The 104,839-nt window shown below is 34.4% G+C and overlaps 4 protein-coding genes, 3 long non-coding RNA genes and 1 other non-coding gene across 15 annotated transcripts; 4 read left to right on the forward strand and 4 right to left on the reverse strand.

Moving 5' to 3' along the window:
* The first annotated feature begins 963 nt into the window (after positions 1-963).
* EXPA12 (expansin 12) lies at positions 964-6,843 on the forward strand. The gene is made up of 3 exons (XM_011627881.3): positions 964-1,916; positions 4,102-4,411; positions 5,728-6,843. Exons 1-3 carry the CDS (start codon positions 1,757-1,759, stop codon positions 6,038-6,040), a joined length of 783 nt encoding a protein of 260 aa, XP_011626183.2. The 5' UTR covers positions 964-1,756; the 3' UTR covers positions 6,041-6,843.
* A 7,646-nt stretch (positions 6,844-14,489) lies between these two features.
* LOC18423132 (pentatricopeptide repeat-containing protein At2g20710, mitochondrial) lies at positions 14,490-32,747 on the reverse strand. 5 transcript variants are annotated; one of them, XM_020669862.2, is made up of 2 exons: positions 32,242-32,747; positions 14,490-16,333 (listed from the first exon to the last, which is right to left on the reverse strand). In XM_020669862.2, the coding sequence occupies exons 1-2, from the start codon at positions 32,500-32,502 to the stop codon at positions 15,083-15,085; spliced, it is 1,512 nt and encodes a 503-aa protein (XP_020525521.1). In that variant the 5' UTR covers positions 32,503-32,747; the 3' UTR covers positions 14,490-15,082. The 5 variants fall into 5 exon arrangements, with proteins under 5 accessions (XP_020525521.1, XP_020525540.1, XP_020525538.1 ...); XM_020669881.2 differs by lacking the exon at positions 32,242-32,747 and adding an exon at positions 19,694-20,809; XM_020669879.2 differs by lacking the exon at positions 32,242-32,747 and adding an exon at positions 16,732-17,018.
* A 1,953-nt stretch (positions 32,748-34,700) lies between these two features.
* Positions 34,701-42,397, reverse strand: LOC148781453 (uncharacterized). Of its 2 annotated transcripts, XR_016059020.1 has the most exons (8): positions 42,272-42,397; positions 41,334-41,423; positions 40,270-40,359; positions 39,194-39,283; positions 38,113-38,202; positions 36,879-37,111; positions 35,945-36,037; positions 34,701-34,956 (listed from the first exon to the last, which is right to left on the reverse strand). It is a non-coding gene; the product is annotated as an uncharacterized LOC148781453 (long non-coding RNA). The 2 variants fall into 2 exon arrangements; XR_016059019.1 differs by lacking the exons at positions 34,701-34,956; positions 35,945-36,037; positions 36,879-37,111 and having other exon boundaries at positions 37,998-38,202.
* Positions 42,398-50,018: 7,621 nt separating this feature from the next.
* LOC18423133 (nucleic acid-binding protein) lies at positions 50,019-69,504 on the forward strand. 2 transcript variants are annotated; one of them, XR_002282125.2, is made up of 9 exons: positions 50,019-50,961; positions 51,584-51,629; positions 52,320-52,369; positions 52,560-52,601; positions 56,398-56,511; positions 57,645-57,723; positions 58,148-58,219; positions 58,354-58,471; positions 69,169-69,504. XR_002282125.2 is itself a non-coding variant. In XM_006827709.4 (9 exons), exons 1-8 carry the CDS (start codon positions 50,219-50,221, stop codon positions 58,399-58,401), a joined length of 1,194 nt encoding a protein of 397 aa, XP_006827772.1. In that variant the 5' UTR covers positions 50,019-50,218; the 3' UTR covers positions 58,402-58,428; positions 69,169-69,504. The 2 variants fall into 2 exon arrangements, 1 of the variants encoding a protein (XP_006827772.1); XM_006827709.4 differs by having other exon boundaries at positions 58,354-58,428.
* A 424-nt stretch (positions 69,505-69,928) lies between these two features.
* On the reverse strand, positions 69,929-72,595 carry LOC148781454 (uncharacterized). Its single transcript, XR_016059022.1, has 2 exons — positions 71,542-72,595; positions 69,929-71,475 (listed from the first exon to the last, which is right to left on the reverse strand). It is a non-coding gene; the product is annotated as an uncharacterized LOC148781454 (long non-coding RNA).
* A 12,189-nt stretch (positions 72,596-84,784) lies between these two features.
* On the forward strand, positions 84,785-84,887 carry LOC148781455 (U6 spliceosomal RNA). Its single transcript, XR_016060068.1, has one exon. It is a non-coding gene; the product is annotated as a U6 spliceosomal RNA (small nuclear RNA).
* Positions 84,888-86,984: 2,097 nt separating this feature from the next.
* On the reverse strand, positions 86,985-91,700 carry GRXS17 (thioredoxin family protein). Of its 2 annotated transcripts, XM_088871554.1 has the most exons (4): positions 91,480-91,700; positions 91,238-91,312; positions 88,008-88,568; positions 86,985-87,953 (listed from the first exon to the last, which is right to left on the reverse strand). In XM_088871554.1, exons 1-4 carry the CDS (start codon positions 91,648-91,650, stop codon positions 87,285-87,287), a joined length of 1,476 nt encoding a protein of 491 aa, XP_088727680.1. In that variant the 5' UTR covers positions 91,651-91,700; the 3' UTR covers positions 86,985-87,284. The 2 variants fall into 2 exon arrangements, with proteins under 2 accessions (XP_088727680.1, XP_006827774.1); XM_006827711.4 differs by having other exon boundaries at positions 86,985-88,568.
* LOC148781456 (uncharacterized) lies at positions 87,225-91,682 on the forward strand. Its single transcript, XR_016059023.1, has 2 exons — positions 87,225-89,010; positions 91,171-91,682. It is a non-coding gene; the product is annotated as an uncharacterized LOC148781456 (long non-coding RNA).
* Positions 91,701-104,839: the final 13,139 nt, after the last annotated feature.

Genomic DNA, 104,839 nt, shown 5'->3' on the forward strand with positions numbered 1-104,839 from the left:
ACCAACAACTCAAAAGAATTGAATTCGGATTCCATTGCCTAATGCTAAGTTAAAGAAATTTAAGTCCTAGTGTTAATAATAAGAAAAGAAATAACTTTTGGTGAACCCGCCTACTCATGTGGGTGCCTTGGGTCAAATCACTGAAAATTCATTTCAGCCGCATATCCACAAACTTGATGTGCTAAAAAACTAAGAATATATCGACTTTGAGGAATTGAAATGAACAAAATCCGAAACTAGGTTTAAAAAAAATTTATGTCTGGATCAAAATCACCCAATTTAAATAAAGAATCATGGAGCTGGTCCAGTTCTCGAAATATATCGAGAACCGGCTAATTCCTACAAGGCGGTTATGTTTGCTAACTGGCTAACCCAACCCAACCCAACCCCTTTTTATTATTTTTCGATATCATATTTTCTCAATTTTAAAAAATTCTTTTGCCTGGTTCTCTCAGCCATATCGCTGATCAACCGGTCCGAATCAACTTTCACAGATCCCTAGGTTTAAACTTCCATCAAAAACTAATGACAGAAATTAGACTATTCTTAAAGTTTAAAAATTCTCTTTTTTGGGAATGGAAATCATGGAGACCATAGATTTGCAAAGCTTTGCTTCCAAAATCCAATTTAAGGTAGATTCTAAAAGAGTGGATTCACTTCAATGGGTAAGGTGGGGGTGCACCTAAATTCTAACCCTTACGTTTGCAAAATATGAGGTGAGGCTTTACTTATTTTGATAGGGCGGCAGCCTTATCAATCCATTTTCCAAATATAATTTAAGCACCGAGTGTGTACCTGAAATGTACAGGCATTGTACTTTGTGTAACATGGGAAAGCGCGTAGATTTGATAAATGCGATTTAAAATGCATTGTAATTCACCGACAAACGCGTCCCTCTGCATGTAATGAGTCTATTTATTATGGAATCGTAGGTTGCATCAAACCATAAGCAAGCCTCTCTCTCTCTCTCAGTTTCCCTCTCTCTCTCTTTAAACTTCATTCTCTCTCATGCAACATATATTGAGAGAAATACCAACTTTGGATCTTTCTCTCTCTCTGCATCAAACCATAAGCTAAGCAAGCCTCTCTCTCTCTCTCTCTCTAAGTTTCCCTCTCTCTCTAGGTTTCCCTCTCTCTCTAAACTTCCTTCTCTCTCTCATGCAACATATAGTGAGAGAAATACCAACTTTGAATCTCTCTTGTGATAGTGAGAGAAATACCAACTCTGAATCTCTCTCTTGTGATAGTGAGAGAAATACCAACTTTGAATCTCTCTCTTGTGATAGTGAGAGAAATACCGACTTTGAATCTCGTTCTCTCTCTCTTCTGCAACATATAGTGAGAGAAAGACGACTTTTAATATCTTCCTCTCTCTTTTGTACAATATAGAGTGAGAAAATACCAAGTGATAGAATCTCTTTGTCAATACCAACTTGAATCTCTCTCTCTCTTATTCAACATAGAGTGAGAGTCTCTGTCACTTTACTTTCTCTCTCTTATTAAACATATAGTGAGAGTCTCTGTCTCTCAATTTCTCTCTCTTATTCAACATACAGTGAGAGTCTCTCTCTGCTTCTCAATACCAACTTGAATCTCTCTCTCTCTTAGTCAACATATAGTGAGAGAGTCTCTCTCTACTGAAGGAAATTCCTGCATAAATCTCTCTCTCATCATATCATAAACTGTAAGCACGCCTCTTTTTTGCAGTGCCAAATATAGTGAGAGAATACCAGCTTAGGATCTCTCTTCTGGGTGTATGGTAAAAATGCTAGTTTTATCCCTTTTGGAGCATCCAAACATGCTTCTATGGTCCATGAACGTTGCAATGCTTTTGGTGGGGGCGAATGGTGCCCCAAATGGATGGATCCAAGCCCATGCAACTTTCTATGGAGGAGGCCAAAACCCTACCACCCTCGGTAACCATCTTATTTAACTCTTTAGCATGCACATGTGTGTCTATGGTTTTTAATTCCTGTCACACATTTGTATATGAGATTTTAGAAATTTAGACGTTGCTTCTGGCTTTTTTGGTAGATATTTTACTATAAAAACACACAAAATCTAACTGCCTGGTTAGATCAGAACCGGCCAATGGCCGATTCCTGTTTTGGCTGATTTTAGTGACCGGCCGGATATTTGAAAAGAAAATTTTAAATACACATATATAATCCCAAAAATAATGGATTTTGTTTGTAATGTATTTTTTTTATGCTTTTTATCATTATGACAAAGATTGAAAAAAAAATTTGGTCGCTAATACTTTTTTTTATATTTTTTAAAAAAAATTAAAATACCCATAGTTATAAATCGATTATTTAAAATTAAATTATTTTTTTATTAATTTTCAAGTTCGTTTGGATGTTTTTTTTTTTTTAATAGCTCTTTAAATATACTTTTTATATTTTATTAGTTTTTTTTTGTATCTTTTTTATTTTTTTCAACAGTTTTTTTACCGCATGAGACTTGCCCGGCTAGTACGATTGAATCGGCTCGTTTACCGGTTGGGTTGGTTGAATTGCTTCCTAGTCAATGTCCGGTTAACTATTCCAGTTCGATTTTGTGAACACTGCTTTTTATATATGTCCCACCTCAATATTTTTTAAGCCGCATCCCTAATCTCAATATTATTTATTTTGCATTCACTCCTCAAGTAGATTTCTTAAAAGGAAAACACCCTCATTGTATAAACCTGTGTTCTTTCCAATCCCGTCACTCTATCCAAGGATTTCAAAATTTAAGAGTTTCTCTCTCAAGAAAACTTGAAATTTGAGAGTTTATCTCTCTATAAATTTTGAGATAGTTTCTATTTCTAAAATTTGAAATTTGAGATAGTTTTTATCTCTAAAAATTTAAAATTTGAAATTGTTTTTCTCTCTATAAATTTGAAATTTGAGGTAGTTTCTCTCACTCTCTCAAAAATTTTAATTTTCTTAAATATATAAGAGGTATTTTCATCTTAAAAAAACTACTTCATTTGTAGGGGGTTGATACAAAAGGTAAATTGTATTGATATTAGTAGTGTTGTTTAAAAAATAGTGGGGCGAAAAATACTTATAAAGGTATAGTCCTAGCCTCCTGGTGTCCTTTGTTCCCTGACACGGTCTAAATGACCTTAAAATAAAGGACAGATTTTTTTTGGTGGCTATAGCGGAAAGAGCATAACATGAAGTGTCCTTAGTAAAGGACATAAGGGTCATTTTTGGTGGCTAGAATGAAAAGAGCATGATATTGAGGACATGGATAGCCTAATTTGATATAAAAAGTTAATGATGGCATTTATTGTATTCCTGCAAGAGCACATTGTACATTTAGTTCCTTAAAGAAAAGAAATAACCAAGAAGATTTTATGGAACTCTAGCTATTTATTTCTTTTTGTTCAATCTAGGCTGTCCAACCTATACTGTGCTTAGGGTAGTAAATCGAAATAGTCTGGGTCGATTATACCCCGAATCCAACCCGAGCTAGACCCCAATCGGATCCAAATCAAGTGGAAGTGTTTGATCACCTCAAGGTCAAATATTTCATATATATATAAAAGAAACTACAAAACGTCTATGGGAGAAAATGAAAAGTATTTTTGCCTATAGGCTCGGTGCTATTCGATTTTTTCAGATGGTGTACATTAAAGACAGTCATGGACTAGGCATGTCTGTGGCGGTCCATCACAAACATAGCAAGTTTGTGACGATATTTTTTTCACGTAAATTTGAAGCAAAAAAATGGGGGAACGGCAACGGCTCCCGTAGGTCCATGGTAGTTGTTAGGCAAAACCGCCATAGACATAGCATGTCCATGATGGGGGCGAAACACAGTTGCACTTCGTCTATAGGCGTTTTTAATACTTTTCCTATATATATATATATATATATATGTGTGTGTGTGTGTGTGCACGCGCACGTGCACGTGTGTGTAATACTTCAAAAAAGGTGGGTCAACCTAGACCTGGGCCTAGTCGGGCCAGAAAAGGTCTAGGATGAACCTAGAGCCTCACCCATGGTCCATGTGGATCGGGTCCAAATCGGATCGAGGGTACTTGCATGTACAAGTAATCAAAAGAAACTCAACCGAAATGCATCTTAACCATCCATTTGATTCACACAGGAGGAGCGTGTGGCTACGATAACACATTCCATGCCGGGTTCGGTGTAGAGACGGCAGCACTGAGCAGTGCTCTGTTCAAGGGTGGGGAGGCCTGTGGTGCTTGTTTTCAGCTCAAATGTGATTCTCTCTCTGATCCAAAGTGGTGTTTAACGGGGAGGTTTGTAACGGTAACGGCCACAAATTTTTGCCCTCCAAATAATAACGGGGGGTGGTGTGACCTTCCTCGCCAACACTTTGACATGTCTTTGCCTGCTTTCTCTCGCATCGCACGTGTGGGGCCTGAGGGTATAGTTCCCATACTCTATCGGAGGTACTCTATTTCTCTCTCTCCCTCTCTTTTTATATATATATATATATATAGGTACGTGTGCATGTCTAGGGCACCTGTGTGGAGAACATTGAAGTAAGATGCACCTAAAAAATTTAATGGAAAAGAAAACCTTTAATTGGTAATTCGACCTCGAGATATGTGAATATGAAAAAACGATTTCAAATCATAAGAAAAGTGCATCTTGTAACATACTATCTCAATTGTCTATTTTAAGATTTTTCAAGTGTTTAAAGGCTTGTTCAATCTGTACTATTTTTTGATTTATTACTATCATATATATATATATGGAGAGAGAGAGAGAGAAAGAGAAGTTTATATAAGGTTGCAACCTTAAACTGTAGAATTACATATGCACCTCAAAAATCTATTGGAAAGGTTGTTTTAATGTTGAAAAACCCTCTATTTGATCATCTTGGCATCGAGATGCAAGAATAAAAAAAAATTAAAAATTTGAGTATCAGAAATAATGCATCTTGCAACACATTATCTAGGCCATCCATTTTCAAGATTTTTATATGTTTATAGATCTCCTTGATTTGAACTATTTTTGGAGTTAAAATTTTCTAATTAGATATGAAAATAGATTTTAAGATAATCCTAAGAATTTTTTGCAACAAAATTACTTGTGATAAAATTTGGAGGTGTGCCTTAATTGGATTGTTGAAGGTTGCAACCTTATAGAAACCGCGTAGGAGTTTCAACACCAGAATTGCATCTTGTGAAAGGGTTTGAAGGTGCGCCTCATTTAGCTTGTTTAACATTGGCGCCTTATATAAATTGCTCCCATATGTATGTATGTGTGTATGTGTGTGTTGTGTGTGTGTATATAGATAGATAGATAGAGGTGAAAATATTACATTTGATGAACCTTTACTTGAGTCCTTGTATGAGTAAAATTTTATGATTCTAGGGGTTGGTGAATGGTGAGCTTACAATCACAATAATGTCAGAGACTAGTGTGACCAATTTTATTTTATGTTGTAATAAATATAAGATGTTATTGTCGGCTACAAAAGTTAGTTATAATAAAAGTTAGTCATAATAAATTGAAAGTACATAAGATGCATAACTAAAAAGTCAGTTATAATAAATTGAAAGTACATACCATCCGTATACCATATGAGTAATGGAAGTTGTGCTTTCTTTTACTGAGCAAAGAGAAAATTACTGAAAGTTGCTGAATGTTTGGTGGAAGTTACTAAATTCTTTTGCATATTTCAATCATGCTGCTTACTCTTACTCTATATGCTGTGCATTACTTAATGAAAGCTGCTTCTTTTTTTGAACTTGAGAAGGGTGTCATGCAAGAGAAGAGGAGGCATACACTTCACCATGAAAGGCCAAGGCAACTTCAACCTTGTGATGATATCCAATATTGGAGGGAGTGGGTATTTGAGAGGAACTTGGGTTAAGGGCTCAAGAAGTAAAGGATGGTTACCCATGAATAGGAATTGGGGGGCAAATTGGCAAACTAATATAGACTTGAGAGGACAGACCATCTCCTTCAAGCTCATACTTTTTGATGGCCAAACCTTGGAGTTCCTTAATTTGGTTCCTTCCTCATGGAAATATGGTGAAACCTTTGTGACCCACAACCAGTTCCCTTGAAAAAATGGTTTGATTTCTCCAACTAATTTGATCAACTCAATTATTTCTTTTATAACTTACCTATTATTCAAATTTTATGTTTTAAAATTTTGATCAACTCAATTTTATTTTTTTATATCTATTGTGTTTTTTGTTTTATTCAAATTTTAAGTTTTAAAAAATGGCTCTCCCTTCCTCTCAATGTTTGTTCAATTATTAGTGTGTTTGTTTCATTATATTTTAGTATGTATTGTGAGAATAAGGTGGTCAAACCCCAAAATTCCATGAATTGAATTTCTCATACTTAAGCCATTTGGTGAGACAGTGTTGCTTTTCTTTCTGTAATTTATTTATTAGTATTTTTTTTATTCTCTAATTGTTTTTATTCTATTAGTGTGATATGAGTTTGGCTAAGTTGGCCAACTATAACTATTCCCCATGGGGCTCTCATGAAACCAATTTTGTGATCTCCACACTCTTGGAAACCTTTTCTTTAATTTGCTGGTGTTTGTACCAAAATGTGAGTGCAATTGAGCTTAGAGCTTTGAGCCAATATCTCTTGTATCATTGGGCAAACCATTGTAGAAATTTATGCCTGGTGCATTATATGATTTTCAGTCAATAATACATGAATTGTGAGTCATTATATTGACAATTGAGCCCAAGACTTCTTGTATCATTTGGCAAACATTTGTTAGAAGGTAATGTATGGCCACGCATTATTTTTTATTTGACATGGGATATGGGAAGAAGACAATTTTGGTCAGTCAATGGAAATAGAACAGTGTAAGTTCCACGGTTTATATTGAATTTTAGCAATTTGACAGTTGTTGGGTATTCACACAGATTGAGTTTTCAAATATTTTTATGGATCTAATAGACCTAAAATTTTAGGCACATGTTCCCCCTGACTTAGGTGAAAAAAAAATAGAAAGAAAGAAACATATATACAAACAAATTAACCAAAAGGCGGTGGTTCATTCTAGTCCATGAGGTTGATAATGTTATGTCAATAGTATAACTTAATGAATTTTTAGATGAGATTATATACTAATCTTTACTACAATAAGGTATATTCGAGTTGTGAAATACAAAATAGTATGGTAAAACACATGCCATTTCCGAACAAATTGGTGAGTACGTTTCTAAGTAATAATAAATGGGTGTGGTTTGTATAGAGCTGAGGCCCTAAACAATTAAAATAAGGCTCGCTTTGAAATAATATTTAAATGTGTTATTTCACCACCAAAAATCTTTATGATGGATTGAAATATTATTTTTACCTCTAATTAGGGAAAAAAAGAGAAAGGGAGAATGATATATGGGAAGTAAGAAAGAATTGATAAATGTAGAGAGAGAATGGGAGTGTAATTGAGTTCGGTGTAAGGCTATAACATGTAGATTGTGTCATAAGGTTACATATTTGAGAAGGTAACAAGACACCGATGGCTAAGTAGCACATGTGGAAGCGGTGTGAGAGAGTTAATCCATATTAAATAGTGCAAGGATGGATTTAATGATTATGTTGTAATGAATGAAATAGAATAAAAATAATACAAAAAATTATATAATTTTTTTTTTTTTTTTTTTTTGTTATTATGAAAATATTTATTTGTAGGCATGGAAAGGTTTATTGAATAGACATAAGTATGTCAGCTTCGAAAGGTTTACTATTTAATATGGAGGGAGGGAGGGATCCCTTGAGATTATTGTAAGACAGATCCAATTCACTAAGCATGAAAAGGTTTCCTATGGAGGGAGGGAGAGATCCGGTGAGATTATTTCTACGAAGGCATACCTTTTGCAGATTACTCAGCTGGTAAGGGATGGGGCCACTAAGATCATTTGTTCTTAGACAAATGAATTGAAGCTCAGTGAGATTGCCAATCTCCTATGGTACTTCTCTGCCAAATCCAAGAAACTGAGGTTCAAAAGAGATCCAATACTCTTTGGGATTTTCCCTTCTAAGTGGTTTAAGCTGAGATTTAAACCACTCAGATGGGGCAAGGAGAAGAAGTTCAGATGGTTGAGTGTCCCTTCCAATCTGAAATTTTAGGGGTTAATCTCAATTACACTTCCACCATCATTGCATTTGATACCAATCCAACTGCAATGGCTGCTCAAGATTTTGGGTTCAAGAAACCATGAGACCAAAGTGTGATTTTTCAAACTAGTTTTCCAGTTCAGCAATGCTTCACCTTCTAAATCAACTGTTGACAAACCAGAGGATCGAATCAGAAGAACTAAAATGAAGGACAAAAAAGGAGATATCACCACCATTCTCATTTTCATGGCATGCAAAACTTCACTCAATTAAATTGCTTGATATTGGGTTTGACATTTATAGAGTTTTGGTGGAGGAATTATAGACCTCTCTCTAAACTGAGAGGTGGGCCCCATTGAATATTTGCCACCATGTGAAACTCCAGTGGAATTGGGCAAGTCTTTAGCATTTCATGCGAAAGCTTTTGGACTGTGGAATTTGGCAGTGGAAATGGATTCTGTGTAAAAGGAGTAAAAAAATGTTGGCGATAATGTGTAAAAATAATAGGAACTTTATGTGTTATGATTATAAGTTTTTCATGAACAATGAATTTGACGGTTTGAATCTTTCTCTCTCCTTAACGGTTTGAATCTTTCTCTTTCTTCTCCCTCTCTTTTTCTAAGTTGCAAGGCAAGGGATATGCCTTGAAAGTTGCAAAGTCTTGGAAGAAAAAAAAGTGGACAAAACAAGATAATATAAAGGAGTTGGTTTCTATAACGTTGCAACCTTAAAAGATCGAATTATCGCGATCTCTAAATTTTATCGCACTAGAGGATTTAAATAATGTGTTGCAAGAGGAGTTTTCAACATTAAAATAACTTTCTCTGATAGATTTTTGAGGTGCATATTTAACTCTACATTTTAAGGTAGCAACCATGTATAAACTTTTTCTTAATATAAATCTCAATATTGAAATTAATGGGCGAGCCGTCCGAACTCTCTCTCTCTGTTTATTTAAGTCCTGTTATTTTCTTGCATTTATTCTATCCACTTAATCCTCATGCTATCTCCCTTCCCTTCAAGGGTTATCACGTTCTCTCTCTCTAAATTTTCTGACTACTATTACTTTGTTGTGGTCACCTAGTCAAATACATTATGAGAGTGAATAGGTGTGAAAGTCATGTTTTTTTGTGGCATGAAGACGTGTTTGCTTTTGGAAAGTCATGCCTTTCCTGGAAATGGGAGTGAGTGGGTGTGGGCCTCATGTCCAGTTTCTTGGTCCGATTCCAATAGTGCATGGACAATCACTTTTACATCATACTCTTACTTTTCTTTTTTACATGACACGCTTACTTTCTTTTTCTTCTTATTTATTTAAGGAAACTTTAAAATGTAAAACTAAAGGCACGCTTCAAAAGATCCATCAGAAGAGGTTGTTTTAATGTTGAAAAACTCCCTAATTGATCATCTTGACATCAAGATGTATGAATATGAAAAAAAAAAAAAATTTGAATCCCAAAAATAATGCATCTTGCTACACATTGTCTATTTTTTCCATACGTTTGATATTAGACATCTTTGGAGTTTAAAATTTTATAATTCGACATGAAAATAGATATTGAGATAATCCTAAAAAAAATTTACATCAATCTACATGTTAAGATTTTGAGATAATCCTAAGAATTTTTTACATCAAAATTACGTGTTAATAAAATTCAGAGTTGAGCTGCACCTTAAATGGATTGTTTAAGCTTATAACCTTATAGAAACCACACCCTTTATTTAATATGGCCATGAGTTTTCCAAAAACAACAGTGTATGGTTGGTGTATACTATGCATGATTGATTCAATACTTGGGTTTTGTACATCATACACTATCTGGATCTTTTTTTCTTTTTTCTTTTTTTAACTAATTACTCTCTCTGGATCTTTACTCTCCTGTTTTTTTGCACGTGCAATGTACAATTGCATGGGTTGATATTGTATACAATTCTTTTCTTTGATTCTTGTAATGAAAAAAGTTGTTTCCATATTTATATATCATAATTTTATAATAGGCCATAGAAAAAAGAAATTGAAACATGAATGTACTTGTACATAAGCATTTACGAATTCTTGCATATCTACTTCTACTCCTTCAGCAAGATTACCTATTTGGGAGGATTTATTTTTTTTCAATTTGAAATTTTAGGAATTACTTAAGAATCACTTCATAATTATTGTCATTAAATTTTTAAAAAAAAATTTGAGTTTTCTGACACTTATACCTCAACATCTAAAATTTGGATGATCTCTATTGAATCGAGACATTATTTTTTCACGTGCGTAGTGGGTATAATTAAGAAACTCTTTAGAGAAAATTACACATATATCTGTTATTTTAAGAATTATTATTTTACCTAAAATTTTCACTTATTACATTCGAAATTTGGGATATTAAAGGTATACCCGTTCTTAGGGGCCCAAAATTTTTTGTCAATAACTTAAAGAATTACTAAATTGCCCTTTTTAGATTTTCAAAATCCGAATTTTTTTTTTGCGTGAACTAAGTATGATTATATTTTTCGAATTTTCAAAATCTAAAATTTTTTAATTTTCGAAATTCGAAAATTATAAAATAAAAAATCTACAATTTATAGAAACCACACCCTTTATTTAATATGGTATTTACATGCATGCAAGGAGTCCATGATTTTTCCAAAAACAACACTGTATGGTTGGTGTATATTATGCATGATTGATTCAATACTTGAGTTTTGCACATCATACTCTATCCGGATATTTTTTTCTTTTTCTTTTTTTTTTTTTTTTGACTAATTACTCTCTCTGGATCTTTACTCGCCTGTTTTTTTTGCACGTGCATTGTACAATTGCATGGCTTGAGATTGTATACAACTGATTATTTTCTTTGATTCTTGTAATGAAAAAAGTTGTTTCCATATTTATACTTCCGAATTTTATTTTTTATTTCGGATGATGACGATAATAAAACAGGACAATATTGGAAAAAAATGTCGGGGCTCCAATAGGATTTGAAGGTGCGCCTCACTTAGAGTGTTTAACATAGGCGCCTCATATAAATTGCTCCCTTATGTATGTGTGTGTGTTGTGTCTGTGCGTATAGATAGATTTATAGAGGTGAAAATATTACATTTGATGAATCTTTACTTGAGTCCTTATATGAGTAAAATTTTCTGTTTCTAGAGTTGGCGAATGGTGTGCTTACAATCACAATAATTTCAGAGACTAGTGTGACCAATTTTATTTTATATTGTGATTAATTAATATAGGATATTATTGTCGGCTTGTAACCAACGATCTTCATGATTGTATAAAAGTCAGTAAAAATAAATTGGAAGTACAATTCATGCATAACTAAAAAGTCAGTTAAAATAAATTGAAAGTAGATACTATCCATATACCATATGAGTAATGGCAGTTGTGCTGTCTTTTACTGAGCAAAGAGAAAATTAGTGAAAGTTGCTGAATGTTTGGTGGAAGTTACTAAATTCTTTTGCATATTTCTATCATGCTGCTTACTGCTTACTTTTGAGAAGGGTGTCATGCAAGAGAAGAGGAGGCATACACTTCACCATGAAAGGCCAAGGCAACTTCAACCTTGTGATGATATCCAATATTGGAGGGAGTGGGTATTTCAGAGGAGCTTGGGTTAAGGGCTCAAGAAGTAAAGGATGGTTGGCCATGAATAGGAATTGGGGGGCAAATTGGCAAACTAATATAGACTTGTGAGGACAGACCATCTCTTTCAAGCTCATACTTTTTGATGGCCAAACCTTGGAGTTCCTTAATTTGGTTCCTTCCTCATGGAAATATGGTGAAACCTTTGTGACCCACAACCAGTTCCCTTGAAAAAATGGTTTGATTTCTATAACTAATTTGATCAACTCAATTTTATTTTTTTTTATCTATTGGGTTTTTTATTTTGTTCAAATTTTAAGTTTTAAAAAATGGTTTTCCCTTCCTCTCAATGTTTGTTCAATTATTAGTGCATTTGTTTCATTATATTTTAGTATGTATTGTGAGAATAAGGTGGCCAAACCCCAAAATTCCATGAATTGAATTTCTCATACTTAAGCCATTTGGTGAGACGGTGTTGATTTTCTTTCTGTAATTTATTTATTAGTATTTTTTATTTTCTAATTTTTTTAATTCTATTAGTGTGATATGAGTTGGGCTAAGTTGGCCAACCATCAACTATTCCCCATGGGCTCCCATGAAACCAATTTTGTAATCTCCACACTCTTGGAAACCTTTTCTTTAATTTGTTGGTGTTTGTACCAAAATATGGGTGCAATTGAGCTTAGAGCTTTGAGCCAATATCTCTTGTATCATTGGGCAAACAATTGTAGAAATTTATGCTAGGTGCATTATGTGATTTTCAGTCAATAATACATGAATTGTGAGTCATTATTTTGACAATTGAGCCCAAGACTTCTTGTATCATTTGGAGGTAATGCACGGCCTCGCATTATTTATTATTTGACATGGGATATGGGAAGAAGACAATCTTGGCCAGCCAATGGAAATAGAACAGTGTAAATTCAATGGCTCAGATTGAGTTTTAATGATTTGATAGTTGATGGGTATTCACACATATTGATTTTTCAAATATTTTTATGGATCTAATAGGCCTCAAATTTTAAGAACATGTTCGCCTGACTTGAGTGAAAAAAACAAAAAAAAAGAGAAAGAAACATATACACATACAAATTAACCAAAAGGTGATGGTGGTTCATCCTAGTCCTTGAGGTTGATAATGTTCTGTCAATAGTAACTTAAGGAATTTTAATATGAGATTATATACTAATCCTTAGTATAATATGGTAACAATCACCCTCGAGTTGTGACATACAAAATGGGACGGTAAAATACATACCATTTCCCTACCAAAAACTTTCCAATAAAAAAAATTTGGACTTCAATGGCATTGCCAACTCCGACGTCACATATGACGCTTAGGGATGATTGTGAATTAATCTTCTATCTTATTTACTCTCCTATTTGACATCCTGTCATAGGATTAAATATCTTATGAGTAATTGTTTTCTCATATTTGAAAATAACATATAAATACAAGGCCTATATACAATGAAACTATTACCTTTGATATGTAAAGGTCATAACCATCCCAAGCTATTAAATTGTAAATTATGATTATTAGGATGGTCATTTCTTGGGACTAAATTTTTTGAAATTCGATCACAGTGAATGGTACATCTAAACACAGACGATGGTATACTCCAATAACTAGGCTAGAGTTAATTGTAATTTTTTTTTTGGTTTTTTTTTTTTTTTGTGAAAACACAATTTGTATACTTTCCTAAATTAATATACATATTCGGGATGCTCATTTCTTAGCTGCATCATCCCTCTATCATTTTTAATACCTTTATTAATCTTTTTGAGCTCAAATTTTGGAGAGAAGTACGCCAGCCCTACAGGCACAAGGGAAAAATATGTTAAAAAATATATATGCGATCGATAAAAAAGATGATATACAATGAAACCATTTACCTTTTATACAAGGTGGTCACAATTATGTACAACCATTCGATGTGAAATCCGAAAGCTTGTTCACAAAATTCAAGAAATTTTCCTTTGAAGTTTGAACTTGATCAATAGAATAAATATAGCTATCTAATTTCACATCCAATAATTAAAATTAATTGTGACCACCTTGTACCAAAAATAAATGGTCTCATTTTTTTTTTTTTTTTAAAAAAAAAAAATATATATATATATATATATATATATATATATATATATATATATAATAATGCCCCCAACATTATCAATTAATGTGGGCCATCCGATACTTCAATCTGGGCCTACAGGTTACAACTGTTTTCGCTAGCGGTTCTCATAATCCTCTACATTCTGGCTCCACATGTTGAAATAATTTGAATAAATCTAGACACAAAATAATTATTCCGAAATTATCTAAATACAAATGAAAATGAATTATTTTAACATCTTAAAAAAGGATCACAGCTACCATTCATGATATTTGAACAAGAAGGTAGAGGTATTTAAATAACTTCACCACATCGTTTCAAATAAAGTTTTATCATAACATTCCTACTGCTCATTTTTTGAACCGGTATGAGATTTTAATTTTTTCAGTTTAATTTCAAAATACCCACCCAAATCCACATAACTGTGAGTTAGAAAAGAGTTATAAATGGGTAAAATGTTGAATAATCCATCTCTATCTTGATTAATTTCCCATAATTAATCAATAGTTGTTTTTGAGTGAAGTTAACGATATAATTAATCAATAGTTAATAAATAGATAAAAGGAATATGCAACGAGCATTTACGGATTTTTATACATAACATCTAACCCATATAATTCTCAAGGGGAAAAAACAATGCTCCCCCTCTCTCTCTAGAAAATGTTGAATGGTCCATCTCTAATGAATATCTTGATTAATTTCCCATAATTAATCGATAGATAAAAGGAATACGCAACAAGCTCTTACGGATTTTTATACATAACAACATCTGACCCATATAATTCTCAAGGGAAAAAAAACAATGCTCTCTCTCTCTCTCTCTCTCTCTCTCATATTTAACCAATCATAAGAAGAGAATCATGAATAACATAGTTTTACATAGCAGAAAACTATAATAAAACTACTTTTTTTATGTTTTTTTTTTGGGGAGGGAGGGGATACAACTAGTCTAAATAGATCTCCATCCATAATTCTAAGGGCGTTAGGCCTTATTCTTCCACTTAACCAAACCCACCCCACATATTCTCTAAATAATAAAGAAAGTCCCATACTCCTCTCTCTCTCTCTCTCTCTCTCTCTCTCTCTCTCTCTCTCTCTCTCTCTCTCCATGCATTCACATGTCTCCCCCTCTGCAATCAATGCAAAAATCAAATGTATGTCCCCTCTCCGAAAACCAGGAAAAACCCCACATTGTATGTCCTCTACAAACCAGGCAAAACCAATAAGCATCAACTACCCAGCCCAGGTCCAGTCCCCTCGAAATTGGCAATCAATTAGAATCAACTACGGTTGAATCCCCCAAGCACAATAGGAACCCAAACCTACTCACTGAAAGCTTGAGCCATATCACCCTTGAGAATCACTTCCGTCTCCTCATCAGGCTCAATATTCTCTCCCTTCATCCTCTCAATTACAGTCTCAACTGGCCTCCCTGCTGATATGTAAGTCCTTAATAATTCATGATAAACCTCCCTCGTTAATGGGACCACAGGCCTTAGCAAGCTTATAAACTCCTCTATTCCTTCCACATCGGAATTTTGCCGGAAAAACTCTAATCCAGCAGCCACATTGCCGGAATCTGGCAACCTTCTCCTTCCTTGGTGCAAAGATAAAGCCTTCTTCATGGCATCAACAGCCATTGAAATCTGGTTATTCTTCAGATACCCTCCTGCCAAAATCTCCCATGTGTTGAAAGTAAGCACTTTTTGTCGCTCTAGAGCAATCTTTATAATTTCCTCAGCTTTTTCCAAAAACCCATTATTGCAATAGAAATAAAGGAGCACATTGAGCACCCTGAAATCATAGATCTCATGGTGAGAATCCCATTCTCGAAACACCTTGTCAGCTTCCTCTACATCACCCAATTTCAGTAGCGAGCTTATGAAGCACCTATAGCTCGAATTAAGAGGCTTATTAAATGGGGTTTTGATGTGTCCCCAAATTCTTTGGACCTCAGCTTTTTGACCGACAGATGCATAAAGGGTGAGGAGGCAATCATATACGAGTTGATGTTTTCCACCACAAAGTGCCTCCACTTTCTTAAGCATGGCCATCGCATTGTCTATTAAACCAGCTCTAATGTATGCATTTGCAGCCATGGTATATATGTTCCAATGCAAGGTTACAAGGGGATCATGCTCCAGTGTTTGTAGGAATTTGTCCATTCGTTCGATATCTAAAGCCTTTGCATAGGCCTTCATCCTGATATTATTAGTGAAATTGTCTGGACGAATGGCTTTCTCCTCCATTTCCTTGATAAGAATATCTAGCTTATCAACTTCTCCTGTCTGTGTATAAAGTGTCATTAGGGCATTGTAGGACAGAGCAGAGTTGAAGAAACCCAATTCCTTCATTTTCTCAGCGATGGATTCAGCCTTCTCAACTGACCGCTCTTGGGCATAGCAGTTGAGAAGAGCACCATAGGTTTCAAAAGTCTTCGCTTGCTTGGTAATGTTGCCAAAGTATTGCTCCGCTTGCTCTAGACCATGGACCTTGGAGATGAGGTCTAAACGGATGGCATGGTCTGAAGGGCTCAGGTAATGATATCTCCGATCACTCATCCATCGGCAAATCTGAGACACACGATCAATGTCAAGCCACGATGTACGAATGTGTAGAGAATAGTTTTTATGGATCTCTCTCTCTCTCTTTACACATTAAAGAAATGCATGAAGACTAGCTATTGCCGATAGAGATAGATCTCTTCCATACAGCCCTTACTGCCTAACCACTAATCCACAAGTCATTTATACATAAGTAAAAGGATAAACAAGACTAACTGTCCCTTTAGTGCAATACACGTTAATTCTATTGCACAGATAAAAGCGATGGAATAAGAACAAAACGCCGTATCCTTAGTAATAAGCAATGGACTCCAGTCTCCCAAGCAAGTCAACTGATTATTGAAAAGCTACTAAGATGTTGATGTTCTTTTGACGGTGAACCAAGCCGATAGGAACTGAACACTTACTCTCAAATTCAGCGTATGCAAGATTCCTTGCTTTTTGCATGTGAAACTGGTCCTTCCTTGAATTTAAGTATTCAACAGGTCGGTTCAGTCCAGGAATAGCTATTGTGAAACCCGGATTCAATTAATTTCAAATAAGTCGTATCTTGTATCAAAATAAGAGTACTGAAGGAGAATGTTCGATGGATCATTGAACATTACAAACTCTACCCGTAGGCGCTCCATCTCCCACATTTATCGTGAGGAATGGGTTTTGACAAAATCGACACTCGAAATCACCTCCAAGAACCCTGAGATGCATCAGCAAAAAGAATGAGTAATCTAACTAAAAAGGGATGATGCTTGCGGACCTAGCAACATGACGACGAGTTCGATACATGAAATATGGGTTTTGAAAAAATTGACTCTCGAAATTACCTCCAAGAACCCTGAGATGCATCAGCAAAATGAAATGAGCAATCTAAACTAAAAAGGGATGATGATTGTGGACCTAGAATTCAACTTGCATAAAGCGAAATGCTAGTTCCTTACCTGCTAAAACTGAGAGAAAAGACAAAAAAGCACAAACCATATCAAGACCAATGGATATGGCACTTTACACTTACCATAACAAAATGGACTATGGAAACAATAGACCATTGGGATCATCAATGGAAAATGGAACACTTGATGGGGCCCCTTTTTTTTTTGCTGGGGTGAGGGATGCACCAATAAGCGACAGCAGGATCCACCACTGGGGTGATGTCCTTTGCTGGTGAGCCTATAAGTCTTGCCTAGGAAAAAGAACAAGTTTGGCAAGCAACTAGTTATCAAAAAAAGAGAGGAGAAGAAAAAGATCTTAGCAAGATCAATTGAAAACACTATTTTCTGCAACCACCATATTTAAAAAACAATCTGTTTTAACTACTCCATAAAGTACCTAGGAAAAATATCAAAGGGTCAAATTACCAAACAAAATCGTTAAAAAGTACATCATCCTATTAAAAATTGGGACTACTGCCTTTTTAAGTTTCACTCAGGTATCTCTTAGAATATAATAAATATGGCCAAATTACCCTTATTCATGATTGGGAAACTTGGACAAGTAGGGCATTTTGACAACTTTAGACTCATTCAATTTGCCCAAGCCAAATGACCAAAAAACTGCAGCAGTTCACAGTTACGGAACTACAAAATGAGGAAAGTACCCTGGTTGTTTAGAGTTAGCAACGCAGAACTCACTTTTTTCATTGTAAACCCTTTTTCATTATTGCTAACTTTGACAACCCGAGGTATTTTTGTCATTTACTCAAGCCACTCAATTTGGGCTAAATTACAAAAAAGCCCCTGCTAGATCAAGGTTCCCAATCCTAAACAAAGCCAATTATTTTGAAAGGTACTTCAATGAAATGAAACTTAAAAAGCAATAACTCATAAATGCTAAATAGGATGATGACACCTTTAATGATTTTGCAAGGTAATTTAACCCTTTAAATGATATTTCCCTTTTTATTTTTGAATTTTTAATCATAATTTTATTGTTTCCTTTATGGAAAAATATCAATAAATGGCTAACCATCTTACAAAACCACTAATGTGCTCAAATCTCATCCCATTTAATATTTAGGATTGTTACATTTAAGTTTCATTTCACTTGGATCCTCCTTAAAAAATATGTTAGAAAGACCAAATTGGCCCTGGTCAGGATTGGGAGCATTTTGGTAGTTTAGCCCCCTTATGTGGTCCAAGCGAAATGAAGATAATGTCCATGGTTGTTCAAAGTTAGAAACATGGAATAAGGGTTTACAATGAATAGGGCTTTGTTTTGCCAACCCTGAACAACCAAGGGTTATCTTCCATGTCATTAAACTAGGGGCATAGTCATCATTTAGCATAAGCCACTTACGATGGGCCAAATTTCTAAATTTCCCCTACTTGTTCAAGGTTTTTAATTTGATAATAATTTTTGAGGAGGCATCTAAGTGAAATAGAGCTTGAGAAGTAACCATTCTAATGTTAAATGGGATGATTTAACCACCTTAATGATTTTATAAGGTGGTTTGGCCATTTAAGTGACATTTTCCCAATTATTTAAAATTGGACGCAAATTTACGTGGATCAATTGCACCTAAACAACAAAGATCAAGGTGAATGGAGATCTCTTTAAAGTTTGGAGAGGGCCGCTACACATGAAATGTCCAGAGGATATCCCTTATCCCTTATGATGTCTTGATTTTGAATCCCAATGAACAAACAGAAGCACAATACTCTCTATCCCCATAATAGTCTCATGAATCTCAATTGTATCTAAGCTGGCAATGTACAAGTTGTATGAAATTTTCCTAGTACAAGAACTAGCAAGAACCTTTTGATGATTTGATCAATACTAAAGTATTAAGCTGCACACAAATACCAGGAACCATGGCTTGGCTTTAATATCATTGTAGAGTCTTAGACCTATATGAGAACCATGATGTGAATGCTTTTAGCTTTCTTTGCTTATATTATTCATCACATAAAGAAAATTAAGATAAGTTATTGTCTTTGGTTTCAAACATAGATCTAGAAACAAGAAGCTTCAAGCTATGTCTGAAATAAGGAGATGCAAAACAGGCCCTACAAAGATTTGATAACAACAAAAAGCCTCAATCTTTTGTTTAATAAATTACAAAATTCCTGAAGTTCAGAGGCCTTCAGAAATTAAAGCAGACGTGGGGGGGGGAATAAAAAAACGAGGCGAACAACAAGCTTAGTCGAACAGCAGGGAAGAATTGTAAAGATGAGGGTCCAACTAATAAAGCTTGAGTGAAGGTATAACCATGGTTCATGGCCAAAATCTGCAGCATCAAGGAGAGAAATAACAGTAATCACTGGAATAGATGGATTATCAAAATAAAGACAACGAACCATTTACACTGAGACTTCAGTAACTCCGACTAAACCAAAACCAACACAAATAATAAACAATTTTCCATGTAACTAATACCTCATTAATTCTCCCTCCTCATGGAATGGTATCTCCCAGTCCCAAACTGCAATATCATATTCACCAGAATCAGAATGTTTAATGAATGTATAAACAACTTGCTACTGTCCTGACCAATAAACATACTATTGGTTTCAAAAGCAGGATTACTCATTCAAAGAACTCTAAGTGTCTTTCCATCAACAATCGCTCTCGTTTCTTCGCTAGGATCTACATTGTCCTCTTTCATCCTCTCAATTAAACTCAAAACTGGCTTCCCAGATGCAATATACATCCTGAATAAAGTATGGTACACCTCCCTTGTTAAAGAAGCGACCGGCCTAAGCAAGCCAATAAACTCTTCGATTCGTTCCAAATCACCGTGGCCCTCAAAGTACTCCAATATAGCAGTCACTGTACACCAATCAGGCAGCCACCCAGGCTGGTGGGCTTTCAAAGCCTTCTTCATGGCTTCGACAGCCATTAAAATATGGTTATTCTGCAGATACCCACCTGCCAAAATGTGCCAAACATTTGGAGAAGGCACTCTTTGTCTCTCTAGGGCACCGTTCACAAACTCCTCTGCCTTCCCCACAAGACCATTTTTGCAATAAAAAGATAGCAATGGCATAGGCACCCTGAAGTCATAATTCACACAACTAGAATCCCATTCCCCCAACACCTTCTCAGCACCCTCTATGTCACCTATCTTCACCAATGAACTTATCATGCATATATAACTTGAATTTTGGAGCTTTCCAGATAAGGACCTGACCAGTTCCCATATCCTATAGACCTCAGTTTTTAGACCAATGGACGCATATAGAGTGAGAAGGTAATTGTACGCATTCCTCCTCCCCCGGGCAACAACGCCATTCGCTAACGTGGCCTCCGCCTTTTTTAGCATGGCCCCTGCCTTATCTACAAAACCAGCTTTAATGTAACCATTAGCAACACTGGCATAAGAGACCCAATTCACAACGATGTGTGGTTCTTTCTCCATTCTTTTCAGAATCCTCTCCATCCCCTCAATGTCTAAGACCAAAACACATGCATTGAGCCTTAGGCAATATGTAAACAAGTTGGGCCGTATTCTTTTTGCCCGCATATCCTCCAAGAGAAGGTCTAGTTTCTCAGATTGTCCTGTGTGGGTGTAAAGGTTCATTAGGGCATTGTATGTGAGGGATGAATCTACTAAACCAAATTTATTCATTTCCTTAACAAGGGTCTCAGCTTTCTCAACTAACCTTTTATCCACAAAGCAATTGAGAAGAGCGCCATATACTTGGAAGGTCTTCAAATATTGGGGAATGCTTTCAAAGTAATCTTCAGCATACTCAAGGCCATGGACTTTGCAGATGAGTTCTAATCGGATCGCATTGTCACTAGCAGATAAGTTCCATAAGTCACCCATCCATTGGGAAATCTGGAAATCCGGATGATTAACATTAAGTTCTAAGGATTTCTTTAATAATTAGCAATAAAAAAAAGGATTAGAGTTTTCTCACACTACAACATGATAATCAAGCAAGAGAACTGCAATTCTAGGAGAATTACAACTAAAATATGTGAAAGAATGAAAAAGTGACCTCACATCTGTACACTACAGTGTCAAACTGGCAAATACAACAAAGAAATGAGGTCTTATGCATGGGGATACAATCTACTACACCAATTTCCCAAAAATTAAATAGAAGCTCCCATAATCTTTGATGGATCATCAAAACCAGGGAAAGCAAAGATGAAGAAAAGACAAAACAATTTTATTGGATCAGTTAAACATATATTGGGTCATATATGGATCGAATTCAAATTTTAAATTAAAGATATTGATGGAGAGGACTCACCTATAAGATATTCCTTTAATGTCATGACTGGGCTTGTTAAGGTCACCACCCTTCTTGTATAAAACTTAAAGAGAATTGTTGGATTCCTAAATTTGGGCCAACAATCGCCGAAATATTTTCAGGACACCTGGATCCATCTCTATTGGGATATGCTTGGCATGTGCACAGAGTTCATAAAATGCATGACACCATGCGCTTTCATCTCATGCCATTGCCATCGACTCTAGGATTTTAACCTAACTTAAATTACAAGTGAAATGGAGTGATGTACTTAAATGAATGGAAGGTTTAGCTGGTTGAATTAATTGAGACTTCCATATTCCGAAGTCCCTTCTAGGTATCAAGGCATTGGGATTGCTTTTGAAGGCAACTGCATTAAGTGAAACTCTTCTTTTATCAAGCTCAATTCAAGCATCCCCTGGAGCACTAAATGAATTCCAATCTACAATAACTCATAATAAACAGGAATTATCAGATTCAGAACTCAAGAATTCATGCAAATGATATTGGTGAAGAATCCATCTCTAACAAGGTCAAGTTCACCTGATACCTCAAGCAGGAATGTTACAATGAGATCATATGGAGACCAAATAGAGAAATTGATGATTAAAGAAGGTGATATCAAGAAATTCCTACGTAGCAAATTGATTGAGAAGGTTAGGGAGAAGAGAAAATACCTCTACATAATCTTTATTAATTTAGAGAAAACATATATAAGCTACCTACGGGAGAGAATTTGGTCGGTGCTAGCAAAGAAAGGCATCTCAAGATGATATATTATCATAGTTAATGTTATGTACGAGGGAGTGCTAACTAATATGAGGACAACTTGTAGAGAGACGAGTGAATTTTCAGTGACAATATGCCTACATCATGGGTCACAGTTGAGCCCATTCTCTTTGCTTTGGTTATAAACGAGTTAACTAGGCATCTCTAGGATGAGGTCCTGTGATGTATGTTGTTTACGAATGACATAGTTTTGATTGACGAGACCAGTGTTCGCAAAATCGAACTGGAATGGTTAACCAGACATGGGCTTGGAAGCGGTTTAACCAACCTAACCAGTAAACCAGCCGATTCAACCACTCTAATCGGGCAAGTCCCAGGCGGTCAAAAAAGTGTTGAAAAAAATTAAAAAAAAAAAAAATACCAAAAAAAAATCTACTAAAATATGAAAAGCATATAAAGAATGATTAAAACAAAACACATTCAAATGAAGTTGAAAATTAATAAAAAAAAATGGATTTTAACCCATTTTATATTTTCCAATGGCTATCTTTTAAATTTTCTAAAAAAGATGGGAAAATATAAAAGTGAGTATTAATGACCAAAACAATTTTTAATCTTTACCATAATGTAAAGAATATTTAAAAATGCATTACAAATCAAATTCCTTATTTTTGAGAATTTAGATACATTTTTGTGAAAAACAAAATTTAAATACCGGTTGATCACCCTAACAGCCCAAAACCGGAACCGGGCGGTTATCAGTTAGATCGAGCAATTTTGCGAACAATGGACGAGAATAGAGACAATGTAAAAAACTGAGAAAACTTCGGAGGGATGCTTTAGAATCTAAAGGTTTTAAAATTAGTTGGACTAAGATACAACATATGGAATGCAAGTTTAGTAATAATAATAGCATAAATGAGGAATTAGTTAAGATTGATGGCCAAAAAGTACCTAAAAGATATTATTTTCGATATCTTGAGTCGACAATCCATGAGATTGGAGATATTGAGAAAGATGTTGCTCAAAGAATTAGAGTTGGGCGGATGAAGTGGAGATGTACCTCTGGAGTCTTATGTGATCGTCGTATACCAATGAAACTGATAGAGAAGTTAATAAGATGGTTGTAAGACCAGCTATGCTTTATGGAACAGAATGTTGGGAAATTAAAAAACAACATATCTTTAGAATGAGTGTAGCTGAAATGAAGATGTTGAGATGGAAGAGTGGCAGATCGATGATGAATAGAATTCATAATAAATACATTAAGGTAGCTCCAATAGGCGATAAAATAACAGAAAGTGGACTTAGGTAGTTTGATCATGTGCAATATCAACCTAAAACAACACCATTTAGAAGGGGTGATTTGGTTCAAGTGCAAGGCTCTATTAGGGCAAGTCCCCCAAAAGACATTGATGGAAGTAGTGAGAAAAGATATGGAAACTTATAGCGTGACTGAGAGTATGGCTCTTGATAGAGCGGAATGGCAGAACAGGATTCGTGTAGCCGACCCCAAATAATTGGGATAAACCTCAGATGATGAGGATGATGATGATGATGGGTTTGTGGACAAAGATAAATTTCAAATGCGGAAACTTTCAAATCCATACATTAATTCTAGAAGCGGAGCTGATATTTGTCAGAACTTGAGACCAAAGATGAAAAAATCTATGACACTACAAACAATAAAAGCTAATACATAACTAAATATTTCACTCATCATTTGGCAACAATTTCCATAAATTCAAGAATGCATTACTTTTGATTTATGATAAACCAAGTTAAATTTTGACAGACTATTATGACAGAGGAAACCATATCATTCATATTAGTCATTGACTTATGATAAACCGAGTTGTGTGCTGAAAGTGTCAGATGTCTCCTAGGAGGCAATAAACCGAGTTGTGTGTTGATAGAGTATTATGACAAAGGAGAACTAATTTCACTCATTTCATAGTTTCAAAAAGGCCGTCCACCTAGCGCTTGGGCGTGCTAGGGCAGCCTGGATGCATCACCCATGCCTCAGTGAATCAACCAGGCAGGCTGTCACTGGGTGCTCACCTAGGACCCCACCTAGGCGGGTACTCAGGGATTGTGCCACCCCCCCCCCTATTAGGGCATTTTTGCTGTTTTGTGGACAAAGATAAATTTCAAATGCGAAAACTTTCAAATCCATACATTAATTCTAGAAGCGGAGCTGATATTAGTCAGAACTTGAGACCAAAGATGAAAAAATCTATGACACTATAAACAATAAAAGCTAATACATTACTAAATATTTCACTCGTCATTTGGCAACAATTTCCATAAATTCAAGAATGCATTACTTTTGATTTATGATAAACCAAGTTAAATTTGGACAGACTAGTATGACAGAGGAAACCATATCATTCATATTAGTCATTGACTTATGATAAACCGAGTTGTGTGCTGAAAGTGTCGGATGTCTCCTAGGAGGCAATAAACCGAGTTGTGTGTTGATAGAGTATTATGACAAAGGAGAACTAATTTCACTCATTTCATAGTTTCAAAAAGGCCGTCCACCTAGCGCTTGGGCATGCTAGGGGAGCCTGGATGCATCACCCATGCCTCAGTGAATCAACTAGGCAGGCTGTCACTGGGTGCTCACCTAGGACCCCACCTAGGCGGGCACTCAGGGATTGTGCCCCCCCCCCCTATTAGGGCATTTTTGCTGTTTTCTGTTTCGATAATAAAAATGCATGAGTATAAATTTTTATTCATGCATTTTTTATAGAAAATCTAGACATAAAATAGGATCCTGGACACCCCTTGCCCCCTTTTGAACCTAGGCCGCCCAAATCCCTGGGCACCCCACTAAGCGCTAGGTGGCCTAGAACCCCCCAGCCGCGCCTAGGGGTCACTTGACATTTTTTTGAAACACTTTTTGAGTTTTAACAAAGCTCAATTTCGATAGAGTATCATCACAAAGGGGAAATATTATCAATCATTTCAGTAATGATAAACCAAGTTTGATTTTAACAAAGTATTATGACCAAATGAAAATAATATCAGTCATTTGAATTTTGATAACCAAGCTCAAGTTTCACAAGGTATTGAGAACTAATATCATTCATTTGAGTTATGATAAACCAACATCAATTAATTGAGAATAATGACAAAAGGGAAGTAATATCATTCATTTAAGTTATAATGAACCAAACTCGATATTGATAGAGTATCATAATAAAACATAAAAGGGAACTAATATCATTCATTTGGTATACGATATAGATTATCATAGTGATAGATGATAGAGCTAGAGAATTCCCCCTTTTCCATCCCACCAATAACGACCACCAATATCTTCTTCTAGCCACCATCTCGCCAACATCCTTTCCATGCCCATCACCACCACCTGCCAACGACTCTTCTTCTCCACTCTCCAACATAGTCACCAGCACCACCTCCATGCCCATTTACCCTTCCTCCCCAATGCCCATACCTCCATTCTCCAATCTCCATTGCAACAAACCTATCCACTGCTAACGAAAGCAAGCATGCCATATGAGAAGCACAGAAATCCTTCTCCACAGTCATAGGATCTCCCTCCTTGCTTCTAAGCTTCCAGGATTCAAGCTACCACAAGCTTGAACTGAATTATGGTAAGCCATTCACAATACTTGAAGAATATATTACAAAAGCAAAGATTACCGTGCTTGCTTGATGGGATTATTCCTAAGGAGCGCAATCCATCATGGAATTATGTATAGCAAAATATTAAATCGTTTTACAGGGGAAGTGGATACGGCTCCATTGACTTCTCACTCAAAGTTGAAAAAAGAAGAAAATACATGGGAAGTGAAAAGAGGTGGGCGTTGGATTATTGGAAGAAGCTATATGAAGCAACAAAGATGGATGGGAGAGAACGTTGGCAAAGATCCCTAAGATCACTAACCTCTTGATTTGAATAAGGCTTTCAAAGTTGCCCCGCTATTGCTAGACGACTCACTCGCTTGGAAGAATGGTTGTCCACGATTAGGATATGATTTCAATGGATAACGCTACAAAATAAAAGACCAGCAAGGTGTTCTATTATGTGTGTGAAGATCACCAATGATGTAATTTACCAAAAGAAAACCTCATTGATTCAGAGGATGAAGAAAGTTCCGTTGAAAGAATTGAACAAGTGTTGCTGTCCAGAACGGGGCTCTTGGCACGTGGTCAAGTGTTAATACAGTATACAGTTGGCATACTGTGTAAAGCTAGCATACCGTGTGAAGACCGTGTGCCTGAATGTTTCTTTTATTTTCGGGATCTTCTCATTAACTTATAAAGTGGAAGGAGACTATCAGAAAAAAGGTCAAATAAAACCGTATTTTTTCCTTCCTCGTGGATGTAGGCTGTGTATAGCCTAACCACGTATATACTCTAAGTTTCTTTCTTCTTCTTTTCTGTGAATGAATTATTTAACATGGTATCACAGCCACTTTTTCGGGAACTTATTTAGTAGAGCAGTTGGTCTCATTCTTCTCAACTTTTGGTAGAGCAGTTTGGTCTGTCTTCTGAGGCATTTGCGGTTTTATGCTCTCTCTGATTTGCGATTTGGCCACCAAATTTTTATGGTCTCCCTTTCTCTCTCTTCCGTTTCTCTTCCAAGGTAAAGTTGCTCTGCACAGGAAAGGCAAAGATTCCAGTATACATCAAAAGGCGAAAGAGGTTTACCTTTTTGCAAAAAGGGAAAGAGGTTTACTTTTTTGTAAAAAGGGAAAGAGGTGGGCCATAGGGACCATATTATATCAAAAGTATGTTGGAGCAACTTTTCATATTTGAATGCTGTTTTTGGTATTTTAAAGAGATCAATAACGGGTATTTTTTGAACCTTATTTTTTGTGCGCCTCTCCTAAGGCCAATGATTTTATTTTGACTATATTTATTTTTTCATCATGGCTAAAAATTCAAACCCAAATGACTCATATCCAAACCTCAAAATTACTACTAAGGTCTTGAAAGGAGGGATAAATTATCTTTTTTGGTCAAACTCAGCCCAATTGTTTATAAGTGGAAAATGCAAGTTGGGGTATGTGACCGGCTCTAAGAAACCTCCTGAAAAAGATGAATCATCTGTGAAGACTGGCAAACCAATAATGACTTAGTAAAATCTTGGTTATTAAATTCTATGGACAGAAAAATTGCCACAGGACTTCAGTTTCTTCCTACTGCTGCAGTTTGGAATAAAGCCAAGGATGTTTATGGTGGAATAAATAATGCCTCCAAAATATATCAAATTAGGCAAGAAATAATGAATTTAAAAAAGGGTGAGCAAGCATTTGGAGAGTTAATTGGTATTGGGCATGGTTTATTTGATCAATTTGAATATTATTTGCCTACTACTACCGATCATACAACCCTTACTACAAGAAAGGATCAAGAGATGACATTTGCTCTTCTGTTTGCTCTTGGTTCTGAATATGAAAGTCTTAGGAATCAAATTCTCCTCACATCCACCACGCCTGATTTCAACACCGTTTGCAATATTGTGTCAAGAGAAGAAACTCATAGAGAAGTTATGACTGAAACTCCGAAGGATAATCTTGACATATCAGCCTTGAAATCTAAAGCTAATGAAGGTGCTGAAAAAGTTTTTGGTTTCGAGATTTTTATTACTCGTGGTAAAAGACGTAATTCAAATAGTCCCTACTGTCCTGAATACATAAAAGAACAAGAAAGGAACTCAGAGCATATACGTGGTTCGGCTATACACAGCCTACATCCACGAGGAAGGAAAAAATACGGTTTTGTTTCACCTTTTTCTAATAGCCTCCTTACAATTTATAAGTTCATGAGAAGATCCCAAAAATAAAGGAAACACCCAGGTACACGGTTTTCACACGGTATACCAGCTCTACATGATATGCCAACGAAATACCACGTTAACACTCCCCCTCAAGTTAGAGCAAATAGATTTAAAGCATCCAACTTGCCAAGAATCTGTTTAAGCCTCCCTTTTCCGACAGCTTTGGTAAAGATATCAGCAAACGGATTTCACTGTTGATATATGGAGTTTGAATTACTTTAGCTTGAACTTTTAAACTGACGAAATGACAGTCAACTTCGATATGTTTGGTTCTTTCGTGAAAAACTGGATTGGAAGCGATGTGGATTGCAGCTTGATTGTCACAATACATTTTGCCTGGAGAACCATATATAAAACCAAGTTCTTGGAGGAGAGCTTTAAGCCATAAAAGTTTACATGCAATGGAAGCCATAGCTCGATATTCTACTTCAGCACTAAAACAGCCACAACATTTTGTTTCTTGCTTTTCCAAGTAACAATATTTCCACCAACAAATGTGCAGAAACCAGTAATCGATTTTTTATCTGATGGATTCCCAGCCCAATCAGCATCACAATACCCAAGAATATCAACTTGACGATTTTTATGCATCCAAATTCCATTACCAGGAGAACCCGTGAGGTATCTTATGATCTTCTCGACGGCTTCCATATGAGAAGTACGAGGAGAATGCATGAATTAGCCCACCATACTTACAGCATAAGTTATATCCAGTCTTGTGATGGTTAAATATATTAATTTTCCTACCAACCGTTGATACCTTCCAATATCTTTAAGAGGTTGACCGTCTTCAACAACTAACTTAGAATTCATTTCAATAGGAGTCTCACTAGGTTTAACTCCTAATTTGCCAGTTTCTTTCAAAAAATCAATAGTATATTTCCTTTGGGAGAGAAAATACCCTTTTTTGAATAAGCCACTTCAACTCCCAAAAAATACCTTAATTTGCCCAAATCCTTTAAGTCGAATACATGGTGGAGGTAATTCTTAATATGAGTAATACCTTGGGTATCATCCCCCGTGACAATGATATCATCGACACAAACAAGAACCACAACACTTCCATTTTTCCCTTTTTTAACAAACATAGATGAATCTGCATTATATCTTTTAAAATTATATTTTTCCAAGGAAGAGTATAACTTTACGTACCAGGGGCTAGGAGCTTGCTTTAGGCCATAAATAGCCTTCTTTAACTTGCACACAAGATTGGAATTTCATGAGGATGTCCTTGAGGAATTTTCATATAAACTTCCTCCTCAAGGTCGCCTTGCAAGAATGCATTTTTAACGTCATGTTGATATAGAGGCCAATCATAATTAGCGGCAATTGATAATAAAACCCTGACGGTATTCATTTTAACAACAGAAGCAAATATTTCCTTATAATCTTCGCCGTAGGTTTGGGTGAGCCCTATAGCAACAAGTTGTGCCTTGTATCTCTCTATAGTTCTATTGTTGTTGTATTGTTTTATTTTATAAATCCATTTATTCCCAACCACCTTTTTCCCTTGGGGTAATTCAACTAGTTCCCAAGTTTTATTTTTGTCGAGGGCCCAATGCTCTTCTTTCATCGTCTTTTTCCCAACAGGATAGGAAGAGGACTCTTGGAAGCTGGCAGGTTCTTGAATGACATATATACAACAAAGATACAAACTATATTCTTAAGAGACATTGGAATAGTTAACAAACTTTTGAATTGGGTAATTGGTGGAAGCATTAAAAATGTGAAAATCACAATACTTACTTGGGAGTTGAACGTTTCTTCGAGGACGACTGAGTCCCACTTGGGGATCAGATGGTGAGGGATTGGTTTCTTGAGGTTCTTCATCATTTATAGCTTCCACCTCATTTTGAATGTTATGATTAAGTTTGTTCTCCACATACTCTTCACTTGAAATCAAAGTAATTCAAACTCTATTTATCAGCAGTCAACTTGCTGATATCTTTACCAAAGTTGTCGGAAAAGGGAGGCTTAAACAGATTCTTGGCAAGTTGGGTGCTTTAAATCTATTTGCACCAACTTGGGAGGAGTATTAACACGGTATACAATAGTTGGCATACCGTGTGAAAACCGTGTGCCTGGATCTTCTCATCAACTTATATATTGTAAGGAGGCTATTAGAAAAAAGGTGAAATAAAACCGAATTTCTTCCTTCCTCGTGGATGTAGGCTGTGTATAGCCGAACCACGTATATGCTCTGAGTTCCTCCCTTCTTCTTTTCTGTGAATGAATTATTTAACATCAAGGAAGGAGAAGCTACCATATGCGTCAATAGTTCCAATCCCACCTATCCCAAGTTAACATTCAAAAAAATAAATGCCAGTTGTAAAATACATTCAAGAGCACTTAGGTATGACTCTAATAGGCGATAAGAAGAGATAAAGTAGACTTAGGTAGGTTGGCCATGTGTAGCGCAGACCCAGTACAACACCTGTTTGGAAGTGCGAGTTGGTTCAAGCATACACCGAAAAGAAAATGGGGCAAGAAATACACCAAAAAGAAAATAGTTGGAAGTAGTGAGAGAAGATATAGGAACTAATGCCCTTACTGAGAGTATGGCCCTTGATAGAGCAGAATGACAAATCAAGATTCGTGTAGCCAACCCTGAATAGTTGAAAAACAACTCTGATGATGATGATGATGACAAGTTGTTGAAAATGCTGCTCAAACAGCTTTAAATTTGGAAACCAAGCAAGCGACTATAGCAATCTCTCCGCAGTGAACTCAACAGAGTATGGTAGTCGAGGAACTAAAGGCCCAAACCAATTAAAGAAACCCACCCAAGAGTAGCGACCAGCCTTGAAGAAAAAAAAAACAATCGAAGACTCCAGTGGACCCTCCAAGCCCAACAAGCAATCACCAATCCTTGTTGGCCTATTCAAACAACCATACGGGGCTGTACAACACCAAGGTACATTCAAATTGTGGAAATTTTGAAAAAAGCATCCCCAAAAATCATCAAATTCCCATTTGAATAGAAAAGCCCAAGTCGTAGCAGAGGAACTATTTACTGTGAGACCAAGAAAACTATCATTCTCTGATACTACTCCAAAGGAAACCATCATGCTGCAGGTAATAGTAAGCTACGAAAACAATGCAACCTCATTCTATATACTATCAGAACCACAAGACACAGCACAAGATGACATATGTAGTACCATTGACGATGAAGAACACTATGTTATTCTGAGTGTAGCATATGAACCGTATACTACACAAATAGAGAAAATTCAAGCCATATTCTACCTTAATGCATGGATTGATGCACTAGAATAGTACAACAGCACATCAATAATACAAGGTGAAACAAACTCAACACCGTACCAAAAATAAGACAGTCAAAGGCAACAGATGACAAGATAGAAAGTCAAAACACAAATGAAATGTGAATAAGCATTACATCATAGAATCTCCTGAATTAGAACACATAGTTAGGTATCATGACACAATCTCAAGTACCTGTACTCACAACCAATGTTAAAAAATTGCCAATTTGACTCGGAACCGCTGGAGTCAAACCCGAATAAGTAGCCACCCAGTTCGAGCCCCTCTGTGAATGGGGACTCGGTACTAGGAGTATCAAAATAATATTACAAAATGTTCTATTATATGATTATATCGAAACTGATGTTTTTAGGAACATCTCAAGTTCCTAAAACTTGTTTAAAAAATTTAAACCCTCTAAATCTTGTTTACATTTCTGCTACTTCTCTTATAGGGCCGAGTCAGCACCTATTCAACTCAGACCCATGGAAGAGTGGTTTGACCCACTTGTCGAATTTTTAAATACTATTGTCAACCGAACTCTAAGCCATAGAATTTAAAATTTATAGTCTTGGGCGCAATGTAAATATTCTTTGAGATTAATACAACAGGTGGGTAAGCCTGGCTAGCACAGTAAAAATATATATCATTCATTCGAGATATGATAAACCAAATTCATTTGACATAGTAGTTTCCAGGAAATAAAAGCAGATGAAGCTTGAAAAATAGGATCTTTGAAGAGTGATGACATGAGAGAAAGAGAGAAGGGATAATATATTTCCTTTTTTTGCATAGAGAGATATCTCAATATCGAGAGAGAGAGAGAGAGAGATGGTGTGGGTGCATGAAAGAGAAACACATTTTGAGATAGAACGAGAGTCATTCTAGGGTTCAGAGAGAGAGCCTCACACCTCAAGAGCATGCTTGTATCTCCTGTACCTCCTCATCTCTTTGACGAGAGACTGAAGATCTGATTTATGAACCTTCCGCCCCTCTCGTACCCACTCCTCCAACAGTGGCACAACAGATGTTCCTGGATCTCCAAGAGGCGAAATCCTCTTGAAAATACTATCTTGAGCTTTTCCAGTCGAGAAAACCCTAACCCTAGTAATCCCCTCCGAAACCCCAAAACCCCAATTTCTCGAAACCCTAGAAAGTATCTTTGCCGCCATGGCCGTTGAGGTTATGCAACTAAGCCACTTGCCCTAGAGAGAGAGGGGAACTTCGAGCTTAGAGAGAGATAGGGAGTTATATTGTGCATTTGAATCCCAAACATTCAAATGACCATAATGCCCATACAGGCACGAATACCGCCTACCCGAGGGAGTTTAAAACGGAAAACGTTTATGGGGAATCAAATCTTATTCTGTAGAAGTAAAGGCGCACCTCATAAGCGAATGAATAGTTCTCACATTACAAAAGGAAAAAGTTTATATAAGGATGTAACCTTATATCGTAGAACTAGGGATGCACCTCAAGAATCCATCGGAAAAGGCAATTTTAATATTGAAAAACCTTTTGATTGATCGTCTCGACATCGAGATGTTAAAATGAAAATATTTTAAGTCTCAAAAATAGTGCATTTTACAAGATATTTTCTACACCGTCCATTTTCAAGATTTTTTTAAATTTAAAATTTTATGCTTAAATATAAAAATAGATTTTGAGATAATCTTAATAACATTTTACATCAAAATTATATACCATGATAAAATTTGAAGGTGCACCTTACCTCTACAGCTACGGATGCATCTGTATGCCAACTACACCCCATTACAAAATCCTCCAATTAATCATCTTGCCGTCAAGATAAATAGGGACAAAAATCGATTCAATCTGTATAATTTTTAGAGCTTTAAATTTGATAATTAGGGACGAAAACATTTTTTAGGCCATAACATAGTTTTTTGGTGCTATAACTACAACTAAAGGTCTCCTACCAGGATTGTTTAAGGTTTACACCTTATACAAACCACACCCATCTTGAGTCCTTTCATACGTGATGAACAGTTGGCACCGTGTGGGTTGAGGAGACAAGAGGGCTCAACAGGAAGAGGATTGTACCATGAGAGAACAAGGATCGGCATATTTCCTAATAATTCTAAATTTAGTTTCTTTATTATTAGAGAGCTTCCAATTGTACAACGATAGGTTGGCAACTCATCTAAGTCATCTATACCAAACAACAAATAATAACGATGTAGAACAATTTAGAGGTATGACAGTGCATTGCAATTGTACAAGGAGAGGTTGGCAACTGACGTAAATCATCTATACCAAACAACAAATAATAGCGATGCATAACAATTTAGAGGTATGACGATGCATCCTCTTTACAAGTCTTTATTGTGTTACCTCCTTCCTTATCTCTGCTCAGTCACGCGTTTCAATTCTTATTTCACTTACCATATCCGTAGCTTATCATAATCGTCTTTAGTGTGTTACCTCTTTCCTTATCTCGGCTCAATTCCTCAATTCAATTCTTATTTCAATTGCCATATCATTAGCTTATCATGGTCTTTCCTTATCTCGGCTCAATTCCTTAATTCAATTCTTATTTCAATTGGCATATCATTAGCTTATCATGGATTATGATAAGCTAACGATAAGAAAGGCTTTACCACTTTACTCTCCCTATGGAAAAATTCTAATTTGATAATAGAGACCATAAAATACATCTTTCTGCCCATGATTGCCTCCAAGTTAAGGGAGAAGGCTTCTCTACTAATTTCTAGCCTACATTATAGGAGTTAAACATCCAATACTCATTACGTCCATTAGACGTGTTAAACATTCAATACTCAAGGTTTAACTCTATTAGAGGAGTTAAACATCCAATACTCATTAGCTCCATTAGAGGTGTTAAACATCCAATACTAAAAATTAAACCTCCATTGGTACGTAATTTAGCTCAAAATGACAAAAATAAAATCTGAATGTTTAGCTCAAGGATGTAAAATGCATCACATGAATCGAAATGTGGTAGAAGGCATCACACGAATCAAAATGTGATCTACGGTTAATCATGAGTTATAGGTTGCAGTTATTAAACATGATTTGATATTGGGTTATGAGTTGCAACTATTAAACATAATTTGATATTGGGTTATGAGGTTAAGCATAACAGGTTATGACCATGACTAAGCATAACTGGTGATGACTACATGCTAGCGCTCCTCCCTAGGTGAAACAAATATTTGTATACGCTCTAGCCTTAATGAGTAATGTTCCTCGTACGCACTCTAGCCTCACTGATGAATTTAGATCGAATAAAAGGTGAAGAAGAGGTGAGGAATTTAAATGGAATAAAGTAGAAAGCAATGAGGAGTGGTGAATTTTGCATTCTTGCGAAGATATCCTCGCATGCTCAGGGCGAAACCTTTAGATTTGTTTATTTAAATTGAATAAAGTAGCGATCAAATAAGAGTACTGGATTTTGCATTATTGAGAATATATCCATGCTCACATTCTACATTTATTATTTGCATTTATGTATATTTTCTTCACATTCCATCTTAGCTCCAACCGTGACTTACATCTATGATGACATGAAGGTGCTGCACATTCCAATCATTTTTTATGTCCGTTATCTTTGCTCTTCTGTTTTATATTATTCCTGAGTTTACCTGCTTGAAGAGGACAAATATTTTTATTTATTTGAGAGTAGTAAGTGTAGTAGAGAAGAAATTGTAATTAAATAATGAAAAAATAAATAAATAAAAGCAATTAAATGAAGAGAAGCTTAAAGAGGGTAAACCTTTTTATTTATTTCAGAGAAATAAGAAACCCAGAATAAAGTGTAATAGAAAAGAAACTGTAATTAACGTTAGTGTAATTAAATATTGAGAAAAAAAAAAGAGTAAGAGAATGCAAGAAGGAAGAGAATAAAGTATTATGCAGCAAAAAAAAAAAAGGATAGAGGAAGAAAAAAAAAAAGCTATAGAGGGGATGAAAAACAAAAGCGAACCAAATAGTAGAAGAGTGCAGAATTTATATTTTTATTTTTATTTATTTGAGAATAGTAAGTGTAATAGAGAAGAAATCGTAATTAAAGAATGAGAAGAAAAATAAAAAAAAGAGAGAGAGAGAGAGAGAAATAAATAAAAGCAATTGAAGGAAGAGGATAAACCTTTTTATTTATTTGAGAAATAAGAAACCCAAAAGAAAGTGTAATAGAGAAGAAACTGTAATTAACGATAGTGAAATTAAAGATTGAGAAAAAAAAATATAGAGTAAGAAAATGATAGAAGGAAGAAAATAAAGTATTATGCAGCAAAAAAAAAAGGAGAGGGGAAGAAAAAAAAAACAAATAACATAAAGGGCGTGAAAAATGAAAGCGAACCACATAGTGGAATAGTGCACAACTTATATTTTTATTTTTATTTAAATAAAATAAAATATGAAGAGATGCTTGAAAGTATTTTATTTTTTATTTTTTTTGGGTAATTCAGCAGTATTAACGAGCCCATACCTATTTTTTGAATACAGTAGCGATCAAATAAGAGTACTGGATTTTGCATTATTGAGAATATATCCATGCTCACATTCTACATTTATTATTTGCATTTATATATATTTTCTTCACATTCCATCTTACCTCCAACCGTGACTTACATCTATAATGACATGAAGGTGCTGTACATTCCAATCATTTTTTATGTCCGTTATCTTTGCTCTTCTGTTTTATATTATTCCTGAGTTTACCTGCTTGAAGAGGGCAAATATTTTTATTTATTTGAGAGTGGTAAGTGTAGTAGAGAAGAAATTGTAATTAAATAATGAGAAAATAAATAAATAAAAGCAATTAAATGAAGATAAGCTTAAAGAGGATAAACATTCTTATTTATTTCAGAGAAATAAGAAACCCAGAATAAAGTGTAATAGAGAATAAACTGTAATTAACGTTAGTGAAATTAAATATTGAGACAAAAAAAAAGCGTAAAAAAATGCAAGAAGGAAGAGAATAAAGTATTATGCAGCAAAAAAAAAAAGGAGAGGAGAAGAAAAAAAAAAACTATAGAGGGGATGAAAAACAAAAGCGAACCAAATAGTAGAAGAGTGCAGAATTTATATTTTTATTTTTATTTATTTGAGAATAGTAAGTGTAATAGAGAAGAAATCGTAATTAAAGAATGAGAAGAAAAATAAAAAAAAGAGAGATAGAAAGAGAGAAATAAATAAAAGCAATTGAAGGAAGAGGATAAACCTTTTTATTTATTTGAGAAATAAGAAACCCAAAAGAAAGTGTAATAGAGAAGAAACTAAAATTAACGATAGTGAAATTAAAGATTGAGAAAAAAAAAATAGAATAAGAAAATGATAGAAGGAAGATAATAAAGTATTATGCAGCAAAAAAAAAAGGAGAGGGGAAGAAAAAACAAACAAATAACATAAAGGGCGTGAAAAATGAAAGCGAACCACATAGTGGAATAGTGCACAACTTATATTTTTATTTTTATTTAAATAAAATAAAATATGAAGAGATGCTTGAACGTATTTTTTATTTTTATTTTTTTTGGGTAATTCAGCAGTAATAACGGGCCCATACCTATTTTTTGAATAAAGTAGCGATCAAATAAGAGTACTGGATTTTGCATTATTGAGAATATATCCATGCTCACATTCTACATTTATTATTTGCATTTATATATATTTTCTTCACATTCCATCTTAGCTCCAACCGTGACTTACATCTATGATGACATGAAGGTGTTGTACATTCCAATCATTTTTTATGTCCGTTATCTTTGCTCTTCTGTTTTATATTATTCTTGAGTTTACCTGCTTGAAGAGGGCAAATATTTTTATTTATTTGAGAGTGGTAAGTGTAGTAGAGAAGAAATTGTAATTAAATAATGAGAAAATAAATAAATAAAAGCAATTAAATGAAGAGAAGCTTAAAGAGGATAAACATTTTTATTTATTTCAGAGAAATAAGAAACCCAGAATAAAGTGTAATAGAGAATAAACTGTAATTAACGTTAGTGAAATTAAATATTGAGAAAAAAAAAAAGAGTAAAAAAATGCAAGAAGGAAGAGAATAAAGTATTATGCAGCAAAATAAAAAAGGAGAGGAGAAGAAAAAAAAAAACTATAGAGGGGATGAAAAACAAAAGCGAACCAAATAGTAGAAGAGTGCAGAATTTTTATTTTTATTTTTATTTATTTGAGAATAGTAAGTGTAATAGAGAAGAAATCGTAATTAAAGAATGAGAAGAAAAATAAAAAAGAAAGAGAGAGAGAGAGAGAGAGAGAGAGAGAGAAATAAATAAAAGCAATTACAGGAAGAGGATAAACCTTTTTATTTATTTGAGAAATAAGAAACCCAAAAGAAAGTGTAATAGAGAAGAAACTGTAATTAACGATAGTGAAATTAAAGATTGAGAAAAAAAAAAATAGAGTAAGAAAATGATAGAAGGAAGAGAATAAAGTATTATGCAGCAAAAAAAAACGGAGAGGGGAAGAAAAAAAAACAAATAACATAAAGGGCGTGAAAAATGAAAGCGAACCACATAGTGGAATAGTGCACAACTTATATTTTTATTTTTATTTAAATAAAATAAAATATGAAGAGATGCTTGAAAGTATTTTTTATTTTTATTTTTTTTGGGTAATTCAGCAGTAATAACGGGCCCATACCTATTTTTTGAATAAAGTAGCGATCAAATAAGAGTACTGGATTTTGCATTATTGAGAATATATCCATGCTCACATTCTACATTTATTATTTGCATTTATATATATTTTCTTCACATTCCATCTTAGCTCCAACCGTGACTTACATCTATAATGACATGAAGGTGCTGTACATTCCAATCATTTTTTATGTCCGTTATCTTTGCTCTTCTGTTTTATATTATTCCTGAGTTTACCTGCTTGAAGAGGGCAAATATTTTTATTTATTTGAGAGTGGTAAGTGTAGTAGAGAAGAAATTGTAATTAAATAATGAGAAAATAAATAAATAAAAGCAATTAAATGAAGAGAAGCTTAAAGAGGATAAACATTTTTATTTATTTCATAGAAATAAGAAACCCAGAATAAAGTGTAATAGAGAATAAACTGTAATTAACGTTAGTGAAATTAAATATTGAGAAAAAAAAAAAGAGTAAAAAAATGCAAGAAGGAAGAGAATAAAGTATTATGCAGCAAAAAAAAAAAGGAGAGGAGAAGAAAAAAAAAAACTATAGAGAGGATGAAAAACAAAAGCGAACCAAATAGTAGAAGAGTGCAGAATTTATATTTTTATTTTTATTTATTTAAGAATAGTAAGTGTAATAGAGAAGAAATCGTAATTAAAGAATGAGAAGAAAAAAAAAAAAAAAGAGAGAGAGAGAGAGAGAAAAAATAAAATAAAAGCAATTGAAGGAAGAGGATAAACTTTTTTATTTATTTGAGAAATAAGAAACCCAAAAGAAAGTGTAATAGAGAAGAAACTGTAATTAACGATAGTGAAATTAAAGATTGAGAAAAAAAAAAATAGAGTAAGAAAATGCAAGAAGGAAGATAATAAAGTATTATGCAGCAAAAAAAAAAGGAGAGGGGAAGAAAAAAAAAAAATAACATAGAGGGGGTGAAAAATGAAAGCGAACCACATAGTGGAATAGTGCACAACTTATATTTTTATTTCTATTTAAATAAAATAAAATATGAAGAGATGCTTGAAAGTATTTTTTATTTTTATTTTTTTTGGGTAATTCAGCAGTAATAACGGGCCCATACCTATTTTTTGAATAAAGTAGCGATCAAATAATAGTACTGGATTTTGCATTATTGATAATATATCCATGCTCACATTCTACATTTATTATTTGCATTTATGTATATTTTCTTCACATTCCATCTTAGCTCCAACCGTGACTTACATCTATGATGACATGAATGTGCTGCACATTCCAATCATTTTTTATGTCCGTTATCTTTGCTCTTCTGTTTTATATTATTCCTGAGTTTACCTACTTGAAGAGGACAAATATTTTTATTTATTTGAGAGTAATAAGTATAGTAGAGAAGAAATTGTAATTAAATAATGAGAAAATAAATAAATAAAAGCAATTAAATGAAGAGAAGCTTAAAGAGGATAAACCTTCTTATTTATTTCAGAGAAATAAGAAACCCAGAATAAAGTGTAATAGAGAAGAAACTGTAATTAACGTTAGTGAAATTAAATATTGAGAAAAAAAAATGAGTAAGAAAATGCAAGAAGGAAGAGAATAAAGTATTATGCAGCAAAAAAAAAAAAGGAGAGGGGAAGAAAAAAAAAAACTATAGAGGGAAAAAAACGAAGCGAACCAAATAGTAGAAGAGTGCACAATTTATATTTTTATTTTTATTTATTTGAGAATAGTAAGTATAATAGAGAAGAAATCGTAATTAAAGAATGAGAAGAAAAAAAAAAAAAAAAAGAGAGAGAGAGAGAGAAATAAATAAAAGCAATTGAAGGAAGATGATAAACTTTTTTATTTATTTGAGAAATAAGAAACCCAAAAGAAAGTGTAATAAAGAAGAAACTGTAATTAACGATAGTGAAATTAAAGATTGAGAAAAAAAAAACAGAATAAAAAAATGCAAGAAGGAAGAGAATAAAGTATTATGCAGCAAAAAAAAAAAAAAGAGAGGGGTAGAAAAAAAACAAATAACATAGAGGGGGTGAAAAATGAAAGTGAACCACATAGTGGAATAGTGCACAAGTTATATTTTTATTTTTATTTAAATAAAATAAAATATGAAGAGATGCTTAAAAGTAATTTTTTTTTTTTTTTTTTTTGGGTAATTCAGCAGTAATAACGGTCCCATACCGATTTTTTGAATAAAGTAGCGATCAAATAAGAGTACTGGATTTTGCATTATTGAGAATATATCCATGCTCACATTCTACATTTATTATTTGCATTTATGTATATTTTCTTCACATTTCATCTTAGCTCAAACCGTGACTTACATCTATGATGACAAGAAGGTGCTGTACATTCCAATCATTTTTTATGTCCGTTATCTTTGCTCTTCTGTTTTATATTATTCCTGAGTTTACCTGCTTGAAGAGGACAAATATTTTAATTTATTTGAGAGTAGTAAGTGTAGTAGAGAAGAAATTGTAATTAAATAATGAGAAAATAAATAAATAAAAGCAATTAAATGAAGAGAAGCTTAAAGAGGATAAACCTTTTTATTTATTTCAGAGAAATAAGAAACCCAGAATAAAGTGTAATTAACGTTAGTGAAATTAAATATTGAGAAAAAAAAAAAGAGTAAGAAAATGCAAGAAGGAAGAGAATAAAGTATTATGCAGCAAAAAAAAAAAAGGAGAGGGGAAGAAAAAAAAAAAAACTATAGAGGGGATGAAAAACAAAAGCGAACCAAATAGTAGAAGAGTGCAGAATTTATATTTTTATTTTTATTTATTTGAGAATAGTAAGTGTAATAGATAAGAAATCGTAATTAAAGAATGAGAAGAAAAAAAAAAAAAAGAGAGAGAGAGAGAGAAAAATAAATAAAAGCAATTGAAGGAAGAGGATAAACCTTTTTATTTATTTGAGAAATAAGAAACCCAAAAGAAAGTGTAATAGAGAAGAAACTGTAATTAACGATAATGAAATTAAAGATTGAGAAAAAAAAAATAGAGTAAAAAAATGCAAGAAGGAAGACAATAAAGTATTATGCAGCAAAAAAAAAAAGGAGAGGGGAAGAAAAAAAAAACAAATAACATAGAGGGGGTGAAAAATGAAAGCGAACCACATAGTGAAATAGTGCACAACTTATATTTTTATTTTGATTTAAATAAAATAAAATATGAAGAGATGCTTGAAAGTATTTTTTATTTTTATTTTTTTTGTTTAATTCAACAGTAATAACGGGCCCATACCTATTTTTTGAATAAAGTAGCGATCAAATAAGAGTACTGGATTTTGCATTATTGAGAATATATCCATGCTCACATTCTACATTTATTATTTGCATTTATGTATATTTTTTTTACATTCCATCTTAGCTCCAACCGTGACTTACATCTATGATGACATGAAGGTGCTGTACATTCCAATCATTTTTTATGTCCGTTATCTTTGCTCTTCTGTTTTATATTATTCCTGAGTTTACCTGCTTGAAGAGGACAAATATTTTTATTTATTTGAGAGTAGTAAGTGTAGTAGAGAAGAAATTGTAATTAAATAATGAGAAAATAAATAAATAAAAGCAATTAAATGAAGAGAGGCTTAAAGAGGATAAACCTTTTTATTTATTTCAGAGAAATAAGAAATCCAGAATAAAGTGTAATAGAGAAAAAACTGTAATTAGCGTTAGTGAAATTAAATATTGAGAAAAAAAAAAAGAGTAAGAGAATGCAAGAAGGAAGAGAATAAAGTATTATGCAGCAAAAAAAAAAAAAGAGAGAGGAAGAAAAAAAAAAAGCTATAGAGGGGATGAAAAAAAAAAGCAAACCAAATAGTAGAAAAGTGCAGAATTTATATTTTTATTTTTATTTATTTGAGAATAGTAAGTGTAATAGAGAAGAAATCGTAATTAAAGAATGAGAAGAAAAAAAAAAAAAAGAGAGAGAGAGAGAGAGAAATAAATAAAAGCAATTGAAGGAAGAGGATAAACCTTTTTATTTATTTGAGAAATAAGAAACCCAAAAGAAAGTGTAATAGAGAAGAAACTGTAATTAACGATAGTGAAATTAAAGATTGGGAAAAAAAAAATAGAGTTAGAAAATGCAAGAAGGAAGAGAATAAAGTATTATGCAGCAAAAAAAAAAAGGGGATGGGAAGAAAAAAAAAAACAAATAACATAGAGGGGGTGAAAAATGAAAGCGAACCACATAGTGGAATAGTGCACAACTTATATTTTTATTTTTATTTAAATAAAATAAAATATGAAGAGATGCTTGAAAGTATTTTTTATTTTTATTTTTTTTAGGTAATTCAGCAGTAATAACGGGCCCATACCTATTTTTTGAAATCGTTAGTAGTTTTTTAATGCATTAGGTGAGAATGGAGATTTAAATCTTAGCTAGTGCACAATTGGTACTACCACCATGACCCCAACCCCATTATCAGATATGCTTGAAAGTTACATAAAGATATGCTTGTAATGCTTTTATAGCACAAAAAATGCATAAATAATGAATGATTACCACATTAGAATCATGTTAATCAAAATCTTTGTCAAAAAAGAGAAAAATAATTAAGGATTATCATGTTAGAAACATGTTATTCAAAATTATTGTCATATTAAAAACATGTGATTCTAAGTCGTAAAAAACATCCAAAAGTGACTAGTATACTATAATACCAATTTTTTTTGTACAAGGACGTTGCAATCTTCTTTAGCCATCGGATGTGAAATCCAATAACTCAAAGTATATGATATAGTTCACAAAATTATACCATCTACTAGTGTTATTGATGTTATGAATATTATTTGCTTGAACTTGATTAATTGATAAAAAAGTTCTTATAGTATTGTTTCATGAAAAATGTTTTGATATAGCTGTAACCCCATAAAACAAATAAAGCCTAATAATAAAACTCACCAAAAATTGTTATTTTGGTATCGAAAAACTTTCAAATTGATCATTTATTCTTGAACTTTATGGTTCATCATCATCGTCATAACTTTTTCTCAACTATTTGGGGTTAATCTTGAACTTTATAGTTGTGAAAAAAATAGGATTTCAAGCCTTAAAAAATAATGTATATTGTAACACGTTATTTAGACCATCCATTTCATCCTAAAAATAAGTGTTTACAAATCTGCAAGATCTGTGCCATTTTTTAAGCTTCAAATTTCATAGTTGGTATTGAAATTTGATTTTAAAGTCATAATGGAGATTTTTTATTCCCAAAATGCTTTTTGGATGAGGATTCGGGGTGAGGCTTTACTTTGTTCTCATAAAGCATAGGCCTTATAGAAACTACATCCATGTTTTATTGTTTTCTTGAAATGAGGTAATGGCTTATTATCTTATTTGTATTGTGAAATGTACTTAGGACAAGTACATGTTAATAGGATGAAAATTAATAGTCTTGATTTATCTTGAGGAACCCATTCAATTTCTATCGTAGTGATCTCATCGATCAAGGAATATAAAAGTCGAAGTTAACTATAAAAAAATGATCCAATAAATTAGTCAGTTTCATTTTTTTTATTTTTATGAAATTTAGAAATTCATTTAATTTTTTGAGTTGTTCTGTCAGATCGATCACTCGAGATCTTTATTCTCCTCCCAAACCCAATGGAAAAAATTGGATCACTTATTGATAATGGTTATGATTTAGGTCATGGCCTATTAGAAGCCATACTGGTGGGATCCTCACCAATAGAAAAATATTATTTTATTTAACTATTATATTCAAATTCTCTATTCAATTATTATATCCAACAATTGAATTGAAAAAAAATAGAATATTTGGACTTTGTGCATGTGAATAACATACTCCCCAACACTCGCTTTTCACATCGAGCAGTTAATATTAATCTGGACTTCTTGTACTAGGAGCAAATGGTCTTATTTTATACATTCTATAAAAATTAAAACACTTATTGAGAATGGTTATGATTTAGTTCATGGCCTATTAGAAGGCACGCTGGTGGGATCTTCACCAATAGAGAAATATTATTTTATTTAAATATTGTATTCAAATTCTCTATTCAATTCTTATATCAAACAATTGAATCGAAAAAATAAATAAAATATTTGGACTTTGTGCTTGTCAATAACATACTCCCCAATACCCGATTTTCAAATCTAACCATTGGAAATAATTTGGACTTATTGTATCATGAGTAAATGGCCTTATTTTATATTATCTACTTAAAGAGAGGAGCAATTTATACAAGGTTTCAACCTTGATCAACCAAGTAAGGCACCTCAAAACTAAGTAGCAGTTGTATTGAAAATATTTGTAATGACTTCAAAATCTATGTCGATGGTTAATTATGAAATCTGGGGTTTCAAAAATGAAAAAGTTATATATTAAGTGTCAACCTCGTGCTATAGAAGTAAGGCATACATTAAAAATCCCATAGAAAAGGTTATTCCAAAATTGGAAAATCCTCCAATTGATAGTCTCGATCTCAAGATGCATGGATATGAAAAAACTGGATTTAAAGTCTTGCAAATAATACATTTTGTAACATATTAAATTGAACATCCATTTTTAAGATTTTCAAATGTTTTGTAGATCTACACCTTGGTGCTTTAAATTTTATAATAAGTGATGAAAATAGATTGTCAAACTATCACAACAGTTTTTAATACCAAAATTGCATATTTTGATAATGTTTGGAGGTGCGCTTTACTTTGGTTGTTTTAAGGTTGAATCCTTGTATAAACTGCACTATCTCAAATATAAAGCAGAATAAGAAAATGTACAAATACTTAAAAATCTTAAAAGTAGATAGTTCATAGAATATGTTACAAGATGCACTATTTTGATGGAAATACAGTTTGCTCCAATTGGTGCATGTTGTACTCATAATCGTAGATGCTCCTTTTATTATTTTAGAAAAATACCAATTTGGAAACTACGAACAAGCCGCAAAAAGTTGATAATTCAATCCATTCAACCATTTTGTAGCGAACTGACATAGGTACCATTGTTGATTACAAGTTCCAAATTTAAAGATGTCTCTCCTATTAAAAATTTTTTTTTTTTTTTTTTTTAGATTATGGAACAAGTAGATGGATCGCATCACTTGGCTTAGGTTATAGATAAAATGTTAAAATCCCTTGTGTTGCTCTAAATTTTGCCTAAGATATTTAATTGAAAAACATTTGGGGTTTGGGACTGCATTAGGTTAGCTTACCCAACATGAATGAAACACTTGGGATACTTAAGTGAAAGCTGAGAGAATAGTTTGAAAAAATCTATGAATATTAGAAAATCTTATAAATGAATGATCCAGATAATTTGTTACAATATGCACTATCTACGATACTTAAAATATTGTCTCCTTTTTCATATCCATACTTATTGAAGTGGAGATGATTAATTAGATGGTTTTCTTAACACAAAAAACATGAGGTTTTCGAGGTGTGCATGACTTATATAATTTAAGGTTTGCACCTCATACAAACTTTTTTCCTTTAGAAATGGATAAATGCTTTGTATGTTGTGAGACACGTAACTGCATTTGTGTACTCGTGAGGCAGGACAGTTCTATCTTAAAGATGAAGGGAAAATTGCATAAACCCCCCCAAAATCATCTATTCATTCAACTTATCGCCCACCTTTGCTTTTCTAACAACTTTTTTTCCAAAACTATGTTTCCTAGCAAATACCCCCACAATACAAAAAGGGAATTTTTTTTGACGAAGATACCCTTCCATTAATTTAAAAACTCATTTTCGGGTCCAATAAAAAAAATGTCGGACCGAGGTTATGAATGCCGGATCGCCCTCTCATAATTCCATAATTATCGGATCGCATTTGTAAAATGTCGAGCGCCAATCGACAGCAAAAATCCTTGGACTGCCATATACAAACGTCAGATTAGCCTCTCTAACCGCCGGACTATTTCTTAGAATGTCGGACCGGGGCAATTCCAGTGACACTGAACGCCGGACTGCCCCTTCAAAATACCAGACTGACCTATTAAACTACCGAATTGCCCCTTAGAACACCGAATTGAGGTAGTTCCAATGACACTGAACGCTAGACTGGCCCATGAAAACACCGGAGTGACTTTCCTCATTGCCGGACTGCCCTCATAAGGCCGGAACGGGGCAGTTCCAGCGACACTAAACGTTGGACTGCCTCTGCCAAACGCCGGACTGCCCCTTGAAAATGCTGGATTGACCTTCTTTATTGTCGGACCGCCCATCATATCGCCGGACCAGGGGAATTTCCAGTGACACTAAACGCCGGACTGCCCCTCAAAAACGCCAGACTACCCTTCCAAACTGTTGGACTGCCCTCAGAACGCCGAACCCGGTAGTTCTAGTGACATTGAACTCCGGACTGCCCCTAATAACGCCAGACCGGGGCAGTTCCAAATGACCTTAAATGCCGAACTGCCCCTTTAAAATGCCAGAACGCCCCCCTAAATTATCAGACTGCCCCCCAAAATTGCCAAACCGCCCCCCAAAATCTTCGGAGTGGCCCCCGAAATCGTCGGAATGCCCCCCAAAATTGCCAAACTGCCCCCAAAAATCACTGGACCGCCCCAAAACTATGTTTCCTAGTTAATGGAACATGTTTTATGTTTCATGTTTCATGTTTTAGTTAATAACGCACAACATGTACTTGATGTTTGAAAATTGGTAGCAGCAATGTACTGGACATCAATCTAAGTGTACACAACCACAGCTACAACATCATCATAAAGATTATCATTTCATGTTAAAATAAAAAAAAATATGAAAATCACATGTTCACATAAATATAATCCACATCCATTCTTAAAGTCTCAAGGTGCCCCTTGAATAGTATCATCCAAGAGAAATAGAAAAAATTCCAAGAACAAAAGTAACATTGGGAAAGTGTCTCAACTAACCAACTATCATTCAACAATTCCAACAGTAAGAAGAAGACATGCCACTTCAAAGTTAAAAAATCTATTAGAATGAGACATTTCATTAGTTGGCTACTATGATATAGTAGCTTCAATTGTACAAAAAAAATTGACATTTCACTCTTAGAAACTCAAAAACACATATCAAATGAAAAATACAACTCAAAATAAGGTTCATAGCCTTTGCAACTTGCATTAGTCACTTTTCAAATTACATATTTGAGTATCATCTAAAAAAAAACATGTCAATCATTTTCTTCGCTTCAGCCATTTTTTTGGCCAGCTTGCAATATCCTTTCCCTTTACATCGGGTTCCTTTCTAGTCCTTTCCGCCTAAACATCTCCCTCTCTTCATGATCACAAATTTCGCCTTGATTCTTCATGCAAGGGCGGCAGAACTTGAATCTGGTTGCTTTAGTTTTTGTCATTTATGTTCTTCGTTCTCTTCTCATTTTCGTCATCGGTTTTGCTCTCTCTTTCCTCATCTCCACCATCTCCCTCCTTAGTCTCGCTTTCATCATCTCCACTATTTACCTCCTTGCTCTCGCTTTCATCATCTCTACCGTCTCTCTCATCGCTCTGACTTTCGTCATCTCCACCATCTCTCTCCTTGCTCTCGCTTCCACCATTTCCCTCCACCCTCTCCTCGGCATTTGTCTCTACAGGAGTGTTCTGCAATAGTAAATCATGGGTCGCATGTACATAATGTTTTGATTCCCCTGCTAATACTTTACCTCTAAGTGCAGCTTGTAGCATCCCTATACAGGTTAATCGCTACAAGTAGACAATGAAAAATAAAATAGAAAATTATTTTGAATGCATATTAAGTCAATAAAAGATAAAATACATAAATTAGATAATATACCAATCTCCTATCGTCATCATGGCCTGCGAGGGTGGGCACATGGGATTGTGACTGCGAGGGGGGCACATGGGAGTATTTCTATAATCATGGCCTGCGAGGGAGGGCACATTTGATTGCGACTGTGGGGGGGGGGGGGGGTATATGACAGTTATCTAACATAGTACTACTGTCAATCATAAATGTATGTGCATCACCACCAATATAATCCACAGTCTCATCGGCACTTGATCGGAATTCTCCACGAAAAATACAATAACCCAATTTGTTATCACCCTTTTTTTTTTGTCATGCACAAATTTAGTAATAATTTACATTCCACACATCGCATTACAACATCTTAATACTAACCTTGAACTTGCAGAAGTTTAGCAAGCTATTAGCTTTTTTTTTTAAAGAGCTATAATCAAATTTTAACATGAGGTATGCATATTGTTGGGGGTATATAACCTACAAAAAACAAGAGCTGTGCATAATTTTATTTTTTAATGAATTAAAGTTAACAAGAAAAATATGATGGATTATTCATATCTAAAATTGACAGCAAAACAAACTCAGTTCCAGCCAGTAGAGTATAAATTTACAATAGGGAATAAAAATTTACAACTACTAAAATGGGACAATGTATTCTCTTTGATTTGCAGTGGACCATAGGGGACACATGTTTTGATCTTTTCATTTTTTCTAGCTTTTTTGTAAAAAAGGCAACTCTATAATCTCGAAATTCTCTCTGTAACAAATTCTCTCCTCTAGTCAAATTTTTGCACAGCTAACTTCACAATGAGACCCGTTTTTGTTACGATACCACATTCAATTTTTTATACAAAAGTAAACATTTTTTTTAAAAAAATTACAACTACCAATAACATCAAAGCCGTAAATATACCACATTTAAACCAATATCTATTCTTTTAGATAATTTTAACAAAGTGGATTATCAAGATTGAGAACAGATACACATGGATTCAATTTATTCTCTCTGATTTGAATCTTCAATACATGCATGAAGAATCTATCTAGCCATGAAAGGAATGTCATATAATATAAATCATCAACAATTTACCTAAATAAAATCCATAAAAGTTAAATTACATGTGGGATCAAAGAGAAAACCATCTAGAAACCACTACCCCGATTTATTATTTATTTTTACAGGAAGGACAATAATTTATTTTTTATTTTTACAATAGTAAATTCTCTTTCGTACCTGTGGCCTGATTTAAGGTTAAAATCGAGCTCAATTGCTTTAGCTTGGTTTGAGGGAGTTTGGTTTGAGAGGTAAATCGTGAAGAGAAAGAGAGCACCACAACTTGGTTTTTTTTACTACCTATGATGGGCAAATCGTGAGAGAGAGACAACACCGACAAAGAATGGGTAAATTGTGAGAGAGAGAGAGAGAGCACCAGTGAAAATGGGTAAATCGTGAGAGAGAGAGCGTGTTGGGTAAATCGTAAGAGAGAGCGCGCTGGGTAAATCGTGGGTAAATTGTGAGAGAGAGCGCTGGGTAAATCGTGGGTAAATTGTGAGAGAGAGCGCTGGGTAAATCGTGGGTAAATTGTGAGAGAGAGCGCTGGGTAAATCGTGGGTAAATTGTGAGTGAGAGCGCCAATGAAGACAGTGAAGAGAGCGATGAAGATAGCGAAGAGAGCGGTGAATACAATGAAGAGAGTGAAAGGAGCTCAAAATAATGTTGAAAAACTTTTTAATTGATCGTCTCGACATCGAGAGGTATGAAGATGAAAAAGAAAAAGATTTTTAGTCCACATAAATAATGCACTTGCAACACATTATCCAAACTGTCAATTTTCAATATTTTTATATGTGTATAGATATATTTGATTTGAACTAGTTTTAGAGTTTAAAATTTTATAATTAATTTTTTATAGATTTTCAGGCAATCCTAAAAATTTTTAATACCAAAATTATATCTTATGATAAAATTTGAAGCTGTCTTAATTGGATTGTTTAGGGTTGCAACTTTATGCAAAACCACACCCTTCACGAAAAGATAAAAACCAATACTTTGATTATTTTTGTCATTATTTTTTTTAGTTTTTTTAAACATATATCTATTTTACATATTTTAATGATCTACTTGTTAGAAATTATATATAACAAAAAAATTAAGCACAAAATCCATCTAGAAAATATAACACGAAGAGGGGACGCATGCCTACATATGGGTCCTAGGCCTCGTAAAAACAGAATCCTTTGGAAAAAGTTGTGGGAGAAAAGCAGGGGTATTAACGTCATCTTCATGACCGCCTAAGATCTTTGAGGTCCTGTAAATTGAGAGAGAATCAGAGCGACAGAGAGGGATGGGGACTCGCGCTCTCTGCAACTCATTTTGAGCTCCCATAAATGGCGGGCTCTTCTCCTTCTTATCTTTCAAATCCTTTTTTTAAAGGAATCAGGTTCTTGTTTTCTATATTCTCTATGTAGGTTTAGTTGAGGGATTTTCCTAGGGTTTTAGAAGCATTTATCGTATGGATTTAGATTTCTGATTGTCCCTACAATGGCAAAGGAAACCCTAAATGGAGACATTAGGAGCTCAGAGAGAGAAGACAAGGGAAGCAGGAGAAGGGAAGAGAGAGAAGATGAGAGAAGCAGGAACAGGGAAAATAGAGAAAGAAAGAGAAGTACGAGTTTAGAGAGGGAGGATAGGAGAAGTGGAATCAGGGAAGGGAGAGAAGACAAGGGAAGCAGAAGCAAAGAAGAGCACAAGAGAAGCCGGAGCAGAGAAGAGAGAGAAGAGATCAGAGAGAGTGATGAGGAAAGCCCCAGAAAGAGAAGGAAACACTCTAAGAAGAGGTCTAAAAGGCACGAGCAAAGTTCAGAGGAGTCTTCTTCTGAATCAATGGAGTCAGACTCTTTTTCAGATGATTATGATTCTTCTTCAGAGGAAGTGAGGAGGAAGAGGAGGAAAGATAAGAGGAGGAGAGACAAAGTGAGTGAAAATGACAGGAAGAGAAGGAAAAATGAAGAATCAATGGAATCAGACTCCTTATCAGATGATTCTGATTCTTCTTCAGAGGAAGAGAGGAGGAAGAGGAGGAAAGATAAGAGGAGGAGGAGAGAGAAAGAGAGTGAGGAGAGGAAGAGAAGGAAAAATGAAGATGAGAAGATGAAAACGAAGAGGAAGAGAGAGAAGGAAGAGACGAAAAGGAAGAAGAAGAAGAGTAAGAGGAAAAAAGTGACAAAAGGTGCAGTGACAGGTTCTTGGGGTAAATATGGCATTTTAAAAGAGATCGACATGTGGTAGGCATCTCTCTCTAACTCCATCTGACTTTTCCTCTCTCCCTCTCTCTTCTGTCGAGGCAATGGAAATTATCTGATTTATTCATCATATCTCTTCTCAAATAGTCTTAAATTGAAAGAAGTGTTGTGATTATTGACAAAAATGTTGAGAATTGGAATTTGAGGAGACTGATTAGCTTTTTTGACTCTTCCATTTCCTTAAACGAAAGAGTGTATTATCTTCTTGATACCCTTTTCTTGCTTGAAATGCTGTGCCTTTCTTGTTGGTGATCCTTATTTCCTTTTGTACAGAACTACCACCGGCATTCATGTCATTATCCATTACCGGAAAATGGTGTTACCTTGTTAATGAAAAAGTTCTTAGACCTTCCATGTAACACGGACACACGGGGGATGAGACACCACTCTTTCTCACTTTAAAACTCTAGACACTTTTTCTTGGCATTTATTTTTGAAAAGTACTTCATGTCACCAAAAATCCCCCGTCCCCCATTCTTTTATGGTGTATGGATGTGTTGTGCCTGAAATATCAATTTTGATAGCAGTATTCTGAGACTCAAATCTGTGTATCCTTGTATATGTATAAATCAACTTTGATGATTTATCCCTTTCCTGATCTCAGGAATAAAAGGCCAGAATTTGGGGCATGGTTATTAGAAGTGAAGAAGGTATGGCATCTTTATTTGAGCCCACACTGCTTTTGTATGGAACTACACTGGCTATGTAAATGACACATTATTTCAAGTGTCATGATTTGTTTGGCATTGTTTGCTTGTGTTGTGGGGTCCTTGATAGAGCTATGGAATCTGGTTTCTTTTGATTTCAAGTCTCTAAATTTCACATTAGTTCATTAGAAGTTTCTTTTTTGGGCTCCATTTAATTGAGATTCTGAATCACAAGAAAGAAAGCTTAGCAAATCAATTGCATTCTTGTTAGTTGATCTCTACATCAATTGGACCTGGTTTTGGCTCTGTACTCTTGGATTGGTACCTGCCTTACCTAAAGGCTGAAGTTCTAAGTAAAAGCCAGATATATAATATGAGATAAGGTCTATGTTCCTAAGTTTCTATATTATACTATCAAATAAAAAAAAGACGGGATGTCAAATAATACATAGTTTAAGGTTGTAGCTTGTTTCTATATGATTTCACTTGTTTTACTCTTCATCCAGATCATATTTTTGATACTGCAGTCTTATTATAGCATGTGTTTTTCATAGTTTGAGGTTAAGTATAACTCTGAGACAATTTTTTTTCCCTTTCGTATTAGTTTTCAAAGAATATCCATTTACTTCAGAAGACGTCCTCAAATGCTATATTTGAGTTTTCAATCATATGACTGGCATCTTTGATTTGCAGGTGAACCTTGAGACTTTATCGAACCGAGAAGAGAAGCAACTGTTCAAGGAGTATGATGCTATGGCTTACAAGTTTTATTTTATTCTCTTAATGCATAGCATTTGTGATTGGCGTCAAAATTTAGTTGCCGTCTGAAATGGACTCCCTAAACTACAAATAATGTTGAGATTTTTTTTTTTTAATTATGCTGTTACCAAGTCCTGATGTTTTCATACTTGAAGTTGCTTCTTCTTTTTACAGGTTTATGGAGGATCATAATACTGCTACTTTTCCTTCCAAAAAGTAAGAATATCTTTCTGTCTAGGAGTTCTAGTTGGTAATTTTGTTTTAAAGAGTTAGACTGTTTTGTTTTGTGCTCATCATATTGTATGTGGACATGGCTCCTTCACTTCGAATTTACTTCAAATTGATATGTTAGATATTTCTCATTTGTCTCTCAATTTCTCTTTCCCCATACTATTGTCAAATCCCATTTATTTTTTTTGACTTTGTAAATGATGTGCTTGGAGCTCATACTTTCTTTTGTGGATGGTTACATGTGGGAATGACCATGTGTATATCTTCTTTGCTTATATGGTTCATTCAGATGCTGGATGCCTATTACAGGTGTTTAAGATTTTGTTGAACCATGAAAGAAAAAAAAAAAACTAAAAAAGGTTATTTGGAACCCTATAGTCGAAAATTCCAGAAGAGGCTGCTTGTTGGAAAGGCAGGTACCTCTCTCTTGGAGGCAAGATAACTCTTATCAAAGCTATCCTATCTAACATCCCAATCTATTCGATTTCACTTTTCAGAATGCTTGCTTGCATCAACTCTCTTGAAAGGTCTATGAGAAAAATTGTTTGTTTTAGGGATAGTTCCAAAAATAAAGTCCACTTAATTGCTTGGGATAAAGTTTGTAAGCCTAAAAAGGTTGGGGGCATAGGCATCAACAGCCTTAAGCTGATGAAGTGGGCTATCATGTTTCACCACCAACTCAAACCTTTTACTGCAGCAAGTGCTCTTTCAGAAGTATGGTATTGATATGCTGGGCTGGTTTCCTGAGAGTATCCGAAGGCCTACAACTTCTTCCAGCTTTATCAAAAACTTGTAGATGTCATGAGCTTTTCATGCCTTGTAAAAGGTTCAGTTAATTCAGGAGAAAAATTTCTATCTGGAATCACGCTTGGATAGACAATCAACACCTTAAAGACAGCTGGCCTAATGTCTTTGCAATATCCCTAACCCCAATGCTATAGTGGCTTAATATTTTGAACGCAATACCCCTCCCTAGTGTTAAAAAAATGGTGAACCAGACCGGAACTGGCTGGTTCGGATTGGGAACGGGAGGGACAGTCCAGTTCTTCCAAATATCGGGAACCGGCCAGTTCTCTGACAAAACTGGCTAGTTCTGTTAGAGAATCCATCCCACTTATTTTTTTAATATTTTTCAATTTTTTTGTTCTCTATTTTTTTTTAAAATTTTTTATTGGCTGGTTCATCGGCTAGGTCACTGATCCAGACTGCTGATTGGCCAAGTCAGACCAGTTTTTCGGATGGACGATCCGGGTCATCGATCCGTGTTAATATACCTTGGCCCTCACCAAATATGGGCACCCATCTTTGGAAGATCACTTTATGACCATGATTATGAGGATCTGATATCTCTCCATAACCTTCTGGCCTCCTTCTCATCATTGGATCTGGAATGGACAGGGTGGTATGGCCAAAGCCCACACATGGGTCTTCTCGGTTTCTTCCTTTTATAAAACAGTTGACCCTTTCTCCTCCCACAAATTGTCCATTCAAAAGAAAGCTTGGGTCACCCAAATCCCTCCAAAAATCCAAACTTTCATCTGGTTTGTAATCTCCAACCGAAACATGACTTTAGACCAACTTATATGAAGAGGTTACAGCCTCAAATAGATGCTCACTTTGTAGAGAAGAAGAAGAACATTCTCATCTATCTTTTCGTGGCACATTTGCTTATGAAGTTTGGGCCAAAACATCATCGGGGTCCATTGAATATCCTTTCGCCTCCTACTTCTTCCCCCCTTACGCCTTAGCAGGATTATTTCTTTGGAGAGTCTCCATCCTGGCTACTATTTGGAGTTTCTAGGGGAGCAAAATTCCCGCAACTTTCAAGAAGTCAAGAAAACCGTGAGACCAACTACATAAAGAGCTAGAGATCTCACGATTTTTCAGGGCCAACAACTGCAAAGATCTCAAGAGCTTCTCCAAAACAGATTTTGAATCGAATTGGCTGGACATCCTTCAATCCAGACCAACCAAACTATCACAGTTCCAAAGCCCTCCCCCCCCCCCCCCCCCCCCCCCCCCCCCCCCCCAAAAGGAAAGGACAAAAAAAAAAAACCCGCCCAAAAAAAAATACCAACAAAAGGGGGTCATGAAGGTCCAGTATAGACAGAAACTCCTTGGGGAACCCGGATCCATGCGGTGTCGGTGGAATTTTGAGAGATTGGAGGGGTACAACTTTAGACTCCTTTTCCATTCATATTGGTTTTGGAGACTCCAATTGGGCTGATGCGAATACCCTCCTTGAGGCCCTTAAAAGGTTAAATTTGAGCTGGGGCAACCACCTCCTTGTCAAAGGGGATTCCAAGAATGTTATTTTGTGGGCATGTGGCAGGTCGTGCTGACCTTGGAGACTAAACCATATCTTTTACCACATTGGTTTTCTATGAAAGCCACTTCGAGTTTACTTCTGTCATACTTGGTGGGAGACAAACTCAATAGCTGGTACAATTGCCAAAAAGGGCACCGTACTTGGCCCCCATTTCAGTACAGGCGTAGCTTTTGGGAAGTCCACAGATGTGACTTTTTGGGTTAGAGCTTTGGTTTGTAGGATGCCTACCTTTGTGATTTCATATACTATTTTGGATCCACTTTTTTATTGCTTTTGGTGTCCTCTCTACTAATCTTTATCTTGCCTCCTCTTTACTCTTTCGCTCTTCTCTCTCTAAGATTTACTCCTTACCTTCACCACATCATCCTGCTTTCCATTTCCCTCCCAAACATTTTCTCTGTTCTCTTTCTCCTCCACTTCTCTCTATCTCCAGATGACCTTCTCTAATCCTTCTTTTATGTCTCTTGTCACTTGAATTTTTTTTTTTGAAGTTGTTAACTTGTCTTGGCCCTAGATTTTTTTATTGTACCGTTATAGAGCAGCTAGCTGTTTTTACCCCAATTAATTGGGAAAAAGGCTAAAATGATGATGACAGCTATAGAGCACCTGGTCTGTGGGCCCTACTTATACCCATATCTCATGGGTTTTTTGTGAGCATATTTTGTACATTATTATAGTGTCATCAATTCTCAAAATAAAAAATAGAAAAAAGAAAAAAATAACTCAAGGTCTTTAGACTTTAGATGTCACAGACTTGTATCGATAAATGGCCTCTGGCTGTTACTGGAAATATGCGTTGTTATTTAGATACACCTCTCAGTGGTTTTAAGGATCAATCACTGCATCCATTATGACAATGGTGATATACAAACAGTCCCTGGCTGTTCTCACATGGTAACACCCGCTTGAAAACCTTGCTTTTATATTTAAATCATGAAATTCTCATATTTTAAATAGATGTCTTTGCATACTTTTAACTACAACTAGTACAAAGCCTGTATCATAGTACATGATCTTTACACTTCATTCTCGAAACTTTCAGGCTTATCTCAAGGAAAAATTCTGTCAATGGTCTTAATAAGAATATTGCTATAGATAGGTGGATAGCAAGGGAGCAGACCTGTAAAATGACTATGTTCTGATTATCTTGCTTGGATTTGTTGTTGTATATCGAATTTCTTAGAAGTAACTATAGTTCCATGTAGATTCAATCCAATTTGTTGTTGTATATCGAATTTCTTAGAAGTAACTATAGTTCCATGTAGATTCAATCCAATCATTGGAGCAACAGATTATCTCTCTTGAGGTTGTCTTTCTTACTTTTTTATTTATTTATAGGGGAGGGGGGGGGGGGGGGTAGACGATCGAAACTACTTGAAATTAGATTCTCTTTTAGATTTATCCTAAGAACGATCTCTATTATTTTTATTCATTGTCATGTTTTTCTTGCAGATACTATGATTTAGATACTTATCATCGCCATAAGATGATAAAGGCGCTGAAAAAAGGTTCTGAAGTAGTCACACAGATAGAGCGTACCGTATTTGATGATGAGGAACAACGCCGGTATGTATGAAATCCTTCAATGACAGTTTCTATGGAGTAATATGTGTCTTTTATCATTATTTTTTTTTGGAATTGTTGATTTTGCTTGTATGTCTGGCATTGGATTTGGATGGAGGATTTCCTTCTTTTTCCCCTCTCTTTCTGTAAAGATCTAAACAAATGGGCCACATGCTAATAATTACTTCAGGGTATTCATGATGAGATCATTCCCCTTTAGATGATGAACTGGTTTATTTTAGATTACATACTTGTGACTTGCCTTGAACTGGTAAAGCCATAGAGTAGAGGGTAACTTTGTGGATGTTCGGTGGCATTGTTACGTAATATGTTCCGAATGGTTTGATTGTATGCTTCCTTACTGCATCTTTCTAAATTTTATTCTTTTTATTTTGCAAGTACGCTTTTAGTCATTATTCCACAGTCGATACAAACCAGTTCCTCAAAAAATCCGATTCGTGCTGATTCTTTCCCCAACTAACGAAGCGATCCTGGTGGAATTGCCACATATGAAATTGAGCGCAATTTTGCAAAGAAATACCCCACTTGTTTTTGTTTCTGAGAAGAGACGAGGAACATGCTCAATATCATTTGATTGAATGGTTGCCTCAGCTCCTTGTTGTTGAAGAAACCCTCCACTTCAATTGGTCTTTTTTCACGAAAAGCAGACATCAAATTATTTCGTGGATTGGATTTCACTTGACTGTCTACGGCTCCATTGCGTGTGCTCGGGGTAGAAGTTTTGTATAAATGTATCGCCGTGTTATTAAGTATTTTGATTTAAGTCCTTTTCTCTATAAGAGGTGGAATAGAATAACCCGGTTGAAGCGTAATGATCATACGTCTGTAATGCATTCTATCTCCCATAAGAGGTCCCATTCTTCTACCCTTTCCCAGGACCGGGAGTCGTTAACTATTCATAGCTATTAGTAGCATATTATGTTTACGATCTCTGACCATCTGAACTAGTGGGATTAGTCCAGCTGTTCCAGCAGATTTATATTGAGCTTAGTTTAGATTTCCATAGATGTACAGTTTGACCTGGAAATAATTTTTGTTCTTTTTGTAGGATACACTGCCGTGGTCTTTCAAGAATTATTTGGAACTTAATTTATTTTCTTGTATTTTTTGTGCAGGCAAGAATTACTGAGGGAGCGTGAGAAACAGAAGGAAGCACAGATTGAGGCTTTGAAAATTTCAATGCAGAGTGGGATGGTAAACTCCATTATTATTATCTTTATATTTTCAAACATGTTAGTGTAGTTTGTGATATGTGAAGCTTATAATAATTTTGATATATTTTTTGAGATCTTTCGCTGGGTTCAATAGAGTGTATGTGCCAACTATGGGGTCAAACAAATCCCGGTGGATTGGTCATTTAGGAGTTTGAGCTAATGTTGTAGAAATTAGTTCAGGGGTTCAAGCAAGTATTACCCTACACGCATGCGCACATAAATGCGTACTTGAGAGAGAGAGAGAAGGGGGGGGGGGGGATGGAGGGAGATTAAATTGGTTAATCTCATGAGCACCTAAAGTCAAAGGGAACAATACACGATGTTTTATTGTATTTCTCTCTAGTCGAGGCCGTGCAAATTCATCTTCCAAGTGATAATTTTTCTTAATGTTGTTTCATATTCAGGCTCAAGCAATGAAGGAGCAGGCCCAGTTGCGTGAAGAAATGAATTATCAGTTCAGGCTTGGTAATATTGAGGTAATGGAGCACTTTACTGAAACATGTACCTTTCTCTCTCTTGTTCTTTCAACTAATCTCTCTCTCTCTCTCTCTCTCTTTCTCTCTCTGTTCTCTCTCTCTTGTCTCTCTCTCTCTCTTCTCTCTTCTTATAGGCTGCTCAAGCAATTCAAAGAAGATTGGATCCTGATGCTGCAATGTGATTAGTTTTGCCCCACACTCTGGAAAGGGTATGACGAATTTTCATCACCTCGCTCTCGCTCTCGCTCTCATGTATATACCTTGACGAATCTCCGAGTCATGTTTTGCTATTTTCTTAAATAATAGGTTATTATCAAGTGTTGTCTGCTAAAGCTTTTATTGTCTGACGGTATTATCATTACATTTTGCATGTTGCTTGGTTTTTATCCTCTTCCTGTCCTTTTTTTCTCAGCTTGAAATTACCTAACTATAGAAATGCATAACCTGTCAAAGAAACGGTCATGAATACTAGGAGATGAAATCTTCAAAAGCTTCTCCAATTGATTCTTTAGGCCTTGAGCCATGTATTCAATAAAGGATAAGTCCTAGGTGGTTAGGTCACTTGTTAAAAAAGGAAATATCTGAGAAAGATACGAAACTGAGACTTGGTGCTATTTGCTGCATGTTACCTTTGTTGGTTGTCAGCAGTGTTTAAAAAGTCGACTGGCTAGCTTGGGACTTACCCAGTGTTCGCCAAATCGAACCGGAATGGTTATCTAGAAATGGGGCCGAGAGCGGTTAGAACCAGAACCGGACTAACTGGGCAACCAGACTAATTGGTCTGGTAGATTTTTTTTTTAATGGGTCAAAAACCCCCAAAAAAATAAAAATAAAAATAAAAATAAAAATAAAAAATAGAAAATTTAGATTAAGTGTATACTAACTTATTATCTGCATTTATCTTACCCAAAAGAAAATTGAAACAACTTTTTATACAAACTAATATATGAATACTATGGAGATATGCAAGACAATTTGACATTAATGCAATTGATGGAGTTACAAAGGCTAAATAACCATGGCTAGTAATAATGAAAGTGGCGAGGGGGGTCAGGTTACTGTTGTGTCTCGCTATCAAGGTTTATTGGGCCAAAAATTTGAGTAAGGCCGAGTGGACTTTGTAGTGCCGTAGTTGTGCCCCATCGCCAGTCAGGAACAGAGCATTTTGATAATACCAAGTGGAAAATGACTTCAATCACAGGGAGATTCTAATGAAATTTCATTATAAGGGACTGAGAACTTCAACAAATTGTTGTGCTTTAGGTTATTCTTTGAGATATTTTTGTTATGTAATATCTTCTTCCAAGAATTTAACATATTCATCCCAAACCTTACATGAAAAACTTTCTAGTTTCTTTTGTAATAAAATTGCTCACATTAGGAATGAAAGTTTAAGCACTTTTTTGCAAACAACAAAAGTAGCGTGATGCTATTAAATCAAGTAAAAACGCCACCTAATTAAGACATGAAACATAAAGGACCTCTTCCATATAGTTAGATGAAGCATAATTCATGCAATACTTTTTCGATGAAGTTAAATAAGGCATACTTCACAAAAAGTACATCTCATGATATGCAACAAAACGAAAAATCAATGCGCAACACACTGATATGAGAATTACATAAGGTTTAAAGTTGTATAGAGATTAAATAGCATATATGATGGCATGCAAACAATTGAGCAACATTGTCATGCACTTTTTTTTTTTTGTTAAAAAAACGTATAACATTAAAAATAGAAGAATCGATTTTTTTTTGTCATATTCATCAAAAAATATATTTTTATAAAAAAAATGTAATTTTATCAAGAAACATAATGTTATTAAACAAAGTAGAGAAACACTTACCATATTTATCATAAAACATAATTTTATTAAGCGAAATAATTTTTTTTAGAAAAATTGATTTCTCAAAAACCCTTAAAATCGAGCCCCAAATGTTTGTTTTTGCTGTCAAATCCGTTCTTTTATTGAATGCAATCAATAATTTCAGTCAAATATTGTCTGAAAAATCCTAAAAAAGGCTGAAAAATTAGGAAACAAATTAAAAAAAATCGAGTTGGAGCTTATCTTGTTTTCTTCCAACTCAAATGAATCCCTAATCTCAAAATCTCTAGATTTAGATGAAATCAAGAGTTTAATCGTCTGGATATCTCTGTGATCAACAAAAGCCCCCCATTTTGATAAAAAACAAACAAAAACTAGGCCAAAATCTTTATATTGGTGAATTTTTCATTAAACTTTGAAGAACACCGAAATGACAGCCAAGAAATTTCAATTTTGAGCCCGAAATCTTAGGATTTCGATGAAATCAGGAGTGTAGTAGTCTAACTATCTCTTTCATCTACCAAAGCCCCCCCCCCCCCATTTTGATCGACAAAAAATCAACAACAAATCCAAGATCTGTATATTGGCAGATTTTCATCAAACTAATGAAGAACAAATAAATAACGCCCAAGACAACTTGAAATTCGGTGGTTTTTTATCCCAAATCAACTATTTTATAGAGTAACATAATTAATTTAGTTCAATAATTCTCTATAAAAGCTTGAAAAGGCTGATAAAGTCCACAAAATCAAATCGAATCTTGAACAAAATGAAAACTCGTGGGTTCTATAAAAAGTAATGGGCTTTGTTTCAAATAACAGAAAGATGTTATATAACACTGTTATAGCGCCCGCTATAACTTTAAAAATGGTTGCTTCTAAAACCGGTTCGGTTATGCCAAAAACTAGCCGGTTTGCAACAAAATCGAGTGGTTTGAGTATATACCGGCCGGTTTTGGTCCGGAATTTTTTATGGTAGTTATATATACACACTCGAACTCTGAAACCAGTCCTAACCGGACTCGGAACCCTAGCGGTTCCGAGCTAACTGGCCGGTTTTGCGAACAGTGGACCTAGAGTTCGGAGTGGTGATTTTAGGCCACAAAAACCTAGAATCGCCCTATTCTTTTGGTTTTTCAATGGAAAAAAGATAGAGCAAATTACGTTTAGACACTTTTTTGGAGGGGGAGGGGAGGGGAGGGGAGAGGGGGGGGGGGGTGTGCTTTCCTTCCCCCCCCTCTAAAGTTGCCCTCCTGTCCAACAATTCAAATGCCGGACAGAGGGTGGGCTAATTTTAAACATAAAAGAGTTGTCCAGCATTTCAAATACCGGATTGGGGGATGACTAATTTTAGTTGTTTGCTGTCTGGTGTTTGAAAAAACGGACAACTCTATAAAAAAAAAATGAAGAAAATGGAGCATTGGTTGCCTCCTCTCTCTCTCTCTACCAATTCCTGGGATTAGAAAACAAATGAAGAAGGAGAGGGGGGCAGGGTGTACATGTCGTCGAGTAGCGGAATGGGAATTGAGTTTGGAGGGCAAGGCGGCGTTGGAGGCTTTGGAGTGGGCATGGAGATGAGATTGGCGCTGTGAGATGTCAGAAGGGGGGAGGCCCAGCCTCAACTGCTCAATCAGTTGCTCAATCGACTTGCTCAAAACATGCGTCCTCTCATCCACTTCACTTACATAACGTTGTTGCATCAGTTGCTCAATCGACTTGCTCAAAACATGCGTCCTCTCATCCACTTCACTTACATAACACTGTTGTTGGCATTACAAAGAAGAAGAAAGAGATTACCCAATATTTCTCCTTGAGTAGAGGGAGAGAGAAAACCAAGGCACCTTTTTTTCTTTTTTTTCCCATGGAGATGTTCGGTATTTCGAACACTGGACAACAAAGAACTAAAATTAACCCTCCCCCCTGTCTGGTATTTGGAGTGCTGGACAACTCTTTAGCTTTTTAATATTAGCCTTGCCCTTGGTCGGTATTTGATTTGCCGGACAGGAGGGCAACTTAGGAAAAAAAAATTGCCGTGCTGGGAGAGGAGGGGATGGTGCGCTTGTAATTTCAAGCCAATGGCTGTCTATTTGGAAATCCCCCCCCCCCCCTCCATTCTCCTCTCCGACTTAGGACTCGTCAGAGTCGGACCTAGGGGGGAATCAGATCTTCGGGTGCCCGACTTGGCATCTGATTCGTGTATTTGAAATGCTGGTCGCAAATGCTTATTGAGATCTAGAACTTCAAAGCAATCTTTTGTTTAGCATCTCAATATTTTTCTCCTTAGCTTGTGTTTCTGCAATATTCAAGGGTAACAATTGGTGCGGAAATGCAATGAAATGGTTATGACCAATTGCAAAAGTAGTTAGGAAAAATCAATATTAATTTTAAAAAGTTAGCTTTACTTATTTGGGAAAAGTTTGTAGAGCCGAGGTTCTAAACGATCAAATTAGAGCCCAGCTCACAAATTTCACTAGAAGAGGTTGTTTTGATACCGAAATATCTTCAAATTGATCATCTCGACATCAAGATGCATGGGCATGAGAAAAAAATTGATTTCAAGTTTTAAAAATAGTACATCTTGTAACACATTTTTAGACCGTCAACTTTCAAGTTTTCATAGATCGGCTCGATCTACACTTTTCGAAAATTTAAATTTTATAATTATAGTTTATAATATATTTTAAGGCTATCACAAAGACTTTTAGTATTAAAATCAATTTTCTCGACACTATTTGGAGGTGGGCTCTAATTTGATTGTTTAGAGCCTCAGCTGTATACAAACCGCACCTTTCTTATTTTGATGGTTTGTAATTTTCTTTTTTTAATTCTAGATGAAATTTTTTGGAATCTCTCTAAAATTTACTCAACTGCAAAATTCTTGAAAACAAGAAATATCATTGCGCTACAAGATAGTAGTTCAAATAAACGAATTCGGAGACTTGATGTCGAGGAGGTTAAAAGTTCTCTTTGCTCTGTCTCCTTCAATCTTAAATTAGATGACAAATAAACTGCACTATTTTTTTTTTTAAATTTATTTTTTAATCTCTGTTGCCTTAGAGATAGTTCAGAGCAATTTATTTTTGTAGATATATTTTTTTATATTCATTAATTCAAGTAGCCGACCCCAATTAGTTGGGAAAAGGCTTTGACGATGATGATGATTATTTTTCAGGTTTCCCTAAATACTGGTCTTATATCTTGTTCTTTTGAAGTATGGGGATAACAATCTTTCTGTTCGGTGCTCTAGGCTGATGGTTTATGAATTGTCTTGTGTATTATGGGATTGCTTTCATGTGTTGCTCTTTGAAACCAATGACTGATTCCCGATGGTTAGTCTTCTAAATTCTAGGTGCATGTTAAGGATGCTCAAACTTGAACTATATACCCAAATTCTACTTCTTGTGCTACACAAGGCAGTGATATCAATGTCAAAAAGCAGAGGACCTTTTGCTGTTGCAAAACACTCGTTTTAGAGTGCTTTGCTGCCCTCAATAAGTTTAGGCCTGAGCTACACAAGCCAGTGGTAGCCACGTCTTGTCAAAGCTCTTCTTTAAGAGTTTGCTGTTGCGAAGCACTTGTTTTAGAGCGCTTTGCTTTTTGATAGCAAAAAGCCCTCGTTGTCGAGGGCTTTGACGGGGATTCGTTATTTTACCTATACACTTCATTCTGACATGTATTGATGCTTGAACGATGTGTGGACATTTCTAAACACAGGGATATTTGAAAAACGGAATAGAGCAATAGGGTGGGGCAACCTCAAAGCCCAACCAAACCAAGTAGTGAAGTGCCCTTTTTGCTACAAAAACAGAAAAGCTAGGAGCAAGTGCTTTGAGGTGTAGGGACCCAGGAAAGTGTCCTATGCTAATGTCGTTTGGTCTACCCCTGTGCCAACCACATCTAGATATAATAAACATAGTGAATTTTTATCCTTCTGCAGGTGCGTGCTGTCCATTTGCATCCCAAGGCAAAACTCAAGTCAACAATATATTTTGGATTCCAAATTTTGGGGATGTAATCTTTGGAACCCAATGATCAATCTCAAAGAAAATAAAAATTAATTCGCACTATGTGCCTAAAAAAACTGATGTCCCAAGATTGAACAAGAACCGTTCAATTTTTAGAGGGAAAGAGTTAGATGTTCAAGAACTCAAAATCCTTTTTTATTTCTTCATAATAATAATAATAATGTGATGATGCTTAGATGGATCCCAAAATTTTGGATAAAAATAACCTCCCAGATATGCATTTTGCCTGAGGGAGGAGTTGTATGCTCCCACAAGAGCACGCTATGCGATCTCATAAATATAAGCTATGTATTACATATATGCATCTATCCTTTTTTTTTTTTTTTTTTAATGTTAACAGTGACTTCATTGAGTAAATGAAATATTACAAAAGGACGTTTACAACTGTAGACAAACAAAGAAAACAGAAAGTGAGCTAACAGTAAGAAATGGAAAAGAAGAGGGAAGGGAGAAGGACAAAAAGGAAAATGGCTTCAAAGAGTGGCCAATTTGGCTAGACTGTCAGCTTGTTCATTTTCCTGTTGATATGCTCAAGGATGACCTCTCTAGCTTGTACGTTTAGCATTATTTCATACATGATTGGGGTCAATTGCCATGGGACAAGATGAGGGCTAGTGCACAACTTGATAACATTTGCAGAATTTTCCTCTTAGAACACTTTCTTTAACTGCCCTCAGTTCTCCCTCATTGATATCACAGAAGTTGAGCTGCCCATGATACGTGGAGATGACATTCCTTTGTGAATCCCATAGGATGCCTCCATAGTCAGTTTTTTGTGCTGCTGTGCGAACACTCCCATCAAAATGCAACTTAACCAGCCTTAAGGAGGTGTGATAGCCACTCTGCTGATTTGATAGTCTTTCTCAATTGAGTGTTGAGTAGATCAGTGAAATTGGTGAAAAGAACTCTTTCGGGTAACTCTTCAGATATAAAGAGGCCTGTGCCCACTGAACCACGAGCCTCAAGACTCCTCTGCTAATGTCTGTTGGTGCTCTGGTGTGTGCCTTAAAACACTCATGCATTCGTCTCCTTCCATAAAGTCCATAGAAGGGCTGCAAGTAAGATGCGCCATAGGTGAACTCAACTCTTTGAAAAGGGTGGATTAAGAATGGATGCAAAAAAATTAATGGTCTCAGGCATAACCCATTGCCACTTAGATATGCTCAAGACCCAATCCCATAAAGTTTTGGCAAAAGGGCAATGTAAGAAGAGATGGTTACTATTTTCTCCATCTTGTTTGCAAAAGATACACACATTTCGCCGGTATTTTACCCCCCTTTCACATATACACATTTATCATCATCATTATATATACACATCTATCACATAAATATTAAGACTTTGTTATTTAAAAGTAATATCGGTAAATATAAACTATATATTACATGTACACATCTATCATCGTCATTATATATACACGTTTATCACATAAATATTTAGACTTCATTATTTAAAAGTAATAACGGAATAGACGTGTCTGGCCATATTACAGGCTAACATACTATACACTTAGACACGCATTGGATTGGGACACTCGTGTCTGTCTGGGCGATATGGATGGTAGAGAATTGGCAGGGGACAGAGACAACTTCTTTTTGTGATATGATTCATGACTAGGACTGCCACCGAGCTGGGCCTGGTAAAGTCTGGAAACTTCATTGGCTTTGCCCAAAAATTGCGCTTGACAAGCCCCGCTTTGAAAGAATCCAGTGGGCCTGGACCCGGCCCAGCACATTAAGAAACCTTTTTTTTTTTCGTTTCTTTTCTTCTCTCTCTTCAAACTATTCTTGGTTGTAGTAAGAGAGATTAAGTTTCTAGAGAGAGATTGGGTTTTTGGAGAGAGAAAGAGATTGGATATCTAGAGAGAGCAAGAGACATTGGGTTTCTAGAGAGGGAAAATGGGTTTTTAGAGAGAGATTGGATTTCTAGAGAGAATTGATTTTTAAAAGAGAGTGAGTTTCTAGAAAGAAAGTAAGATTGGGTTTTAGAGAGAGATATTGGGTTTTTAGAGAGAGAATGAGTTTTTAGAGAGTTTGAGTTTTTAGAGAGAGAATGGGTTTCTAGAGAGAAAGAGATATTGTGTTTCTAGAGAGAGAATGGGTTTTTAGAGATAGATAGGGTTTCTACAAAGAAAGAGATATTGGGTTTCTAGAGAGAATGGGTTTTTTGAGAGAGTACGAGAGTTGGGTTTCTAGAGAAAATGGGATTTTAGAGATAGAAAGAAAGATTGGGTTTTTAGAGAGAGATATATTGGGCTTCTAGAGAGATAATGAGTTTTTAGAGATAGAAAGTGAGATTGGGTTTCTAGAGAGAGAATGGGTTTTTAAAGATAGAGAGATTGGGTTTTTAGAGAGGGAGATATTGGGTTTCTTGAGAAAGAGAATGAGTTTTTGGAGAGAAATCTATATTGGGTTTCTAGATAGAGAAGGGGTTTTAGAGAGAGAGATTGGTTTTCTAGAGAGTGATTGGTTTCTAGAGAGAATGGGTTTTTATAGAAAGAAAGAGAGATTGGGTTTCTAGATTTTAGAAACCCAATCTCTCTCGCTAGAAACCCAATCTCTCTCTCTCTCTCAAAAAACCCATTCTCTCTCTTGAAATCCAATCTCTCTCTTAAAACTCATTCTCTCTAGAAACTCTTATCTCTTTCTAAAAATTCTTCTCTGTCTAGAAACTCAATCTCTCTTTATCTATAAACTCAGTCTCTCTTTCTCTCTCAAAAAACCTATTCTCTTTTAAAACCCAATCTCTCTTTCTCTCTCTAAAAATCCATTTTTTCTAAAAAAACCCAATCTCTCTCTTTAAAAACTTAAATCTCTATTTTTATCTCTAAAAACCCATTCTCTCTCTAGAAACCCAATCTCTCATTTTCTATCTAAAAACTCATTCTTTCTAGAGATCCTTTATATCTTTCTCTCTCTAAAAACCTGATCTCTCTTTTTAGAAATCCAATATCTCTCTAGAAAACCCACTCTCTCTAGAAACCCCATTCTCACTCAGAAAGCCCATTCTTTCTCTAGAAACCCAATCTCTCTCTGAACCATTCTTGCTCTAGAAACCATTCTCTCTTTAGAAACCCATTCTTGCTCTAGAAACCATTCTTGCTTTAGAAACCCAATCCCTCTTGCTGTCTTTAAAAACCCATTCTCTCTCTTTAGAAACCCAATATTCTTTCTCTCGAAAAACCCAATCTCTCTCTCTTTTTGTTAACCCAAACTCTCTTACTATAAACAAGAAAAGTTTGAAGAGAGAAAAAAAAACAGCAAAAAGAAAAACCAAAAGGAAACAGAAGGGTTTATTATTGGGCAGCAGATTCCTTTGGGCTGCCCTGGCTAGGCTTTAATACTGTATATTCGCCCGGCTTTGCGGGGACCGGGCCAGCGCAGTGGCAGCCCTATTCAAAGAATGAATTTGATACTGATTTATTTTGGACATGTCAATGTTGTTCTAGTTGACACTATTGGAAATAAACCTTTGAATTTGGCTGTTCTATGAGAGCAAGATCTGTCTATTTGGTTTTTATCTGTCACCAAGTTGGCGTATATGGGGTGTCTGAATACAATGTTTCTTGAGTCTCACAAGCGATAGCCTGAAATTGAGATAGGGGAAGGCGCTTGATTATTATACAATAAAAGGTTGAGGTGTATAAGGTTTCAATATTAAACAATCGAAGTAAGGTGCACCTTAAATCTTTGTCAAAAGATATTTCGGTGTCGGAAAGTCTTGTGATGACATGAAAATCTTCTGCTCCCCAAATACGAAATTAAAAGCTCCAAACAAAGTGCAGATGGATCAGATCTATAAACAATTAACAATTTTGAAAATAGACACTCTAGATAATGCATTATAAGCTGCACTATTGTCATGACCAGAAATCCCCTTTTGTTTTGTTGGTTCCATATCCATGCATCTTGAGGTTGAAATAATCAATTTGAGGTTTTTGTTTTTTTGGGTCCATATCCATGCATCTCGAGGTTGAAATAATCAATTTGAGGGTTTTTTAGTATCAAAATAACATTTTTCAATGGATTTTTGAAGTGTGCCTTATTTCAATAGTATAATGTGTATGCTTTATGTAAGTAATAAATATTTGATTTATATACAATAAATAATTCATTTTTATTACACTAGTATGTAGTTGGTGCAGTGGGTATGGAATGGTATAAATGAACATCACAGAAGATACTTTTGAGATGGATTTTTGGACTTAATTTTGAAGGACATGTAATCTCTAACTTGGAGATCATGAATATGAAAATTATGCAAATTTTAAAAACTAGAAATAATAATTCTAAAGAAAACATTTGGACTGTTAGTCTCCATTAATGGAACACCTACTTGCATCCATCTTTAAGATGGATGCTTCACACTTTTTAGACCACATGTAGTCATGCGGTCCAGTCTGCATGAGTTGATTTTCCTTATTGGTATTACATATTTTTCCTATTTTTGGAAGACCACATGTAGTCATGCGGTCCAGCCTGCATGAGTTGATTTTCCTTATTAGTATTACATATTTTTCCTATTTTTGGAAACAATGAAGTTTGGGAGTGATCATCCGACACAGCAAAAGGTAAAGTGCATTTCACAAATAGCTTGTGGTATAACTTGCATTGTGAACGTCCACCATTGTTTCACAATACGGGTGGAGATTGATCATTTGTGACCGTAGATACTCAGTTGCGGTTAATCTCCACATATTGGGACCTTAAGATAGAATGGCCTGGTCGGGTACATCTTGCCTACACCACCTCTGTGTTTGTAACACAAGATTCGAATATCCGCTTTGACGAACCGTTAAGGAGCTTTTGATACCCCGTTAATTCATGGTAGCGGCCATTACAATTGAAAAAGGTTAAATTTTAAATAAGAAGCCGTGAGTAATGTATTAATGGACGCTATTTCTAATATAATAGATGTAAAGGAATCATAATGGATGTAAAGTTTTTTTTTTTTGCTTTTGTTTTTAAATGAATGAGACATTGGTGAAAATTATGATGGGTGTTTTAATGGACATAACGAGCTTTACAATAGATATATCAGTTGTTTTCATTTCATTTTCAGAACCTGTTATATCATATTTTGTGTTGTTATCCTTGCAGATGCATGATCATTATGGGAATTTATAGGGTTTTCTTGCTCCTCACTGCTTCATAACGCAACTGGTGAATTACCACAAGGAGATTCATCATTTGGGAAGTTCTGGTGAGTCCCCATGTTCTTCGAATGGATCTCTTAGTTGTTGAGAGGATTGCTGAAAGGTGGTATATAAGGCATATCGATACATGTAATGGTTAACTGTTTTCAATTTTCATGGTTTTGAACCATTTTTTAATGCTTTCTGCCGACTTTTTTGTTATGCATATGAATGTGAGCATACTTCCATGGAAGCACAATACCTTTACATTAAGAAAAACCGCTTAGGAGGATTTTCTTAATCTGAAATTTCGTGGTCTGCATAATAATCACTGGAAAAGTATTTTGGAAAGGAAAAGTATACAATGACACCATTTACCTTTGGTACAAGGCGGTCACAATTGATTTTGACTATTGGATATAAAATTCAGTGTTTGCTATTATTCGATTGATCAAGCTCAAAGTTCAAAAGAAATTCCATCAAACTTTGTGACACACCCAAGCTATTAGATTTTTCATTGAGTAGTTATAAGTAATTGTGACTTTATACCAAAAGTAAATGTTCTCATTGTATACGCTCCCAAAGTATCTAAACCTGACCATCAAAAAACTGAAGGGTTTCAATCTTAAGAAGTTACTTTTCTACGCACGTATGGTGTGTATTATTTTTTTAGAACATCGTGTGGTTGAGGTGACATCCTCAAAACTTGGGGTCCTGTGAACACTCCTATCTATTATTTTAGGTGGGGTTTTAGAGAGTAAATCCCAGTCGAGTATATAATCTTCTGGCAAATTTGCAAAGGGAAATTCATCAAATGCATTTGAGATATGAACTATTTAATATCTTACTAATTTCTGTTGTTTTAATTTTAAAAAGTCAATAAAATGTTAGAGAATTAATAAGTTGTGTATTTTGATAAAATTTTCAAAATATGATGACATTCTTTTTATTGGTAACATGAGTTGATCATGTTCTAATAACTGAAAATAGGTAATTTATAGTTATAAATTTCTTAAATTAGTAAAAGAATTTACGTTAGGAAAAAGTTTATATTAGGTAACAGCCTTAAAATGTAGAATTAAGGTGTACCTCAAAAGTCCATCATAAAAGATTGTTTTGATGTTTGACAACCCTCTAATTGATCACTCAAACATCGAGATGTATGGATATGAAAAAACAAAAAAGATTTCGAGTCTTAAAAATTGTGTATATTGCAAGACATTATTTGGACGGTTCATTTTCAAGATTTTCAAGTATTTATAGATCTACTTGATTTGAACCATTTTTAGAGTTTAAAATTTTATAATTAGAGATAAAAATAGATTCTCAAGAATTCTTAAGAATTTTTGACAACCAAATTATATTTATGATAAAATTTGGCAATGCGCCTTAATTTGATTGTTTAAGGTTGCAAGCTTATACAAAATCACACCATTTATGTTATTATAAGATGACTCGTCATTGCTTTATAAAAATGATGTACAAGCATACTGGGCTAAGAAAATCGAGTCTACTGTTGGACAGAGAATTGAGTCTACCGTTAGACTTTACAAATTAGAAACTAGCGTCCTTCAACAACTCCTAGCGACTGCTAGCGAGTGTTTAATAATTCCTCCTTAGGACAAGGATACTTTCTTCTTTTTCTCCCTCTTTTTGGGGGGCGGTTGTATCCTACCGGGAGGTCATAATTATTTATGGCATTTACGATGTGAAATCTGATAGCTTAGGTGTGTTGCAATGTTCGGAATTTTTTTTTTTGAACTTTAACTTGGTCAATGAAATAAATGTAGCCACCTAATGTTACATGCAATGCTCGAGATTAATTATGACCATCTTGTGTCAAAGGTAAATGGTCTTGTTATACGTTTTATTTTTGATTGTTTTTTAAATGTTAACGGTGGGAAGGGAGGGTGGGACATTATGTTAAGGCTCTTGGCTCGCTAACCACCTGGCCCGAACTCCTTTCCTAAATATTGTTTCAAAAGCGTCTTTAAAGTTGCTTCAGCATTCGCTTTGGCCTCATCTATTTAAATGAATCTTCTATCCATAAATAAATGAATAAATTTCTAAAAATAAAAATTAAGGTTTTGATATAATTTTTAACACGGTTAATTTCTATGTTTTGGTGGGGCCCCTATTCTTTGACATCCATCTTCAAGATAGATGTTTATTGCGTGTGGGGAAGTTATTGTGGATGTGGTCCCCTGATGCACAAATTACGTTTTCGTCGGTTTGTACACAGACATGTTTCTCTTTGATTAATTGGATTGCACTGTTATATGCGTCTCTTTGATTCATAATAATGTAATTTGATGAATCAAAGAGAGACATGTTTCACTGTTATATGCGTCTCTTTGATTCATAATAATGTAATTTGATGAATCAAAGAGAGACATGTTTCTCTTTGATTCATCGGATTACATTCTTTTGGTGGTTCAAAAGAAGTTGTTAGGGATTTTGTAGACCAGTAGGATAGGGGCATTTTAGAATAAGTCTGAAAGAATTTAGTGAAACAATGAGAGCAATAAAAAATCGTAGATTTTCAACTCTTGGAATTTTTTCAGCAAATTTGGAATTTTGATTTATTTTTATTTAATAAAAAATTGTTGTATATATTGGAGACATGGCTTAAAAAATAAGGATGCAGTTTGTATAGAATCGAGGCTCTAAACAATCCAATTAGAGCCCACCTTCAAATAGTGTTGAGAAATATGATTTTAATATTGAAAATCTTTGTGATAGCCTTAAAATATATTATCATCTTAAATATAAAATTTAAATCTTATAAAATAGTGCCGATCGAGTAGATGTTAAATCTAGAAAAGTGAGTAAAAAAATATGTTATAAGATATATTATTTTCAAAACTTGAAATCCATTTTTTTTTCATGTCTATGTATCTTGATGTTGAGATGATCAATTTGATGATATTTGGGCATCAAATATTGTATTGTATAGGAGTAAAATTTTTGAAGTGAGTTGTAATTTGATTGTTTAGAGCTTCAGCTTTATATAAACTTTTTTCAAAAACTAATATATATTTTTTGATAACAAAAAAAAAATTGTTTTTTATAAATGAGAGAGAACTCAAGAAAATGGCTAATCAAATGTTTCAAGGTAAGGTTTTTTTTCAAAACAACACTACGGGATGTCAATTTTCAGTAGATATGTGGTTCCGAGTCCGCTGGACGATCGTAAAAAGTTTTCTTTATCAATTAGAGAGTGGTGCACAGCGAGAAGGCAGTCGAAAAAGAGATTTGAGAGGACGGTGGACAGAGCAGAGAGATTAAAATATTAAGAGAGAAGATTACATCTAAATAAAGAAAGAAATGTCAACATCTAGAGAGAGAAAAAAGCTAACATCTAAAGGCTGAGAGAAATGTCAACATCTAGAGAGAGAAATGTTAAGATCTAAAGAAGAGAGTGAGGTGGAACAGTAGAGAGAGAGGGGGGGAGGTGGAAAAGTAGAGAGAGAGAGAGAGAGAGAGAGAGAGAGGGGGGTGGAAAAGTAACAACGTTTGCAATGGAAGGAGCAAAACAATGCAGAAAAATGAGATTCGGAGAAAACATGGTCAATAAGGCGGCCACTTTTGACTAAAAGTTAGACAATAAGCTGAATACTTTTATGTCGTCCTTACGTGTACACGTGCTTTAGTATGCATGAACTATTTTTAAATTCAAATGTTTAATCTCACAAATTTTAGAGAGAGTTCTTTGGCGTGTTGAAATTAGAGAGAGTTTTTTGACGTGTAGAAAATTTAGGAGAGGGTTAGTGCCATTTATTATTTTGATTTGGAGGCCGTTGAGAGAGAGGGGCAATTTGCTTTAGAGAGAGAAAGAGCGAGATTTTTCATTTCAATCGAGTTGGGGTCGGGTCGATTCTGATCTGGTTTTAAATTTAGATTGGGCTTGGGTAAGAAATATGGGTTGGAGAGTTGGGACTAACCTATTGAGGTTGTTATAAGCTATCCACCTTATGCTGTATAATTAGGGCGTATCTTTAAATTTTGTTAGAAAATGTATTTCGGTATCAGAAACCTTATGATGGCATGAAAATTCATGTTCAATATTTTAATTATGAAATTTTAAAATTAAAAATGGTGCAGATCGAGTAGATTTATAAACATTTGAAAATCTTAAAAATAAATTGTTTAAATAACTTTTTACGTGATGTTTTATTTTAAAGACTTGAAATTCTTTTTTTTCTTTGTATCTATGTATCTCACGGTTAAGATGATCAATTGGAAGGTTTTCTCATTTCAAAACACTACCATGGGATTTTTGGCCTGCACGTTACTTCTATATTTTAAAGTTACAATATATTTTTTTTGTTCTTAATTTATATATAAAAGTTTTTAAAAAAATTATATAATATTTTTTTCTAAATTTATGAATAATTTTTTTTTTTTTTTTTTAAATATAAGGTTGCAATCTTAAATTCTAGAACTAAAGTGCACCTAAAAAATCCATTGTAAAATGCTGTTTTGAAGTTGGAAAATCTTTTAATTGATCATCTTGATATTGAGATATATGAATATAGAAAATAAAAATAAAAATTTGAGTCTCAAATATAGTGTATCTTGCAACACATTATCTAGACCTTACACTTTCAAGATTTTCATACATTTATAGATCTATTTAATTTGAACTATTTTTAGAGTTTAAAATTTTTATAATGGGAAAGCTTTCTATACTCCCCCTACAATATAGAAGTTCTATCATCCCCCTACCATCCAGCCGTCTATTTTTTATCAAGAAAGTCACTCATTGTTTGATTTTAAATCCGATGTCTCAAAGTATTTTATTTTTAGTTTTTTTAATACAAATTTTATGAATATGAAATTTGATACGTGTTATCTTCTCATTGGGACGTACCTATAAAAAATATTAAAAATAATTTTCGATAAAAAATAATGACCAAAATACCCGTTGAAACTTTTAAGGGTATTTTGGTTATTTTATTTTATTGAAAATATTTTTTTTTATATTTTTCATTTGTGCGAGTTTAATAGAGGAATGGACATCCAAATTTTGGTTTTAAAATAATTTATAGAAAAAAATTAAAAATAAAATAGTGTAGAGAGGTGACATTGTGATTGGGGCAATCTTAATGCTCCATTAAAAAATGAACGGTTGGATAAAAGGGAGGATAGAACTTCTATGTTGTTAAAAAACACACAAAGCTTTTCTTTTTATAACTAGAGATGAAAATAGATTAGAATACCATCTTAAAATATTTTATAATTAGAGATGAAAATAGATTAAAATGCATTCTTAAAATATTTTACACCAAAGTACAGTTTATAACAATTTTTTTTTTTTTTATTTAACTTAACCTAACAGGTGGACCTACCTTAACTCACACTCAAACCAGCCAATTCACACCACACCCCTAGAGAGAGATTTAAATAGAGATTCCTCAACCTAACATTTGGACCTACCTTTAACTCACACTCAAACCAGCCCATTCACACCACACCCCTAGAGAGAGATTTAAATAGAGATTCCTCATTTTTGCTTTGGACTTTAGAGAGAAAATGGCGGGGAGGGGGTCGAATTTGTCTCTTTTTAGCTTTGGACTCTCTAAGTGAGAGAAAGGAGGGGAGGGGGTAATCTAGTCGGCCGAGTTACTTGTTCTCGAGCCGTAGTCTTCAAACCCGAGTTTTCTCGCGTTGGAAGCTTAACATGGGGATCGTTCAAAAAAATAGAAAAAATGATAAAAAAAAATAAGAAATATATTTCTAATCTATTTATTTTTATTTTCTATTATTTTGACAAAAACTGGATAGTATTTTAGCTTGTTTTTACATTTTTTATTTTTTAAAAAAAATTCTAAAAATACCCATCATAAACTCATTTTTTAAAAGGTACAGTTTGCATACGGATGCATCCGTAGCTGTAGAGGTAAGATGCACCAGCAAATTTTATCATGGTATATAATTTTGATGTAAAATATTCTTAAGATTATCTCAAAATCTATTTTGATATCTAATTATAAAATTTTAAATTTAAAAAATGGTTAAAATCAAGTAGATCTATAAACATATGAAAATTTTGAAAATAGACGGTGTAGATAATATGTTGTAAGATGCATTATTTTTTAGACTTAAAATCTTTTTATTTTTCATGGTCATACATCTCGATGTCGAGATGATCAATCAAAAGGTTTTTCAACATTAAAACAAATTTTTCCAATGGATTTTTGAGGTGCATGCGTTGCGATAGAGGTAAAGTTGCAACCTTATATAAACTTTTGTTTTTTTTTTAATATATTGTTTCAATACCTTTTTTACTACAATTAGTTTTGTCTCGTTAAATTTTGCTTTAAATATATTTTTAATTTTTAAAATTATATCGGACAAGAACTCGAGCAGTGTGCCATAGCTGACCGTAGGAGCTTTCCCTGTCCTTGTTGTGTGTAGTCAAAAGAGGACCACGGAAGCCTTGAATGGCCCTTCGAACCTGCTTCGCTTCTGCATTCTTTTCCAAAACAAATGACGGCAACCCTAAAGAACCAAAAAATAATTATAAAAAAATATTGAAAAAAAATAACAAATTCACAGAACTTCTTTTGGTCAGATAGGGCTGCAGCCCTATCAAAATAAGGAAAGCCTCATTTTAGCACTCCCCGCCTTATCTGACGACGTCTCTTTTGCCACGTTTCATAGACCGCCGTCCACTAAATCCTATCCCTAAATACCATTGAAAGGCACTATTAGTATTGCCACCCATCATTTCGGTGCCATTATGAAAGATTGAGTGACTAATTGGAAACGTATGACACGTGACAATTACAAGGAATTAGTATTTGAAAATCGCTAATCCAAACTGAGAATAATTAGGACCAAACTAATTTTGATAAGGTATCGGTATCGGTATCGGTATCGGTCTCGGTCTCGGTCTCGGTCTCGGTCCGATCTCCCTCAAAATTCTCCTTTTATAATTTTTTCTTTTTTTTCTTTAACTTTACCGAATGTTTTTTTTAGTTCTTTTCTCATTTTTAGCCTATAAACCTTTATTTTAATTTTAATTTTATTTTATTTAATATTTTTAGATCACCAATTCAATCCGATATGCTCTTCACTGATCTAGGAATCCAATACGGTGTGTGGGGTAGACAATCCACCCCACCGATCTGATTTTTGAAACAATGTAGAGGAATTTTATTATCTACACCACTATTTCTGCCATTCCCACCCAAAACTTGGGTGGAAAATAAAAAGCGCCCCAGGGTCAAAAGAGCCTCTAAGAGGAATTTTTTTATCTTAAAATTTTGGATTAATCTTAAAATCGCAAGGTGATTGCTTTAAATAAAAAATAAAAAATTGAAGGGTCTTTGATACTTAGGTCTTTAAAATTAAGGTCTCTTTACTTAATCTTAAAATTACTCTTTACGACTTTTACCTAAGGGGAAATATACTATGCTCCGCAGGGAGAATATTTACATATATCCTCTCAACTAGAAGACCTACTTGGAAGAATTTTTCAATTTGAAATTTCTGAGAACCTCTAGTAGCCCTAGATGATTATTTCGAAAGAAGAATTTTGAGTTGTTAAACTTTTTCTATTGAGGTTCTTCTTTAGCTTACAGGTTACATCCACAAAACTTAAGGCCCTGATCGTAAATTAGGTTTGACCCGAGGAAGTAAATGGACAACATATTCATGTAGGAAAGCACTTTGCAATGCTTATGGATGAAATTATATAATGATTTTGCTTATAGGCTCGTTACCGTCCATTTTTCACAAACGGTGAGGATGCGGCACCGTACCGGCTCTATTAGAGCTGTTGCGGTGCCATTACAGACATAACATATCAATAACGGGCCTTGAACGCAATGGCTCTAGAGGTGAAATTATTGTACACTTTTGCCTATAGGCATTTGAAAGAGTTATATATATATATATATATATATATATATATATATATATATATATATATATATATATATATATATATATATATATATATATATATATGGAAATCACTACGCAATGTTTATGGGCGAAAATAAACAGTGTTTTTGTCTATAGGCTCAGTGCTGATTTTTTTGGACAGCGTGGATTAAAAGACCACAATGTACATAACATGTATGTGACGGTATTTTTTTCATGCAAAAAAACACTAGAAACCGCCACGGCTCTCGTAGATCCGTGTCGGTTTTAAATCAAAACTGCTGTAGACATTGACGGGGTGAAATTTTATTCAATTTCACCTACAAATGTTTTTAAAGATTTTCGTGGTCGGTTGGGGGATTCATCCTAAAAAGTTCTCTTTTCATATAACTAAACCCATAATTATAAAGGTATCACCAGGGCTATATAAAATTGTATCAATGTACGCAGGTGCTTATTGCAAAATCGTTGAAAAGGAAGAGAGATAAAGAAAGAGAGGGAAGACCAAACTCTTATGACACGAGAATCGAAGAGAGAGACCAACCCTCTTCTCACTCTATATAAGAAACCTCAGCTCAAAGCCCCAAAGTTCTCTTTTTGGCAAAAGGTATCGCCCTACAAAGCCTACCACTCAGGACCCAGACCGAGCCATGTCACACCCTGACGAGCCCAGCCCTGGCTCGTCCAAGGCTCGAAGCCCGGCTCCATTTTTGTTGAAAACATATGATTTGGTAAACGACCCTGAAGCCAGGGATATTATCTCATGGAACCACGAGGGCACCGGGTTCGTAGTGTGGATGCCTCAGGAATTTTCGCAGAGTTTGCTGCCCAAATATTTCAAGCACGCTAATTTCTCAAGCTTCATTCGCCAGCTTAATACCTATGTGAGTATGATGGAAAATCAGTTTTAAATTACTTTTAAAAAATAGGAGTAAATGATATAATTATGGCCTTCATTTTTTTTTGGTTTTCATTGTTTTTTGACCTCTCTCTCAAGCTTTTCTTGGTTTGCATTTATTTGTTTGTTCTCTCTCTCTCTCTCTCATCATTTCTTGGTTACATTCATTTGTTTGTTCATCTCTGAAGCATAAACATATCTTGGTTTTGTATTCAGTTGTAGTCTCTCTCTCTCTCTCTCTCTGCATATAAAGTTATAAGCGCATCTGGGCTTTGCATCATTTGTGACTGATTTGCGTATGGACCCCAATTTTTTATCTAAAATATAAATAGGACTATTTTAGGTGGAAATTATCAATTAATCCACATTTTTTCTATTCTTTTCAAAATTACCTTTTAGTCCGAGGATGTAATCTTTGGACCTCATTTTACATTTTTTTTTTTTTTTTGTTAGTATGGTAGTATCCCAAAATTTAGGGGGACGTGCCTTTGCGGTCTAAGGCAAGAATCCTCAGACCGCCCTCTGGACTGCATAAGCCTTAGTTCCTTAGTAATTTAAGGTCCGTATTTTAATTTTAAATTGTTTTTTAAGATTTTTCATTAGTAGGATAGTACCCCAAGCTTTAGGGGCAGTGCCCATGCATTTTGAGGTGTAGTGGACCGACATTCTTTATAGTTTTCACAATAATTGGATCATTTCATATTTTAGATAATTATTTTGGATCACTACGTAATTTACTCTTCATTGGTTGGTTTCTCTGTCTCTTCCTATTGGTTTTGAATTTATTTGTTGGTTCGTCTCTATCTATTATCATTTTCTTACTTTTCATTTATGCTTGTTCCTCTCTCTCTAAAGAAATTCCTTCATAAATTTGACTTGTTTGTTTGTTTCTCTCTCCAAGAGCATTTCTTGGTTAATGTTTTTTCTTTCTTATTTTTTGAGTTTTTTTGCCTTTTGCTTTTTTGTTGAGTCTCTCTTTCCGACCTCTTTCCTCCTCTCTGGTTTGAAATATTCTCTCCATCCTTTTTTTCTACTTTAAATTCTTTTTTTTATGGCACATTTGGTTTTGTGTGAAAATATTTTTAGATGAAAAAATTCTCCATCCATTTTTTCTACTTTAAATCCTTTCCTTTACGGCACGTTTGGTTGTGTGAATATATTTTAAGATGAAAAAATTCGCTTGTGTTCAAATGTGAAAATATTTTTATATCAATTGGTTTTAGTGTATCTTTTCACACCAATTGACATTTAATTGATATAAAAATATTCTCACACTTGACATGTGAAAATATTTTTTAGAGGAATGGTCACAATCATCTTGTATTATACGAAATAATTGCAAAAGAAAGGAAAACAACAGCAATAATTTTTAGAACTATATTAACTGATTTGATAAAAATCATATATCTTGTTTGTTAACAGCTAGGATTAACATCATAAAAGGAGTAACCTCATTTTGATTAGCTTTCGTATTGTACAAACTAATTATATACATAAATAAATTACAATAAATGCTATTATAGAGGCACGATACAAGTTCGATAGTGATACGCTTATACCAATATAAGTGTCAAAAGCATTAACCTCAAAATTAGTTTACGAGGCATGTCAATTTGTACACTATTTCATAAAAAGAGGAGGTGGCATTTAAACAACATTAATGACTTTTGCATTGATATTTCAAAAAGAAATTGTGAGCAACATCGTCCAGTTTTTAAAATGTCAAACATAAAATATGAGAAAAAATCATCCACGTGTATCCACATTGCAGGGGACACGTGAAATTACAAAAACTAACAAGTGCCAAGATATTAATGTGATGCATGCCTGCATCCAACCATGTGTATGATCATATCACAAGGTCATTTGTCTATATATATATATATATATATATGGGAAATGGTTTTGTGAGACCCTCCCACATTCGTGTGTGTAGGATTTCAAAAGAGCGCCATTAAATTTGATATAGACCTCTAGAAAAGTCAAGTCTCACACCCATATGATAACTTTTTTAGAGATCTATATCAAATTTAATTGTGATCCTTTATAGTTCGGCACACATGGGTGTGAGAAGGCCTCATAAGATATATATATATATATATATATATATATATATATATATATATATATATATATATATATATATATATATATATATATATATAAAGCTGGGGTTAGCCCACTAGTTCATATGAACATCTGAGCCGAACAGCCCAAATTGAATTTGGGCTGAATTGAGGATCACAGGTGTCCGCTAGAACTTGAAATTTTTTTTTTTCTATAAATCCAAATTATTTGAAATTTTAGGTATATGTTCTTCTCATCAAAACGCATTTAATAAAGATATAAAAAAATTTATTTGTAAAAAATAAAATGACCAAAATACCCTCCAAAACTTTTTGGGGGTATTTTGATCAATTTATTTCATATAAAATATTTTTTTTGATATTTTTTAAAGATTCATTTATTTTTTATAAACACACCTAAAATTTCAAGTGATTCGGATTTGTAGAAAATAAAATAAAATTCAAATACTACCAGACATCTTTGATCGTTAGATCAATCTGGGCCGTTAGGCTTTTATATATATATATATATATATATATATATAATGCAAACTCAATACAACACATGCTAGAAGGTGCGAGTTAGTTTAAATGGAAAGATAAAAAGATGCACGAGTAAAAAAAAAAAGATACGGGACCTATTGCCTCACTGAGAGTATGACCCTTAATGGAGTAGAATGACGGGTCAAGATTTGTGTAACTAACCCCAATTAATTGGAAAAAGATTTTGATGATGGTGATGATGATGCACATATAAAACCATGTATTTACAAACATGTATACGTATCTCTATAATATATGGTAAACTATAGGGATATCCACCAGTAATTCACCGAGGCGAACAGTCGATGAACTTGAAGAGAGAGAAAAAAAGAGAGCATATCTATATCGTATATAGTACACCCTAGACCATACAAGAAAAAAAACGTAGGCTACACCAAAAGATCATCAATTCCCATAAAAGGACACTAGAGAGAGAGAGAGAGTATACCTTCAGAGATAGAAAGATAGAGAAAGAGAGGAGGATTTATCATATTGCACACTGTACAGTGACATCCGCCGTCCGTTCTCGGCATTGGACAATGTGGTTAATTAGACACCGTCCATTTTTGGGTCCCCATCTTAAGATACCAACTACCTTACCTACCATACGCAGTCAGTGTATGGTGTAAATTCCCAGTTTGGATGCCAACAATCATACACCACTGGTCCAATCCGCCACACACCACCGGTGTATGGTGTACTTTTCATGTGGGAAAGCCAATTGAGTGAGTCGGTGAGTTTCAAGGGCACGTGGTCAAAAATGTTTGAAGTAAATGAAGATGCTTTGCAAGTTTTCTATGGTTGGTAATTGGAATGTTAGTTCTAGGGTTTGCTCTCAAGTCTTTACTCTGAAACTCACCTGGTAAATGCTAAAGCAATGACTTTTTTTTTTAATAAAAAATTCTTTTTTTTTTTTTTCTTTTTTTAAAGGAAATTCACCCCAAAATTTTGGCAACCTCTCGTTGAGAAAACTATGTCGAAATTTAGAGGTTGAGATCAAAATACCCTATCCCATCGAAATAGTTGGAAAAAAGCTCTAGTGTTTGCAAACTCGGCTGGTACAACTCGAAACTGACTGGTCAAATCGGAACTGGGCACTAGCCAATCCAGTTTTGGCTGTTTTTGGTGGTTCGGCCAAATATTTTTTAAAAAAAATCAAAAAAATTAAATAAAATCTCAAAAAATAAGAGATTTATTTTTTTTGTGTTTTAATTTTATTTTTTTTTTCATTTTGGCAAAGATTGCTAAGTGTTTTGGGCATGAATTCTTATTTTGCATTTTCACATATTTTTAAAAAATTTCAAAAATACCCCAGGCACAAATCGATTTTCAATATCTATTTTTTTTCATTAATTTTCTTTTTCATTTGGATGTGTTTATCATACTTTTAATATACATTTCATTTTTTTTAGGTTGTTTTGTATTTTTTTTATTTTTTTAACCCTTTTTGGATCGGTCAAGACCTGCTTTGTTTTTATCATACTTTTAATATACATTTCATATTTTTTTATATTTTTTAACACTTTTTGAACCGGTCAGGACCTGCCTAGTCAAGCAGGTTGAACCAACCCGTTTACCAGTTACTTAGAACCGGCGCCGGTTTCAAAGGCCAGCTCGATTTTTCGAACACTGTTTCATAATACCTTCAACCACCATAAGCTACAAAGGATACTTTTTTGGGGAAACTAAAAAAAACTGAAGACATCCAAACCTTGTTTAAAGGAGTACAATTTGTAAGCCTAAGAGTGAAGGTGGGCTTCATATCAAAAGAGTATTAAAGACATTAACATGTCTCTACTGGTTAAACTTGGATGAGAATTGGCAAATGGAACAGTCCATATGGTCAGATTTGATGATGAGAAAGTGCCTTTAGAGACACCAAATAAGGGTCCCTAAACTCACCAGGAAAGACACTTGGGCCTGGAAAAGCATATATGAAAGACTCTGACTTGTTAAGAGATATAGAGATATACAAAAGAGTAAACTTGTGGAAGTTCAATATAGGCACTATAACCCATTCAAGTGTACCTTACCTCCTAACAAATTGGTCCAAAAAAAAAATTCACAAATAAATATCTTTTTAAAAATTTTAATGTCTTCTTGCTACCATATGGGTAATTTGGCAAGAAAGAAACCGGCGAGCAAAAGAAAATTTCGAGTTATCATTCCAAAGTGCTCTAACAGAGGTAATTTTGGAAAATAAAAAAAAGCATTAGAGAAAGCATGTTTGTCCCAATTAAGGATGAAAGAGAAATAATCATTTATAGATGGAAAATTGACCTCCTAAGGAGTGTGTAATTTTTCAGTGTGTTTTTTTGTACATTTTTCACATACATGTAGTTATATATTTTGTGTCGGGAGACATTTAGCCATCTGATTTTGATTAGACAACTAGGATTAATGTGATACTCATGTCATATATCAATTATGACCCAATAGTTTTAAAATTTTGAATATATTTTGATAGGGCACGTGATGGTGCCAAGTATGTACACCTAAAATTTCAGCTTACATTGGTTTTGTAAATAAATATAAACATCAATTTTCAACCATCTATCAAAGATCTAATGGTTGGGAAGATAACTTAAGCTACTATTCATATTAGGTATAACCTATTAGTAGCTTTATCCTATGCATGCACACTAAGGTGTGGATTGAGCATATCTATAAAAATTTGAAATATTGAAAATGGACGCACTACTTTTAAAATTTGAAATCCTTCTCTTTTTTCATATATACATGTCGAAGTCGAGATGAAATTGGAGGGTTTTCCAAGATTAAAATGACATTTTTCAATGGGTCACATATCTATAAAATGTCAGAATATTGAACCTCTCCCTCTGAATCTTACCAGGGTTTCAAGAAAGCAGCTTCAAACAGATGGGAATTCAAGCATGAGAAGTTTGTTAAAGGTGGGAGGCATTTGTTGATGGAGATCAGTAGAAAGAAGGGGGTCCCAAGTGTTTTCCCAGCCTTTCTAAAAGCATGTGATAATACAAGGGTTTTAGAACAGGATCTCTTGGAGGAGAACAAGAGTTTAAAGATAGAGAGAGCTTCATTGCAATCTGAGATAAACTACTTTAAAGGCCTTCAAAGGAAGCTGCTTTGTTGCATTTCTGAGTGTGTGGAGAGAGGGAGGCTTGGAGAGTTGGACTTTGAATTGATAAGAAACTCCTTTCAACAATGAAAACTACAAAGAGTCTGGCAATAAAACTTGTTAAGCCTTAGACTGGAAGGATAATAGTACCCTTTAAGACAAGATGAGTAGTGGGAGAGATGGCCTTTCTCTCTCTATATATATATATATATGAAAAAATTCATACAAGGGCGTGGTCCTAAACAATCAAAGTAAGGCGTACCTTTAAAATTCAAGATTTATGAATCAAAGAAAAAATAGATTTTAAGTCTTGGAAATAGTACTTATTGTAATCTAGACCGTCAATTTTCAAGTTTTTCAAGTGTTCATAGATTTGCTCGATCTACACTGCTTTTTAATATTTAAACTTTATAATTAGAGATGAAAATAAATTTCCATGACATCAAAGATATTTTTTGTACTGAAACAATATGTTTCGATACTATTTGACGGTGTACTTTACTTTGATTGTTTAGGGTCTCAACCATATACATACCGCAATAAATATATATATATATATATATATATATATATATATATATATATATATATATATATATATATATATATATATATATATTTTAAATCTGGGCCGTTCGGACGATCACGATTTTATTTTGTATTTGAATTTTAGGTTTTTTTTATATAAATACAAATCACCTGAAATTTGGAATGTCTACCCTTATCATCAAGGAGCATGTAATAAAAATATAAATAGACTAAAATACCCTTAAAAAATTTAAGGCTATTTTTCTCTATTTAAATATTGTGAATTATTTTTTTAGATTAACATATTGTTTAAAAAACAAAAGCTCTAAATTTCAAGTGAGTTGGATTTAAAAAAAGAAAAAAAAAAACTAAAATTAAAATCGAAATACAATCCTAATCATTAGATCAACCCAGATTTGATATGAGCCATTGGGTATTTACTATAGCTATCAATTAGCTGGCTGACCTCAAAGTTTCCCTATATATATATATATATATATATATATATATAAAGAGAGAGAGAGAAAGGGTGAGAGATATTAAAATCAAGAAAGTTGTTTCTTCGGAGACCTCTGATGAAATTTGAACAATACAAAGAACATTAACATGACCCCTGTGCAAGGATGATACGCACAAATCGAGAAATTGTTCAAATTTTTATTGTAAAAAAAAAGATAAGCTTTTAGAGAAACAGGGGGAGAGAGATGTTAAAATCAAGAAGCCTTCATAGAGAGAAAAAGAAAAAAAAAAAACTCTTTAAGGGAGGGACAAGCGGCATTCAACTAAAGTAGCACTGCGTGCATAGAGAAGCATTAGGATAAAGAATTTACTGATAGAGTTTCGGGAAACATATCCCTTAATTAAATTCAATCTCCATCATTGTTTATAATAGATATAATTTCATCATTGAAATGATATCATAGGAAATCTAATTAGAAAACATTCTCTCCTATTTTGAGTACCTTATCCGTAATCCTAGTTTTAGGGATTTTATTTTTTTTAAATAATGGAAAAATATTAAACTTAATTTCAACCACCAAGGTGGACTCATTTTTTCACCTACGTGAGGTTAATCTCCACCTCCAATCATTTAAAAGGGTGAATCACTTAGACATGCACCATGTTATCAGACCCAACCTTTCTATGATGTAAAAGTATTTAGAGTCAGCCGAATCATGCATCAGCCCTGGTTTTCAAAGGACTTAGAGACTCGAAAAGACTCCCAAGTTCAATTCCGATTCTAATCTACGACTTTAGAGCTCCAAAAATAACAATGCAGATCTATAGAAACCTAGAAAAGATCAAATGAATAGTAACATAAATACAAAATTGGCCAATTTTTAATACTCAATTTCTTTCATAATTCATAATTGTGGTGATCTAGATGATAGACCAGTAAAATTTTAGATCCAAAATCCATCTGAATTTTGGGAGTGTGGACGCACAATAACATGTGTGAACCCAGACACAAACACACTTAAACCCTATCCTTGCATCATCTAATGTACTCAAGACGCCCAAAAGAGGTTCATGTCACCATCAACCATTGTACAAAAAGAGGACATTGGCTTCTGCCCTTCCAACTTCAACAAGGCACATCAAAAATTTGCAAAAATGGACATTTGAGCATGTCCTTGGAGTAATAATCAAGGGATTCTACAAGGGACAAGAGATATCAGCAAAGCCTTCATTTCCCGTAGTCCCTCTTAACCTACAAATATTTGGACATGCAAAATGAAATATGGGTTGTAGACTTGAAGGCTTATTCTCTGTGTTTGCTGCCCAAAATCCATATTGGAGATGGATTTTGATTCCAAAAATTTCCAGGTCTATCATCTCAACCACCGTGATCATGAATTTGAAGAAAGTTAAGAAAGTATAAAAACATTAAGCCCTCGAAAATGGTTCGTTTTGTACCCATTTTTTGGACTCATCATTTCAATTCTTCAGAGGTCATCAAGTCCATACTACCCTTGAAACTCCAAATTCATAGATCTGAGGAATTTGCAGTGATTTAATGTGTTTCGAGTCCTAAAAGCCTTGAGATCAATGGAGATGGAGGAGTCAGCATACTCAACAACACAATTTCAGCACCTAGATACGCAGAAGGAACTATGCGTCTTGCATATCTAATGAAATGACAATGGAACCAAATAACTCAATTCAAACACCATAAAAAAGAAACTAAGAATTATCAGCATCATTAATGCATGTCGATCTTTGAACTCAAACAATTTCCAGATCCTTGAACGAGAGAGCTTTACGGAACAAGTCATAAAGAGATGCATAGCAAAAATACAGAGAAACATAATCATGGCCTCCTTGGTCTCCAAAAGATTTATCAGAATAATGGAACATTGTAAACTGAACAATAGCCAAGCGTAAATATCAGAGAATGAGAAATATAGTATCAAGAAAGATCTCCATACATTGTTATGAGTTAACAAAGATTCTTTGATCATTCTTAAATTGCTTAGGGAAGACTTTCTCAAACTACTTACGAAATTCATATATTTGACCAAGGAATTTATGGTGCTTTGCTATCAAACACCAGCATAATCAAGACTATGTACCATAATCCCATATGGACATATGAACAACAAAAATAAAACAACTAACCAAAAAAAGCAGTTGAAAACAATAAAGAGAAGGAATGAAAAAAAGAATATTGTCCACAGCCCCAGATCTCACAATGAGACTCGTATCAGGTTTGTGAAAAAGGAATTGTCAGCCATTCCAATAAAGGGAGCAAAGTGTAAGCACTAAGTATCAGTCATTAAGTATATAGAGCCATGAGACCCAAATAAACATCAAACAACCAAGTTCAATAGTCACAACAACAAGGACAACTATAGCAAGGTCGTAGGCAAAAGATGACTCTACAAAATTATATTCATGGAAATTCACATCAAATAGTCAAAAGGATCTCTGAGAAGTTTCATCTTTTGAGCTTGTAAAGTCAATGAAGAAAATAGCCAAATGCATGAAAACACTGCCTGTTTCTATTTTTTTCGTTTTTGCTTTTTCTGTTTTCGGTAAGTGCCTCGAAAATTTTTCTACTCCTCCAAGGATGATTTCAGCTCACCAGAATTGTGCAATTCCATCACAATATCACATCCTCCAATCAATTCTCCTTTATGGTAAAGCTGAGGAAAAGTTGGCCAATTGGAGAAGGTCTTCAGACCCTGTCTCACCTCATCATCTGTCAAGATATCGAAGTAACCAAAGTTCATGCCCTCCTCTCTAAGGGCCCCTACCACCTTTGAGCTAAACCCACATCGAGGTGCATCTGGGGTTCCCTTCATGAACAACATAGTGGGTGATGAACTAGTAAGTGCCCTCAACCTGTCCTCAAGACTCACTTTTGGAACAATCCCTTTCTCGGCCAAAAGTTTCCTTAATTCCCCACTCTTTTGCATTTCCAGCACAATATCTGACCCCCCAATGAGCTCCCCCTTCACATACAACTGTGGATAACTCGACCAATTTGAGTATACCTTGAGCCCTTGTCGAACTTCATCGTCACAGAGTATATCAAAGCTATTGAATTCTATCTTCTCATGCTGAAGAATCTCGACCACTTTTCGACTAAATCCACATTTGGGTTCGTCGGGCTTCCCCTTCATAAACAACATAACAGAGCTCAAATTGATCAGAGCCTCAAGCCGAGAAGTTAGCATTGAGCTTAAGCCAGTTGATTCAGTTACACCCATTGCATTTCCACTCTTGCTAGTTTCAGATGATAATGATTTATCATTTGATTCAGTAACCGAGGGTACATTTGTAGTGTTTGCCACTTGTGTTTTATCAGAGAGAGGAAGAACCCCATGGTCCCTAAAAACAGCCTTTAATTCACCACTTTCATGCATAGCCACCACTATATCACACCCTCCAAGAAGCTCACCCTTACAAAATAGCTGAGGGAAGGTAGACCAATTGGAGAACTTCTTCATTCCCTCTCTAACTTCATTATCTGTTAATATATCAAAGCTAACAAATTTGACGCCCTCTTCCTTCAATATGCCCACCACTTTTTGGCTAAACCCGCACTTGGGTTGCTCAGGGATCCCCTTCATGAAGAGAAAGACTGGGTGTGAGTCCACAAGTTGTTGAAGCCGCTTCTTCAAAGGCTCAGGTAATTCATTTGGGTCTTTTAGGTGTGAAGTTCCATTTTCTTTGGCAAAGTCTTTAACAGCTTCGAGCACTGTGGGGCCTGCTGCCATGCCAAGGCTAGCAGCAGTGGCTGAATCAGTTAATCCAATGGGGCCCACAAGTTTTGCGACTTTGTTTGCCAAAGCTGAGGGGTTTGCACCTTCTAGTTTATCGACAACTTTTCCATCCTGAAGAGAAAAATGTAAACAATGAAGGGATTATATAAAATTATCTAATTTGCAAACCGTATGCTAAATGTAGTCTCCGTAATCCACTATATGACGGACGGGAAAAGAACTATTCCTCCATTTGAGCAGACATTGGCAAAGGAACAGGTTCATTTCGGCTCACTAGAATGGACAGTAGAGACCTAAATGTAGCAGTTTTCCAATAAAGAAATAAACCAATGAAATGATCAATTGGCAAGCAAAGATGATCAGGAGAGCTTGAGGAAGTAACAGTAAGAAATTGCAATACTAAGAAATAGAATCCCTGTTCGATTGCCTGTATGTGAGTCTTCCTCTTTTCTTCAAATGAATCTATTCTTTTAGGAAATTGCCTGTGCACAAGTTGACTTTGACTGGACAGTTTAGACTTGGAGCAAATTACGTATGGATACTGTTGGGAGGGGTCAATTACCAAATGGGGAGTCATTTCTCTGAAATTACGAACAACCCCTCCCCCCCCCTTTCCCCCTCCCGCAGGTTTTTTTTTCCCTAAGTTGCCCTCCTGTCTGGCAATGCAAATACCAAACAGGAGGAGAGCTAATTTCTTTTCAAAGTAAAAGAGTTGTCCAGTGTTCGAAGTACCGGACAGCTCTTTGAATCCCCAAAACCAACTTTAGATTGCTAGGGTTTTAAGAGAGAGTAGAACGCTGCGTTTTCTTTGCCTTGAGAGCTAAGAGCAAGAGCCGCTCAACCCAAGCCCTAGCTTGGGGAAAATTGACAGAGGATCAAAGAACTAACATGGGTGGTCCAGAAAAGGTTCAACTTTTCTGAGCAAGAGCCGCTTAATCCTAGCTTGGGCAAAGGTAATTTTAGGGGAAATAAGAGAGTGTGTTAACAGAAAGCTATTTTTAGGGAGTAAATATTACGACGGATGAATCCAAAGGTAAATGCTAACCAGAAAGTTGTTCAGACATCCAAATTGTTTGGATCCACAAAGTATTATGGCCATATTGTGTGACCCACAAATCTAATTCCCCATTATTTAGAACTAAAGAAAAAGAAGGCTATCAAAATCATTCACAAAATCTTGCGGGTAAACCATGTAACTCCATCCATCCATTCCAACGACATTGAGATTTCCAGCAGCTGGTCTTAGCGGCTCTTGCTACTAAGTCTCGATGCAAAGAAAACACAGCAACGTTATCTCTCTCTCCCTAGCAATATAAAGTTGGTTTTGGGGGATTCAGAGTGTTGTCCGGTACTTTGAACACCGGACAGCTCTTTTACTTTGAAAAAAAATTAGCCCTTCTCATGTCCGGTATTTGCATTGCCGGACAGGAGGGCAACGTTAGAGACAAAAAAAAATCCCGTGGGAGAGGGTGGTGTTCATAATTTCCGGGAAATGACACCCCATTTGGTAATTGACCCCTCCCAATGTCCGTACGTTTGCTCTTAGATTTGAGCCCAATTGAATGGGAGGTTCAGATCACAAATATCAATTTAAAGGTTAATCTCAACTTTTCATTCACAAAGGATTATAGAGCAATAAACTATAACAGCACCTATTACTAAAAGCACTCAAGTGGAACAGAGAGCGACAATAATCAGATTAGCCACCAGGACAAGAAATGAGGCGCCCTCATAGAAAAGTTCCAAAAAATAAAATTTCAACAGATATTTTCTTATTTTAGGTGGAATTCAAAATAAAAAAGTGAATGGTTGTCATTTGTCAAAGACCAAGACAGGAAGATGAAAATATTCGATTCCCAATTAAAAGCAGCCCAAAATATTCCCTGCTGGTGATTCATGGCGACTGTACCTTTATCAAAGTATCAAAGTTTAAAACCTGAAATCGAAAATTACATGTTGAGGGAGTGTCCATGAATCAGCATTAAGTTCTCAAAACTATTAGGGTTGCCATCTTTATCCAAACGTCGAAATTTAAAACTTAAAATTGATGAGTACATGTTCAGGGAGGGCCCAACTTCTAATAAAGAAGAAATAGTGGAGAAAGTGTGTGCAATGAGAGAGAAGGGCAACTATTCGAAAGCACAAACCTTCAAAAAGAAAAAAGCGAAAGCACAAAGCATCACTGATGAGCTAGAATAAAATAGAATGACTTTATGAAACAATGTCCATATAGTCTTTTAAATAAGACTGAATCACAATTCCTGAATTTGTGAGACCGTTGAGAATTCGACAACCTAGAGACCTTCATACTCCACAACCTAGAGACCTTCATACGCAATATCATTCTAATTACTTAATTCACATCGCAGAGATTGACCAATTGTTTTAGAAACTTTCTTTTTTGTGAACACCTTTAAGGCAGAAGAAATTACTGGGTCATCAATGATGAAACCCCATGCAAAAATATTCGAAATTCAAAAAGAAGAAAGAAATATATCAAACACAAATATAAGAGAGGAGAGTATCAGAAACGGAATATGATTACCAGGTTTCTCAAATTAAAAAAAAAGTTGACTTCAATTTCACAGAAATCCCCAAACACAAATATGCGAGAGAGATAGAGAGAGAGAATAGTTCACACCATATAAAAAGAAGGTGAAATCACAAAAAATGGAAAGAGAAAGAGAGTTAATAATCAAAGTTAGACAGAGAGACACCAATCAAAGTTAGAGAGGAATAGAGGATTATACAAAGTAACAGGTGTGAGAAACTTCACCGACCTTGCAGAACACAAAATAGGGCACGGATGAAACAGCGTAAGCCTCCGAAATCTCTGGTTTTTCTTCCGCTTCAACCTGCAAAGTTTACAGTAAACAAAACAAAACAAAATAAAATAAAAGCCACAAAAAGCAAGAGAAAATGGCCAAACACAAATAAAATCACATATTTTCCATCAAAATAAACAATAAATGAAGACCCAACAACAAAATGAAGGTAAAAATAGAGTGGAAGAAGAAGAAACCCTAAAGAATCGAGCTTGAGGCGTATCAGTAGAGAGGTGGGCAAAAACTTGGTCCATTTGCTTTGAGGCCTCACACCACGAAGCCCAAAAATGAAGGATAAGGGGAAATCCCTTGCTCAAAGCTTCCTTAAGCTCGGCCATCGACTGCAAATCCTTCACCGAACCAGCCATCTCTCGCTCTCTCTCTCCAACTCTCTAACTCTCTCTCTCTCTCTTTTCCCTCTAGGTGGAAATTATACTCTGGTTTTTATGGAGTAGGAAATGACCAAAACATCCTATTGATTCCTTAAAATGACAATTGCCTCCCTCACTCTATGCTCATTACATATGGACAAGGATCCGTTTGTTTGTCCTAGTACCGATGTTAAAACCTTGATTTATGGGCAATCACGAATATAGGTATTCATCAATTAATTGGATTTATGGGAAATCACGACTATTGGTATTCTTGAATAGTTGTAATAAATAGGTACACTATCTTTATGGCGATGATAAAAAAAAATGAATATAACGATACCATTTACTTTTGACATAAGAGGTCACATTTATCATTAACCGTTAAATTTGATATTCGGTGGTTGAAGATACGTTATTATTTAAACACAATGTCTAAAACAAAATTTTTCAAATGTTGTGACACACTTTCATTTATTGGATTTCAAATCCAATGACTAACAACGATTGGAACCTCTTTATACCAAAATTGAATAGTTTTATAATATACAATCTCTACTAAATAATATTAAGGTGTTCATGGTTCATGTGTCCAAGTATCCAGGGACATGCTTGTGAGAATGAGTCCACTCTCTCAAAATTTATCCAGCAAAACAAATTTGGATCCACAATTTTGCAAGTCTGTTATCTAAATAGTTGTTCTTGTGATTATGGGGAAATTGAACTTTAAAGGGTTTATTTTATAATAAAAAAAAAAATTCTTAATGGCACCGATTCTTAATAAAAAAAAAAATTCTTAATTCTTGAAATAATTTCTCCATAACTTCTATTTTTGACACCGATTTTTTCAAGAGACTCAAAGTTCTAAAATATTTTTAATGGCATAAAGTGTCTCACAAAACTCTCTCTCTCTCTGTAAAATGCCCAAAGCAGCTGCAAAAACCTACTTTCAAAAGATGCCCCTCTCTCTCTCTCAACATAGATACATTGAAAAGGGAGTATTCCAACGAAGATTGAAGAATATTTTCTTTTACTTAATCTACAAAAAAACAATGGAAAATGATGAGAGCGCAAAATGTTTCAGATCAAACAAGGTTACAGGTGGAGGGAGTTAATGAAGACAACCTAGATCAGAAACATCAGCGTAGATACAAAACTGAGAGCCCTGGTCTGACCCCACATAAATATTTTTCAAAAATACAAAAACAATTCAAACCCATATGCGAATTTGATATGAAGCCCATCTTTTACAAGCTCATGAATCCTTGACTGAATCTACAATATTCTCTTGGTCGACACGTTTCACTCTCTGAAAGCAAATCCATTTTCATTCCCTGCTCACATACAGTAATTCATATCAGTATTCGCAAAATCAAACCAAAACAGTTAATCAGATATGGGTACAGTTAATCAGATATGGGTATAGAAACGGTTTAACACACTTATTCAACCATTTTCACCGGATAAATCCCAAGCGGTCAAAAAAAAGTTGAAAGAAATAAAAAAATATAAAAAATAACTATTAAAATATGAAAAACATATAAAGAATGATTAAAACAAAACACATTCTAATGAAGTTGAAAATTAGCGAAAAAAATGAATTTTAAAGAATCGACTTGTGCTTAGAAGTATTTTAAAATTTTTTTGAAAGATATGGGAAAATATAAAAAGTGAGTATTAATGACCAAAGCAATTTTTAATCTTTACTACAATATAAATATTATTAAAAAATACATTACAAACCAAATTCTTTATTTTTTAGAATTTATATACATTTTTTATTTTTTATTTTGAAATACTGGCCTATCACCAAAACCATAACCTGCAAGTGGCTGGTTCCAATCTAACCGAGCGCTTATCAATTAGATTGCCCGGTTTTTCCAACAATGACTCCGATAAATAACATGATAGGTATTTGAGATTTGAGAGAGAGAGACGATGTTTTGGGAGAGAGACGGAGAGGTTAACTAACAATAAAATGGTTTGTTAAAAGGTTGTTATTTCACCATTTGTTTGGATCAATAATACATTATCAAAGGGGCTTAAGGGATTGGTGGATAAAAAAGATAGAGATCTTATGCCGCTATAAATATTTCGAATCCTTAGGTCCCTTGATAAATATGTACCAAAAATTGGGAAATAAGGATAAATTTTCCCTTAATTCTTCAAAGATTATTAAGTCCGCAAACTTTTTGAGCTCTAAATTCATGAATATGAGGCAAAATTGAACGTGTTGGGAATGTCTTAAATCCCTAAAAAGCTAGAGCATAAGCATGAATAAGCCAACTCATTGAATACTTTTTCCCGTCATTAAAAACTAAAAAAACCTTTTAAAGCTAATGTCAAGACTCATGATTAGTGGTGAAATTTTTATAGCAAGTAGGTTTCCATTTTTCAGCTTATAACTTAAATAATGGGATTTTTTTTTTTGGATAAGCAAAACTAATGGGATTGTATAGAATGAAATTATTTATCTTTATTACAAGAAAGTGACAATTACTTGCAGTCATATGATGTAAAATTTGATAGCTTGGGTGTGTCACAAAGTTGGAGATATTTTTTTTTTGAACTATAAACTTAGTCAATAGAACAAATACAATAACCCAATTTCACATCTAATGGTCACGATTAAACATGACGACCTTATAGCAAAAATAAATAGTTTCATTGTATATTTTTCCGTAAATAACAGATGCAAAGCGGGAAAATCGCCACTTGTAAATCCAACTAAATAAGAATAATTCCTACTTCTGAAAAAGCAGACATCCAAACAGAAGCATTTTGTTTGTGTTGTGTGTAAAAGCTCAGACCAAAACTATCTCAGGTAAAATATAGTATGCTACCGCGAGAGTATAAAATCTTTTGGCTTTTTCTATAGCCCATTTACTAACCAATTCGGGTCCCTCTCTCTACTACAGCTAAAGTCTCTATCCTCATCAGTGGCACGGGAAAGTAAAAAGAGGAATCTTTTGTGTTTGGCAAATGAAAAGGATGGGATATAACACAAATTATTATGAAAAGGTCACGGTTTCTATGCAGCCAGCCCGCATACTGTAGAAATGCTGGCTTGACAATAAATATATATTTTAAAAATGGTTTGATCATAATTTTTAGAAAACATATAAAATTTAACATGGAGATCATGAATATGAAAAAAAATAATTAAAAACTAAAAATAACAATTATATTAAAAAAACATTTAGATTGTTGGTTGCACTTATTTTTAGATAGACCACATATTTGCATCCATATGTAAGATGAATGCTTTATACCTCTTGACGGCATATTGTAGAAATATTGTCCAGCCCACATGAAACAATTTTCTTTATGAAAATATGCCTTTAGATGATGATGAGTATATAAAGCATGAATTTTATATTAAAAAGGCAGATCGGCTCATAAATCTAATTTTTTGTGATGAAAACACCGCCAAATAAAATTAATACCAATAAAAAAGATGCAATGAATGTATTTGCAGCTTTATACATTTTTATGCATTTTCACCTCAGATTCACTACAAAATGCAGTTTTGGCACCTCTATTGATTCTATATAGGTCCAAGGAAAAACTAGATTTAAGCTGAAAAAGTGGTCCATCTTGCAATATCTTTTTTTTATGATTATTTTTAATTCATTGCAATATTTTTTTTTTATGATTATTTTTAATTCATTACGTGCGTGATAATCTCCTCCAATACATTTTTGTTTACACCCTGATACTATTTTCTTTTGCATCAACCCTCATGGGTGAAACTTTTAGAACATTTTTTAGTAATTAAAATACTCATTTTAGTCAAACACAAATAAATTTTAGTTTAAGCTAGTGCTACCTTGGGAAAATTTCTTGGAGTTGAGGTAAGTACGGTTCTACAAAGGTCGAACCGGCCATAAACTTAAAACTATTTTGTGTTTGTCTAAGATAAGTATTTTCGTCAAAAATGATAAAAAAATACATAGCGGTAAAAAGAAACAGCAACAGTGTTTATGATGTGAAAAAAAAATTATAGAGGGGTCTATGTATAGGACGTTTAGAGGGGATTCATATAAATTTTCTTATTATTTTAGCTTTTAATTTTATAATTAGGGAAAAAAATAAGATTTTCAACAATCCCCAAATTTTAAAAGCTCGATCAAGTTTCTCTGGGTTTTGAAGTGCATAACCTTACCAAATTCCATAGAGTCGGGAGCGGGGCTGGGTCACCACATCCTAGTCACCATATTGTGATTTTCATTTTTTACCGGCACCATCTCACTAACACCTTCAAAAAAAATTAACCCCCTAACAATTTGAAAAGATAAATAGGGGCTGTCTTCCCCACTGAATTAACTAAAAAAAATAAATTCATAAATTCGTGGCACCAAAAGTCATCGAGAAAATACAACCAGAGGCCCAGATGGAAAATGTACATTGGATCAAATACCTTCAATATGGACCCTTAGCATCTAACTTTAGGTACGTGGACTCAAGTTGCAGAAAAAGAGAAAGATTCATTTTTTGTTCTTCTAAAAAGTAAGGAAAGAGGTTCTCAACCTTATTGGTAAATTTTTTTAAAAAGGAGAGAGAGCTTCAAACTAGACTTAACCTTCCATTCAACCCATTAAGATCTAAATGTTTTAGGAGTTGGTGGCTAACTCGATCACCTCGCATTTCGAACGGAAATGTCAATTCTGATTCTTGAGTCGGATCGATGATTTTAAGCAAAATAACTAAAAAAAACAGCAAATTAAAAATACAAATGTTAAAAACCCAGTGTTTGAATCACCCTGATTTAAATCAATATATATGCCTTGATAGAAGTCATGGTTCTATAACAGAGTTCAAATGTGATTTAAATTGATGATTTTAAATCCATTGTTTTTATTCTCTTTGCCTTTAATTATCAGGCCAAAATATTCCCTTTGCCTTTAATTATCAGGCTAAAATATTCTCTTTGCCTTTAATTATCAGGCCAAAATAAATTTAATTATGTTATGAGGCAAAACATTATTTACATCAAGGCAGAAAAAAAATTAAAAGTCAATTTTTTAAAAATGGTCTGAAAATATGCAAAAAACTCAAACATCCAATTTTTGTTTTATTTTTCCCCTATTTTGAACTATCTCACCTTAGAATCAGCAAACCGACTTGGGAATCGTGATTTGACTCAAAACATGACTGAGTCGGTCACGATTCATGTTTTTAAAAGGACTAGACCGCATTTCTACAATACGCGGTCCCAAGGTATAAAGCATCAATCTTACATCTAGATGCAAATAGGTGGTCCATCTAAAACCAATTGAAACTAACTGTCCAAATGTTTACTTCATAAAATCATTATGTTTATTTCTTAAAATTTATTTATTTATATTCATGATCTCTATGTTAGAGATTACATGTCTTTGAAAATTGGTTCCGAAAATCCATCTCAAAAATTAAATTTTAAGATATGTGGACTCATAGAAATCGTGTCCATTTTTAAAACATTGATTCAAACTTTATAGCTTGAGGCAATGCTCTAGAAGAGATCTTTATGTGTAGGGTTCTTGAGAGCCCCTCACTTGCGGAACCGGGAATCCCAAGTACCCGGGTCCGACCCAAGATCATGTACATAATTGGCTAAATGCGAAGTAGACGAATGCAAATATAAATCAAGTTTAAGAAATAAAGCAAACATAAAAAAACATACCACAAAAATATACGATTTATGTGTTTCACCTCGTAGGGCTACATTCACGGCTTCAGCAATTAGAAATCTATTATCATAATGAAGTTTACAATTATGTGTTAATAGAGATATACTACTCTCTAAACATCGGTAAAAAATCATCACCGATCTTTTTTTCTAAGCTCGCTCTCCCGACTAAGCAACATTGTCGATCAATACCTTATTTTCTAACGCAATACCGCTATCAGAAATATAACATCGATAGCAACTGAGAGATTTTCTTTCTCTAGAAACAGAAACCTTACCAACCCAAAACTCATGGGAATATCACCTCTCTCTCGAACCATGTCTCTCTCTCTTAGAGACCAATCTATATCTTTGGAGTCCATTCCCATAACCCCCAAAGGGGTGACCCTAAAAAGGATAGGTATTATGTCTTCTTTGGCTCTCTTATATGGATATCACTTTCTTTCTTCCCAATAAAGTTGATTCCTTTTTACCATAATACCTTTAATCTTTAAAATAAAATATTAGTATATTGATTTGGCTATCACTAAACCCAACAATTTCCACCTCGATAGCAAAATCACTATAATTGCCTTGGCAATCTTCATTGAATAGATTTATTGATTTCTTCTCACTTGCCTGCATTGTCAGCTTTTTACAAACATTTTGCCTTCATATTTCTCCACCTCAAAATCATGTATCCATCAAACTCCACCATTCACCATTTTTTTAATGCAAGCCTTAGCCCCATACAAACCTTGTGCTCTGATACCAACTGTAGGTTTTTTTGGGAACTCCTAGCTTGCGGAACCGAGAATCCCAAATATCGGGATCCTACCCAAAATCATGTACATAATTAGCTAAATGCGAAGTAAGTGAATACAACTATAAATTAAATGTAATAAATAAAATAAACATAAAAAAGCACATCACAAAAACACACGATTTACGTGGTTCACCTCGTAGGGCTACATCTTGTTGAATAATTAATGGGAAGAGATGAACTCGCCAAAGTCCCAATAATCGAAGGCAATATCGTAAAACTGTAAATCACAAATATTAGGTTTTACCAGAACAATTGAGAACTCTATGTTTTATCTGTGTATTCCTCTTTATAGCCATGAAACTGTTCTTAAATAGAGATGAGAGGAGACTGTTATCCAACGTTTCGCTTTTTTCATGTTATCTCAGATAACGTGGCTCTCTTTTCCTAAGAGATTGGTAGTTATCATCTACTCGTTGGATAACATCATCTTCTCTATCTAAAAAGTTGTTTTTCGTGATAAATATTAAAAGAGAAAAATATGGTACATGTGAGGCCTCATGGCCACGCATAGGTACCAACACATCCACATCTTTGGTAGCTAAAAATCCACTGTCACAATGCAAATTACATTTATGGGTTACAATAGATATATCTCTCTCTAAACATCATTAAAAAACCGCCATCGATATTCCCTTCTAAACTCACTCTCCCGACTAAGCAACACTGTCAATCAATACCTTATTTCCCACACAATACCACTACCAGAAAAATAACCTCGAGAGCAACCGAGATATTTCATCTCTCTAGAAACGGAAGCCTTACCAACCCAAAACTTATGAGAATACCACATCTCTCTCGGAGACCATGTCTCTCTCTTGGAGACCAATCTCTATATTTGGAGATCCATTCCCATAATCCCCAAAGAGATGACCCTCAAAAGGATCGGTAGTATGTATGTATTCCTAGGCTCTCTTGTATGAATATTACTTTCTTGCTTCCTAAAATATTCCATTTTGTTTTAATTTGGTACAAAAACCTTCGTACTCTACATAACTATTTGCACTATTTTTGGAATTAAACAAATGGTGACAGCACTGCATTTTACAAAGCCTTGATATATCGTGATAGATTTGATCGTTACTTAGATAGCATCAAATATGTTATTAGGTTTAAAAATTAATATGATAAAATAAATATAAAACAAATTTATCATTGAAAATTGTTACTTGGTTAGCCTGGCTACAAACTTAATTGTTCTAATGTGTTTTATTAAAATGTAAGCTTAGCAATGGGTCCCTACTTGTCGGCTCAGCCATGAGAAAATAGTAGCGGTGGCAATGGACCCCGACCTAACTTTGGGGCCCGAGGGGTAGACCTGATCTTGGTCCGGAAATGGGTTTAAAAATTGGACCCGACGGGTTGGGTTTGGGTCCAAGAACACTATTCGGGACCAGGTCCGGGTACTATTGAGTCTAAGTCTAGGGCTGGTAATATTTTTCGGGTCTTAATATATAAAATATATTTAAATATAGTTAGGTACATAGATATTTTAATTTTTAGGTCAGGTCAAGTTGGATTTAGGTTCGAGTCCCACTGTATGTTTGGGTCCAAGTCGAGTGAATTTGGGTTTGGTTGGGTCAAGATTCAGGTCCAGGTCCAGGTCCCATATCATTTTTCGGGACCTCAACCCAACCCGATCCGTTGCCACCCCTACAAATCATTCAGGTTATCACCAAAGTGATTACTTTAATATGTACATTTCACTCGAGTACTTCAAGTATTTTGCTATACCTAAAATGCCCTTGTTTGGGTTTGGATCATGAGCAAGCAATGTTGTGTTGGCAATTTAGCTACGAGTGCGTCAAATTACAAAGTTATCTATGCATATTTCGGAATGCAAAACCTAAGATGTTTTAAAAAAACAAAGTTATCTATGCGTATTTCGGAGTGCAAAATCTAAGATGTTTTTTTTAAAAAAATGTATTATAGGTTTGGAATCAAGAACAAGTAGGGATGTTAATATCATTTAGCTCGAACTATTCAAATAGATTAAAATTATCAAAATACCCTTGATTGTCTAGGATTCCAACACCAGATAAAAGTAATTTAGATATTTATCAGCACTATAGTCGACAAGATACTTGAATGAAGCCATATTTTTTAAGTAACCACTCAATTCATATATAGTTGACCATCTCTAGGGTGCGGTTTGTACAAGGCCGAGGGCCTAAACAACTACAGTAAGGCGCACCTTTAAATAATATTCAACGACATTGTTTCAATACAAAGAAATCTTTGTGATGACTTGAAAATTTATTTTCATTTCTAATTATAAAATTTAAAGCATAAAAAATCACGTAGATCTAGCATATCTATGAACACATAAAAAACTTGAAAATTGATGGTCCGAAAATGTATCACAATATGTACCATTTCCAAAACTTGAAATCTATTTTTTCTCATGTCTATACATCTTGAGGTCAAGATAATCAACTTGAGGAATTTTTGGGCATCGAAACAACTTCTTTTAATGAAATTTTTAGGTGTACCTTAGTTTGATTGTTTAGGGCCTCTCCCTTGTGTAGACGTTTTCTCTATCTCAATGATTTCTTAAAGGTTGTTTGATATATAGGTAAATGCATTGGAAAAATTAAAAGCGCTTAACAAAAGATATTGAGAAATTATGTTGCTTAAAGGTCGTTTGATATATAGGTAAATGCATTTGAAAAGTTAAAAGCGATTATCAAAAGATATTGAGAAATTATGTTGCTTTTCGATCAATAGGGGAAGACCTTCCATGTGAAGTAGTTGTTACATTTTGGATTTGATTGCTTGTCTTTGTTCAGATGTTTTGGCTTTTAGTCTCAAATCAAATGATTCAAAGTTTCAAACCAAATGAATGGATGCTCCAGCAGGAGCATATCTTCCATTCATTTCCTCATGTAAATCTTGTTCAAGAGTATTTACAGGACCAATAATTTTGGGAATATAATCTATTAGTCCAACCTGCCTTAAAAAAAACATCAAAAGCAACACCGATAATTATAGGTGTTTTTACTTTAAAAAAGAGTGTGATTTTTGTATAAGGCTGATGCCCTAAACAATCAAAATAAGGCATACCTTCAAATAGCCTGAAAATTTATGTTCATCTCTAATTATAAATTTAAAGCTTAAAAAATAGTGTAGATCAAGCAGATCTATGAAAATCTTGAAAATTGACGGTCCAAAAAATGCAATACAAGATGCACTACTTCCAAGACTCGAAATCCAATTTTTCTTATGTCTATACATCTTGAAGTCGGGATGATCGATTTTTGGACATTGAAATAACTTCCTCCTCTAATAAATTTTTGAAGTGCGCCTTAATTTGTTTGTTTAATGCCTCATCCTTATATAATTGGTTTTCTTAAAAAAGAGTCTTAGTACTAAATAGATAATTGCCCACATGTTGGGACAGTCAGATCAATGGTTAGGGAGCAATGATTTCATGCAACGGTTGTATCATGATATAATGCAACCACATTAAAAAATCATGCTAGAGATATTTGTTTGACGCAATTTTTTAGTTGTATACTATTTTCATTCTATAGAATAATCACAAAAAATAAAATTTAGAAAAAAACACCTTAAAAAGCGTTTTTCTAGCCCACTTAATATAAGCCATCTGTTTTAGTGAGAAGATTAGATATAGGCCTCAAAAAGATTTTTTTATTCCCAAAATTTGTATATAGTGTTATCATCATTAGATTAACAATGCTATAAAATAAAAAAGTGATTTTGAATTTGTCAAGGTCTAGATCTTGAAATTCACCAATTGGACGGTCAAAATTCATTATTGGAAGGTACTAATTTTTATCATATTAAGGGTACAAATTGATTTTTTTTTCCATAAGATTGATTATGAGGATGAAGAAAATATGTGTGCAAAATTTGGGGTTATACAAATGCAAAAAATATGGTTTTCTATAAATGTGGTTGCATTATACTATGATACAACCGTTGCATGCAATCATTACGCATGCTTAGGAACTCAAAATCTATATTTTCTTTTGAAAATACTCATCTGGAAGTTCTAAAGTGGATCATAATATTTAAAATAGGAACAGCACTCCTAAGTGTTCTTTTGCCTGAGGGAGTAAGTGTATAATGTGTTCCAGTGAGAGTAAAATAGGTCAAGTTCCGGTTACCATGTGCATTGGATTGGATTATGGACAAGGAAGGGGATTGGAGCCATGTGAAGATTTTAGGGGCCCAGGAGATGTGTAGATCTTTTTTAAAGTTTCTTGTTTGTTTTACTTGTCCAATGTTGATTGATCTATCCACTATGCTGAAATAAATGATTTTTTTATATGTTTATAGATTCTTTTTATCATTTTTTTAAGTTTTGTTTTCTTCTCATTTAACACCAGATCGCTGATGTGGCAAGATAGAAAATAAAATAAAATACAATAAAACAAAAGCAGTCAAGAAAAAGGGGTCTTAGGGTTATAAACTTTAAGGAATAATGAATAATAATAGAAACGCTAAAAAGAAAAAGTTTAAGAGAAAATGGGGCTCTAAGGCGGGGATCAGGCCAGTTTGATAGATCCCTAGAACCAGATTGATTAGTGATTCCAGGAATGGACGGCTATTTCGAATCCGGATCGCTATGTTTTGAATAACTGATTTAAGTGACATCAAATATTTTATAACTACATTTCAATGAGAGGAAAGTCAATAGAAAATGGGAAAAGTTTATATAGAGCTGAGGCTCTAAACAATCAAATAAGAGCCTACCTCAAAATGTTCACTAGAAGAGGTTGTTTATCCTCAATTTGATCATCTCGACATCAAGATGCATAGACATGAGAGAAAAATAGATTTCAACTTTTGGAAATAGCATATTTTGTAACGTATTTTTGGACCGTCAATTTTCAAGATCTCATAGATCTGTCGATCTACACTATTTTTTGAGCTTTAAACTTTATAAATAAAGATAAAATTACATTTTAAGGCTATCATAGAGATTTCCAGTATTAAAACCACATTTCTCGAAACTATTTAAAGGTAGGCTTTAATTCAATTATTGAGAGCCTAGCTCTATACAAACCGCACCCATAAAAAACGAGAAACTCACATGTCGCATTACATAGTAAAAATTCAATCATCAAATTGAATTTTATCTTATGCAGATTTACCCTATTAGTGAATATAAGAATAAAACTTAAAGGGAAATGCCTTTTTGAAAATGAAAAAGTTTATATGGAGCCGATGCTTTAAACAATCAAATAAAAACCTACCTCCAAAATTTCACTAAAAGAGGTTGTCTTGATGCCCAAATATCCTTGAATTAATCATCTTGATATCAAGATGCATGGACATGAGAAAAAAATAGATTTCAAGTTTTGGAAATAATATATTTTGTAATGTATTTTTTTACCGTCAATTTTCAAGATTTTCAAGTTTTCATAGATCTGTCTATCTACACTATTTTTTAAGCTTTAAACTTTATAAATAAATATAAAAATATATTTTAAGGCTATCACAAATATTTCCAGTATTGAAACCACATTTCTCGACACTATATTTGAAGGTAGGCTCTAAAATGATTGTTTAGAGCCTAGGCTATATACAAACAACACCCCTATTGAAAAAAAGGAAAATTGTTTCATGCGGGTTGGACTGCATTTCTACATATGCGATCCAAAAAGTGTAAAGCATACATCTTAAAGATGGATGCAAATAGGCAGTTCATCTAAAAACAATAGAAACTAACGGTCCAAATGTTTTATTTCTAAAATTGTCATTTTTCGTTTTTAAAATTTATTTATTTATTCATATTCATGATCTCCATGTTAGATATTATATGTCTTTAAAAATTGAATCTTAAAATCCATCTAAAAATAGATTTATTAAGAAGCCCACATTTCTATGTATGCGGGCTTGGCCGCATAGAAACTAGGTCCTTGCAAAAGGGAAAGGTGCACTTGGGAAAATTGTAGGTCTGGTGTCAAAAAAACCTTCAAACCAATCAACTCGACCTTAACCATTGTGGTTGTGAAATAAATTAGAATTCTGAGCCCTAAAAATAATGCAATTGTAGTAAATTACTTGGACAAACATTTTTAAGTTTCACAAATCTACAACATCTGTATTATTTATTGAGCTACAAATCTCGATGGTAGACCTTGATTTTAGAGCCATTTGAGAGATTTTCCATGCCTAAAATATTTTAAAAATGAGGTTTGCAAGTAAAGCTTTATTTTTATATGATTCACATAAGGGTGTGGGTTGTATAGGGCCGAGGCCCCAGATAATTAACATAAGGCACATCATTAAATAATGTGGGAATATATTTTTCAGTGCTTGAAATCTTTGTGTGGTTTGAAACTTTATTTTTATTTCTGATTATAAAATTTAAAGCTTAAAAAAGTGGATGTGGTTTGTATAGAGCCTATGCTCTAAACAATCAAATTAGAGCCTATTTTCAATTAGTGTCTAGAAATATGGTTTCAAAACTGGAAATCTTTTTGATAGCTTTAAAATATATTTTCATTTTTATTTATAAAGTTTAAATATTCAAAAGTGTAGATCGAGAGATCTATGAAAACTTAAAAATCTTGAAAATGGACGGTCTAAAAGTGTGTTATAAAATACACTATTTTCAAAACTTGAAATCTATTTTTTTCTTATGTCCACTCATCTTGATGTCGAGATGATGAATGTGAGGATATTTGTAAATCAAAAAGACATTTTCTAGTGAAATTTTTGAGGTAAGGTCGAATTTGATT

This window comes from Amborella trichopoda, chromosome 7 (assembly GCF_054954075.1).
Source record: "Amborella trichopoda isolate Santa Cruz 75 chromosome 7, AtrichopodaSantaCruz75HAP2 v2.0, whole genome shotgun sequence".
In the NCBI taxonomy this organism is placed as follows: domain Eukaryota; kingdom Viridiplantae; phylum Streptophyta; class Magnoliopsida; order Amborellales; family Amborellaceae; genus Amborella; species Amborella trichopoda.

Coding starts and splice junctions, on each gene's coding strand:
- EXPA12 (XM_011627881.3), top strand. CDS start 1,757: ATGGTAAAAATGCTAGTTTTATCCCTTTTGGAGCATCCAAACATGCTT. Junction 1,917..4,101: donor CCAAAACCCTACCACCCTCG/GTAACCATCTTA, acceptor TGATTCACACAG/GAGGAGCGTGTGGCTACGAT. Junction 4,412..5,727: donor GTTCCCATACTCTATCGGAG/GTACTCTATTTC, acceptor GAACTTGAGAAG/GGTGTCATGCAAGAGAAGAG.
- LOC18423132 (XM_020669862.2), bottom strand. CDS start 32,502: ATGGCGGCAAAGATACTTTCTAGGGTTTCGAGAAATTGGGGTTTTGGG. Junction 16,334..32,241: donor GATACAAGCATGCTCTTGAG/GTGTGAGGCTCT, acceptor CGTGTGTCTCAG/ATTTGCCGATGGATGAGTGA.
- LOC18423133 (XM_006827709.4), top strand. CDS start 50,219: ATGGCAAAGGAAACCCTAAATGGAGACATTAGGAGCTCAGAGAGAGAA. Junction 50,962..51,583: donor TTAAAAGAGATCGACATGTG/GTAGGCATCTCT, acceptor TCCTGATCTCAG/GAATAAAAGGCCAGAATTTG. Junction 51,630..52,319: donor GGTTATTAGAAGTGAAGAAG/GTATGGCATCTT, acceptor TTTGATTTGCAG/GTGAACCTTGAGACTTTATC.
- GRXS17 (XM_006827711.4), bottom strand. CDS start 91,650: ATGGCTGGTTCGGTGAAGGATTTGCAGTCGATGGCCGAGCTTAAGGAA. Junction 91,313..91,479: donor CTCAAGCTCGATTCTTTAGG/GTTTCTTCTTCT, acceptor TAAACTTTGCAG/GTTGAAGCGGAAGAAAAACC. Junction 88,569..91,237: donor CCTATTTTGTGTTCTGCAAG/GTCGGTGAAGTT, acceptor TTTTCTCTTCAG/GATGGAAAAGTTGTCGATAA.